Consider the following 102,810-nt stretch of genomic DNA (forward strand, 5'->3'; position numbering starts at 1 on the left):
TATAGATCATTATGATATTTAGGGTTAAAAGTACATCCAACAATCTGAAATATCTTTTGACATAAATCTAATATCTCAAAGTATTTTGCGGTACATTTAATACTCTAAATTATACTTTGATGAATCCAGCACTTTGAATTATTTTTTGCTATGTGTCCAGTAACCTAAATTATTATTTGGGTATCTATTATTTAAATTTCTTAATATTTTACATGAGCAGTATTCGCCGACAGCGAATCTCTGGACTTGGAAACAGGATAAAGATGATTGCAAGTTGCAACTTTCGTTTTTGTGTATCCTACTACTACCGTCCAAGAAGCATTCACATGCAGCAAAAGAAAATGTTATCTCAGTGTGCACATTGACCATTTTTTATAATATAAAACAAATATTAAAAGAGATTTTTCCAAAACAGAAATCATAAAAAGAGATTATTTATAAATAATATAAAAAAATATTTTATTTTAGGTTGAATTGTGCAAAATCCCATGAGGGCCTGAATTCTATATCATATATATACAAAACCTCCGAAATCCTAAACTATAATAGATCTATCTGAAATTTGTATTATTTTTTTATTATTTATTTTCAAATAATTTAGGGTTTGTATAACTCCATTTGAGAGGGTTATAAGCATAGAAAAATAAAATTTAAGGTGGGTACTTACAAATTGTTTACCAACAAAATCCTCATATTAGTAGTGAAATTTAAACTCAACTTTGCAGATTATGTTTGAACTCCTTACTAATTGAAACAATTCTTATTGATAAACTGCTTTTATTTATTATTGTGTACCCAATTTTTTTTATTTTTATATAATAAATTTTTAACTAATTAACTCTCACAGTTCAGTCTTTCCAAAATACTGTTTCTTAAATAAAATTGACTCTCTTTACAGGGTAAGAACCAATTTAATACGTAATTAAGTAATTTGTTTATTTTAGTGGATATATTTTCAAGATAAATACATTGATTATTCTTAATATTACCCAAAATACCTTAAGTATAGATTACCATTAGGGTCCCTATTATAAATTAGTTGCAGGGGAAAAAATGCTAGCCACAAGCTGTTTTTTTAATTTTATCTTTATTTAATTTTTATTGAAAAGAGATAAACGAGGGAAAAAGTGAGAATGATGTATAAATGTAAAGAAGTTGTTTTTCAATACAAACAAATTTGGAAAGTTTTATCAAATTGAAACATATTTACGGACCTAACCAGTATTCTTTGGCATACCAGAAAAAGTTAGAAATGAGGACTCACATTATTGCGTGCAAGATCTTGCTTTCTAGGCCGTAGGCATATATTTAATTTGTTGGTCTTTTGTTTTTTGGTCAAATTTGTTGGTAAAAAAGGTCATCGGAATTTGAAAGTTACGTTGTTTGCCTACTGTTTTCAAAGTCATCATTATGCCTGCTGGTATTCGAAACTAATGTAACTGCCAACAGCTTTAGGCTGTTTAAATATTCCATGTAATTTTACAATTAATATTAAAAAAATCAGCCTTCTTACAATAAGGCTAGGAAAAATATATTGATTAGTTTTGAATTCAGACGATATTCATTAATTTCTTTCCCTAGTGACATGTTTGAGATACCCATATGCATATATAATAATAATAATAATAATATAATAATAATAATAATAATAATAATAATAATAATAATAATAATAATAATAATAATAAGAAGAAGAAGAAGAAGAAGAAGAAGAAGAAGAAGAAGATTAATATAAGTAGACGTGCATAAACTGAAAGCAGTTCTATTAAATCGTAGTAATTGAACAACTTTGGATAAAAAAAAGGGATTGGGAAATATGCCCTTGTAATAATAAGGGAACAAAAGTTTTGATCATGATCAATCCATTGAATTTGTGCAGGAAATCAGCGTTTGGAAATTGGAATTAACTAATTGTCATGAACCAAAAAGCATAATGTTCTGTTTTTTTCAGTAAAATAAAGTTTTTTATTAGTCAGGCTCTTGTAATTCATGAGTTATAACAAAAAAAATCCTTACTTAATATTAATTTTACATGTGCATATGTATAATAAAAATAAATTTGTTTCAGGATATATAGCAGCCCTATATTATATGACATGGGTCAATCCCACTAGATAGGATTCTAAAAGGTTATGTCTACATTGGTTCCCATGTAGCTTTCCAAGCCGTCATCTATGACAATAATTATTCGACTTTGATTATAATTGTATACGTTTAAAACAAAATTTATGATTTTCTTTTTTAATTCTATAATAAAACTCCAATCACAATTTTATGTGTTAAAAAAATAATTTCCACTGAATTGTACAAACTATAATAAAATTTAAATTACGTGCAAAATTTTTATTAAATATTAAAATTTGATTAATACTTTCCATGAGTTTTAAACCTATATTGATAAAGCTAGACTTGTTTTGTTTGTTAATGTGGTGAGCGATAAAAATGGAGTGGGATTGGATTTGTGTAGGACCTATATTGATAGGTTCTACATAAGCATTCCAATTTTTTTATGCGTTACATAAGCATTCCATTTGTTCTCAGATTTTAAATATGTTTTGTTACTGAATATAAGTTTTTGTTCGGAGTTGTTAGTATAATTAAATTATTTTTCCTAAAATACTCCAATCAAAATTGCCTATAAGACGCACTTAGTAATGACAGTAATATTTAAAAAATCAAACACTTAGGTCAAAATACTTATATCTATTATATTAAGTTCTCTAATCACATATGATCATGTTTTTTTTTCATATGAATAATTTATGATTAAATTATATTAAATTCTAATATTTCAAAAAAAAAGGCACATGGCTATATGTGAGTGAAGAACTCAACATAGTAGACATAAGAGACTTGACCTAAGTATTGTTATTTAAAAGAAGGGTAGTCGTATTATTTAATTGAGGGAAATTTTAAAAAGAAAAAAGAGAAATTGTCCACGTTACTCAAATTTTAATTGTTTTCTTACAAGTGTTCAGAAATGAGTTGTATCGAAGTGATCCAAATGAAAACTGTGGGCTTCAATGGGCTCATTTAATTATCATTACGTTTGCTTTGAAGAGGGGCTTCTCATTTTTATTTGGCCCCATTGGATAAATGAAAATTGTGGGCTTCGGTGGCACAAAAACAATGACAGAAAATGGGTTATGGCATTCACGTAATTAAGTTTTATTCCAAACATGATTGCAAAAGAAAAATAATTAATCTTTTTAAAAAAATTGGTTTTCTATTACAAAAAAGACAAACTTTATTGGAAAATAAAACTTGAGCAATCTTAATGTCACTTTAATATAAAAATATATCAAACATAATTTAACTAAGTTTTGAGAGAGATTAATGTAGTTTTTATCAAATTAAATTGTACACTGATAATCAATTCATATACTACCTCCGATCCTAATTATAAGACCCAGTTGACTTATTTGAGGAGATTAAGGAAGTAAGTTAAGTTAGTTATTTGTAATAAATAAGTGTTGTCATTCCTAAAATATCCTTGCTAATTAAGTATATTGGCTAGAACTATTATTATTAGAAGGATTATCTTGGAAAAAAAATGTATAAATATGATAGACAAAATGGATCGGGGTCTTATAATTAGGACCAAACAAAAAGTCAAACGAGGTCTTATAATAAGGATCGGAGGTAGTATAATGTCTAGAATTGATGCACAAATTACAAACAAAAGTTAAAGAATAGAATGAATAATAATGATTTGTTTCTTTACCCCTTCTTCAACTTTATCATATAAGTGAAAGGTGGTAGTTCAATTTCACTTGTAATCTCATGTTGTTAATGGTTGCTCATTTAATTATTCTGCAAAGCAAAAACTTTTATCATATTTTGCCCCCATTTTGGGTTCAAAACGCAAAGTCACCCATAACTGCACATTCCTGTAAAATTCAATTGTCTTGCTGATAGTATGTATATGAACACAACAGCATTTGATGTTAGAGGTGTTCTTAATGCACCCCTAATCAGTTACGATCAAGAGAGGCATAGAGGGCGTTATATTCTCTAATAGGTCACTACTTTGGAGCAAACCAATTACTTCAGACATCGTTGGCCTTAAGTCAGCAAATGCTTGAGTGCAAAGCAAACCAATCTCAATGATTTTCTTCACTTCATCTGCATCATACTCATTAGGGTCTAAGGTATTGTCCACCAACTCTAAGTGCATGCCTTTTTCATATAGTTTCCAAGCCTAACAAACAAGATTAAAAACATTAGCTTGTGGCCAGAAGAGTTAACTTGAGTTGTTCAAAAAGTGACACACATACACACACATGAAATTTCTCAAAAATAATGCTTTTTCAAATAATCATAGAATTTTTCTCACTTTTGGAAGGAGGAATTCATCTTCAGTATCCCCATCATCCTTTAATGCTTTGCTTCTTTGACCACTAATGATTTCAAGGATTACAATACCATAACTATAAATATCAGCCTTCTCTGATAATTGACCATGAATTGCATATTCTGGTGCTGTGTATCCTCTGAAAAAATATATTATATTTAGTATTGACTTGATGTAATTGATTAAAGTAATAGTGCAAATAGAAAATTACAATTTAACGAAGTCTTAAACACTGATGGACAATGTAAAATTGGATCATGTATTTGACAAAGCTAGTTTCTTTCTTGAAGCATGCATATGGCATGTAAGGACAAAATTTGGAAGGCTAGAACTATTTATATGTGTAACGGGAGTGTTCTCACGAATTGCGTGTGTATTTTTGGTTAATGACTTATGTATATATTTCATTATCAATTTGGTAGATAATCCATGTAATGTAATAGAAGTTAAGAAAAATAAAGAATTTTATAGCTTGACTTACAAGGTTCCAGCAAATTTTGTGCTAAGATGAGATCTATCCTCAGGTAAAAGCCTTGCCAACCCAAAATCAGCAATCCTAGGTTGTAGATCATCGTCTAAGAGAATATTATTAGTCTTTATATCTCTATGTATAATACGAACTCGGAATTGCTCATGAAGATAAGTCAAACCGCTTGCTATTCCTAAAATTATGTCACATCGCTGCTTCCAGTTGAGATAACCTTTCTTTTCACCTGTTTCCCAAGGCCACAAACATTGAGACGTTGGGGGAAAAGAAAGAATAAACTAAAAGAACCTCATAATGTTAAAGTTATGATGCATGACTAAGGTCTTGTTTATAGAATCAATATTTTTAAGCTGAGAAAACATGTTGTAATGTTATTGAAAAACATTACCAATGCTTAATTAAAGAACTGTGTGTGTATTCAAGTTGATGCCACATACCAAATAAGAATTTGTCAAGGCTGTTGTTTTTCATGTACTCATAAACAAGAATTCTGATAAGGCCACTGCTACACCATCCTAAAAGTTGAACAAGATTGGGATGATGAGCATCACTTATGAGCATTACTTCACTCTCGAAACCTTCTTCCATTCTCCTGGAATTTCGTAAAGTTAACTTTTTGACTGCAACTTCTTTCCCATCTCTTAGAGTGCCCTATTCATGATGATTTATAATTTCAATCAAGAAATTGTGATAAGAAGTTTTGCTTTTGTCCTTTAAAACATGATACATATATATATATATATGTAAACAAAGTTACCTTATATACTGCACCAAATCCTCCTTCTCCTAGTTTATTTTCTTCACTAAAATTCTCAGTTGCAAACTTCAAGTCCTTATAACTATATCTTACAAGGCCTTTCAACTTAGCTGCTCTCATTATGTCGCCTGTTAAGTAGTGTATTTTATCAAATTTTCTTCATATTGAAGAACCTAATTATATCCCATCATGGGGATGAAAGTATGTAACTTATTTCCTTTTGTTAGGAAAAAAAGGTAGAAACCAGGAAATTTTCAAGTTGTTTACCTCTATAAACTCTCTTGGTGCATTTTCGCCGTACAATGCAGAAAAATAATATAAGGAGGATCAAAACAAGAACTACACCTCCAACGACTCCACCAACAATTATGGCCCTCTTATTGCTTGGACCTACAAGACATAACAAGAGAAATCATTTTCAAATAAGTCATAGTAATGGTTTTTATAATAACATAAAGCTAACCAAATTGTCATGCTGCAATAAAATTTGTCTTAAATTGACAGGAAAATCACTATGAGGTCACAAGGAAGGAATATAATCATTAAAAAGTCTTATAACAGATGAGTAATATGTAATGACAAGTTTTGGTACAGAAATTGACAATAACGTTCGTGCACTAAATTGTTGGTGATTGCATTCCTTTTTGGGTATTTCATAACGATTTTCCCTAAATTGTGCGTAATCCTTGATTCAATAATGAACTATACCTTGTTTCTCCATGGGGGTGATATCAATCGTCTGGTAGTTATCAGGAAAGAAGGAAGTGGTGGAGTATCTCATGAAGCACCCACCAGCAAAAGCCTTACCATCCAAATTGGGAAGACAAATCTGCATATTACTATAACAAGCCTTCAAGCAATCGTCGCACCCTCTCTGTGTGATTGTTTGAGTACATTGAGCAAAGCCATAAATAGTTAATGTACCATTATTATTGGCAGGCAAATGTGCTTTTGTCGCCATGACAAATCCTTGCTTTTTGGGTGTTGTTGTTTGGAGATTCCGTAGCACTTTTTGCCCAAGTGAGGTAAATAATGTGGAGGATTCTGCTACAGTTTGATTTCCACATGATGCGGCATTAAAATCCTCCGTTGTTTGGTCGAAGAAAGTCTTGGTCTCGCACCTGATCAATACACAAAAGGATAGATCGTATCATTTTTCCATGTTCAATATGAGTTTTGCTCTGTGCATATCAATACATAATTAAGCTGTCTCAAAATGCACCTATTAACTTATTATAGTGCAAGATATAAATTTTTAATTATTCCCCAAATATGCAAATCCTAGTTCAAAACCCGAAATGGCCTAATCATTGCCAATTAACGATCTAAATTAAAGACTAGTTTATGATTAAATTTTATAATGATATCACCAACATGCCCCTAATTTGAAATGTGAGAAAACGAGAAATCGAAATGCCCTTAGCTTTGCTTTGTTAAAAGAGCAAAATTAAAAAATTTAATCAAAAAAGTATATGCACTAAATTAAAAATTAAGAAAAAAAAATATAGGTACCTGCAAAATAATTTTGTCATACTTCAGTGATAAATAACTTTAACTTACCAAATGACAATAATAACTAAAACAATGATGACAACTAATTTCTTAAAAATATTTTACTGAATATCAATAACAATAATAGAATAATAGATTAACAAGTAATAACTTAAACTTATGGAATGAATTACAATATCTAAGGAAATGTGACAGCTATATGTTTTTCTCCCTCTTTTTTCCTTACAGACAAAGGACTTATTATTTAGCATAAACTATTTTTTTATATACATAAATTTCAAAAGTTTTGATTGAAATAGAAATACAACTTAAATATAATCAAAATTTACAAATATATGGTTATCTATTTTATTTTTAAATTAATATATCCACACACACACATTTTAATTATGGCATCAAACATTCCATAAAAAATTAGCCAGTGTTTATTTTCCCCTTGGTCTCAACTCTTCAGCAAGGTCCGTGACTGGACCCCTCTACTGACATGTGATATCCCAAGCGAATCCTGCCACTTTAACAATTGTTAGGTGTTTTTTTTTTTTTTTTTTGGTTGGTCTTTATTGCTACAGCTTAATTAATCAATGTCAGCGCTATAATAATGCTAGCAGTTAATTTAATGCATTATCTCTATGACATATACCATTCAGAAAAGAAAAGGGCACCCTCCATAAGCGAAAAGATTAAACAACTAAAATCAAAAGGTGAGACTTCAAACTTGGCGGCTGGAAAAAAAATAAAAAAGAATTGAAGAAGAGAAGAACTTGTGAACTAGTTGTACCTGAGGAAGCAGCCGTCGTAGACGGCGCGGCCACCTTGTGTTCCGGCAGCGCATTTGCGGACTTGTTTGGCGGCGACGTCGAAGCAGACAACACAGTCATGAATGGAGATGTAGTTTCTGCACTGAAAAAGAGCGAAAACGGAGTTTTCTACGCTGGCTTGCTGCGCCGTCGCAAAGTGCTTACTCTTATTCACAATCTGCTTTCTGATATGGAGGAACGTTCTGTTGACGTTTTCACTGAAGACGGAGAAGTTGGTCACAACGAATTGGTTAATAGATGGAGAGCAGCCTGTGCTTAGAAGATTGGTCTGTGGCTCCGAAACGGCGCCGTTAATAAGCGTCCACCATGACCAAAAGATGAAGGTGATTAAAGGAAAAAGGGGTTTATTAGGTTGAGGCATCTCTTGTTAAGATGGATTGGATGGAATCATATGCGCGGAAATGGAGAGAACGACGATGAAGAAGAAAGAAAGAGAGGTCATGTTGGTTACGTAAACGGCGTACTTTGGAGGATATTGACCAAAGGAAGGGGTACTGATTGGAGTTTGAAAAGGAAGGAGGAGGAATGAGAATTCCATTAGAAAAAAAATTAGAAAAAATTAATCTTTTGGTCCCTATAATTTTACTTATCTGTAATTTAAGCCTTATACTTTGATTCCTTATATTTTGGTTTGGCATAACTAAGTTTCCATAGCTTTTACTCGGTTTTATAACTCAGTTCTTGAAATTTGATTAACTGTAACTCCGTCTCTATACTTTTAGCATTTTATAATTTAATCTTTCCTTTTATTAAATAGATAATTTCATTTTTTAAAAACATAAGAACTAAATTTCAAAATGAGTAAAACTATAAAAATCGACTTGTAACAAGCAAGATTTTAGAAACTGAGTTATATAATCGAATCAAAACTATAAGAACTAAGTTGTACCAAGTCAAAATATTAAAATTAAGTTATAAATATATCAAAACTACAAGGATCAGCAGATTAATTTTTCCAAAAAATTATAAGGAAAAAGCAACTGGCAGCATACGACAGCCATGCGGCTTCTCTTGTTGTTTTCTTATTTGCGTTTACTCAATTTTCAAATTGTTGAAGGATGCAATAGCAATTTGTCAAAAGGGATGACGATGCAATATCTGGAAGTTTGTGACCCCCGCGCACACTTTAATGTGGCAGAAGTCTATAAATTAGGGGAAGACTAGGAAATTTCAAAACTAGATAAAGACACCAACATCATACATTAGTACCCAGCAGCCCATAGTTAAACGGAAAGAACAAAAGCCTTCGCAATTTCATCCTCCTTTCACCAAAAATGTGTTGACCAGCTCTTCGGTCTCCCAATGACTTGTACGAATTTTCCAGCTAATAATAATCAAGATAATTAAGAAATTACGCCATCACATCACATGATGCTGTAAAGTCAACAGAGTTTACTCAAATATTTATCCATAACGAGGTTTCTATTTTTAAAACTTATAGTTTCATTATTTTTTAATATTTTGGCCAAAAAATTTAATTTTTAATATAAATCATGAACATTAGCGATGGAAGAAAAGTTACAAATAAGTCCCTCAAAAGTAAAAATAATTTTCCTTCAAAAATTTAATACCAACTAAGTCCTTCAAATTTCATTGACTATATATGGATAAATGTTACAGGACTACTTTTTTTTGGGAAAATGATAAAAAAAAATAAAAATCACCAAATCTCAAATCAAAACAATATTTTATTTGATATTGAAAAGACTGAATTTGTAAATATAAATAAATTTTTATTGACATTTTTTATTTAATATTTAGTAATTTTTAGCTTTTTTTTTCATTTTCATTTTTTTCCCCTTATGTCCGCAATAGATCGAAATATTATTTAGACCAAACCTTTTTTTAGGCCAAATTTAGACCAAACCTTTTAACCAACCAAACTTTGATCATTATCGACTAATAGTCAGATCACACTCGCATCAATATCAATATATTTTTTTGGTTTTATAAGTCACTTTTATTTTTACACAGAATTAACTTTCATTTAAAATTCAACAACTTTTCAATTTTATTCCTATTTAATATACAATATACTCTATGTAAATAAAGTCAAGACAATAATAAATGAAAAGTAAAATTATATATTCATACAAAAAAATTTCTTTTAGTTTTCTATAAATAGAACCAAAAAAACTTATCTTTCTACCTTATAAATAAACCAGAAGAGTATATAACAATTCTTCCACCAAGTCACATCCTAAAACGGATTATTAGTGACTCCTGTAACACCCAACTCTAACAGCCTAAATGACAGTAGTTTTGTTAGCAGCGATTACAACTTTACTCACAAAAGGTGAAATTTTTAAAATTTTTATGTAGCTTTGAATCTAAACTTGTAACTTCATTTTTCTAAAAGTTTTATGTTATAAAATAAGACCCAAGTTCACTCTCAAACTGCCTTTTAGCAATATTTATTTAGAGCTGTACTGATCTTACTTTCAATAACTCTACTTTTCCCTTCCAGCTCAATAAATCATAACTTATAAGATACACATTCTAAAACTTTGGATATATACTTTACATAGGAAATAACTATATCACTCACATCATCACACATATAATATCATTACCTATACATATATACCAAAATTTTAGCTATACTAGAACTACCCTCAAGCACTCCTCCTTATGGAGGTATATACAAGCATAACAGTATAGATTACATGCTTCTCAAATAGGGTGAAAAAAATAGAAACACATAAAATATCACGAAAGGGAATGTACACATATAATGTATTAATTTTTCATATTGATTAACTAAATAACTAAATTCTTCTTCTCTTCAATCTTAGCTATGCTCCCACCAACTTTTCTTTCCCTTTGGATCGACTAGGCCATATGGTTACATAGAAGAGATGGGTGAAATTCAAAGAATGGTAGTGGTAGTAATCATATTTCATATATTATGTATGGCATAAAATTAAGCATGCAAAAGAAGTCACAAAGAACAACAGCTTACAAAATAATTAAACTGAACTGAATAATTAATTGAGGCATATTTGCTATTATTTAACTGAATCTCATATAACTATTGCACATAATTGAATAATTGAACAGCTGCATAACTAATGAACTGAATTGTATAACTGAGCAACTACTACCTAGTTAACTGATTACTGATCATATGCATAATTAGATAACTGAGCATATGCTTAATTGCATAATCTGAATAACTAAGTAACTATACAGCTGCTAACTGATTAATTGTTAAATGCTCATATACTGGACAGCAAAATGCATGCACATGGCCATGATAATAACTGGTAAGGCAATTTACATGTTCTCATGCTTAACTATAGCATTATGACACAAACAGACATGCAACCCAAACAAAACATGCAAAATAAAGTTATCCTTTGTTTTCTCTCTTGTATGGCTACCTTGCTATGACTAACTAATTCTCTCTATAACCACACACTTAGGCACGCTTCCCTATCTTAATGTGGTTAGTCATCATATACAAAAACTCCTATATTTAATCTCTATATTTTCAAGGGTATCTAAAACCTCTCCTTTTCTTATGTTTTGCTTAACTTCTTAATCCATTGGAACCATAGTTGATAAAAAACAAGACAAGAAACAAAAATCATAAATTTAATTATTGTAAACAAACACATCATGCATCAGTTTCCCAAGCATCACAGCAGCAAATACATATGTGTCAAGCATTTAAGACCTCATTTAACATCAAGAACCATCAAAATTGATTATTCAACTCTAAGGAGCATCAAGAACTTTTTTAATATCACTTCTTTTTAACTTTCAATAATATGTTCAAATAACATTCACATATTCATGGCTAAACAATGAGCATATACCTGTATCCACTTAACATATGGGTATTTATAATCTCTATAAAATCCTTTAATCTTATGGTTATACCTTTTACAACAGTATTATTAACTTGAGACTCTTAAATGAGGGTTGAAATTTAAGTAATATCATGTAAACAATAACTCGCAAATTCAAGCTTTAAAAACATTGACTTAATCATCATTTAGGCATCTAGAAGCATACTTTTTATACCTTGAGCCAATGATTTAATATTCAAAAGCATAAACTAACTGGCAAAGTTCACATTAGTTTTCCAGTTACGATTTATTTCTTTAAATAGATGTATAATGATATATCTACCATGTATCATGCACAACCATCTACAAAAATACTCAAATGAATAATTCATATATTATTAAGAAATTGTGTTCTCTATAACCTTATTAGCAGAGAACTTGAAGCCATACAACCTAGAATAAGTTTCAAATTAAATCTTATCATATATATTCAAAATGAACTAAAATATTTTCTTTTCCCTTTCCCAGATGTTTCCCATGGCCTGCTTTCCACTGAGTCTGGAATTTTTTTTTTTTTTTAAATTTCAAAGATATTGCTTTCATAGTCATTTGACCGAAACAAGGGGAATGAATAGGCATGATTTCTTTATTCTACTTCATCAATTTAACCCATTAAAGCCTTGAGATATTTAATGCATTTCTTCCAAGACCCTTGTCAAACTTTTTCATTATTTAATTGTTTCGAGAACAACGTTTAATGATCAAATCATCATGTTAATGTGTCTACACACCATCAAACCATTTGGAACAGTTACTATACATCTAGAGGCATAAAACAGTACAACTACCAACTTCAAAACATTGAGACAGCTATTCATTACAAGGGAGCATTAAACAGAACTTACATATCTAGGCACAAGAACCGTCAAAGAAGTATCACATAATCTCTCCACTTCAACATTTCGATTCATTAAGCTCATTATTATACACATAAAGACTCCGATATATCAAAATTTAAATCATTTAGACACTCCCAATAATGCTCCAAATAATGTTACTTCCAATTTGAAATTATTTTCCAGATTCAAATAATGTTTAAATCATTATCTTAATGCTTCCATTATTTTTTCCCGCTAGGCAATTTTATCTCTCTTACACTATCATTAAGACTTATGAAGATACTCCTCTTCATAAGTTTCACAGTAGCACTCATGTATATGCTACTAAAACAGCGGAAGAAAAGTATAATTAGTTTTAATTCATCAACTAATTCGGTCATTTTGACAGCATCACTTATAAATCTGAATTTCCGTCTTTATGAATATCACCTCAAGTCTTCAACTATCATTTTAATGCCTCCAAGCATAACTTAACCATCTAAAAACTCTTGCTAAACATTGAAGAATAGCAAACAGCAAGTCCTTAATAATTTCCCATCTTTAAAACTTTAATTCATCAATCAACATCCAACTACACAGAGAGGGGTAAACATATGCACATTGATATATCAGATTTATGAATCTTGCTTCTTTCACCTTTTTCTATTAGAACACAAAGCTACACCCACAAAGAACACAAACCCCGGTTTCAGAGGTCATCAATCGGGCACAATAATCAACATGCAGTCATATATTAGGCATCAAAACAGACGCAGGTCACTGATTTTATATCTATTACTAAGCTATCGTTTTCCTTACCACTAAATTCAGAGAACCCGAAACTATACAGATTAGAACCGCAAATTGGAACTCAAAAGAATCCCTTGCTTCAAACCATTTCATCATGCAGCAGTGTATGTGTGTGTATCTATATATATATATAAACTTTTTCGGTTGCTTCTTCCTCTCAACCCTGTACCCAGGTAACAGAGCCAGAGATAGAGGAGACTTAAGGAAACTTACCTTAACCGACTTTCTCTCCAGTCAGCGCAAGTTCCTCCCCTCTTCGTCTGCGTCGATATCCACGTCTCACTCAAAGCATTTGTTTTCTCTCTCGGTTTCTCTCTCGTACTCGATCTATTCGCCCTTTTCCATTCTGGGTATGTCACGTCTTAGCTTCTGTGATGAGGGTCGTGTGAGGGGCAGAAGACTGTGTTCGTGTTGAGCAAAGAGAGGAGTACAGGGGCGGTGGCTGATGACTTCAGGAGAAGAGAGGGACGGGTGTGATGTAGGTATAGTGCAAGGACTGTTTTAGCCCTGACTTATCATTCTTATGTCAACTTTGCCTTTTAGTAAATTTCTCGAGAAAATAAGGCTTTAATTTAGGCACTTAGTTTTTAAATTATGTATAGTCTTGTTTGGAAAATGAGCTCTGCCATAAACTTCTTTATTTTTCAAAATAATTATCTATAATTTTTTTAATTATTCTGGCTTTTGTATATTTTTAGTATATATTCCTTTCTTAGTTCTTTCTAAATTTCTTACTCAAAAATAAGCTTTTACAAAACATCTATTTGTTTTTAGGCTTTAACTAATTATTTAAATATTCTAACTTCAAAATTTGAGAGAGCTCTAGACTTAGATAATTACACACAAGCCATTTTTATTAAAAAAATTATTTATCGGACTTCTATCTGGGCCACTGAAATAAATTATTCATCGTTCTTGCATAAGGACTTATTGGGCTTCGTTTTAACTGTGAGCCATGGATAGCCTGCCACTTCCTGGACTCTAAAGACGGCCTAGCCAATTTTCCATTTTCGTGATAGCCCGCAGAGAGGAAAGAAGCCACCTAGTCAACGGTAGAATGAAGAAGACGACAATCCCACTGGACAGTTCTATCCCAAGCTTGAGGAAAAGATTCACGCAAAGGAAGTGGATATGCAACTGGTATATGCTCCCTTAATTGCACAACTCTTTTATAGGAGACCGACCCAAGATGCTAAAATTAAGATGCTTAGGAAGAGTTTAGGATCTTTAAAGGTACTAAAATGCCAGGCTTTTAACTCATTGTTTAGTCGTTATCCCTAAAAGATTTATTTGCCTCTTGTGTTTAATAATTTCTAATTTTGAAATTCACAATTGAGTCCTGGAATTTAAAATACTACATACTTTAATAATTAAATAACATTCACAGTCTATTAAAAACAAGGCAACTTCATGGTGTATTGTTATCTCCAATACTCATGGTGCCTACAGAAAATCATGCATCTTCATCTGCAAATTTCTTTACATCTACATCAACATGTTATCGCCTTAATTAATCCCTTCTGTTAGAAAGTCTCAAAACTGATGAGAATCTTGAGTTAATTGCAACTGTTCCGCCCAGATTTTTTTTTTAAATGAAGAAAAGCATGAAAAGTCCTTCAAGTATGTGTGTAGTGTATACCAATTACGTGCCAATTAATAAGCACTTAATGGTAGCTAAATAACATATAGTTACGCCAAAGATAAAGTAATTAATTTAGTTAAGAAAAAACTGAAATCTACATAAGTCTAACAAGAGTACCTAAAGCTGATGATCAGTTGAATGACTTAGAAAAATGAAGAGATCAGACGTACAACAAGCCGGTAAGTGGGAATATGGTTGCCATGGGAAATGGAAACAGTAAGAGGGAGATTTTTTTTTGGGCAGAAAAAATAATGCAGAAATATAATATAATATTATGTCGGTTCTTAATATAAAAATTATTGTTATTTTCAATTTTAATCATAAATATATGAATCCAATCTATTTTGTCATCAAATAATCTCTATAATGATTGCATATGTTAAGGGATTATTATCAATTTGTAATTCAAACACACATTAATAATAAAAATATTTTAAAAAAATAATATCTATTAATTATAAATAACTAACTTAACTTTCTTAATCTCTCTAAATTAGTCAATTATATTTTATATTAAAAATCAGAAGTATTAAATTGTATTATTATAATATGTAGATTTATAAATATTTTTCGGGCAGAGCTAAATAAACAAGACGGCACACCTTGCCCGATGATCAACCCATCCAAAAATGCCCACTATTTCCTTGGGCCATTGTTTTTGGCAGAATTGGACTTTTTTTTTAACAGATTTGGGCAGGCATAACGGACAGCCAAGCGAACACCCTACTTTTTGGGTGGGAAGTGGGAACGCGAATCTTTTAACCTATATACAAGAGGTAATAATAAAATCAATAAAAAAATGCATTACCCAGAAAACTGTTTGAGACAGATTTGTGAACAATACGTGCCTTCACGACAAATCTAACACAGACTAGTCTATCACAAATTCCAGTCACAATTATTCTTGCAACGAAATTCACATTTTTTGTTTTTAATTCATGGCAAGTCCTTTACATTTTTTTTTAGTGATGGATTTTTGTTACATACAAAATCTTTTAAAAAATCCATCACAAATTTCCTACTTTTTAACAGTGAGTTGTTTATTTTTGATTAAAAAAACAGTGAGTTTTTTTGTGGCTAAACCCATGTACTCCTCATCCGGTTCTTAATATAAAACTTATTTAACTAATTTAATTAGATTAGAAAAGTTAGATAAGTTAGTTAATTATAAGAAATATAACATGTTTTTTCTAAAGCAACATAATCATCTTCTACTTGATTATGATTGAGAGAGTATCCGTAGAGGTAATTTAGAAAAAATGATAAATATAAAAAATAAGTCTTATATTTAGAACCAAAACCAACTTATAGGTTCTATATTAAGGACCAAAGGAGTATCTTCACATTAGTATCAATCTTGTTTGAAGCACTATCAAACATTAAATGTGAATACCTCTTTTTTTTTTAAAAAAAATTTAAACCTTGGTTCCATTATGTTATAGGGAATTAACTCTTTCTATTAAATTCAACACATGTTAGGAAAAACATTAATGGGCTCTCTTAATCCTCATGACTCGGTTATTATTTTTGCTTTAAAGTTGGGCTCCTGATTTAAATTTGAGCCCGCTTCCTTGTGAAAATTGTGGGCTTCGTGGCTGGTAATGATTTGTCGCCGTTTTAATATTACTACGATAAAAATAAAATACTTATTTTCCATGACACGGTGTAATTCATGAATTTAATTGGCATGTGTTTGCTTACATACTAATATTGTGCCCCATATGCAAATAGCCCTAAAATATATTATGTCAGAGAATCCATGTAAGGTGTGGTTCAAAAAGTATATCTCTTCTTTTCTTTTTTTTCTGGTTGCCTTTTTGTTGTATAAAATGCTCTTTGTCAAGTTTTTCTTTAAAGTTCTTTTTTCCTTCCTTGTAATGACATACGTACAATTGTAGTTTTATTCTCAATATGGTCGTAAAGGAAAAATAATTAATTTCATTTAAAAATTCAATCCAATCCAGCTTTATTTTCTAATTACTGAAGTTGGTTTTTCATAGAATATGAATTTTTAAAGGAAATTAATTATTTTTCCTTTACGACCATATTGAGAATAAAACTACAATTAATCCGACGTGGATTGCGGAGGATGAGGAAAAAGCAATTATGCATATTTCTAGTCCTATCTGTGCACACGTTATAAAACTAGAAGACCAAGCTTAGGTCTTTGCATGTCAAGTGTCCGTAAAAGCTCATTTCTGTGATTATAGAGAGCCACATCAGATCAAGGTTTTCAAAAATATTGTTGTATGTTGCATAACTGGAAAACCTGCATTAATCCACGCTTGATAAGCCATCGTTTCAGAGCAAGCAGCGTGGGACGTTTCAGCAGAGGAAGCAGCAGCAAAGGTAGAGGCGTCTCACCGGGACCCCTAGCTAGTACCAAGTTTCAATAAAGAAAGGCATAGTGGGTCTCGTCATATTCTCTAATAATTAAGTCATTGCCTTGGAGCAAAGCAATTATTTAAGACATTGATGGCCTTAGTTCAGCACGTGCTTGGGTGCAAAGCAGACCAATCTCTATAATTTTCTTCACCTACTTCGGCATTATAATCATTAGGATTCGAGGTATCGTCCACCAACTCTATGTGTATGCCTCTCTCATATGGTTTCCAAGCCTGTCAAGTGAATAGGAAGGGCAAACAAGACAACCAAAACTTTGTGTGGTTAAAACATGTTGGCGGGAGCGTCTAAATTCTCTAAAAATCTAGCAAATCTTCCAACTGCTTTGTAATGCTATGCAAATCCTGTTGATAGTAGCACCTATAGAAAAATGATAAATTTGAGTTGTGTCTTATAGATACTGTCCTTAAAAGCTATTCCACAACTACTGGCAAAGTAAGAAGCGACACTTTCGAAGATTAAACAGATTCTTCTATAAGAACAGGGTGAATAGAATAGTGAAAGATAAAAGAACTCAGTAAGACAGAATACCAGAAGAGGGAAGAGAGTTGCCTGAAAGCTCAGAGCATGGTGGTACATTTTGAACTTCGGTCTCATGCCCATTTTATAGGCTACAGATCACAATACTATTAGGCAATTAACTTGTCAATAAATAGTCATGAATAATTTAAATGGGTGATTCTAATAAGTAATTAACTAGTTTGATGACTATTTAAAAAACCTTTGGTTACAGACATTGAATGACATATTAATTAGATAGATATTTCTTATAAAAGTGTCCAATACCATGTTTGGCTCATGCACAACGGTTGAGGGAAAATTGCCGGATTTGTTTCCAGGGGCCTGTTGGGCATGCGGGCTTACTTCTCCTCTTGGCCCATTTACTAGCCCAAGATCACTTATTACTTGGACCTTCACAATTCCAAACAATGTGGAACTTTTCTTTTGACACACTCACAAATTGTTTATAACAAAACAGTCCTATATTCAAATTTTCTCCAATGAAACTGCCAATTCTAATTGATCATAGAGATTTTCTTACTTTTTTAAGGGGGAATTCACCTTCAAAATCACCATGAATCTTCAATTCCTTAATTCGTTCATTGCTAATAATTTTTAGGATTATAATGGCCTATAAATATCAACGTTTTCTGATAATTGACCATGAATTACATATTCTGGTACAGTATATTCTCTAAAAAACATATAATGTTTATGTTGTAGTTGATGCCTCAAATTAATGCAAGAACAATATTTTGAATATGAATAGATATGTACAAGGTAATATGTTGTATCATATGTGCTGTTAATATGAATTCTTAGAATATCAAAAATGCAACTATTTTGACTTACAATGTTCCAACAAATTTTGTGCTAAGATGAGCGAGATTGTTCCTCAGATAAAAGTCTTGCTAAGCCAAATAATCAGCAATTTTTGGTTGGAGATCATCATCTAAGAGAATGTTGTTAGCCTTTATATCTCTTTATAATACAAACATGAAGTTCTTCATGCAAGTAAGCTAGACCTCTTGTTTTTCCTAAAATTGTATTATACCGTTACTTCCAATTAAGAGAACCTTTATTTTTACCTATTTTACAAATTTACACACAACTAAAGCAAAAAAATAGCACTAATATTAAAAGAAATGTTTTGATAATTCTTGAATGAAATTATGACATGAGAATGAATTATCGCTAGAGTTAGTGATATATTTGTCCGTTGAAAATATATCCACATGTCATAATTTCATAAAAAAATTCGACATAATTAATATGCAAGTCTTTATAGATCCATTTAATTTTTTTTAATCATATCCTTATAGGTTTTTCCTCTTTTTATCAAATCTCTACAGTTTTTTTATCAGGTCATCATAGTTCTACTCGATTTTTAATAAAGTCTTTTATAAATTTAGGCGATTGATGACAACAAAAAAGAAAAGAAAAGGAAAAAAACTATATGGATATTATTAAAAACTAGTGAAACTATAAGAACTAGATAAAATGGAAAGAAAAACAAGAGGAATTAAACACAAGTAAAACTATAAAGATCTGATTAAAAAAGAAAAAATTACAAGGACCTAATTAAAAAATCAAGCAAAATTATAACGACTTGCCAATTAGTTATTCTGAAAAATTTGACACCTAAGGATTAAAGAACCACATATGATCTTTGGTGTCAAGACTGGTGTTTTTCATATATTCATAAATAAGAAATCTCTCATTGTCTTTATTGCAATATCTAAAAAACCGAAAAAGGTTCTGGTGATGAACATTGTTCATAAGCTTAGCTTTACTTTCAAATTCTTCTTCTACCTAACCGTTATACGGGTGTCCATACAGAGGCATTAAAAGTGAAAACAATGGACAACAAGATGCTCCAAAAAAACCCCAGCATGAGCCTCTCCTTGACTTCAGCGGCGGCGTTTCCTCCTTTGAGAGATTCTGGCCGGCGAACGGCGGAAGAAGCAGATTTGCTCCAACGGAGCAAAAAGAAGATTAAAGGGAATGATGCGGAGGTCAGGGAGAATATAGCAGGAAGTTCTTATAGTGAGATGCTGAAGGGAAGATTGGAAGGAAATCGGGAGCAAGATGAGGTGCCGAAGCTTGAATCGCTAAGATCGGAAATCAAGGTATTGAAGCACAAGAGAGGAACGATTAACATACCAGAGTTTGTCCTGATTGAAAGAGCCCTACAGCAGATCAGGAAGCCTTTTCAGCTCAGTCTGATTGTTAAGCTCCTTGGGACAAGAATGAGTAACCGAATAATGGAACAGAGAATCCAGAAAATGTGGGCTAAGAAAGGTTCAGTATCAGTTATTGATCTATCGAACGATTTCTATGTAGTCCAATTTACTGCAATAGATGATTACGAAATTGCAGTTCTGGGAGGACCGTGGATGATTTCCGATTCCTATTTGACTGTGAGGCAGTGGAAGTCGAACTTTGACCCCTTATCGGAGGCGATTGAAGAAGTACTGGTGTGGGTCAGGTTCCCGGATCTACCTCTGGAATACTATGAGGAAGATATCCTTGAGGCAATGGGTAATGAGATAGGACGAACAATGAAGGTTGATCTATCTACGGCGACGCTAGCTAGAGGAGGATATGCAAGGGTAGGAGTCATGGTCAACTTGAAAGAGCCTCTTCTGCCAGCATATATTATTAACAATGTAGAGAGGCCCGTGACCTATGAGGGATTGCATCTCCTATGTTTCAATTGTGGGAGATATGGTCACTTGGAGAAAGAGTGTCCTGGGGGAAAAGGGCAAGATGAAGGAAAGGGGGAAGATATGGAGGCAGAGAAAGAACGGAAGCTATACGGAAGCTGGACCACAGCTCGAAAACCAAGGAGGCAAAGGAGAGGATTCCAAACTGTGCAAAAGGAGCATATTGGTGTGAGTGGTATGGGATCCAGATTTGCCCATTTAGGTGAAGAGGAGGTTATGGGAGGTGAGGAGAACACAAAAAACGCACCAGTAAGGGATCCAATACCAGAAAAGCAATGGTACAAGAAAAAAAGAAGCAACACAGAAACTACAATGATGATAGATCAGGAGCATGACTTGAGTAGCGAGGAGGCAATTCCAGGGGCACTTGTAACACGACATGCTGTGAGGAGGCTAGGAAGAGAAAGACAACAGGGAGAGGAATGGCGACAGGTGAATGGGGAGAGTGCTTTGGCCTTGGTGGAAGCTAGAGGAGTCATTAGGGGTCGCACAGAAGAATTGGACCAAAGCATTGTTTACGAAACCCCAGAGGTGGCAAGAGAATTGGCAACGGAAAGGGGCAAGTTTGAAGGAAGGCCGCCAGATCCATGTGGTGGAAGAGAGGATGAGCCACCAGGAATGATAGAGAAGGAGGGAAATCCTGGCGAAGCTGACTTGGTGGGGCTTATGAGTCTAGATTAATCATTGATAAGTGTCTGATGATGAGTACAATGCAGAAAAGAATTATGGTGTGGAACTGTAGAGGAGCTGGGAGTGAAGGCTTTAGAAGAGGACTGAAACTGGCTTGCGATAATAACAGGCCAGATATTTTGGGTTTGCTGGAAACTAGAATTCACCATGACAGAGCAGAGGGCCTTTTTCGAAGATTAGGCTATGGGAAGTGGTTGATTAGCCCAGGTTTGGGTTTCTCTGGAGGAATATGGATAGGTTGGAGGGAGGATAAGGCTCATTTGGAGCTGTTAGAACTAAATGAACAATTTGTCCATCTGTCAGTTAGTTACGGAGGGGAAGAAGCTTGGAAGTTGACAGTTGCCTATATTACTCCAAGATGCAGGGAGAAACAAGTGTTTTGGGAGCATATGGCGCGCTTGAGTAAAGAAACAGAAGGGGCGTGGATAGTCATAGGAGATCTAAATGATATAAGGATGGATTCAAAGAAACAAGGGGGAGCACCAAGGAATGAGAAAAGATGTACCATCTTTAATGATAATATTGATGCTTGCAACCTATTGGAGGTGGAGACTTGGGGTAGTCGGTTTACTTGGAAGGGGCCGTTGATACCTGGGTTTGCAAGAATCTATGAAAGGCTAGATAGAGCCCTCTGCAACATAGACTGGAGAACTAGATTCCCTGAGGCTGTCTTGAAGAATCTAGTTAGATTGAAATGTTCAGACTATTGCCCCATTCTGTTATGTTTGGATGATAATGAGTGTAGATTGGGGGAACGCCCCTTCAGATTCGAAGCAGCGTGGCTTTTACATGAGGACTTTGGGAAATTTATGGAGGAAAACTGGAGGAAAAAGGAAGGAGTTAGAGGGAGTTTAGAATTACTAAAACCAAGTTTGGTCGAATGGAATAAGGAAGTTTTCAAGCACATAAGCTGGAAGAAAAATAGATTGCTGGCAAGAATTGGGGGAATTCAGCGTAAGATCAGTAAAGAAGGCAGAGCAGTGAGATTCCTTTCGAAGTTGGAGGACCAACTACAAGGGGAACTAGAGGAAGTGTTGAAGCAGGAGGAAATCCTTTGGTTTCAGAAATCCAGAGGAAAGTGGATTAACGATGGTGATCATAATACAAAATACTACCACCTAAAAACTCTGACCCGTAGGAGGAGAAATAAGGTAGCCATGCTCAAAAATGATGAGGGGCAATGGATTGATGACCAAGTTAAACTACAAAACATGGCAAGGGACTATTTTATTGACCTATTTATGGAGGAAAACTTGAGTAGTGGTTGGAAGAGGACAGAGGTGGGCTTTCTAAGAATTGATCAGTCAGATCTGATTGGCATGGGAAGAGAAGTTTCGTTAGAGGAAGTCAAGAATGCCATCTTCTCAATAGGGGCCTTCAAAGCTCCAGGGGAGGACGGATTTCCCGCCATTTTCTTCCAAAGAATGTGGGACACGGTGCAGGAGGAAGTCTTTGAATTTATACAGAAGGCTTGGAGAGGAGGAGTAGAGCTAGAGGAGAGTAGTGGTACACTGCTTGTGATGGTACCAAAAATAGACAGACCTGAAACTCTAAGGCAGATGAGGCCTATAGCGCTCTGTAATGTTATTTATAAGTGTATTCCAAAGATCCTTGTTAACAGACTGAAAGGACTAATGAGGAAGGTAGTAGCCCCTAATCAAGCCAGCTTCGTACCAGGCAGACAGATACAGGATAATATAGTGGTTGCCCAAGAATTAATACACTCGATGAGACAGATGAAAGGAAGGAAGGGCTTCTTTGCAATTAAGATTGACCTTGAGAAGGCTTATGATAGGGTGAGATGGAGTTGCCTAGAAGAGATTCTCATGGAAGTAGGTTTGGATGAAGAACTTAGGAAGCTGTTAATGAAATGTGTAACCACTGTCACGACTCAGGTTCTCTGGAATGGTGTCAAAACGGATAGATTCAAACCCTCAAGGGGCTTGCGCCAGGGGGACCCCCTATCCCCTTATTTGTTTGTGCTAGTTATGGAAAAATTAACACACATAATACAGGAAGCGAGTAGGGCTGGTAAATGGAGATCAATTAAAGTAGGAAGGAGAGGACCTACAGTAACGCATCTAATGTTTGCTGATGATTTATTGTTATTTGGGGAAGCTTTCGAGGATCAAATGTGCAATACTATAAGCTGTTTAGAGGAATTCTGCGCACTAACAGGGCAGAAGGTGAATAAAGGAAAATCAGCAATATTGTTCTCAAGGAATGTAGGGGTCGAATTGAGGAGCAAACTAACCGAGATATCTGGATTCAGGAAGACAGAGGACCTGGGCAGATATTTGGGCATACCATTACATTATGGGAAGGAAAGACGAAGGAATTTTAACTACATCCTAGAAAAGGTAAAGAAGAGGCTAGCTGGCTGGAAAATAAACTGTCTCAGTATGGCAGGGCGGGTTACGTTGGCTAAATCAGTTATAGGTGCTATCCCAATCTACCCTATGATGTGCACATTACTCCCAAAGGGGCTGCTGGACGAGGTGGAAAAACACCAGCGCAGCTTCATTTGGGGACATGATCCTGATAGGCGGAAAATGCACCTAGTAAGCTGGGAGCAGGTGTAAAGGCCAAGGATGAATGGAGGATTGGGAGTCTTAAGTCTAAGGGACATGAATGAAGCATGTCTATTAAAGCTAGCTTGGAAGCTGAGATGCGGGGAAAGAGGAATATGGTGTGATGTCTTGAAGCACAAATACAACAAAGGCAATGAGCTCTCTTCAATCCTTAAGGTTCCAAAGAACGCTTCCTTGTTATGGAAGGATATAGGCCTACTTTGGGACTACACAAACAAATTTTCTTGGAAAGGTATTGTCAACGGAAAATCAACATCCTTCTCGGAAGAGGAATGGGTACGAGAAGGTGTGCTGTTAAAAAACTTTCTAAAGCAAGGGATACCGAATGATGCAAAGAAATGGAAGGTTGCAGATGTCGTGGAGGAAGAAGGGTCATGGAAGTGGGATAAAATTCACAGTATCCTAAAAGAGGAAGCCTACAGACTGATTAGAGCGATCTTGCCTCCATCAAAAGAAGGCCAAGACCGACTATTGTGGAAGGGAGGAAAGGAGGGTGAATATACAGTTAAAGCGGGCTATAACGCAATAAGGGGAGAGAAGAATGGAGCACAGGAAGAGATATGGAAGAGGATCTGGAGGTGGAAGGGCCCTGAACGAATCCGCCATTTTCTATGGCTTGCGGCCCACGATCGGCTACATACGAATGCCCTAAGATGCGAAAGATGGGGAGCAAAGGGAACCTGTGAGGTGTGTGGTAAACTCGAGACAACATTGCATGTCTTGCATGACTGTACCCAGGCCAGACAAGTTTGGAATATGATATGTGGATCCAAACGAACGGATTTTTACCAAGAGATGCTCACTAGTTGGCTCAATTCCAACCTCGCAGAGAAGAAGGGAGAAGGAAGTATACCTTGGGCTATGACCTTTGGAATCACATGCTGGATCCTATGGAAGCAGAGGAATGAGAAAATCTTCCGAGGAAAGTCGTGTGATGTGTGGAATCTAGTCCGAAGATGTCGAAGCTTTGCTCATGAATGTGCAAAGGCGAAGGGAGTAATGAGCATCCACCTGCAAACCAAGGAAGCAGGGTCAAAAATGTGGCAACGGCCAAAAAATGGGTGGGTCAAGTTAAATACCGATGGCTCATGTAGCGGAGACCCTGGGGAAGCAGGGTGTGGAGGAGTGTTACGGGATGACCAAGGGCGATGGATTGGGGGCTTCGCAAGGAAGGTGGGTTTTTGCAGTGTGCTAGAAGCAGAAATGTGGGGGATTAAGGAAGGACTTGACATGGTTTGGCGTATGGGTTTCAGGAAAGTGGAGATAGAAACGGATTCTGAAATCCTGGCCAGAAATTTGAAAGGCAAGGAGAAACAAGGAACCTTTCAGAGCACTCTTATGAGACAAATTACAGATCTGCTAATGAACAGAAAGTGGGAGGTAAAGGTGAGATCGATCCCGAGGGCCGCTAATGGCTGTGCTGATCTGCTAGCGAAGATGAGTCGCGACTTAGAAGAAGACTTAGACATGTGGTTGCAGCCACCGTTGAAAGTACGAAACTTGTTTGAAAGTGAAAGTAAACTGGACAATGTGGTCGAAGCTGGAACTAGAGTAGGAGGAAGTTAGTTTGTTTTGGGCCTTGGGCCACGTTTGTAACAAAAAAAAAAAAATCTTCTTCTACCTTCTTAGATTGGTGTAAAGTAATTAATTTCTTTACAGCAACTACTTTTTATTCTTCAAAATACCCTATTTTGAAGATAAACAATGTCAATCATTGCTAAGACTTTCTCTTATTTTCTAACTCTATATGCAAGTATATATCCCCTTAGAGACATTCCTACATTAAAAATGACCTAGGATAAATATAAAATAATAAAATAGAGAGAAAAATAGGAGGATGAACTGATAATTTTCATTAACTGAATGTGCCTTTAAATAGGTAAATTACGTGCTAAATAATCAATAATAAAAATAATAACCCCACCTCCTAAAAATTAGTCATGACTCACAAAATGGGATAATGGCATCAAATTAATCCTAAATGCATGGGATGTGGACAGCAAAAATCATGCAACAAATAATCAATAATGGGAAAATAGGATAGTGGGAATAATGGGCAATCAGATGAAAAATTCAAAGAAATTAAAATAAATAAATTTCCAACAATCCCTCCCTTAAACTAATGCTTGCAAACATTTGGTTAAAGAGTATCAGGATTTAAGCTAAGCCCTCCCATGAACAAAATCATCCATAGAACACACTCCAAGCATCTTTCTAAGCTTTATGAACAGATCTTGCTTGAGTGGTTTAGTAAAAATGTCAACCACTTGATCTTCACTTTTGCAGAATACCAAATCAATAGTATCATTATTGCAAAGGTCAGGCAGAAAATGATATCTCACGTTGATATGCTCGCTTCTTCCATGCAATGTTGGATTTTTGGAAATTTTAATTGCTGAAACATTGTCGCAATAAAGAGTTGTTGGACCCTTTTTTTGATTCCGAATTGTTTCAAGCAATCTTCTTAGCCATATAGCTTGACAAGAACAAGCCGCTGCAGCAACAAATTCAGCTTTTGTAGTGACAAAGTAACAATTGGTTGTTTCTTTGAAGACCAAGAAATATCTCTATCACTCATCATAAAAACAAAGCCTGATGTACTTTTTCTGTCATCGAGGTCTCCAGCATAATCACTGTCAGAAAAGCCATGAAACTTTTCTTTTGGGTTAGCCTTAATATAAAAAATACCAAAATCAATGGTACCTTTCAAATAATGAAAAATCATTTTTGCAGATAACAGATGATTCTCAGTTGGATTTTCCATATAACGACTTATAAGACTAACACCATGCATGAAGAAAGGAGCATTAACTTTCTTTCCTCCATCATCTTTCACCAACTTTAAGCCACATTCTGCTGGAGTATGAACAGGATTGCAATCCCTCATTCTGAACCTGTCCAACATCTCAAGAACATAGAAATAAAAATCCCACTTGGTGATTGCATAGCTTTAATGCCAAGAAAATAATGCATTATGCCCAAATTTTGTTCTCCTTAAAGCATCAATCATGCCTATATCATTTCTAGTATAAATTAAATCATCAGCATAAAGAGACACAATAAGAATTTTTCCATCTTTTGCAAATTTTGTGAAGAGAGCATGTTCATAAGGGCATTTTTGAAAGCCTTCTTTAGAAAAATAGGCATTTATACAACTATACCAAGCTCGTGATGCTTGTTTTAGGTCATCCAAAGCCTTTTTCAATTATTATACCTTTTCTTCACTCCCTTTCTTCATATATCCAAGTGGCTGATCAACATAGTCAATGCCAAATTCATGCCTATAGCCTTTTACAACAAGGCGTGCTTTGTATTTGTCAACCCCATCATTTTTGTTTAGGTTTGTTTTGTAAATCCATTTGACTCCAATGGATTTCTACCCCTTCGGGAGCTCTATCAATTCCCATGTATTATTTTTCTCTATAGATTTGATCTCCTTATCCATGGCAATTTGCCACTTTTTTTTTTTTTAATCTTTATTAGCTTCTTCAAATGTGAGGGGATCACAATATGCAAACAAAGCAAGGTAAGCTATTGAATCATCATAAGATAAGTCATCTCTACATACATAATCCACCTTCCAAGATGGTCTCTTTTGAGCTCAACTAGCACAAGATTCTTCCACTATTATAGTGGTTAGTGCTTCTGCACTATTTGGAGAATGTTCAAGAGTAGCAATAGTGGTATTTTCTAGGTGTGGCACTTGCTCTTTTTTGTCTTCAATTTCATCATCACAATTAATTACAGAAGGCTGTTGCCTATTCCAATTCCAGGTACTATCTTCATCAAAAATAATATCCCTGCCAATCACAGTCTTGCTGATTAGCGAATTAAATAATTTATAAGCTTTAGATTGTTCACTTACACCCACAAAAACACATTTTTCACTTTTATCATCGAGCTTCTTTCTTTTCTCATCTGGAACATGAGCATAGGCAAGGCAACCAAAAATTCTAAAGTGGTCAATAGCTGGCTCTCTATCACACCCCAAATTTTTATTAAGTGCCTAGGGCAGAAGTATGAGAGATCTCACGCTCGCAAGCCTAAACATATGTAAATAATTGTATAACTAACGTTTTTAAGGTAATTATAAACAGAAGAATCTCATCGAATAAAACCTTCATCTGCTAGCACATAGCTATTATAATCCAAAATATAAAGCTACTCGTAGAAATTTTTTTTTCCTAAGAATCTCCACTATAAATCAAACTTCCCCAACAATTTTATAGCGGCCCGTACATTTTAGAGGTCTGCTCCCTAGCACCAATGTATATAATTACATTCCAAAATAGCCCAAAAGACTAGGACCTAACCCAAGATTACGTGGAGCATCAAACTAATAAAATAAAGACATACATGTACTCTTGTGGTTACATTAGCTAGCAATTGCTCAAAATAAATTTACATGATCTGGATCTTCAATAAGGCTCTTCACGGCTCAGCTGGCAATACAGGGTTTGGAGTGCTATCTGAGGCCAAAAACAATCTACTGGTGAATAACATCCCATTTATCAAATTTAAATGCATTACTAAAAGAAATTAATAAATAAATAAAAACTTTAAATTTGAGTATTAATATGGCAAAGTATTTAAAATTTATACAATGTACGACCATAAATTAAAAATGTCAAATATGTGATTAAACGCAATAATTCAATAAAAACGATTTTCATAATAAAACAACTTGTAATACAGAAAATATAAAACATTATATCACACGTAGGACATCAACAGAACGAAACAACAAGCGCGGCTTGAAGCCACGAATACTAGCTTGGACACACAGTTTGTGAGAGGCAAGTAACCAATCAAGCGTAGCCGAAGCCACGAAACAAGCGTAGCCGAAGCCACAAAACAAGCGCGGGAACTATGCCCACGAAATAATCAAGCGAGCTCAAATTTACCATGGCGCGCCAAGGACTAACAGTACTGCTGCTAGTAACCAGCGTTCTGTATTCAGTCCTTTCAAAATATGTACAAGCATGCATGGGATCATTCGCTGACATATAAATATATGGACATATATATTATTTCTAATAATAAAATCTTTTAAAGAAAATTTTGTAACAGATGATCCCCAGGATACAAATTTTCAAGTAACAATTTCAAAACTTCTATTCAAATTCCAAATATAACTATTAATTAAAAGAATAAAGTAACATGTTAAGACATTTAATAAGTAAAACAAAGTTGACAAGATTTTGAATATGATCACTTTGATAAAATGAAAAAAAATAAAGAAAAACTGAAAGTTTAATTGAGTCAATAGCAATAAAAGCTTACTCGTAATATTTATAATAATGGGATGCTATCCACTCACCTATTGTGCTCCCACCTTTAACTGGTTTTGATTTATAAAACCTTGAGATAAGTTCACTCCTCAATCCCCTAATAACCCAAAATCAAAACGTCAAAGCTCCACTTATATAAATCACAGACTTTCTCATTTATAAATTTATTGGCATCACATTCATACTTAGGATCAACATTTTAAATGCTTATCACCTTAGAATTAATGTTTTTTTTTAATTATTATTATTAATGATCTAACTTATACTCATACTTTTAAATCATTCATCAACAACCTCAACCAGCCTTAACAACCCAACCAAGAACATTAGAAACATCTACGGATTAGCAAGTAAGCTAGGAACATTTCATATAACTTATAACTCTACATAATCAATAGCACAACCCGTACTATCAAATTCAATTTCTCTAAGTACAAAGACAACTAGCTCTTACCTCCTTCAAACACTTCGTGAAGACCAATGATTGTATCCTAATTAATCCAAATAATATTTATTTTATTCTCCTCCGTCAGGATATCATAACAACACCTATCAACAATCTTTTGCTCATGGAGGCATTTTACCGAGCATCTTAAAGGCATTCAAAATTGGTTCGCAGGACTAACATTTAACCAATCTAAGAAAATTCCTCAAACATTTTTTTCCCCATTAACACTCATCATACGAATTAAAATAAACAGCACCACCCAATCACAAGCCTCAAATGATTCCTCCGATCAAGATTGTAAATTACCTTTCAACATATAGGGTCCCTCCTACCTTTTCTAAACAGGCCCAAGAATTCTCCTTTCTGAAATTAACTACATGTAACCGAGAGGGAAGAAGAAATATGGCTCAAAATGCCTTTAATCGTGCACCTTAGCATAACAGAATTATTTTTCCTTAAACAGGCATAACTCTTGACAGCAACAGAAAGAAAATGGAAATGAAGAGATACTGGAGGCGCCAAAAAATTTTACAACTCCTCCTTGTATTTTAGCCACGAAAATAGCTTAAGGAGGAAGAGAAAGAGAGCAACGAGCTGAAATATGAAGGAGGAAGAAACAGATATTAGTGTTGAATGGGGAAAGGAAGAAAAGAGAGAGAAGTAGGAAAGAAAAGAACCTTAAATGAAGGGGAAGACGGCAGTAGCGAACGTCGACGACGATGGAGTTGAATGGAGGTGAAGAGTGGCTGGGGTTTTCAGCTTTAAGTCGCGAAGCTTCTCCTAAATCTACTCCCTTTCTCGCTGAACAAAAAGAATGATGGCATTACTTATCTGATGCCACTTTAGTTTTAGTTTTTTTTTTAATATTTGAGGATCTTTTATAAAATAGGAGAAAAAGATTTTCCCTAAACAATTGGAGGATTCGAACCTGGGACCTTTAATGTTTTAGCACCATTTGCTGCCAGCCATCTCCCACCTCTTTGTTGTACTCAAGCTACAACAATTTATACAATTATTACTTAATTTATAATAAAAGTTTCAGGTTATTACACTCTCGTCTACTCCAAGCCTCTTGTGGAGTCATGTTTTGAACAGAAAAGGTAGGGCATCTATTCAATACATAAATACTCCAATTCACTGCTCCTGGCCAGAAATTCTTTGGAACTTTTCCCTTTGCTAGCAAGCTTCTCACCATGTTGAGGATGGCTCTATTCTTCCTCTTCGATACTCCATTTTGTTGTGATGTATAAATAGCTGTAAGCTCTCTTCGAATACTAATTTGCTCATAAAAATTTGCAAATTCTTTTGAGCAATATTCTCCACCATGATATATACGAAGAGTTTTAATCATCTTTCCTGCTTCCTTTTCAATTTGAGCTTTAAAGCTTTTAAATATATTAAAAGCTTTATTTTTCTCCTACAAAAAATAAACCCAAGTTTTTCTAGTAAAATCATCAATAAATGTGATAAAATATTTTTTTTGCCACCATTGGAAGTTGGTGTTATTGGCCCATAGATGTCAGAATGAAATTAGCTCCAAGACTTCTTTTGCTCTCCATGACTTTCCTCGAGGAAATTGGGAACATGGTTGTTTGCCAACAACATACTCTTCACAAACTTGGGAAGGAGCAAAAATTTGAGGAAGACCAGTGACCATATTTTTTTGATGAAGAGTTTTCGATCCACCAAAGTTCAAGTGGCTGTAACGGTAATGCCAAAGCCATGAAACATCTTTCTCATTAGCCAACAAGCAAGAATGAACACTCATTATCTTTCCAGGGAAAAACCTGTTTGAAGTCATTGGAATAACAGCAATAGCACCTCATGAAGGATCATATATCTCACAAGTCCTGTTCTGAAAAGTAATAGTATAACTTTTTTCTTGCAATTGACCACCACTCAACAAATTACTTTTCATATCAGAAACATAATAAACATCAGAGATGGTTTTATGAAATGTGACCTGTCTTACTTACACCTTAGGGTCAAATTCAAAATTAAAACAAAGGATTGTACTATAGGCACAACCTCGGGTCGTTTCACTTGTTGGAGCCTTAACTATTGATCCTAAGTTAACTAAATGCCATGAAAATGCAAATTGACTAGAGTAAAGTTGGGGCTTTTCATTAATACTATTAATTGAGATAAAATGCAATGTAAATATATTTTTGGATTTTTGAAAAATTACGATGGAATGGATGGGAAACAAGTATTGAAACAATTGATAAAACCTTTTGAAAATGGACCTTTAGCAATCATAGTTCAAAATGATTTTGGGGAGTAAAAATCACCAAGTTTTCTAAAGGAAAAACCTTAAAGAAACCTTCAAGTCTAGGATCTTAATCAATGGCCACCCATCTTATAAGATCCTATTAAGCTCACTTAGTGTGTGTATTAAGATTAATTAATGCACTTGGTTTAATGCAAGCCCAGATTAACTCAACAATCAAACAATACCATGCAAGAAAGAGAGTATCAAAAGAGTTGCATAGAAACATATATGTAACCACATATATTGAAGCTCAAATTCAACATTAACTAATCCAATACACAAGATAATCATCCAGAATTGATTACAACCATAATTAAAATAGTTCAGCCCCAATTTACAAATCCTAAAACCTAGAAATTCATAAATAAACAACTAGAACTATGGATGGAGCTAACTCCCCTTTAAAGCTCTTGGAACTTATGCCAATCAACCATCTTCAAGAGTTGAAGAACCCCTAGCCCTCCATAACTCCAAGCATTGCTCCAACCAGCAGCAACAGTTCAATCTCCATGGAAGAAGAGGTTATTGATGGATTAAAGGGAAAGATGATGGAATGTAATGAAGAATTGGTGGAAGGAGGAGATGAGAGGATGATTCAACCAAAGAAAGGCGAGGAGAGACCGAATGAGGCTTCCCTAGGTTGAAACTCAGCTATACTGGCTACTAGAGGTGGTTTTGGGTCGGGTTGAAGCTTAGGGATCCGAATTAGAATGCTGAAATCGCGACTTCTACAATTCAGACAAATCTGCTACGGCGGATGGTACTTTTTAGCCAAAACGCAAAGCTTCATTTACTCAGGGCCTCTAGTGTAATTTCTTGAATTTTGGGGCCCTTTTTTGCGATTAATTCGGTCTTTTACTACCTTTAATGTTGGGACTAAAGTGTGATTTCTAAATTTGCCCAAATTTCTCTCAAAGTACCTACATGGAAAATCATACATAATGTAGCATCAATTATCCTAGAAATCAATTAATAATAATTAATCTCCAATTATGACAATTTTGCCCCTATTATGCACTAATTTAAGGTAAGGCACTTTAATATAAATTAAGCACAATAAACAGTAAAAGAGCTACTAACTATGATGAAAACCCTTAAAATGATATGAAAGACAATGAAGAATTGGGTTCAATCATTTCAACAAAACCATTTTTAGTTTTTATTTTAATGTTGCCTTTTCCCAACACCTTAATAGTAGAACAATCACCAAAACTTACAGTGGAATTGAATCCTTCATCTAAAGAAGAAAATAAAGATTTTCTTCCACACATGTGGTTGCTGCAACCAGTGTCCACTTACCAAATATCTAAATGAGGTGTCTCGGTAACTTGGTATGCCATCAATAAGGTATCTTCAACCTTCTGTTCTCCAAAATTTGACTTCTTTCCTTTTTCCTTATTAAGCAGCCTAGCATAACACTCAAAACAATAATGGCCAAGTTTATGACATCTAAAGCACTCTACCTTAGATTTATAAAATTGCTGATCTCGTCCTTCACGTTTGCCTTGAAATTCATCCTCCTCCGCTTTGTCATCTTTATGGCCTCGGTCTCCTCTTTCTCTACTATGACCTCTTGCTCTACCTCAACCTTGACCTCTACCTCTACCCCTTCCTCTATAGTTTGAGGAATGAGTAGTGGTGGAAGCTTTTAAAACTTGTGGCTCTAATGTTGAATTGCGGTTTATTTTCTGCTCATGAACTAACAAGGAGCTCTATAATTAATAAGTAAGAGTGCACCTATATCTTTCGAATCTTCAATAGAGCAAATGACATAATTAAATTTGGAAGTTAATAAGCACAATATTTTTTTCAACAATAAAAACATCTTGTATTTTTTTGCCATATAAACGCATTTTGCTACATATCTCCAAAGTCCTGCCACAATAACTAATGATAGATTCACCATCCTTCATCTGTAGAGTTTCAAAATCTCTTCTCAAGACTTGAAGCTAGGCACGCTTCACTTTGGTAGTGTCCTAGTATTTTCTCTTCATGGAATCCCATATATCCTCGAAAGTATCTTTGTAGAGAATAGTTTTCAGGATGGGATGATTAATTGCTTGAAACAAATAGTTCTTTGCCTTTAAATCCTTTAGCTTCAATGCCTCAATTTCTGAGTTGTGCATTCGTTGGTGTTGCTACATCGTTCTCTAAAACTTGCCAATATTCTTTGGATCCTAAGAAGTTCTCCATTAGCAAGCTCAAATAATCATAATGACCATCAAAGTGAGGAATAGATGGCTGCACAAAATAAGAATTTGCAGAAGACATGTTGCTATAGCAAACAAAAAACTAATTAGATGAAAAAATATTACGGTCTCAAAACCAGGCTCTGATACTAGTGATGAATATAAAATAATAAAGTAGAGAGACAAACAGGAGAATGAACTGATAATTTTCATTAACTGAATGGGTGTAACATGTAACACCTCACATAATTATATCAATATACGTGATAAAATATTTTATTTAAAAGTCCATACATATTTCTAACACTTCAAATAAATCATAATTTCAAAACATTTCTAATATAACTTAACAAAATAAATTATTAAATTCTTATAGTCATGGCAAATAAAAATATAACACGGCATATGCTTGAGGAGCACAAAAGCCTTCACAACTCACTCCATTGGTGCCTTCCCTTGATTCCTACTAGATCCTTCGTCTGCAAATTGTTAATATAGGGGGTGAGATCAAACATCTCAGTAACTACTGAAATTCTAACTTATACAAGCAAACCATATATGATGAACCAAAAATCTATTTATATGTGTGCATATATGTATATATAAAAATCATGGATTTGATACATTCAACTTAATTTCATTTTTTATTCAACAATATACCAATATCATTTTTCCAATATATCAAAAATAATGCAATATGTTGTCTCTCTTATATCACCTTCCACCCTTATACTGCTGACTGGAGCCATAGACTAACACATAGTCCGATAGGAACTAATCCATTTTACTAAATTATTCCAAGCTCACCGATACTAGAGATATATCCAGCCAAAGATATAGAGCTCAAGCTTAGACTATGGCTCCCCTCCTTTGCAAATAAAATAAAGAGGTGTCATATGTCCCACAGCTCTATTGAATTCCTGGCCAAAGGAAAACATGGAAGAAGGGGCCTTGACAAGTGCCATCTACTGTGCACTGAGTGATGGCATGCCACGTGGTAATTTATATCCATACAAATCTCATTCTATCCTTAGCTCAACAATGCATATGTCATATGTAAATAATATTACATTATAAATACGTCCTCAAGTATATTGTTAAAAATAAGATAATAATAAAATTTCTGTACTATTTAACAGCAACTCATGCTAACTCCATAGATATCAATATATTTAAATACTGATCATAATTAATAGCAATAAATCTTAACAAAATCAAGTAACATATCAAAACATTTATTTGAAAAGTCATAATGTTATATTTCAGTAATATAAAAATTAGTAAATCCATAATATAATCATATATAATTCACATGTACAAGAAATTTTTTTAGAATTACCTGATACTCTAGCTTACAAATATTCACAAAGATTACTCCAAAATTCTCAAGAGTCTACAAAATTGCACATAAATATTTATTAATATAAGCTCAGAACTACTCCAGAACTACTCCAAAACTATTCTAAAATTCTAAGACTACCCTCTAAACCAAAATTACATAAATATATTAACTCTCCCAAATCTAGCCATTTGTAATAGATATAATACTATTTTGAAAAATATAATTTACATATAAGGCTATTTAAATTTAACAACTTAAGTAAATATATTTTTATTACCCAAAATATAAATATTTTATATTAAAATTCTCAATTATTTATTATAGTCTCCTTTAAAAAAATTTCTCAAACCAAACAACTTCTTTGAATTATAAACAAACTGTAACTTTATCTAATTTCACAAAATTCTCAATTTACAATTTTTCAAGCCTTCAAAAATGATTTTAGAAATATATCTTTAACTTTTTTAATATTTAAACCGATTAAAACCTCAATAATATATTAAATAACTCAAATAAATTATTTAACTTAAATTTAATTTTTCAACTAAAATCTTAATTTAAAATTCTCAAAACAGTCATTGAGTAAATATAAACTAATTAAAATTCTTTAATAAGTATATTTAAATTTCTACAGTCATACATTATCAAATCTCCATATTTACTCTATACCCAAATAGTAAAATTTTCTCTAAACATTATAATGATACTAATGATATAGAGCTATAAATATATAAGAATTATTTATAAAGAAAATTTGATAAAAAAAAAAGTATATTTGTGTACTTAAATGATTTTCAAATCTTTCCTTATCTTTCAGATAGCATGTACTTCCACTCTCTCTTAATTTTCCTTTCTTCCTCTTGGTCTCTCTTTCTCTCCCACTCTCTCTTGCTCTGGCTTAAAAGAAATAACCAGAATGATGATATATATAATACCCCCACATTTAATTTTCCGCTACCCATCTCCCATTTTCCACTTCCATCCGTACCTTCCCCCTTTCTTTTTCTTCCATCATTTACTACTCCTCCCCTAAATTCCTCTTTCATTTAATACACCTCCCAAAATTCTTCTCTTAGTTAATTGCCCCCAACTTTCCACTGATTTCGGTGGAAAGTTGTCTTGTTTTTTTTAATAACTTAACAACAAATCATTATTTTATTTAATTTAATAATTATTTATATATATATTTGTATGTTACATAACATCCTAATTTTTGAGGGCTTAGAGATTTAATGATAATCTAGAATACAAGAAGGATATATTATAATTTACGAGAAAGATGATATGTTATAAAATTAGTTTTATACATTAGTCTAATAAAAAGAAATCATTATTGGAATAAATGCTTTGATATGTCCATGTGAGTGTATATTAATTAGTAATTAGTCATGAATTAAATAATATTATGTGGAGTAAATGATAATTATAAAACTTTCAAATGAAAAAAAAAATTGAGATTTGATAAGGAGTTATTAACATATTATCTATATCTAATCAGATTGGATAAATCTCAAAACAATTAAATTTAAAAATTTAATTATATAAATTTAATAAAATGTAATTTAAATATTTATGTATATTTATTAACCTGAGGAACAAAAACCTACACTTGCACCTAATGTGTTCCCACTCCTCTCCAATCTCATGGTCGCCCCTTCTTCCTCATGCTTTCTTTTGTATCCTCTCATGATTTTCACAAGCCTTACCTTTGTTTCCATCAATCCCATATATCTGTGTGATATTAGCCACAATCCATCCATCTTTTTCTACCAATTTTTCCTTTCCTCTACTTTTTATTTTCTTCCTTCATTTAATATTGTCATGTTGGATTGTTGCCTCCATTAAGATCACACAAGTTAGAGTTTTCCTGTTGCAGGTATAGTGACTTTTGACAATCAATTATTTCATATATTATATATAGGGGATTGTTCTCAAATGAATATATATGTGTGTGTGTATTTCCAAGTTTTCGTATTTTATTTCTTCTTAAGGTTGATAGTTCACAGAAATATGTAGAGACTCTTTGTCCTTTACCCTCAATTATAACTTATTGTAAATAGTAATTATTTAAGGTTGTATTTTACATGAACATCGTTTTATTTTATTCTCTAGAATTAAGGAACATATGACCTTAACATATATTTCCTACTCATGGATATTACACACACATGGTGTAGATTTAAACTAAAAAGATTAATATTCGTCAAATCTTAGTTAGGAGAATTTAATGATATTTAATTTGGGTTCCTTAGAGCAGCTTCTAAGGCTCTAAGGTAGTTTTAGAGTAACCTTAAGGTACTCTTAGGATAGATTTTTAATAGTATGAGTTATGAATTAACATTTTGTATATGTGTGATTCTTGTAGATAGTCATTGAGAGGTCACATTATTGAGATTTGATGCTTGACTGCATGTGAGTTAAAGGAGAACAGGTAACTTGGGTTTTATTTTTATTTTTATATGTGTGCAAGCCTTGTGGGTGTGTTATGATTAAATGTATATCAATTTATATATATATATATAAATATATATATAACTCTATCTACTTAAGTGCAAGTAAATTGTCGAGGCTATGAAAAGATAAAAGGGTATGATTATATTATTTTATGCGTTATTTGGATCCTTTTGTTAAGCATTCTTATGTTAGAATTATATTTTTTAAAATATATGCTAATTTATTTTTTTCAACATGCTTGTATGTACTAGAATTGTTGCTTATGCATGACATGCATTGGTGGTTGAGCTAAGCAGTTTATGATACTTATCAATATGATATATAGTAACCACGTGGTTTGGCTTCACTATGTGCACAATGGTCGGTCTTTTTAGGGTCCCCTTCCTTAATACTTGCTTGGCTAGATTTGTAGAGGGGGAACATGGGACAATGACACCTCCTAGTTTAGTTCTTTAAGGAGGGGAGCCATAGTCTAAACTTGCGCTTTGCACCTTTGGCCGGGTACATCCTAAGTACTGTAGTAGCTTTGGTTGGTCCACTGTGTGGGCCAACCTACAAATAAGCCTATAGTTCCAATCAACAGAATAAAGTTAGATGGAGCCATAAGGGAGGAAGCATCTATTGCATGTAGACATGATATGTATATGCTTATCATGAACTTTAGTGACATTGTTTGTTGTTGATTATTTAAATTATTTCAATAATTGTACATAAGCTAGTTAATGATTATTTGTGTGTGATGGTTTGTACGTCCATGGTTAAACTCTGAGTTACTGAGACATTAGTGCTCGCTCCATTTATTTAACAATTTTCATGTGAATAGTCTCATAGGGATCAAGAGAAGGCACTAAATGAGTGTGCCTTAAAGGCTCTAATGTACTCGTTGAGTACATTATGCTATATTATATTTAATTACCATAACACTAGGGACAAATTCTTGAAAAAAAAATTGGTTTTCATTAATTTCTTATTTGAGGCTACTTTTTATATTAGTACTTGTAATTATAATTTGTATTGAAGTGAGACCCCTATGGCAAAGAGTATTGACATCTTGTATAGTTTGGGACGAAGTCCCTCAGTATTTGTGTGGTTTGATTAATTAAAAAATAAGTTTATTGGTTAATTGAATGATGTGTTACACCTTTAAATAGGTTAATTACATGATATATAAATAATAAAAATAATAACCCCACCTTTTAAAAATTAGCCATGACTCACAAAATGGGACAATGGAATCTAATTAATCCTAAATGCATGGGTGTGGGCAGCAAAAATCATGCAAAAAATAATCAATAACGAGAAAATGGGATAGCAGGAATAATGGGTACTCAGATGAATAATTCAAAAAAATTAAAATAAATTAATTTCCAACAGCCTATAGATCAAAATACTGAAAATCAAAATATATAGTTACCTTATATACAACACCAAATCCTCCCTCTCGAAATTTATTCTCTGCATTGAAATTTTTAGTAGCAGACTTCAACTCCCTATAACTAAAATTTAATTGGGCCTTCCAACTTACTTAGTCCATATATATGTCTTAGTTTATTATGGTTATTCTACATATTTAGGTTATTTTGCATACTTAATTACTCAAAAAATTTTAGAGACTCCCTAAAATGAATACAACTCAGATCGTGTACTATGTTACATTAATTTATTTATTTTTAGAGTAACCCATAGCGATAAATTAAGGGCTTTATTTTAATGACGTTCACTATAGCAGAGAATATAGAAAGCCCTAAAGCTACTTCAAAACAACCTTTAACTTACCCTTATACCTTACCAACCTCAAAAAACTTTTAATATACCTCAAGATCATATTAAATTCGAGCTTGATGACCCCTAAATCCTTGATTAAAAACCAAGAGTGTCACAACCTCTACTCCTAAATAATGAAATAAAAAAAGTAAGAAAAATAATGAAATTAATGTGGATAAATGTGGGGAAAATATTGAATAAGGGAAATAAAAAATATATGCAGGCCTAGATTTTAGACCAAAACACAGTTTTATCATTGATATCATACATGTATCCATCGTATAAAATAAAACGAATATCCCCCGGGGGCGGGCCCAGTCAAGCCAGTAGTGCTTGTTTTATTAACATGATAAAATGACAAAAGCAAACCATTATTTTTTCAATGTATAATTATATATGCACATGATAAAGTATAACTAATCAAATTAATTGGAACTATATTTGCTTACATATAGTATTATGCATTGTCCCTTCCCTTTGCCCCTAAAATATTTTATGTTCTACTTGTGACCTATCATAAGATGTCTTTAAAAATTAAAGAAACATGATTTTATTTGGTGACTTTTAGCATTCTAATCCCCCTTACAATTTTTCATATAAATTTAAAAAATATATCTCTTTATTTTAAATACATTCCAACAATCTTTCTGGTAGTACACAAGTGAGCACAACAATATTTGATGATGGAGAGGACAGAGTAAAGGTAAAAAGGTGTCTTCCATTGACCCTAACTGGTTACAATTAAGATAGGCATAGAGGGTCTCATATGCGATAAGCCATTGTTTTGGAGCAAGTCAATTACTTCAGACATTGTTGGCCTTAAATCAGCAAACGCTTGGGTGCAAAGCAAACCAATCTCTATGACTTTCTTTGCTTTTTGTGCTTCGGAGTCATTAAGGTCCAGGGCTTTATCTACCAACTCTAAGTGCATGCCGCTCTCATATAGTTTCCAAACCTAACAAGTGGGATTTAGACGAGATGGAATAAAACAAGTGGAAAAGACAAAGAAAAATTTCAGCTATTAATTTTTAATTAGAAACATTTATTAGTAGAGTTCTTCACACAAAAGAGGAACTTTTTTCAAAAGGTTAAGCTGAGTTGTTAAAAAAGTCCTACATCTAAATCTTTTCAAAATAACTCTTTTTAGATAATTATGGCACATTTCTCACCTTTGTTAGAAGGAATTCATCTTCAGCGTCACCATGATCCTTAAATGCTTTGCTTTTCTGACCCGAAATGATTTCAAGAAGTACAATACCATAACTGTAAATATCAGTCTTCTCTGATAATTGACCATGAATTGCATATTCTGGTGCTATGTATCCCCTAAAAAATACGTAGTATTTAGGAGCAAATAAATATTATGCAAACAAATCTCAAATAGAGGTGTGCAATGCAAATATTGGATCATTTTGACATACCTATGAATATTCTTTTTGCAAGTGCATGTTATGAGGAGAAAATTGGAAAAGTTAGCATTTGTAGGTGCACTTGAAGTGTTGTTATTTCTTAAGCATAGATTTTATCAAAAATGATAGACAACCTAATGTAATATAATGGAAAGCTAAGGAAATTATAGGAAAAGAATTTATTTTAACTTACAATGTTCCCACAAATTTTGTGCTGAGATGAGATTTGTCCTCAGGTAAAAGTCTTGCCAATCCAAAATCAGCAATTCTAGGTTGTAAATCATCGTCTAACAAAATGTTGTTAGTTTTTATATCTCTGTGTATGATGCAGACTTGAAATTGCTCATGGAGATAAGTCAAGCCCCTTGCTATTCCCAAAATTATAGCATATCGCTGCTCCCAGTTGAGAAAACCTTTCCTTTCACCTGTTTGTCAAGTTTTCAAAATTGAAATACATGACAGAAAAAGAAGAAGAGCGAAACAAAAATGATTCTCGAAATATTACCACAGGGAATTGATGTGCGTGTATGTGTGCATTAAGTGATATATTAAAGCGATGACATAAGAGGAATGACCTGTGTGTTGAGTAAACGATATATTGTCTTAAGAACATGTTCATGAGTCATAATGCTACTAATTAATTAAGAAGCATAGCAAATAAATGCTTAATGAACTACATATAAGTTTTGTCGGTTGATGCAAGATACCAAATAAGAATCTGTCCAAACTATTGTTCTTCATGTATTCATATACAAGGATTCTGTCACGGCCCTTACTACACCATCCCAAAAGTTGAATAAGATTCGGATGATGAGCATCACTGATAAGCATCACTTCACTCAAAAAATCTTCCTCTATCTTCTTGGAGCGTAGTAAATTTAACTTCTTGACTGCAACTACTTTCCCATCCCTTAGAGTGCCCTATTCATGATGATTTAAAATTTCAATCAGGAAATTGTTATATAAGTTTTTCCTCTGTCCCATTGGAAATCTAACTTTAATTTTTACATTACATGAATCTCACTTAAAAACGTCATTCCTTTGGAACATGATCTATAATTATTAAAATACATGAGATCAAAATAAAGTTACATACCTTATATACAGAACCGAATCCTCCTTCTCCTAGTTTAGTTTCTTCACTAAAATTCTGAGTTGCAAACTTCAAATCCTTATAATTGTAAGAAATCAGGCCTTTTAACATAGTTGCAATAGTAATGTCCCCTATTGACAAGAAGATCATTTGTCAAAGTATCTTCATGAGCTGAAAGAACCAATTGGGGATCCATCCCTTCATAGAGATGAAAGTATGTTTACCTCTGTGAATTCTCTTCGAGTATTTTGATCGTCTAATACATATAAATAATATCAGGAGGATCGTAACAAGGGTAAATCCTCCAACAACTCCCCCGATCACTGCCCCCTTCTTGCTTGAACCTACAAGACAAGACTAGATGACTTGTTTTTAAATAAGTCATAATTTTTGCATATTAAATGTTCCTCTAAAAAATTTACAAAGAAAGAACATATCTCAATAACGTTTTATCGGTAAAAAAAGCAAAATGCATCATTATCAATATTGACACTAATATCGTTTTCTATGTAAAGCAGATAGTTTAAAAGGTAAATGTTCACAAGTAGATATCTTCACAGTGAGCATATTGGATAATAATTATAAAAAATTATCAAAGACTGTACTAATTCTTTTCAATATTGGATATATGAAAAAAGTCAAATGGAACCTAATAAAATAGAGGGGAAAGATTGATAGAATAGAAAAATTGCATGAACCCTTAGAGAATTCTCAATGTTTACAACTGATGAACAATGCAATTCTGGGTAAGTTTTATTAACAATATAATCCCTTAATCGATGATGGGGTTTTAATACACAAGCAAATCAAATTGTCATGCTGCAATAATATTTATTATATATATATATTAAAATCTTTGAAAGAGCCATACCTTGTTTGCCCAAGGAAGTAATATCAATGGGTTGGTAATAATGTGGAAAGAAGGAAGAGGGGGAGTATCTCATGAAACACCCATCAGCATAAGCCCTACCATCCGAATTGGTAAGACAGGTCGGCATAATATTGTTATATCCAGTGTTCAAGCAATTGAAGCAGCCATTCTGAGTGATAGTTTCAATACATTGAGCAAAGCCATAAATAGTTGTGCCATTATTATCAGGCAATTCTATCTTCGTGGCTGCAAAAAACCCTTATCTTTTGGGTGTTGTTGTTTGCAGATTCTTTAGCACTTGTTGCACAAGTGAGGTAAATAATGTAGTGGATTCTCCTACAGTTTGATTTCCACATGATACGGCATTGAAATCCTCCGTTGTCTTCCAAAAGAAAGCATTGGTCTCGTACCTCAATTCACAAAATGTATAACGTAACATATCAATTTTCCAGGATTAGTAAGCGTTTGTCTTGTTTACATACAAAACTTATAGGATGATATCTTGTAAATCGATTAGGGGTGTGTTTGAATAAACTTTTAGAGAACAAGTCATCATTTTAACCAAAAGAAAAAACTTTAGATCAAGTTTTTTATATTCACTATGTCACGGCTATGTGTTTTATTTTTGAAATATTATCATTTAATTCAAAAACAGGGCGCATATTGTTATATATAATTGGAGACCTTGACATAAAAAATATGAGAAACTTAATATAAATATTGTCTCTAACAAATGTTGCAGAAGAGACCTAAAATCACAAATCACATAAATTAAGCTGTTTATATACTAGGTAGGTTCAGGCCTGGTTAAGAGACCGACGATTAGTTCTATGAATGAGCACCAAGGGCTAGATAGGTGGCTACACTGATTGAAGACTGCATTATTTTTTCAGCTATTTATGTGGGCTGTGCATTTCAAAGAATGTAAGGAATTTCCTTAATCTTTTAATGGATCAGTTTAACTAGTGTCCCTTCTCATGGGTATCAGCCTTATGTAAATTTAGATATTATGGGAGTCTAGTCATTTCTAAATGACTAGGATCAAAGGTAGGGGTAGATTTATTACAATAAAGTTGTGAATTCTAATAAGATGGTTTATAATTGGGTTTTATCAATTGACGAGTATATATAAAAAAGTTTTGCTTGCTCAAAACAACTTTTAATTTCATTATTATTTTAATGCAATTAAAATTTTGCTAATTATAACAATTTTCCTGTATAAGAAAATTTTCATGTAAACAAAATTTGGAAATTTATTATCATCAACTATATTCATTTATCTTTGTATGCTGTCCGTATAAGTTATAATATAACATTTCATTTCTAATTCAATTTCAACTACAAATTAAATTCTATACTAAGAACGGGAAGTAATAACTAAAATTTATTTTCTTTATTTTCTCTACTATTTAATTAGCATATATCAATGTAAACCGCACAAACCACTACCTCGGTTATCAAAATAAATAAATATCTTATCTATATGACTATAACCCCTCACCCCCCCCCCAAAAATCGTCATCTCCGCATAGGAAGGTCAAACTGGAGCCTAATTTCTATTTAAAATAGAAAGGTCAAACTGGAGCTTAATTTCTATTTAAAATAGAAAGGTCAAACTGGAGTTTAATTTGCGGACGAATTGTACCCGAGGAAGCAGCCATCGAAGACAACGCCGGCACCTTGTGCCGCCGGAGGACACTTACGGACTTGCCGGACTGCGACGTCGAAGCAGGCAACACAGTCAGGAATGGAGATATAGTTTCTGTTAGTACAATTTATATGAACACATATATTTATCCAAATAGTCATATAGAATTTTACAATCATCAGAGTAGCAGCGGAAGACTTATAAATACCTCTCGCCATGCTAGATAGTCTAGAGAAGCAATCCACAATGCTTTTGGCCTTGATCTAGATTAGAATAACTGAAATTATTCAGATGTTATGAGTAGAAAAGATATCAGGATCTCTTCTGACTGGGAGGTGGGCATAGTGATGGAACTGGGAAAGAGCCGCCGCCAGTCAGGGAACCTCAAGAGCGTATTAGGTTTTCACTGATGCTCACTCAGTTAACCGTCAAAACTTAACCCACCATCAAGGTCGAGAATGACTAAAAAGCACTGAGTCTAGAACCCTACCTGGACTGGGCCTAACTGACTAACGGGCCATACTTTGGATATTTTAATTAAAACAAAATAATATAATATAATATAAAATATATAATTAAAATATCTTACATTCTCCCACTTGGCCCGTTCATAATATGTCAGTTGACATGTCAAGGTTGATCAAGGCAATACTATTAGAATCATGGCGATAAGTCCTCTTAATCGAGTATTATCTTCCATGTATTACAAATAGCATCCTTACTTAATGGGTTATAACTTTATGAATAAACCTTAAATGTTTATTCGGTTCCAACTTGAATGTTTGTTAATCTCACATAATTCAGGTACCAAACTTGAGACAACAAACCAAAATTTGAATTTCATCACTTGATAACACCTCATTTAGATCACTACATGTGATCCATCTCTGATAAGATATTGATCCTTTGACATTTTTAATAGCATGCTCTTTATTCAAAGATTTATGCTTTATGTGTTTTATGACCAATTAAATCCATGGTCATATAATAAACACCTTTGATGAATTTGAAATTAATTCAATAATTTAAAATCCTATGATGAAATTCATTAATCAACAATCTTACAACTTGCCTCTATGAATGATTACAAGAGACACTTCATTATGAAAGGAAACAATCAGTGATTGTTTAGCAATCTTGCACTCCTTCATGATGCAACTTGTTCATTAAGCATGGATATGTATCACAATGTTAACAATGTGTTGCTAACTCATCCAGCTAAATTGAACGATCTCAATCATTCAAGGAAATTGACTCATATATGTGAAGCATGATACCTAATGTACATTTAGTAATGTACTTCACCATTGCAGCTTTTCAGTTATCATTCAAGTATTAATTTACTTGTAACTCCTACTAATATTCATTGTAATGACATTGCCCATTTTGTGCACATTTAAACAAGGCAATATCCTACCAGTTGACTTAGAAGAAATACTCATCATCTCCTTTACATGATGATCATATTAGAGACATATAGACAATCTGATCATATCCTCGTATCAAGTATGTTACACATGACAAATGTCATCTATTCATGGATGTTCAAATACTTGTGATTATATATTACTTATGATAATCTCAAGTACCTTGAGAATAATCCATTTATGTATTCTAAAAGAATACAGCACCTTAACCAATAATATCACAACTTTTGAACAATGACCATCCTCTCATTTGTAACACCTTGAGTCATAAATATGAACAATATATGGATCATCTATATGCAAATTATAGATGACCCAACTCCCACTAATCAAGTGATACAAACAAAACCATGATATTCTCAACTTGATCATGCATGTGAGTATATCATGATATATTAGTCATCACTATTTTGAGACTTGCTCATGGACCAAATTCTCCTTGTATAAACTATTTGACCTCTTTTACTAATTCATGTATCTCTCCTTGTATCAAAAATTGGAAAGATTCTAACAATATTCCAAATCAATATAGACATTGGTACCATGAAGATATGGTGGGAACTATTCATTAATATAGGAGGTAATATCTCACTATAATAAGTTCCTTTTCTCTATAGAGAATCTTTGGCGAACAATATTCTTTTGTATTACTTAATGTTGCATACTAGCAACTATACAAATATTCAAACGTTATTGTTTGCCTTGAAATCTCACATATCTATTATGAAGCAATGCCTTTATTTGGAATATATTTCATTTCTTGAAATATGAAATTGAGATCATACTCCATATTTTTATTTATGTTCTAGCTGAATACTTTTATGTACATCATGTAGTTACAGCGAACTACCAAATTTCAATCACTATTGATCTTAACTCAATCTGTTAATGAGATTGAAGTTGCAGAAAAAAAAGTATCACCCATCAATTTTGAGATATCCCTTATATATTTTCAAATACTCCTTGTATAATTGACGGAATTCTTAATGTTGATACTCTTAATTTCAAACATGATCAATTGTGAATCTAAGAACTTCATGATGGTTTTACATTCACCTTAACAAGATGAGTGCCATGCCAAACCAATGTTCTACCATAATTAGAGGTTGTTCTTTATATGTGATCATTTTTTATTAGTTTGATCACTCCCACTAATCATGGCAATAATAATGAATTTGGCATTCCTCCAAATACTACACTAAAATATGATGGACAAAACATTTGGATGCTTGAGACTTTTATGTATTTTCATCAAAATATGCAATATAAGTCCCAAGAAATATTTTCCTTCTACACTCTTTCTTTCATAAGACAATTTTTCTACAAGTATATATAATAAGTTAAGCTTCCAACTCTTTAGATTTTCAAAAGAATTTAAATACAAATTAGGTTGGAATCTCATTTAGTATATACATAATTGTCTTGAGTGTGTACCCGAAGAGGAAAAACAAATTGTAAACCTTACTGCTCAATATGTCTATTAATATTATGTTTCTTCTCTCAACAACATCACCTAGTGATTTCTTATATGAAGAAACTTAATATATAGACTAGGTTACTGTCCATCACTAATGTACTCACCATCTATCTCCCTTGTTGATCTCACTGCATTAATCTATTTGTCAGATTAACCACCCAATTTTGCCTTGTACATTACACAATTATAAGGCAAATAGTGATCAGACATTGTGAGAAGCCACTTATAGGAAAAATATGTAATTCCATTTACTAGAACACAAACTTAAAATAAATAATAGTACATGTAATCTCTTACTAATCATAACTCTTCAAACTTTCTTAAAGTGGTGCGATAGTTTACGTATTTCTTAATGTAAACTATACATAGATTGGAATCAATAAGGTTTAAGAGATCATTAAATCTCATTCTTGATACACCTTTTGACCCTTTCATGAAGATCTTTGAAAATATTATGCACCACACAACTTGAAGAAATCCTTCTCATGGTTAGTACAAACAAAATGAGATTTTAAATGCACCAATGGCAATAATTTATCCATCATTATCTCCAATCAGACCTTTCCTTATTAACATATAATTCTTACATATGCATATCACTTTATGGCCTTAAAGTTGGTGACTAAATAACCCTTATTCAAAATCTCATTCTTATTCAAATTTGAGCCAATCATTTAATATATACATTTTCAATAAATACTTAATCTTGCATGTATTTATGAAAACATATATAGCTCATACTAATGGGATAATAAATTAAGAATCTCTTTCACCAACAGTAATGGAGATTATTTGTGCCAATACACTTTATGGAGAATCACTTTATAGTCTGCATACAATACAATGACTCTTTATGAGAATTTCTCAAATTCATCCTTCAGCCCATTTCTTGACTTTTGTTCCATTCATTATGTACCCATAACCAGCTCTTAATTGAGATCATTGTATTAAGACAATTTAGTCTCATAATACTATCTCATTTTGCATCCTAGTATTAATAGGCACTAGAACTTTCTTGATGTCAAGTTCAATTTAGTTGAAGAAGTCACATTTATCTTCTTCTAGGCTCAATAATTGTCCCTAACTCAAAAGATAACAATAATGCTGCAAAATAAAGAATTAACTTTTAATCATGCTTACAACAACACTTTATGAGGCATTTAACCATCACGTTTAAGCGTACATTTACTAACGTAAATCATACAATCATAAATTTCGTATCACTGAAGTCTACCTGTGGGTAAAGACTTTAGCATAGCACAAATTTATGTTCTCTAATTGGTGAAACTAGAATGCATTTAGATTTCTAATACCTGTAGGCTACTTAGGAATCATAAGGCCGTTTTTATCCCACCCTAATTAAATATGTAATTATAATTATCTACCTGTGGGCAAAGATTAACCATAACTACATATTTAATTACAAGTGATGTCTTTAAATCTTTATGTGATGATTTGTCTATTAAGACAAATACATGTACATGTAAGGATGCTGTGGCTACTCCTCAACTCTACATTTGCATCACAAAGACATCAAATCATTGTGTGTATTGATTGTGCATTTAACCAAAATTGATATTTTAAATCCACATGTGATTAAATATGCATACAACATGTGAATAAGGATGCTGTGGCTACTCCTTGAACAAATATATATGCTAATCACTAATGTCATATATGTACAATTAAATTCTATATACACACAATATCAATGAGCATTCCAACTAAATAATTTAATCAACTAAACCATTTATGTGATCAAATTATAATTACTCATTGATTATAGTTGATATTTTAAAATCTGTATGTGATTATCTATCCATGCGCTATGTAAAAGGATGCTGTGGCTACTCCTTATTAACTTTGCATGCTAATCACAATTATTGACTATGTGCATTTAAATCTCATATATGCACGACATAATGGAGAACTTGGCCAATTAATTTAAGCAACATAAGCAACTAAATAACTAAAATTAAATTCTCCCACTATTTTATGCACCCAAAAATTGTTTAATAAATCAAATTTAGCATATTTCAACTCAAATATAACTCTGCAAAATTCAAATAAATATATAATTGCCCAAAAAAATACTTAAAACAATTAAATAAGGCACAAAAGAATTTCGCAAAATTTCCCAATGTTAAAAGAGCCAAATTGATTTCTCTTATATTTAAACAATTTAAATGGCACATAAAATACACTATGCATAAACCAAATGGCTAAATAAATAATGGCCAATTTAAATAACACTTTATTAGCCCCAAAAAATAAGGTGTTTTCTGAGAATAAGACAAAATTGGTCAATATTGCAAAAAATACACATGGAGCCCAAATCCCAAAATCCAGAAACAAACTAAATATTCGGGCCCAAAAAGAATTACCTTTTTTTTTTTTTAGTACTACTAAAGGATAAGTGTCATCCTATTAGAGGCAATTCTATTCGAACGACTATCAAGCACTAAATGTGAGTATCTCTTTTAATGGAAATTTAAATTTTGATTCATCATATTGTGAGAGACTCAAAAAGAATTCCCAATAACAAATTAGAAAACTCAAACGATCTTTCTCCAGCCTAAATAATCTCGGAAATCAAGCAAACCAACCCAAAGATCAATAATCCAATAAAGGGCCTAAATGGATTTCTTTTAGACATATAAAATTGGCCTCCACAAGTTTCCGAAAACAAACCGAAAGAGTGACAAAATTATGAACCAGAAACAAATTAAAAATAGCAAAGGCCCATGTTCCAATTTTCCTGAAATTAGAACAAATTTTCTACAGCCGAATAATAGTTTTTTTTTTTTTGAAATCAAAATAATTGGCCCAAACAAGCAACGGCCTCGGCCTAACAGAATCCAAGAGGGTTAGAATTGGCATTTTCTTTTTCCTTTTTTTTTTAATTTCAAAGGGCCCAGAAACTCAAGAAGCCGAAAAAGTAGGGAGGCCCAACGCAGAAATTCCAGATATAAAAATGAATTGAATAAAATAAAAAGTCAGCCTAATTTAATAAGGCCAGATCATGCGCAGCCCAATTCCCTAATTAACTGAAACGTAGCGTTTCACTTTGGGCCAAACGACATCGTTCTGCGTACTGAGGAAAGGCTTTGTCTAGAATGCAAAACAGTGCGTTTTGCTCATCTTCCCTAGCTAGCCGGACCCCTACCCGATCAGTGACCCAAAAAGGCTAGCTACAGACCTGCCGCCACCAGGAGCCTCAGATGGTGGTTTCCAGTTCGGAAGTTTATACGGCGTAAAAATAGAAAGTTAACGGCAAGCAACTTATTCACAATGATATCATCAAAACCAAGGCCAAAATACCAAATTCGAAAAACTGAAGATAGCGGTGCACAAATTTTGAACGAAAATCATTTATTTCGTAACCCATGACGTCACAGCAATAATGTGATCGAAGATAACCGCTCATATATATGAAGGTATGAGATGGATATTCTTTATATCGGCTCAACTATCCAATCGTTTTTGTTTTAAAAAAACAAATAATGTATGGATAATTAATGAACAGAGTAAACCTAAGAAAATCATACATATATTCAAATCCGAAAACAAAAGAAAAGGATCAAGATCAAATATGACCTTACTTTGAATTATTTCTCAAATTAATTTTCAAAAGAAAATTAAGATACATCCATAATATATCATAAACAAAAATAGCAAGCAGAGGGAGATCTAGAAACCAGGCTCTGATGCCACATGTTAGTACAATTTATATGAACACATATATTTATCCAAATAGTCATATAGAATTTTACAATCATCAGAGTAGCAGCGGAAGACTTATAAATACCTCTCGCCATGCTAGGTAGTCTAGAGAAGCAATCCACAATGCTTTTGGCCTTGATCTAGATTAGAATAACTGAAATTATTCAGATGTTATGAGTAGAAAAGATATCAGGATCTCTTCTGACTGGGAGGTGGGCATAGTGATGGAACTCGGAAAGAGCCGCCGCCAGTCAGGGAACCTCAAGAGCGTATTAGGTTTTCACTGATGCTCACTCAGTTAACCGTCAAAACTTAACCCACCATCAAGGTCGAGAATGACTAAAAAGCACTGAGTCTAGAACCCTACTTGGACTGGGCCTAACTGACTAACGGGCCATACTTTGGATATTTTAATTAAAACAAAATAATATAATATAATATAAAATATATAATTAAAATATCTTACAGTTTCTACACTGAAAAAGTGTGAAAACGGGGTTTTCTGGGTTGGCTATCCTCGCCGTCGCAAAATACTTGTTCTCAGAGACGATATTCTCTTTGATGTCTCGAAACGTTGCGTTTACGTTTTCATGGAAGATGGATAAGTTGGGCAAGACGACTTGGTTGGCAGATGGTGTGCAGCGGCCGTATATAAGATTGGTCTGTGGATCCGAAACGACGGCGTCAAGTGTCCACCATGACCAGAATATGAAGGAGATTACAGAAAGGAAAATAGGTTGAAGAAGCATGTTATATATATATATATATATATCTGCGTGTGTGTGTGTGTGACTGTGTATGCAGAGGTTGGCTGCAGGTGGAGAGAATAATGAAGATGAAGAAGGAAAGAGAGGTCAAGTTGGATCTAGCGATATATAAACTATATCAGAGATTAGAGATTGGTGTTTGAAGAGGAGAATTATATCAGAGAATTAATGAGGAAGAAGAAACTGATACATTTGAGGGAAATCGAAGACAGCCATATGGCTTAAGATCCGGGGCATCGGATCAGCTGTTTCAACACAATTCGTCATCTTCTTCAAATGATCGATTGAAAGGAAAATCGCAAAAAAAGACTAGAAATTGTAAAATTGTAAACAAGGTATTTTGTAAAAAATTTGTTATCATTTATCATTTGACTGTTATTAAAACCTATACAAATTTTATAACGGATACTGATGCGATTTTGCAATTTTCACGGTCTTTTTCTTCTTTTTTTTGTGATTTTTAATTGATTGGAGGATGCAATAAAAAAAACTCTTTATTGCATGGGATGTCAATGTTGCAATTTTTGAAAGTTTCTTTTTTTGACCCAAAGCTTTGTAAATTGCGTGGGGCAGTGCCCTCCCGTACCAGAAGGACAAAAAATTAAATGGGCTCCGAAGACTAACAATGACAGGGGGAAGTTGAAAAATTCCAACAAGGACACCCATATTGACCAGGTACCAACATTAAGGTTATATTATGATGTTTGTTTGTTTTTCTCTCACCTCTCCATTTGTTGACTATGTGATATTTTCCAATGAATTATGAAAATTTCGAGTAAATAATTTGGTGTGGGGAGCCATTTTGGAGTTTGGGCCCTAATAGGATAGTGGTTAGTGGTTTCTACTTCTTAATGAGCCATATCTTAATTCCTTAGTATTGTTCCTGAGTAGAGGTAGGAATCAAGGTCAGTCCTACAAAATCAAAATTTTAAAAATATCCCAATTTGTTAGGCCCGACCTTCAAACTAATGAACTCAAGGTTGGCCCACGGGCTTTCAGCCAGTTTAAAAAAATATACTATTTTTTATATTTCTCATAACTTTTGTCAAGAAAATAAAAAAACTAATGAAATTGTTAATAAAACACATAAATATGAATAAAATTAAGTCACAAATACAAAATATTATCATATATAAATATTCATCAATATCTAAGAACATATAAAGCATTCATTAATAAGATAACAATATCCAAAAGTTTCATCTGTAGTGCAATTATGCAATAAATAAATACTATCATTAATCTTGTGAAACTTCATCATCATTATAATCAATTACTCTTCTTCATAAGTATACTTTTCTTTCATAACAAAAATATCAAGATTTTCTTCTTTATAGGAATTTTATTTTTAAATTTTGCAATCTAGCTATTATTTTACTTTAGTGTGAGAAACATTATTTTTGAAACTCATGAATTTCTAATTCAAATTATAGAATCACAAGTTATATAAATATAAAAATACTCTATTATCAAATATATATAGTTTAAAAATATCAATGCATATAATATAAATCAAATCATTATTAATGTCCAAATTAATCCATTTTTTAAAAATTTAATCAGACAAATTATTGTCTAAAACTAAATAAATCAATCCATTTTGTGAAATTTAATTTTAAAATGATAATATCTAAAAAATTAATAATATTAGAAAAAATTTAAAAAAATTATAAAAATACCTAAATGGGCCAGCTCTCGGCCCTACAGGGCCAACCCTTTTAAGCCCTTGGCCCTGCAGGGTCTATTTCCCATTTGAGAGAAAAAATTTTAAACCTGACCCTTGTAATTTTAGAGTCTCAACGGGCTCGGCCTGTTTTTCCGGTTCTATCATGAGAATACTCCCACAATTTCATATATAAAATACAACTAACTGAGTTGCATAAATTAAAAAGTTAGCTAAAAATAAAAGATACATAAAAAATATTTTTTTTTTACTAAGCATGTCTTTATTTAGAGAGAGTGAGAGTGAATGAAAGAGAATAAGTGGGAAAAATGTAATGATAGCTAACATATAATCAAGAAGGGCAAAAATAAAAAATATTAAAATTTTAGGTCCCTTTTTTAAGTATATCATATGAATAATTCTAAGTCATTTCCCAAAAAAAAAAAAAAAAGAGTAGGCCAAGGGAGGATTAAAAACAATGGAAAGAAGGACAACAAATGAATGAGGGAGAAGACCACGGTACTATCATTAGCCTCATCATATGCTAAAGCTATCCACCTTGAATGAAGAAGCCAAACTACGAACAATTTTGAGTTTCTACATCACACCGTGACTACAGATCTTACCCTATATATTAACCAAGGTTAGAGATAAACTCGGATAATTATGATGACTTATAGTCATATAGCTTACTATGCCCTCATTTATTTATTATAAGCTTTAAATAACTAATTCACGGATAATAAATCATTAGTTAAAATTAATGAAAAACAATAATAAGTTAGAAATAAACTTTTGTTTTTAAATATGTTCTTATAATATATGAGAAAAAAGATAAAAGAAAACATGTGAAAAAATGTGATAAAAGAAAAATAATTAAGGACAATATTGAAAAACAATGTATTATATGCTAAGATAAACTCAAATTAAAACTTATAAAATGAATCATACTCTTCCTAAATTTGAAACTTATAAATAGAACCGGAAGGAATATATAGCACCCTGGTCTTTAATATAAGTCACTTATAAGTTCTAACTTACTTTTGCATACTAAGTAATGCATTAAATTGATAGAGTTTCCACTTTTACCATCATTTGAATTTTCTCTCTTTATGTTTACAAATCATTCTCATATCTATCGTTTCTTTTTTTCTTTCCAATAAGAATTAAATAAGGGTGAAATTAAAAATAGAAGCATTAAATTTACTATAAGTAACTTACTTTTAGGATCAAAACTTCCTATACAAGTGACTTATATTTAGGACTGTAATGATAGATCAGATTAATTTAATAACTGTTTGGAAAGAATTATTAATTAATTAGGCATAATTGTTATATCAGGAAATTAATGGTATATTAATAATGACCCCTATTATAATTGTAAGTAAACTAAACTCCTCAAAATAGATATACTTTAGACAGGACTAGTCTTAGCTCGGCACTTAGGCTAAACCGAGCACTAAACCTGAACAGGCTTAGTCTAATATGCTGGTCGCCGGAGATGAGTCACCAGGCATTGGGCTTCAAATTCTATTCTAATATCTGTGGTTGCCAAAAATCTAATTCTGTGTAGCAAAGAGGGAAGAATCCAGATTAGAAAAACAACAAGACTCGAATCAAATTTTGAACAAAGAACCCATCATCATCTCATGCCAAATCTGGGAAGAGGACATCGGAGAAAGGAGACCCAAACGGCCCGTGTTCTTAAACTCGGACCGGTTCGGACCCCGGCGACCCAAACAGCTTATGCCGGACTGGTTTTTTGTGTTGGACCCTTTCGCAAGAAGAGAAGAGGAAGAAGAAAGTAGGAAGGAAGAGGAGGTTTTACCAGGCCGAAAAAGGATAAAAAGAAGAAAGAGGAAAACTCTCACCAGCCAATAATCCAGAACTTTAACAGGAAATGAGGATTTTAACTTTTTAAATTTATTATTCCAAATAAGCCCTTAATGGTAAAAAGGGCCGTTAATGTGTGGACTGTGGACCACACGTAGGAGGAGAGTGAAGGGCCCACAAGCAAGCCTGCTATGCTCATCATGAAATATCCATGGGCCAGATCTCATTTAAACTAAATAAAAAAAAAATACAATCAGGTCCCACCTAAGAGAATTAGATGTAAAAACATTCTTTAAAATTATCAAATTATTCTGAAATCCTAAGAGACCTCGTTACAAGAGATTCTATTTGTTAATTATCAAATTGCCTTTATCTCTTTTTTTAAGTATGTATTGATAACTGAAAGTACAGTCGTTAACAACTTAAAGTTTAAAGATTAACACCTATTGTGATAGGTATTGACAATTCACGCATTAAATTTTTGTCAGGTGTTGAGAAAATGTGTTGTTAATAATTTCCGCGATAGTGGTTAATTGTTTACACTTTAAGTTATTAACGACTGCTCTTTCAATTGTTAATGCAAATTTTTTCAAAAAAAAAAAACAAAGCAATTTGGTAATTAAACAAATCAAATATTTTGCAATGAGATCCGGACTTCAGTATAATTTGATCATTTTAAAGGACCTTTTTGTTTTTAATTCTCTTGGATGGGATTTTATCGCAATTTTTTCATAAATAAAGCCTATTCATTTTAAAAATAAATTTCAATTAGGTTTCAACAATCTAAAATCAGTATACACAATTGAAACTAATGATGACCTATCCACATCAAGATGACCATATGGAATGTGTTTCTGTCGCATGTAGGACACACACACACACTATTCTTCCTATTCTAAATATGAAAGCTAGTTAACTAATTTGAGTATATTAAGAAAATAAGTTAAGTTGGTTATTTGTAATAAATAGTTATTGCTTTTCCTAAAATATCCTTGTTAATAAAATGTATTAGCTAAAACTACAATTATTAGAAGGACTACCTTGACAAAAAAAAATGCATAAATATAAAAAACAAAGTGGATTGAGACTTTATATTTATGACTAAAATAAAAATAAAACAAAATCTAATATCAAGGACATATGTACAAGAAAGAAAAGCGGTGGATGAAGTTGTACCTGAGAAAGCAGCCGTCGTAGACGACATAGCCACCGGCGGCAGGGCCGTTTCGGATTTGTACAGTGGCGACGTCGAAGCAGGCAACACAATCATGAACGGAGAGATAGTTTCTGCACTGAAAAAGACTGCTAACGGAGCTTTCTGAGTTGCCTTGCTGCGCCGTGGCGAAGTACTTGTTTTGAGTGACGATCTGGTCTCTGATGTCTCGAAACGTTGCGTTTATGCCGTGATTGATGATGGAGAAGTTGGACAACACTAGTAACTTTGTTGGGGTGCACCCTTGAGCTACAAGATTGGTCTGTGGCTCCGAAACGACGCCGTTAAGTGTCCACCATGACCAGATCGTGAAGGTGATAATCAAAGAAAGGAGATTATCAGGTTGAAGCATCTTTTGGTAAATGCAATTAGAGAGCGAAGATGAAGAAGGAAGAATAATAAAGCAATGATGTACAGAAGAGAATCGAGCTGTTTCTTCTCGCGCGCGTGTCTCTGTGTGTGAGTCGCACGCATGGAGAGCCTGTTCGTAACTTGCTTCCTTCCTGGGTCTTGCAGAAGAAGATGGACTGGTTAGTGGAAGACTTGGAAGACGAATTAGTGTAAGACTTGGTCAATTCAGCAGCCTCTAGTTAAACGCACGTCAAAGTGGTCACAAGGGCCAGCCTACAACAACCAGGACAAAGAATAGTACCTACTATTAAAAGCATCATCTTATTTACATTTGGTTTAAAGTAAGCATTATCTGGAAAATTAATCTTTTTTGTCATTCAACTTTTAACTTCGTACAGTGACTCAGTCCTTGAACTCTTAGTTAAAACTCAATTTATATACATATACTACTTCCGCTCCTTAATATTAGAGTTTGTTGACTAATTTAAGTGGACTTAAAAAAATTAGTTAAATTCGTTCTTTGTAATAAATAAGTGTTGTGTTCTATAAAATATTCTTGCTGATCATACTTATAAGCTAGGTCTATCATATGATGAAACATTTAATATTTGCAACTACTTCAAGGACTATCTTAAAAAAATATATAAATATGAGAGACAAAATAAATTCAGGTTTTATATTTAAAACTAAATTGAAAGTAAACTATTTTTTTATTAATGACCAAAAGTAGTGTGTATATATGAGTGTGTGTATAACTCTCAGTCTCTTGCCCTCATTTTCCTCCTGTTTCTTAAAATCATCCGTAACGTGGGGTTATTATACACATTAAATTATACAGTTTCCCCCTCACTTTAATTTGATTTTGATGTGTGTGATCTTTTACCACACACACACATATAGTGATAAAGGATGGTGATTGATCAGTGGGCGTCGTCGCTGGTCCCAATGGGGCAAATGGTGACCCTTTCACCAAAATGTGTCGACACTCTGTGTTCCAACGACTTGTGCACTTATGAACGAACTTTGGAGTTAACTGGAAAAAATGAAGTCGTCACGTGATACTAGGGTCAGTCGTGATAATGTGGGCCGGGGGTCGATCGACATCCGGCGGCTGAAAGGATACTGTATCTCTTTTTGTTTTTTTGAGCCAATGGGGATATTGGATTTTTCTTTTCAAAGCATAAATAATTCTGTTCGAAGTATTGTAAGGAATAAAATGTGGGTATCTTTTTTAGTGGAGATTTGAATATTAAAAATATTACTTCTTTTTTTTTTTTATCAATGAAGAGCGAAATATTAATATATATATATATAGCAAAAATATTTTACTTATCTATTTTATTAATTCAACTAAATAATTGTTTATCACTTTCTTAAAATGAGCTGATAAAAAGAATTTACGGTACTCAACCTCCTCCTCCTCCTCTTAAGATAATTTTAATTGGTTGATTCTGCTAAACTCAATGTGATAATCTCTGTTCGCAATGCCTAATAATTTTAACTCTAATTTTTCTTCTAATGTCATTGCATAAATATGATAGAAAAAGCATCTCAGTTGATATTCTCTTACATCTATCAGATTTCTATTTCACTCTTAACGTGACCATCAAGACAAAAACATGCATGTAAATTCACTAAAATGGTCTTATCATGTAGAAAACTTTAAGGAAAAATTTTCAAAAAGTGATTGTTGAATTTCAAAATTTTAAATCATTATTAGTTATTATACTTGTAAAAAAAAATTATTACATTCGAAAACTAAATGACAACATGTTTTTATAGTAATTATTGATTTGAAAACATAAAATTCAACAGTCATTTTTTTAGAACTTTCTCAAACTTTAACTTGATTAATTAAAAATTAAATTAAATTGGAATTGTGGTATCACTTTTAAAATTTAACGAACAATATAATGAAAGATTAAAATATGATTCGCTAAAAATTGTACAATGTAATTGACGTTTGTTAGAAGAGGGAATGAAGGGCATTCATTTTCTATTTTCTCCTCTTTTCATGTTATTGTTTTTTCCACTTTTTGATTCAAAACTCGAAGTAACTCATAATTACACATTCCTGAAAAATACTGTTACTATGCTGACGGTATAGAACTCAAGGCGTTGGACGTAGAGGAAGAGAAAGTGGTAGGGGTTTCTCCATGCGCTTTTAGTTGGTTTCGATCAAGATAGGCATAGTTGGTCTTATGTTCTCTAATAAGCCCTTGTTTTGCAACAAAACAACAACTTCAGACATTGTTGGCCTTATTGCAGGAGACGCTTGAGTGCAAAGTAAACCAATTTCTATGATTTTCTTCACTTCTTCTGCATCATACTCGTTAGAGTCTAAGGCACTATCCACCAGCTCTAAGTGCATGCCTCTCTCATATAGTTTCCACGCCTAATAAGTGGGATTCAAATGAAATGCAAAGATATAGGGTTAGAAAAGGCAACGTGAAACTTATGTTACTTGTTGTAAGAAGGTAATGTAAAACCTAGGGCGATGGATGCATTAGAAGTTAAAGTGCTGAATGTAATTGTAAAAACGATAAAATTAGGGTGTCAAATGAAACTTTAAAAAATAACATCAAGGTGTTGAATGTAGTGAAAAAAAAAATTATGGGTAAAATTGCACCATTTAAAAGATCAGGGTGTTGAGAATACCTAAGAAATGGTAAAATTGCACATTTACTCTTATTAAAATTGTGCTTCGTCTAAATTTGTGTGTAAAAATATAGTTTAAAGGACATTTTGCTTCTTAAATTGATATGCAAAGGCATTGAATATTTTAACTTATCAAGTGCAATAATGTCTCCCCTCCATTAAAATTACAAATAGGTACTGCGTGGAAAAAATTACCACCAATGAATCAGGTCCCAAAAATTACAAATCAATCGAAATTTTTTTGGGACTTACTTGGTATTAATTTTTTGAGGGTACGTATTTGTAATTTTACAAAAATTACAAAGAATAATTTGGAAGTAAAAAACTAACTCTAAAAATAATTGCCTATATAAATTGATATACAAATTTTGTTACCTTCTTAAGGAGGAATTCGCCCTCTGCATCACCATCAACTCTTAATTCTTCACTTTTTCTACCACTTATAATTTCCAACACTACAACACCGTAGCTATATATATCAACTTTCTCTGACAATTGGCCATGTATTACATACTCAGGTGCTGTATAACCTCTGACAAATGCATAACATTTTTAAATTGATCAGAATAATGACTCAAACACAAACATGTTAGCAATATCTGAAATATATATATGCAACAGAAAGAATAGCAACAAATCTTCATGCTGTATACACGGAAGAAAAATAATCCATTAAACTATTTATAGGTGTTAGAGGAGTGTTCTATTGACTAATATTTATGTTGTTTCAATAATTCTTTCGGTGACCTCCAATTCTGATTCCTGTATATATAATACAAGGTATGAAATGCAAGCATTACAACTTACAATGTTCCTGCAAAATTTGTGCTGAGGTGAGATTTGTCCTCTGGTAAAAACCTTGCCAATCCAAAATCAGCAATTCTAGGTTGCATATCACCATCTAGGAGGATGTTGTTAGTCTTTACGTCTCTATGTATGATACAAATATGAAATTCCTCATGTAGATAAGTTAATCCCCTTGCTGTTCCTAAAATTATATCATATCGTTGTTTCCAGCTGAGAGAACCTTTCGTTTTAGCTGTTTTACAAGTTTTCATACTATGAATGGCAGAAAGTAATGAAGGGGAGAAAACATAGAAGTGATAATTAAAATGTTTCAATCACAATATGATAGATGTTTACTACTCCAACAAAATTTTGCCAAACATGAGTAATTTTTCGAAAGAATATTTTTATTAAGTTGAACACATTTCATTATGTTAGGAAGTATTATGGAAAATGAATATGAAAAGAAGCACATGAATTATTTATGGAATGAAAATGCATTACCAAATAAGAACTTGTCGAGACTATTGTTTTTCATGTATTCATAAACAAGGAATCTGTCATGGCCTTTACTGCAACATCCCAAAAGACGAACAAGATTTCGATGATGAACATTATTTATAAGCTTCACTTCACTTTCAAAATCTTCATCCATCCTACTCAAGTGTTGAGTGGTTAATTTCTTAACGGCAACTATTTTTCCATTCCTTAGAGTTCCCTGTTGATAATAATTAAGTTGAATCAAGAAAATATTGTTAGCCTTTTACAACATGTAAATCTCATAGGAGACATCCCATGCTTTAAAATATGCTGGCTATTAAAATATTGACAAAATAAAAAGTTACCTTATATACTGTACCAAATCCTCCTTCTCCTAGTTTATTTTCATCACTGAAATTTTTTGTTGCAGACTTCAAATCCTGATAACTATAAGTCATTGGGCCTTCCAACTTACTTGTTTCAGTTATATCTCCTGTGAAGAAAACAATCACGTCAAAATCTCGTTTCTTAAATTTAGAAAAAAACCTGTTAAGGGTTCATCTTTCGCAGAGATGAATATCCATAACTATTTCTTTGAGGGAACGGGTGAAATTCAAAGTATCTGTATCATTATTAGTCATTGCAGACATGATATATATATATATATATATATATATATATATAGTGGATGAGCCCTTAACAAGTTGATTATACCTCTGGGAACTCTCCTGGGTCTTTGTGATCGTCTAGTCCAAGCAAATAATGCAAGAAGGACCAAAACAAGTGCTATAACCCCAACAACTCCGCCAATAATTGTCGCCTTATTGCTTGATGAACCTGCGCGAATGTGAAATAGAGATCTCATTTTCAAATGAGCACTCGCTCTCTATGATTCACTGCCACATCTAAAAAGGAGTTATAACAATTTAGTGTATTAATTAAATGTTCTTATACATCCTTTCATATATATACATCATGAGCAAATCAAATTGTCATGGTTCTGATTAAGATATACATAAAATGAGAATTCAAATTACAACATGAAAATCAAATTCGCAGGTTGCAGTAGTTTTATATATACGACCGCCAAGTTACTTAATAAATCCTTGACATAGAGGAGCTATATAAAATTATATTTTGAATTAACTGTACCTGGTTTAACCAAGGGTGTGATATCAATAGTCTCATTATCAGCAAAGAAGGAAGTGGTGGAGTATCTGATGAAACACCCAGCATCAAAAGCCCTACCCTCTGAATTGGAAAGACAAATCTGCATATTGCTATACGCAGCCTTTAAGCAATCTAGACACCCACTTTGTGTCAAAGTACCAACACATTGGGCAAAAGCATAAATAGTTTCACCATTAGTGGGCACTTGTATTTTTGTGGCTGCAGAGAAACCTGGAATTTTGGGTGTTGCTGTTTGGAGATTCATGAGCAAATTTTGAGCAGTTGCAGTGAAGGGAATGACTTCTCTGGCATTTTGATTGCCACACAATACTTTAGTCAAAGATCCTTTCGTCTCCCCATAGAAATCACCAGCCTCGTACCTCAACACATGAACACCACAAAGTATCCCATATCATTTTCCCATGTTCAGTATGGAGACGTACTATATATCTACATGTCAGCCTTAATCGATTAAATGTGACAATTAATACTCCTCCGGTTCTGACCTGGTTAGAGAGTTAGTTTTGATCCTCAGTGTAGGAGCTTAATTGGTTTTGATTGTAAATATAGAAGTTTAACTCATTTTATCTTGTATATTTATCATTTTTCTCAAACTAATGCAGTCAACTTATAAGCTAATATATAATCTCATATATGTTATATAGGGATATACAAGGGAGATCATATCGCATATGTTACAATTAAATAATGGGTTAAAGCTTAAAATTTGTCCCAAAAGTTTTTACACAGGAACTCTTGGTATGTGAAAGTTTTTTTGGGAGCAGATTTTTCTAAAGATTTAAAATCGTAACAATATTGCAGCCTATCATCAAAAATATTAATGGCAAATATTACAATTTTAATGGTCAACATTAGACTTTTTGATGGTAGGGAACAATATTGCCATGATCCTAAATTTTTTGGGGTAAATTTGCTCCTAAAATAGCTTTCAGATGCCCAATACTTATAAGTGAAAACTTCTAGAATAAATTTGCATCTTTGCCATTAAATAATTTATTTACGTTAAGGATCATATGTGTTTATCGGTTATCAGATTGGTTAGAAATGTAATTTTGGCAATAAACACTGTGAAAATAGACCAGATCTTGTATATGAATAGTTTGTAATGAGGAGATTATTATTCATAAATTCATTGAATAATACACATGCACAACTTCTTACATCGCACACCACACAAACCAATCAATATAGCTACCATGAATATCTTATCTCTCCGATCCACTTTTCAAAAGGAAAAGTCAAACTGGGTGGATTAAATGTACCTGAGGAAGCAGCCATCGTAGACGACATGGCCACCGTAGGAACCGGTGGAGCAGTTGCGGATTTGTGCGGCGGCGACGTCTAAGCACCTGACACAGTCAGCAACGGAGAGATAGTTTCTGCATTGGAAAAGAGTGGAAACAGGGTTTCCTCCATTGCCTTCCCGTGCGGTGGCGAAGTGCTTGTTTGGGTCACTGATTTGCTCTCTGATTTCTTGCAGCGTTAAGTTCAGATTGTCATTGAAGATGGTGTAGTCCGACACGACGAACTGGTTGGGTGGGCTGCACCCTATCATCAGAAGATTGGTCTGCGGGTCCGAAACGACGCCGTAAAAAACCCAGCATGCCCAGAATATGGAGATAAATAAGGTAAGGAGATTAGGGCGCTGAAGCATCGTTTAGTGGAGCTTACTGGCTGGAAATATTGTATTGCTTGGGTTAGTTCTGTGGGGAGAGAGTGAAAATGAAGAAGGAAAGAGAGAGCATGTGGTGTCTGGCTATGCCAACGAACTACGAGGTGTATACTCAAAGGACCGAATTAATGTTGTTTGAAAAGACGAAGTCAAAGCCGCGTTCCCCAATGGTAAGTGTAGTGGTAGAAATTTGGGTCTTTAGTTTGAACTTTATAAGCTTTCCTTTGCTAGTTTGTGTCTGAACTCTGGAAATTTGTGTTTTCTAGGCAAAGGACGTAAGAGAGGAGTTTGTGCCTACTACTACCTCCTATCTCCGAGCTCGAGTTTGACCCTAAATATTCTCAATCCCTTTTATACCCCATAATTATACATATATTAGATTATTCCTATTAATTCTAGATATCAAGGGAGTTTGCAAGAATAAGTGGTTTCAATGAAAAATGATTTAAGAGGGTATTTTTAAAAATCAATATATATTTTTTATAAATAACTAATTTAACTAATTTTCTTGATTTACTTAAATTAATACTACCTCCAGCCTTTAATATAAGAGTTAGTTGACTAATTTAAATAGATTAAAAAAGTTAATTAGTTATTTATAATAAATAGGTGTTGTTTTTCCTAAAACACCCTTACTAATCAAGCATATTAGCTAAAACTACCATTACTACAAGGACCATTTTGAGAAATAATAGATAAATATAAAAAATAAAATGAATTCGAGTATATATTTAAGACCAAAATAAAATTTAAGCTAACTCTTATATTAAGGAGTAGACATAATAAATCTCATATTAATTAAGGACAGGAGACAGTACTTTATAAGATTATAACTTGTTTAGTCTCAGTATAATTTTGCTTTAAATTTGTTTCGGATGTTCTTTTGGGCTTTTAGAACAGCATGTTCTCTCTTTTGACAAGAATAAGATAGTAAAAATCAGGCTAGTCATTAAATTGATCAGGAGGATTAGTGGGTAAAATGGAAGTAAATTTAATGTCAAACCAATCATTTAGAAGAATATAATTAACAAGAGAGTGTTTCATGTTTGAGCCCCACCAAACAAGTCTTTGGACATCTACTCGTATGGTCACTATTACAGGGAATTGGCCCTTGCAGTGCTGATGCATGCAGCGTGAAGATGAATTTTCCTCTCATTATACTCCTCCAGTCCTTAATATAAGACCTATTTAACTAATTTGATTAGATTAAGGAAGTTAGGTAAGTTGGTTAATTATAAGAAAAGTGACACATTTTTTCTAAAACACCATAATCATCTTTCTTAATACCCCACCTCCCTCTTCTATTTGATTATGGTTGAGGGAATATCCATAGGGGTAATTTAGAGAAAATTGATAAATATGAGAAATAGGTCTTATATTTAGGACCAAAACCAACTCAACAATCGGGTCCTATATTAAGGACCGGAGGAGTATGTTGTTATTTGGGTTCATACTGAGTGTTTATACTTTACAGCTTTGACAAAAAAAACTGAACCATTCAAAATTCATTATGATGATATTGAAAGCTTTCAATGTGATATTTTTAAATAATAAATTTTTTCCCCCTAAACTGTACACTTTTTTTGCCAACTGACTTGTACACTATCAAAATAATAAAACATTAAAATCAAAATAATAAAATAAAATAAAATATGAATCAAACAAATTTAATGTCGGGGGGGGGGATTTGAGATGAGCACCAGCCGTTGATGAGCAGAGGATGCAGATTTCTGTTTTGCGGTTGTTTGGTGTTTTATGCTTGGACTGTGAAAACGTTGTCGTTTTCAGGTCAAATAAAAAGAAAGCGCGTTCAATTATGCAGCATTTGCCTGGTCAGAGGGAAGACGGGTTCTTTTGTAGTTTCCGTTTTGATGTGGCACATTACTATCTCCGATCAATCTTGTGGGGCTATTTGGTTACACCCACTCCAATAGGTTTTGGATGGAACAGAGTCAATTGACTGGCTCGGTTTCAATAAGGTGTCGTCCGTACATAGGAAAAATACTTTTTTTTTTTTGGAGAAAATTGCAAAAAAAGATCTATTGGAATTTTTTTTCACCTAAAGGTATCTAAAATTTGTCTGAAGGCTATTTTCTCAAAAATCCCCGTTAAAATATTTATAGCTTAAAAGTATTTAAAATATTTATATATGCGGGTGTGACTCATTTTTTCAGTGGATGTAACTATTTTTTGACTGTATGAAACATGTTTTCAGTTATATATGTGCAAAGGTCTTTCATTCTGTCTATAAAATAGAATGCGTGTGACTTATCTCTCATGTGTGTAGTGTTTTTTTTAAAGTGTGTGCAACTCGTAAAAAATAATTGTGCAAAAAAGGAATGATATTTGAAAGGATGTAGTCAACTTGCACTACTGCAGAATTTAATGATAGAGAATTGGATTTATTTTGAATTTTATGAAGTGCCCTGGTCAGGAGGCAACATAGAGATATTGAGAGTTAAAAAAAAAATTTAAGAAAAAGATGAAATTATTCCTTTTTCTTCCTTAAACTAAGTCTTTTTTAAGGGATTTAATTCAGTTGGATACTTGAATTAGGGAAATTTCTTTTAAGCACCAAGGGACTTTGATAATACAGCTCATGGACTTATGCTAATGTAGGCTTACACATTTTGCACCTATTAGTTGGATTGAAATCCTAGAAGCTTCCCATTACTCCATATTCAACAACCATACTCCACCAATGACAATTAATTCTATGTCATCCATATTGTACTCCACATTCTTGAAAGGTAAAATTATCATGCTGATCATATTACATAATTCAAGGCACTACTAGCATTGGATTAAAAAAAAAAAAAACAGTATAGGTAGAAATATACTCTTTCAATTCTAAATATAAGTCACTTTTAACTCATTTATGCATACAAAAACAAGCATTAAAGTTTCCATAAAATGATATAATTTTCAATATTATTATTAACTGCACTAAATTCCACTATATCATATAATTTTTACCTTCTTTTACTATATCTACCTCATCGTCGCCATTACAGCGCATAAACGAAAAATATATAATGCTCCAACAATCTTATAAAGTGACTAATAAAAGGGAACAAAAAAAAAAGGTTTAAAAAATGCCTCATGTGTGTGTGTGATTAGAGGAAGTATTTCCATATGCCTTTAATTAGTTTCAATCAAAATAGGCAGAGTGGGCTTCCTATTCTCTAACAAATCCTTCTTTTGTTGGAGCAAAACAACTACTTCAGACATCATTGGCCTTCCTTCTGCAGATGCTTGAGTGCAAAGCAAACCAATCCCTATCATTTTCTTCACTTCGTCTTCAATATAGTCAGGAGGGCTTAAGGTTTTGTCCACCAACTCTAGGTGCATATCTCTCTCATATAATTTCCAAGCCTAACAATTGACAATTAAAATTAAGTAAAATAACATGGGGTATAACAGGTAGAGCAAAACAGAGGTTCATGTTTTCTCAAATATTTATTTTTAATTCTCAAAGAAGGAACTAATAACTTTACCAGAAAGAGTTTAACTAAGTTTGTTAAAGAAGTCTTGAATCTAAATTTTCTATAAAAAAATTGCATTTTAGAAAATTTTTAGAATTTTTCTTACCTTTTGAAGGAGGAATTCACCCTCATCATCACCATCGATAGTTAATTCTTTACTTTGTCAACCACTAATGATTTCTAAGACTACAACACCATAACTATAAATATCAGCCTTCTCTGATAATTGGCCATGAATAAAATATTCAAGTGCTGTGTATCCTCTGACAAATGCACAATATTAAATTACAATTATCAGAATATAGTCTAAACCACAAACACGTAAATATTAAGAAGCCATTTATATGAGCAATTGTTTTTCAAATATTAAGAAACCATGAGAGTATGAAATGAAGATATGCAACATAAAAGGAATGCAGCATGTACCACATCAATACAAATGATTTCTTGAACCATTCATGTTATATGAAAAGGAAAAAAATAAAAAAAATATTAAAACTATTTAGAGGAGTGATAGGAGTGTTCCATTGACTTGTACATAGATTTTATCTTCAATAATTTATATACAGTAGTAGAGGTTTAGAAAATTAAACATATTATGTTGACTTACAATGTTCCTGCAAATTTTATACTGAGATGAGATTTATCCTTAGGCAAAAGCCTCGCCAATCCACAATCAGCAATTTTAGGCTGTAGATTATCATCTAAAAGGATGTTGTTAGTCTTTATATCTCTATGTATGATACAAACATGAAACTCCTCATGTAGATAAGCCAACCCTTTTGCCGTTCCTAAAATTATGTTACACCTTTGCTTCCAGTTGAGAGAACCCTTCTCTTTACCTATTTTCCAAATTCACACAAATTAATTTGAAGGGAATGATTAAAGAGGAGGGGCTTACATTAAAGTCATCCTCTGATTCAACTGCAAATAGATCTAGAAGATTACCAAGTCCTTCAATAAGATTATGACGTGAGTAATTTTTCTTAAGGGCGTCAATGATACGTGGTTAACTTTAAAAAAAAAAAATCATATATCCACCTGAAAAAAGTTATGAATAATTATAATAACTTCTACTTGAATACTGAGACATCATTATTGTGTGTTGATAGGAACTTACCAAATAGGTACCTGTCAAGACTATTATTTTTCATGTATTCATAGACAAGAATTCTGTTTTGTCCTTTACTGCAACATCCTAGAAGTCGAACAAGATTTAAATGATGAACATTACGTATCAAATTCACTTCACTCTCAAACTCTTCCTCCATCCTTGTGAATTGGCGAAAATTTAATTTCTTGATTGCAACTACTTTCCCACTTTTCAGAGTACCCTAGTCAAGACAAAATGGTACAAGGACTTTGACCATGAAAGTGTTTTTCTGAATATGTAAATACGTTGAAAATCAAATTAAAGTTACCTTGTCTACAACGCCAAACCCTCCTCTCCAAGTTTATTTTCTTCTCTAAAATTCTTGGTTGCCAACTTCAAATCCTTATAACTGTAAGTAATTGGGCGGTTTAACTTGCTTGCTCCAGTTATCTCTTCTTCTGTTCAGGAGAGCATTGGTCAATATATATTTGTCATTTTTTTAAAAATAAAACCAGTTAGGAATTGTTCTCATAAGAGAGATGGAAGTCTACATTCTTTTATCACCTTGCTCTTCCTTATGACTCCTTGACAAGCACCTGGGCTTTCTGTGTTGAGTAACTCGACCTAAAGTCACCCCCGTTCACATCAAGTAGCGGGCCTCCTTCTGTACTTACACTGCTCAAGAATGGACTATGGTGCAAGAGATATCTACCCAAGAGTTCGTCCTTAATTTCGGGCCAAGGAAAAGGAAGAACTATAAGGGTCTAACAAAAAAGTCAAACACTAGGATCAATAGTGTAGGCATGTTGTGCGGGTTTTAAGAACAATTATCCTCCACATAACAAAATCCCAACCTCCACATATGAACCCCATGCATAATCACAATATATATTAAAAATATCATAGTTCTTTAGGTAAGATAATATAATTTCAAACAAAGTACAACATATTTTCATTTATTTAACAACATAATATTAGTATATTAAATTCAACACCACAAAATATAATTTCTAATAAAACACAACTCGGGCATAATTAAATCAACATACTTCTTACTTCACCAAAATTTTGTCATATAGGAAATATATACTTTATTCATAGACATACTTTCACAAATTAATTTGAGAAAATAAAACATAATAAACACCTTACAATCCAAAGCATATATATAAATAAATTAACTAACCCCGATTATCTCTACTCCAAGTTTAACCCCACAACTTGAGAAATAAGAGTATAAATTACAGACTTCGAAGTACAGGATAATCTACAAATAATGTAGATACAATTTAATATGCATACAAATCCAAAAATTCTTACTTGAAATAACAATTTTCTTCTACCCAAATAACTCATTTAAATTATAGATATTTATAAAAATATTGTTTTTATCTAATATTGTAAAAAATCAATTTATAACTTAAGTTTCTAGCTTCAAAAATTTTCTAATAACATATCCTTAACCTATTTCACACTTTAAACCGATTAAAATCTTAATAATATATTAAATAACTAAAATAGGTTATTTAACTTAAATTTAATTGGTAAAAATATTCTATATATCTTGAGTAATATATTTTTCAACTAAAATTTTAGTTTAAAATTCTCAAAACAATCAATAAATAAATATAAACTAATTAAAATTTTAATAATATATCAAACAACCCAAATAAATTATTTAACTTAATTTTAATCGGTATAAATATGTTATATATCATAAATGACAGATTTTTCAACAAAAAATAAATTTGATTTTAAATACTATAGGTAATAAATGGATAAATCTGAATTGATTAAAATTAACTACTTATTTATTTCTAAATTTTTATGGTTACCTATTGTCAAAACTCAGTACTCACTTCATATCCAAATCACAAAATTTTCTCTAAACATGGTAATGATACTACTAATATAAAACTCTAAATATATAGAAAATATTTATAAAAAAATTTAATAAAAAAAGTATTTTTATGTACCTAAATAATTTTCAAAACTTGTATTATTCTTCAAAATGCTAAAACCTCTTAGCTTCTCTCTCATTCTCTCCCTCTCTTTGTCTTCTCTGGCATAACACTCACTCTTCCACTTATCCTTCAAAATGCCAACCATCCTTACTAAATTTTCTTCTTTCATTTATTAACCCTCCCCATTTTTCCTCCTCCCTCTTTAATTACCCCCTTCCAATTTCTTCTTCGCCTTCAATGCATCCTACTTTTCCACCGACTTTGGTGGAAAAACTGGGGTGTGTTGTTGTTATTTTTTTCCCCAAAATATTAATAAAATATTATTATTTTATAATAATAAATATATTTTTTTTTGAAATAATTTTTTTTCATACCTAGGATGCTGCACAATACACATCTTCAATTGGCATGACATGACTGTGACATGGGACTAGCCTCTCTCAAGACTCTTGCTTGCTGGACTAGCAACTTCTATTAGTAACTAGGATCTTCTCCCCGTGCGTGTGCACGGATGGTTATGCTGCATGTAATTTTTTTGCGAGTTATGTATTATTGTGTTTTTGTAAGTTATATGAGAGGTGAGGATGGTTATCCAGTTGCCTGAAGTGCATAAATGTAAGTTAATCCCAAAGTCATAGAGTTCTAAATGTAACGTAATTGGGGTAGCTGTCATGTTGATAATATGAAGTTGAAAGGCATCTCACGAATTGGATGATGTGGTCACTCCAAATGGACATTTTGGAAGACCTTACAATATACCACACTAAGAATAACATTCGTGGAAGAGCGTCCGATAGGATCTTCTCCCTGTGTAACTATTGTTTATGGAGGCTCTTTGTTAAGTATGATATTTGATTAATTCAAGTGTAATAGGGGAGGTGAAGAGGGAAGGACTGTCATGTGAGCTGCTTAAATGTAAATAATTCTCATTTTATTATAATGCATCACATGATAGTACTATGTAATTTTAACGAAGGAAGTTCTCATACTAATAGTGTGTAGATGCCAGCCAGCCGTGACGGTGAGAACAAGGTCATTCCGAATGCACATTCTAGAAGACTTCCCTATAGACCATATATTTTGAGACTATCCATATTCTTGACCCTTGACAATAAGACATACAATGTTCACATGTGAGCATTGACTTGGGCAAGTACAAACTGATGTTGGTTAATGACTGGCCCTGGCTCTTATTGCTGGTCATCGCAAAAAAGATGATGAACAGAAATTGTCTTTTGGTCATTTTGAATAGGAGGGTAGTTTTTGACGGATTCATTTCAATGCAGTACAAAAAGGCTAAAGTTTAAAGAACTTAACGCGGAGGAAAAATATACATCATAGTTTATGTTTCTTACAAAATACATGTGAAATTTTATACGGATCAAATATATATGTATATAGAATATATAACAAAGACACAAATAACCATCATGGACATACATATAAATGCAAAATACATACAATATGTAAATTATATTTTACATATAATTTGTTTGGCCAAATTGTTTACATATAATTCAAAGTGTATATATATATTATATGAATATCTTGCATAATATTTAAAAAAATATATGTATAATGTATATAAAACAAAAAATGATTAATTAACATGGGGGAAAATCAATTGAAAAAAAAAACCGAAAATGGGGAAATATCTATCTGGAAATTGTAGCAGGTGATGTAATGCTCAATTTAAGAAATTGTGAAATATGATTTACAAACCTGAAAGGAACGACCCAAAAGTATGGTAGAGATTTGGGGATAAAAATTTTCATAAAAGGATCCCAAATTTAAAGCGGTCATCATATACAATGCGAATTTGAAAATATCAAAATCGGTCAATAACGGAGCGTGCATGAAGCTGCATCATATTTGGGGATAGGGTGCAGCTTGAACATTCCGAGCATGGTGAAAATAGGAGTCCTATATGAAATCCTTTACAACGTAGGAACGACGTTAGGTGACAAGACTAGAATGGAGGTGGAAACCCAAATGCATCGTGAAGACAGGGTAGTACCAAAAGAATCGCTTCTTGGGGAGGGGACCAAGAATGATGCCGGAAGATTCATGCATCACGAAGACGGCGGTAGTACCCAGAAGAATCACTTGGTGGGATAAGGACCAGAGAGGATGCTAGAAGAGTCGCTTTGTAGTGGAAGGAGCAGGAACGACCGCTGCACTTGGAAGGGTTAGAGCCATAGACGATGGGGGAGGATTGAGGATCTGCTAGGAGAATAGGTAGGAGCTGGTCAGCAACGGGTATGATAATCCATATAAGCCCATTATAGCGTGAATAATCCTACTGACCCGCCTAACCCGTTTTGCCTCTTGCTGGACTAGCAGGACTTCTATTAGTAATTGGCTTTCTATGTTTAGTCCGTCCGTTAACATTCATAATCACTATAGCATGGAATTATTTACATACTCAACTTTGGCAAACCTTTCTTATAATTGGGTCAAAATGGATATGATCGTATGCTATATGCATTTATAACCTTTTTTTCCTCTAAGAAATTACCACCTTGGCCCTCTCCCTCCAACTAACAACGTAAACTAGAAGTGTTTGTGTCTTGTCTCAATTTCAGTTATTTTGGGACGGGATCATTCCGTCTAGAAAATTGGGATGGGACAAAACAGGATGAAACATGAGACAGGGTGACTCATTCCAATCTTATTACGATATACTCCTATGATCCTATTTATAAGGCGCTTCCAGCATATTTCACACAGACCAAGGAAAACCTTAAACTTCATTAACTCTCATTTAATATTTAATGACTTTCCAACTTTATCCATATTTAATATACATTATACTTCATATAAATAAGTTCAACACAATAATAAATGAGGGTTAAAATTGTACATCCATACAAAAAATTTCTCTGTGCCTTATAAACATGACCAAAAAATATCTTCTCTCTGCCTTATAAATAAGACCAGAGGAGTATTATCTTTTTTATTTTATAAATTTATTTCACTGATCATTATAATGCGGGAGAATTAGAGTGAAAGATATTGAACAAATAATATTTACTAAAAAGAATCTTAAAAAATTTAGTTATTTAGAAAGACCCAATATTAAAATAAACATTTAAAAATACCAAATTACCCCCTCAACAAACCCCATACATTCTCTCTCACCCACGATTAGTGTCAAACGGTTTCCTCCCTCCCTCTCTTTCTCTGTGTATCCCTGTGCACATCTTCTCTATCAATACAAATCACAGATGAAACTCATGGTGTCGTTGAAAAGGGTGGAACTGACTTGCTAGCTTAACGACCAACATAAGATCATCTCTACCTCCCCGAAGCAATCCAAATTTCGATAAGATTTTTGCCTTAATCCTTGAAATAAACTTTGTTTTATTCGTTCTACTTGGTTAATATTTTCAATACCATCGTCTTAACTTTCTCTAATTAAATTAATTCGGACATCATTTTTGCATTAATCCATCTTCCATCTCGCCGATCTCTAATTGCCAACAGCCCCACTACTTTATAGTCTCTTAAGAATTTCCATGTTCGCATATATTTTTACTGATGGATCGGAATCCCACAGGCGATGCATCCTCCTTCTAGTTTAACTTAAAAAAACAATGCTATCCAAAATCAGAAACCTATTCTTCAGCCAAAGTGCAACATCAAGAAGCAAAAATTGAAGCATACAATTAAAAGCTAATGAAATAAAAGAGGAAGAAAGCGAAGACTAATTTGAAAACTACCAGCAGGAGCATTTTAATTCGAAGGAAATAACTAAGGAGTCTGACTATGCTTCTTTGCTGTTATAGAGAATTTCGCTGATCATCAAAATCTCACGGACCGGTTGATTCCCTCTTATACTTGCTCCGCTGCAAACGAACCCGCCAACAAAAGATGATTTCACCTGAAAAGGCGTCGTCGCTGTATATGGGAATGGTAATGAGGGGGAGGAAGACGGAGGAGAGAACGTAGGGTGAGGGGGTAATTTTGTATTTTTAATTTTATATTTTAATATTTGGTCCTACTAAATAATTATAATTTTTAGGATCCGTTCTAATAAAAAAAAATTTTTGTAGGTCCTTCTGACTAAGTCTCCCATATAATCATATATGGTATACTGACAAGTAATAAAGTGATGAGTAAAGTATCATTCCCATGAGGATTTGGTTCAAAAACTCGGTTAAGTATTGATTATTACACTTTTACTTAATTTGAGTGACAAAAATATCAAGGATAAAAAGAAATATTTTTAAATTTAGAAATTAACAAAAAAATGTAATTCTTCAGCTCCAAAGATTCAAAGGGATCTAGGATTATTTATCCTTTTTGTATTTCAAAAGCACTCAACAAAACCCCTTATTATACTTGCTTGTTAATAATAGATTATGCTAGCCAATGACACTATAGGTGCTCTGATCTCTCAAATTTTCAAATAGGTGTTTAGCTCAATTAATTCCTTAATCTCTTAATTAATTAATTAAACCCTAATTTTCATTGCAAACCTTATATGACTATGTGATGTTAATAAGTATATCTCTATCTCATTAACAAAATCATCCGTTCAACTCAAAAATTTTAAGTTAGTCACACAATTAACCTCAAGTTCTATACTCAACCTAACCCTCTCAAGTATTAATCAAGTGAACCCAACAATCTTATTGGTGGCCTATTAATAAGAAGTATAGAGTAAAACCAGTACACTCATATTATCAATCACAAATATATACGAAAAATGAGAACTTAATCCATACAAGAGTTTAAAATAATCTTAGAATAAAAATATTTAGCCACAGATACTCAACCAATCCATGAAATGTACATATGTATCAGTAACATGGTATAAGAGTAGAGAAAGCAAGATAGAGAGGAAAAACTAAAGAAAGAAGTCCAAATCTCTTCAAAGCTCCAACTCTTAGCTCAATCCCCTCTAAGAAGCTAATCTTAGCACAACCAAATATTCTCAATAACCACCCAGAAGTGAATAATAACAGCTAATAATGGGTTTGGGGCTTTAAAACATAGAATTTTTTGACTTGGTCCTGCTGTGCACTTTATTGTTAGCGACTGTGCTACAGCCTACAAACCTTGAGCTGTGTCGAAGTTTGCCTCTATTTCAGTTGGGCTATAGCGAGGTTAAAGTGTGCCGCAGTACATTTTGCCTTTGAAAAAATTCATTCTTCTAGCTCAAATAAAGAGTTCCAGTACATTTTGCCTGTGAAAAAAATTCATTCTTCTAGCTCAAATAAAGAGTTCCACCTATGATTTGGCCTTTGTTTGTTCTTCTTTGATTACAATAAAATAATTATTAAAAAAGCTTGATCTTCAAATCCTTCCAAAACACTTCCAAGTGGCTTGAAACATTAATTCTCAATCCAAAATGACCCTACAAAAGTAACAAACTTTAGAAACTTAAAAATAACAAGGATAAAAGCCAAAATATGCACAAATACATCTAAATGTGCATAAAACTCAAGGAAAAATTGTTGAAATGACATGATCAGAAAAATAACATTAAGATACTTTCTTTTTTATCATTTTGAAGTCTTAGGTACCTAAATTAGAATTTTATATATTTAAGTTTCTTTTTCTTTTTTTATCATTTTCTCTAATTTGTATGATTACTGTTGTTTACAATTCACAAGTTTTTTTTAAAAAAATAAGTTTATGTTGTTAGTTAGTGAATCTTTTGAGTTTATATATTTTCCCTCTTTCATTGAGAAAAACATTTTCCTTGGTCAATTTTTTTCGTCACTTCCAATTTTAAGCTAATTTTTATCTATTTTCTTTGTAAAGTTTTTACCATGAGTTGTTATAATCCAAGTATGCTTAGTTTTGAAATAAAAAAATATAACAAAAATTTAAAAAAAAAAAAAAAGGTAGAGAGGACGTGTCCCTGTCCCGTCCCACTTATCAGGACGGACTGGAATGGAGTTGTCCTAATTTCATTTCCCATGAATACCCCTACGGCAAGCAACGGTGAATGCAAATTTTAAAATAGAAAACCACCAAGCATATGTCATTAATTGGTGCGCACTCTTGATTTAGTGGATGTTGGCGGAGATAGAAGAGCTTTTCTCGGCGTACTTTCTATTATTTGCAATGAATATGGTCTCTCTTTGTGGTTCAAAGTCATTTCATGTGCACTTGTGTGTGTGTGTATAGACACACAGTCCCTCATATCCCCCATTTTTAATCTCAAAATTTAAATTGATTAGGTACTTTTTATAAGATGCTATTTCGGGCTATCTCAACATTAAATAAATTTTTATCAAGTTTTCCCTTTTCTAATTTTTCGTCCTCTTTGCCCATCTTTTTCTTATATAATCATACTACATTAACTTTCATTATTTATCTTATTACTAGTATTTTTCTTTTTTATTTGCCTCCTCATTAAATAATAGTATAACTAAAAAATAGTTTAATTTTTACATATTTATTGCTTTTAACTAATTTAACAATTTTATCAAACCGTGTAATTTGGTTAAAATGATCTTACAAAAAAGATCAAAGAAAGTGTGTGTGTGTACACACACACATAATACTATATTAGCAACAAAGTATTACTCTATTTCTATTTATAAGTCATTTGTAAGAAGAAAGTTTGTTTTTAAATATAAGCCACTTGTAGTGTAATTAATAAACTTTTTCTAATTTTACCCCTGTCAACTTAATAAATGTAGAGAGAAATAAAGTAAATAGATGAGAGAAAATATAAAATATATGTTTGATACCTTTTCTTTCAATGAGAGAAAATGAGGAAAAAAATCATAAAATTAATGCATTTATTAGTTTGCGGGTTTAAAGTACAAGCAATTTATAAATAGAAATTGACTTTTATATAATTAATTTACCCTAAAAAGTTTTTAAAATTGTTCTTCATTTTCATAACTGATAATATACCCTTCACTTCACCATTATACAATTAATATTTGTATTCAATAGGTATTACGGCCACACTTTTTTTCCCCCCTTGATGAGGTATTACCCCCACACATATATAAAAGAAGTGTTACATAATCTATCATTCACTATTATAAAAAGATCAATTTTCGCCTCTTCTAAAAACCTTTTTTTGTCTGTTTATGAAGAGACATTGATAAAAGAGATGTAGATGGTATGTATTTATTCATCTATTAAAAGTAGATGAAAAAAATCTCTATTTTCGTATGTTCTGCCTAGAAAAGATGAAAATAGTGTAGTATTTTCATTTGTTCTATGCAGAATAGACAAAAAAAAAATTTTTTTAAGTGAAGCGTGGATTATTTATATTGTTAGTTTTGATATAACCTATAACTGTAGAAAGTGCATGCAAAACCGAAACAGACAGTAGTCCACAACAATGATAGCAATTCAGTAGAACAAAATTAAATCATTTCACTTTCCGTACAAATAATCTACAATTTTAAGGGTGAAAACAATGACAAGTTTACATAGTACCCTACAATAACATCCTAATTAAACATCCTAACACAAGTTTATATAATGAATCTGAAATAGAAACATGTGAACCAGCTAGCATGAAAAAACTAAATAAATTATTAAGATTAAATATTAGTAAAATAACATTGGATAACGATCAAAATGCATTAATAATAAAATAAAAGATACAAAGTCAAGTAAGAAAGCTTGTAAATAACAAACAAGAATTAAGCAAGATCCTCTTACTCTATCCTAGAAGCTAATTTTTACACAAGAGAAAGGGGGAAAAAAAGCAAGTAAAGCTAAAATATCTTGGTACAAGAAGTAGAGTTAAATTTAGAGAGTGAAATTAAAAAACACAAGAAAAGGAAAACACAATAAAATATATATCGTCAATTTAAGAGATGGTGCAAAAGAAAAGAATATATGTGTGTGTACCTAGAAGAATGATGCATGCAAAGCAAACAGCTTGTAAGCTCCTCTCCAATGGACTTCCTTTGTCTCTATTTGCACCGCAAGTGCACGGGTTGTGATAAGTTATAAAGTGATGAGAAAAGATCACTCTCATGAAGATTTGTGCAAAAATCAAGACCAAACAAAAGACTAAGTGAATTTAATTAAGTTGAGCCAAAAAAATTTTTGACGAGAAAAGTGAATTTTGAAAGCAAATTTTAAAACTACAGAGTACTGAAAGTAATTGATTCTCAAACTTCAAGGGATAAAAGGGCCCAGGATTATTCATTCCCCTATATCATAACCTTTGATTTATCTCCTCAATAATGTTCTTAATGAAAATATGGGTTAGTTTAGGATTCAAAAAGTATTTACAAAAGCTTTCTCAAGTCAAGCACCAGTATTTAATTCCATTAATTGCTCAATCTCTTGTCACAATTAATAAAACCCAGCTTTTAAGCTTCAATCCTAAAGTGACTATGCAAGGTTGGTAAGTATATCTATCTTACCAACAAAATTATCCATTCAGCAAGCAAACTTCAAATTCTTGCATAATTTTACCCAAGCTCTACACTTAACCTAACCTTCTCAAGTATCAATCAAGCGAACAAAACAACCAAATGGTGATCAAGCATTTAGAAGCATTAAGAAATGAGTAAAATAAACACACACACACACACATCATTAATCACAAAATAAGAGAAGTAATCAAGAGTTAATCCACATAAGGGTTCAAAATAATCCCAGAATAAAGTGTTCGACTATTCATAATCAACCATAAGCCACAACTATAAAGAAAACTTACAGCCATAGCAGATTGCAAGAAAGGAAAGGGAAGAATAGCAGGAAAACCAAGAAGAAGGCGCTCCAAATCTCTTCCAAAGCTTAATTGCTTGCTCCAAGCTCTTCAATCTCCCAAAACCCTAGCACACTGGCTCCCTAAAGGTCCAAATCTCCCTTTTTTGATCCTTTCCTTGTGTTTTTATCGCCCCCTTTAGACCTAGAATTTGTGCTATCCTTAAAACGCATAGTACCAATAGTTTCTCACTCGTTGCAGCCAATTCCTTTATGTATCCTCTGTTAGCTACAGCCAAAAGTTTCTGTTGGCTAAGGCCAACAGCTCGCTATTTTGGATTTATTCTTTGCTTAATTTTTTTTCTTCATGCCATCACTCTCTAAGCTTCTTTCTACTCCAAGGGGAATAATATTTGCTCCAATTGGCTCCATTAGCAAGCTTTAACTACCTAAGAAAACAAAACAACTATGAAAGCCAAAGTTGATGAACTAGTGGCAACATATTAACAATTAACCATAAATCCATAACTCTAGCCCAAGTATCAACTATGCACATTTTCCTATCACAAATGCTTCCAAATATTCATTAATTCACCAAAGAGTAAGATAACTAAGGAAAAAGGTGCTGAAATAACATGAATTTTACAAGGTTAACAGTCTCAAATAACAATGAAGCTTTATCACCGTTAGCTACAACTTCTCTCTCAGCTACGACTTTCCTCTCTTCTGCTTCCTTTCCTACTCTCATCTTGTGAAGTTGTGAAGTCTGTGATGTATATGTGCGTGTGTGTTTCTGTGAGAGTTTCACATGGAGGAACAATGAGCATATACATATATGGTCCTCTCTAGTATCGTAATTTTTCACCATACTTGTGTGTGTACACCACAATATTGTCTATCATGAGAGAAACATAACAATTAGCCACAATATAATCCACCCTCACTATACACAAATAAATATTGTACTAGCTCAATTAATGTTCACAGTACCATATTCAAATTAATATATTCATATGTAACTTGGTTTTATATGGCCGAAGCCTTATAGTCCAATGAAATTAATACATTTTTGCTCTATTTTTTTTATAATCCTGGCATTCTTCTGATTATACTAAAAAAAAAAAATTTAAAGGTGCTATCCTCAATATGCTTAAATAGCATTGATAATTTGTAAAATTCAACATGAAGATTAAATAATCTTCCTCTTAAGTTTTAGTCCTTAATATGTTGAGAATACTTAATTAACTATCCTATTCCAACCAAATTCCTCCCATAGACATTTTTGCAAACACCTTATGTGCATTAATACTTTAACAAGTTTACCAAGCTTTTAATTTTTAAATGCTTTGCACAATCAATATTCGATGTTGCCTAAATTCAATTCTTTACCAACAATCAATTTAAACAAAAAACTTTCAACACCCACAACATTTACGGTCAATGCTTTCAACACCCACCAACCTTAATAATCACTTAGCTTTCAACACAATATAACAACTACACATAAAATAACTTGCCCAGCTCAAGTTGCATTGTGCGTCACGTGCAAGCTAAGAATGGGGAGAGATAATCGCGTGCAAGCTAATAATGGAGAAGACTGGTGCACTGAGTTGAGAATGGGGAGACAATCTCATGCGACGCCAGGAAAAGAGAAGAGAAGAGGAGGAAGTTGATACTGAGAATGGAGAATAATGATTTGCGACGCCTAGGAAATAGGAGAGGAGAAAAAGCTTTGTTCTTTGATGTGGCGTTGCTGTGTGTCATGAGAGTGAGCTAGGGCACTGCAGAAAATTTTTTATAAGAATGATGACCTCATACTCATCTATTTCAAAGCAAATAGGCCAGTATGAATGCTCATATTCATCTATTATGATGTAACAGACAAATATGAGTGCTCATAATCATTGTTTTGTCTTCATAGATGAGTATTAAGAATTTTTTTCCTTCTGATTTTCAAAACAGACAAAAATAGATATTTTTGGAGTAGTGATTAATTTTTTAAATTTTAATAAAATTTTATTAGGTTTAAAGCATATATTTTGCCCTTCAAGCATACATGAGCATTTGATACCTAAAACTTTTCTATAGTGCAAAGTTATAAGAACTTTGCAATGTTCCTCTTACCGTTAATTAAATGGCGCGGACGTCTATTTAGCAAAAGACATGATTGCCTTATTGCTAAAAAGAAAAAAAAAAGACATGATTTCTTGACAGAATAAGAGCACGCAGTGTGGGATGTTACGTTTTTGTACCAGACGCAAGCTGAGGTCTTTTATCTTATGCTTTACCTTTTTGATTCAAATTATAAGTCACCCATAACCATACATTCTTGAACAATATAGTCTGTTGATAGTAAAAAAAGAGAAGACCGTGGCTATCGGTATTAAGGAAGCAGTAATGGTAGAGGGGTCACATGGAACCCTAAAATTAAGTTTCAATCATGATAGGCATAGCGGGTTTCATCATATTCTCTAGCAAGTCATTGCCTTGAAGCAAAACAATTACTTCAGACATTGATGGCCTTAATTCAGCAGATGCTTGGGTGCAAAGCAAACCAATCTCTATGATTTTCTTCACTTCTTCTGCATTATAATCATTAGGATCCAAGGTATCATCCACCAACTCTATGTGTATGCCTCTCTCATATAGTTTCCAAGCCTATAAAGTGAATTAAAGGGAAATGGAATAAGAACCAAAACTTTGGGTGGTTAAATTAGTCCTTCATGTTCTCAAATGGAACTGCCATTTGTTTACAAATCATAGAAATGTACTTACTTTTTTAAGGAGATATTCACCTTCAAATTCACCATGGATCTGCAATTTATTGCATTTTTCACCACTGATAATTTCTAGGATGACAACACCGTAGCTATAAATATCAACTTTTTCTGATAATTGACCATAAACTACATATTCTGGTGCGGTATATCCTCTGTAAAAATACATCATGTTTATGTTGTAGATGATGATTAAATTAATGCAAGAACAATATTTTGAATATGAAATAGACATATACAATGTAAATGTTGCATCATGAGTGTCATCAATATGAATTCTTATTATTTTGACTTACAATGTTCCAGCAAATTTTGTATCAAGATCTGGTTTGTCTTCTAGTAAAAGCCTTGCTAAGCCAAAATCAGCAATTCTTGGATGTAAATCGTCGTCTAAAAGAATGTTGTTAGTCTTTATATCTCTATGTATGATGCGCACATGAAGTTCTTCATGTAGATAAGCCAAACCTTTTGCTGTTCCTAATATTATATCATACCGTTGCTTCCAACCAAGAGAACCTCTATTTTCACCTATTTCACAATTTATGCACTTTAAAGGGTTGAGGAAAAAGAATAGTATTTATATTAAAAAACTTTTCAACAAGACATTGAGATGGGAGTTCTTGAATGAGATCATGACATGTGAAATGAATTGTTTTCATAGGAGTTGGTGATATATTTGTAGAAAATATGTCCACATGTCATGATTTTACAAAGAAATCCAATAGCTTAAGATTAAAGAACTATAAGTTTTGTTGGCAAATAAGATATACCAAATAAGAATTTGTCAAGACTGGTATTTTTCATATATTCATAAATAAGAATTCTCTCATTGCCTTCACTACAATATCCAAGAAGTTGAATAAGATTCCGATGATGAATATTGCTAATAAGCTTCACTTCACTTTCAAATTCTTCTTCCACCTTCTTAGACTTGCGTAAGTTTAATTTCTTTACAGCAACTATTTTCCCATTCTGCAAGGTACCCTGCTTACGAATGAAGATTAAGAATGTCAACCCCAAAAGCGTTACCATAAGTTTTGCTTATTTACAACACTAACGAAAGTAGTGCCTTGTATTCATCCTTGCTTTGGAACATGATATAAATAAATATTGAAACTCAAAATCTATAGTTACCTTATATACAGCACCAAATCCTCCTTCTCCAAGCTTATTTTTTGCACTGAAACCTTTAGTGGCAAACTTCAACTCCCTATAGCTAAAATTAATCAGGCCTTTCCACTTACTTACTCCATATATGTCTCCTGTCAAGGAAAACATTTATCAAATTAAGTTGCTTCATAAATCAAGAAAAAGCGGTTAGCGATTCCTTTTTTCATAGAATGAATTAAAGTCCACAACGTTTTCTTTAATTTGAAGAGAAAATGTGGCAAAAGCATCACGTTAATAAATCATTACAATAAGTCTCCCAATAAATATAATCAGCAAGAGATTCATCTTTCATACTTTATATAGCATTTTCTTTTGGAGAAAACTATATATGTCACTGAAAAACAAAGCATATATATGGCGTTAAATCATGGATCTCAAATTGAATAATAAAGTCTTTCAAATTTGCCTTATACCTCTATGAATCCTCTTGGACGACTTCAATCGTCTGTACAAAGCAAATAATGCGAGGAAATCAAAAGAAAAGATCCACCTCCAACCCCTCCCCCGATAATGGCCTCTTTCTTCCTTGAACCTCCCCCTGCAAGTCACAAGAAAGAGAAAATAAACACAGACTCAGACACAGACACAAGTAAATCTCACTGGAAAAGTAATTCCAAGCTTTTATGAGAGAGAGAGAGAGAGAGAGAGAGAGTGTGTGTGTACCTTCTTTCAAAAGGGATTAATATTAATGGTTTGATTATCAGCAAAGAAGGCTGTGGTGGAGTATCTCATGAAACAACCAGCATCATAAGTCTTAGCATTTGAGTTGGGAAGACAGATCTGGAAATTTCTTAAGGCAATGTTGAGGCAATCCTGGCAGCCAACTTGTGTGAGAGTTTCAATACATTGAGCAATGGCATAAATGTTTGAGCCATTACTGTTAGGCACAGGCGTCTTAGTGGCTGCATAAAAACCACTGATTCTTGGGGCTGCTATGTCCAGATTCGTTAGAACTTGTTGCACAGTTGAAGAAAGTCCTGTGGTGTTTCTGATCGTCTGATTCCCACAGATTATGTTGTTCCCAGCATCTGTGTTCTGATCGAAGAATCCACTGCTCTCATACCTTTGTACGATACAAAAACATGAAACACAAGTAATGTAATATCTATTGTATCTATATCTCTGCTGCTACTATCATACTCCCCCGTCCTAAGTATAAGACCCTTTTTATAGTGTGTATAAGGGTCTTATTTTAGGACCGGAGGAGTATAATAATAACTATTTCTTTTGTGTGTTTCTGTATCTATGAACTTAGGTTGTGCCTGTGCGTATGGCTTCTCAAGATTTATTTTCTTCATTAAATTGAACTTGTTATTTGGGAAAAGGACATTAAAAGAACCTGGAATTCACAAAAAGAAAAACTCCAAAATGATGTGATGAATTTCCACATCTAAACAGAATATTGAAATTCAGCTTAAAGAAATAAATACCCCTCACTTTAATTTTTTTTTCTTTTTAAAAAAGTAACAGCCACCTTGCCAACAATCAGCCTCACATCACCGGCGGAAGGAATTTTTTGTAGCAAAGTGGTGAGGTAGGATTTGGAAGCAAAAAATTAAAAGTTACCGCATTGAGTCACTAGTGTATAATTTTTAACAAGTCAATATGAAATAATGTACAAGTTAACTATTAAACTTTGACTCCATGTTATTTATAACACCTCTATTTATTTATTTATTTTAACAAGTTTGAAATTTCAAAAATGAAATTATTAATTGTTAAACAATTATAGTAGTAGTGAATTGTAGAAATTGTTAAAAAAAAGTTGAAAATTACCTGTAATCAAAGCATAATAATTAACTTATTTTATTATGCGAAATGTTAATGGGTCAATGGTCCCCTAACTTTTTGACATCCAAGTTTCTAAAGTAACGGGCTTTCTTTTTTCAGCTGAATTTCAATATATATTTCATTTAGATGCTCCAATTGCTAAATGAAATCGTGAAAATTCAACACACCATTTTGATATTTTGCAAATTTCGGACTTTTTGGTGTCTTTTTCCCTTGTTCTTTTTTTAAGAAGGACACAGTTAAGCTTTTGCTTTTTGTTTTTTGGGTTTACTCAAGTGAGCATCTGTGCAAAATATCGAAACTGATTATTGATAAAAAATAACGTACCAAAGCCTATTTGGGTTTTAATTCTCCCTTTAAGGACAGCTTAGTTACAAGGCCTTTCCTCTATCATAAGATATAAATAAATTCGATAAAACAAAATTTCCAAAAATTTCATGGCATAACTAATTATATATAAATAATAATCTTTGTTTAATCAACAATAATTTATCATTTTATCTTTTGCCTCTTTGGGTATGTGTCTATAAGGAGGAGGGAAGGTTGGAGTTGTACCTGAGGAAGCAACCTTCGTAGATGATACGGGCACCGGCGACGCCGACAGAGCAGTTTCGTATATGAACGGCGGCGAAGTCGAAGCAAGCGAGGCAATCTTTGATGGAGAGGCAGTTTCTGCACTGGAAAAGGCCGTACGCCGGATTGTTACCCTTCACGGCCTGCGCCGTCGCGAAGTGCTTGCTCTGGTTGCTGATTTGAGCTCTCAGGTCTCTCAGAGTTATGTTTAAGTTGTCACTGAAGATGGACAAGTCACTCACGTTGTACTGGGTGCACCCTAGTTTTACGAAGTTGGTCTGTGGGTCCGAAACGACGCCGTCAAGACTCCACCATGACCATGACCAAATCAGCAAACTTAAGTAAAAGCAGACGAACTGGGGCTTTTGTTGCAGGTGCAGCAACATGGTGTTCTTTCTCTATACTTAGCTTGCAGAAGAGAGAGAAAGAGTTAAGAAGGTGCGGAGTTGTGAAGGGTGGGACACTATTTGTGACGTGAGAAGCAGGGACCGTCAAGTTTGAAAAAGACGACAAATTGTGTGTGTGTGTGTGTGTGTGAAGATAGTTGGGTAGCTTAAAAACGAAGGATCTGACGTGTTCTATCTTCTGTTAAAACCATTTACACACACACACACACATCCTTGGTCGAATTTGGATAGGCCATTTTTTAAACTGAGTTTATTAGCCACTTTTGGTAACTAAAATAAATTTTCATCAAATAGTGATTTGCAAATCACATTGTCAGTTCATAATAGAAGTTGTATAAATTAGGACAACTAAATTAGATTAAATCATAATTTATTACTACATTCGCTTCTTATTATAAGAGCTAGTTTGAATTTCAGTTTGATTCTAAATATAAAATCTCAATCTCCTTTATCTTTTATATTTGTCTATTTTTTTCAAAATAATCTTTATAATAGTTGCACATATTAAAGGTTCTATAGTTTTATCTAATATACATAATTAATAAGGGTATTTTAGGAAAGATAATACATATTTATTGCAAATAACTAACTTAACTTTTTCAAATTATTCATATATATATATATGTAAGGCACATGAACTTATAAAATTCCATTATTATATATATCAGGCAATAATTGTGCTTTTTGGGCGTTTTATTTGGGTATTCATTAGCACTTAGCATGTTGCCCAACTGAGGTAAATAACGTATTGGGTTCTCTTGCAATATCCTATCATTTTTCCACGTTCAATATGAGTTTTGCTCTGTGTCCCATGAGATCAAAATACTGAGCTATGATCGATCATAAAATTTAAATAGTTTTAATTAAAAAATAATCTTAAATAGCCTAGTGTTGAAATCATTGCATGCAATGCATACGTGGGAAAATGAATCAATAACAAGTTTGAAAATATCGAGAGAGTAAAAAAAGGAAGCTAAGACTTGCAAATAACAAAAAGAGAAGAAAAACTTAAAATGGGATATTGAAATTGAAGCACAATTACATAAATGCCCCTCATATTTTAAGAAAAAAGGTTCTAAACTCCCTCACTTCCGGTGGCTGACCACCACCTATATAAAAGCTGTACATGGCATGAAAGAGTGGTTTTGGCATTTGCAAAACAAAAGTTATTAGTACCTATTGCAAATCAATAATTATACAAAAATTGCAAATGACTTAAAAGAGTGGCTTTATTATATGCTGAATGGAAGTTGTTAATACTTATTGAAATATAGTTAATACCTATATGAAAGTTGTGAATGACTTGAAAGAGTAACTTTGTTACTTGCTAAATAAAAATTGTTAATACTTATGTAAATATAGTCAATATCTATGCAAAAATTGTGAATGATGAGTAATCAAAGTTAAATAGCTAAGTATTTTTTTTAGCTTTAAATTAATAATAAAGCATTGGTGGCCAAATGATTACTCTTAATTTTGATACAAACTATGAATCATGGTGGAATCAATTCGTACCTCCACCACTTTTTCCAAAAGAAAATTCCACTTTAAGCTGTGGTAGGATCAAATCCTCTGTCCATCACTTTCTTCCAAAAAATTCACTTCCTAAGAAAATTTCTCCCACTGGCACCACCTCACCGGAGCTCGAGCCTCCAATAGTGGCTTGCCATAGGTGGTGTCCTCAGCAAGGGTGTTGAGAACCTTTTTTTTTTTTGTTTAAATATGAGGGGCATTTATGTAACTGTGTTTTAATTTCAAGGTCCCATTTTAAGTTTTCCTTTCCTTTTTGTCATTTGCTTTTTTTTTTTTTTGGGTATTTTGATATTTTCAAACTGCTTTTTAGATCATTTTTCCATGCACATACATATCTTAAATATTATAGTATCTTGGTCCTATTTATAAGACATCGTTTATAGTATACAAACATACCTTTATAAATAGAATCGGAAGTAGTATACATATTCTCGCGTGCAAAAGTGCACTGAATGTATACTTTTGTCTTGTAATAATTATTACCTAAACGGATCACAATAAAAGGCAAATTACCGGTAGGATGGAGCCGTTTTTAACTTTTTTCCACAATTTCTCGTCATCAAATTCGTGAAGGATGCAATATAAATATAACAGCAATATACGGAAATGATATTTTACCCAAAAAAAAAAAGCAATAAAAAATGGAATTTACAGTACGGAAGTTCTGGGACCCACATGTTTTGAAGTGTGTGTGGGCCCATTGCTTTGCTTTGCATCTTGGATCGATTCTGGTCTTATTCAAAGGATGGGCTTGACTCGTTCAAACGTCTATGGGTAAGTTGGTAACACTAATGAGAGAGACAAAAGAATTATGAATTCCCCTTGTAACGTCACAATTCAATAACAAACTCTCTATTCTACGCCTGTCACTTTCTTCACTCTAGACGAAGTCAAATTGATAAATTTGATTAGACTATTTACAATTTTTTTAAAATAAAAAAAAATAGAAAGGCCATGCGAAAACATAGCTAACTATGCATATAACTCATTACGGAAATCATCTGAAAGTAAATTCCTAAAATCAAATACATCTAAGAATATTTGAATGTGATTCTATAGTATCAAACACTAGATGGCTTCACATGACGGAGTAAAAACATCACTAACTTACAATGGAGAACTCTAATTTCAATCGTAGTGCTAATTGAATCCAGAATGGTCTTGAATCTGTGGACCATCATGTTTGAAGGCTCTTTTAAAAAGAAGTTGAAGAGCATATCACATAAGCAAAGAATTAAAGGAAAATTTAATAAAGTATTTGTAAATATTTTGATTAAATGAATGATAAATAAATTATATTATAATATAAATACTTTTTTTATTGAAAAAGTTTATATTATAAAATTTCGAGTGTTGGAAAGCAAAGCTGCTTTAATAGTGATAAATAAGTGAATTCAGCTTCTCCATGAATAAGAAAAATGAATGACAAAAAAGGATGGAAAACAAAATGATTGTGGCAATTTCGTCAAAGGGTATCGTGGTCAATTAATCATTTTTAATTTTGTCCTTCCATATAAAATATGAATATGTTCTTATACTTTTAAAATAAATATGGACTAGTATGTCATTCAATGTAATTCTTCCAAGATTATTTCCTAACGCGGTGAACATAAGGTTTCTAATTAAACTAAATATTATTAAATTATTATGCATGTTATACTCCTCTGGTCCTTAATATATGAGCTAATTGTGGAGTTGATATTAGTATTATATATAATATCTATTCATATATTTTATTAATTTTTTAAAATTAATCCTATTATATTTCCTTAATAATAATTAAGTATGAGATAGAAGGAGGGAATTAAAACCCGGGGGTGTGGTTGAGCGGTGGGGGCTCATCCTCCCTTAACCAAGTGTCGAGGGTTCGATCCTTGCCTTGGGCATGAAAAAGCTTTTAAAAACCCGGGCCAGCTGTCCCATCCATCGAGGTGCCTACAAGCCAGCGAAGGGATTAGTCACCGGTCCACCGGTGGATACCCTGATGTTTCATAAAAAAAAGAAGGAGGGAATTAAGAAACATACTTAGGTTGTTTAAAAAAAGACATATCATATTAATCAATATAACTAATATTTTTAATCTACCCAAATGAGTTAATTATGTCTTAAATTAAGGACCAGTATATACATGAATCTTTCCTTCATTATATTTATAATTAAATACATGGAATTCAGATTCAAATGGCACCACTTGCAAATAAAAAAACACGCAAAATTTGATAAATAAGCCACATTTTTACCAACTTATATGAACGGTGGATCTTGCAAGAATATTTTTTTAATACAATAAAAATCAGACAACTAAGTTCATATTAAAGTTCTGACATGATATTACTACATATAAAGAAAAACAAATAACTTCACTTGCATAATCATTTAAAATAAAATTGGATTTGGGAAAAAGAGGTTGTCATATATAAATTAACCAAACTTTAAGTTACATTAATATGGTTTACTCAACATTGTACACTAAAATTATCGACTGATACATAATTTTTAAGGATTGATATATGATTACAAACAAAAATATTGAAGAATAATGGAATAAAGGACAAGCATTCTTCCTGTTCGATGTTAGTTCTTATTCCGTTCTTGGTTCCAACACTCAAAAGTCCATCACATCGATATGTAATTCCTCCAAAATGCAAACGACTATCTTTCTGACAATATAATTCGAGACCCCGAAACAATATTGGGCGAGGAAAAAGAGAGAAAGTTGAGAGATGTAGTCATAAGCATTAGTACAGTTTGTTCCATGGGCCCTAGTTAGTTAGTTTCAACCAAGAAAGGCATAGTTGGCCTCATATTTTCAAACAAACTTTTCTTTTGCAGCGAGACGACAACTGCGGACATTGTCGGCCTTATTGCAGCTGATGCTTGGGTGCAAAGCAAACCAATCTCAATTATTTTCTCTACTTCTTCTGCAGCATAGTCGTTAGAGTCTAAAGTATTGTCCACCAACTATAAATGCATGCCTCTTTCATATAGTTTCCATGCCTAACAATAATTGGATTAAAAGTTAAGCAAAATATATAACCGGGATGGAAATGCAAAGAAAAACTTGGTTAATTTTTAAGTTTTTGTTTATTTTTAGATTCTCTAATAATAAAGGGGAAAAAAACCGCTTTCACAAGATCTAACCCAAAAGCATTATATCTGTTGATTTACTAAATGAATTCCCATTTCAAAACCTCCTTCAAAAATAGTATTTTTAAATGCTTATATAAATTTTCTTACCTTCTGAAGGAGGAATTCACCCTCGGCTTCACCATTAACATTCAATTCTTCACTTTTTCGACCACTAATAATTTCGAGGACTACAACTCCATAGCTATAGATATCAACCTTTGAAATGTGACCTATCTTGCTTACACCTTAGGGTCAAATTCAAAATTAAAACCAAGGATTGTACTATAGGCACAACCCCGGGTCGTTTCACTTGTTGGAGCCTTAACTATTGATCCTAAGTTAACTAAATGCCATGAAAATGCAAATGACTAAAATTACTAAGGGGGTTTTCATTAAAAATATTAATTGAGATAAAATGCAATGTAAATATATTTTTGGATTTTTGGAAATTACGATGGAATGGATGGGAAACAAGTATTGAAACAGTTGATAAAACCTCTTGAAAATGGACCTTTGGCAATCATAGTTCAAAATGATTTTGGGGAGTAAATATCACCAAGTTTTTTAAAGGAAAAACCTTAAAGAACCCTTCAAGTCTAGGATCTTAATCAATGGCCACCCATCTTATAAGATCCTATTAAGCTCACTTAGTGTGTGTATTAAGATTAATTAATGCACTTGGTTTAATGCAAGCCCAAATTAACTCAACAATCAAACAATACCATGCAAGAAAGAGAGTATCAAAAGTGTTACATAGAAACATATATGTAACCACATATATTGAAGCTCAAATTAAACATTAACTAATCCAATACACAAGATAATCATCCAGAATTGATTACAACCATAATCAAAACAGTTCAGCCCCCATTTACAAATCCTAAGACCTCGAAATTCATAAATAAACAACTAGAACTATGGATGAAGCTAACCCCCTTGAAGCTCTTGGAACTCACGCCAATCAACCATCTTCAAGAGTTTAAGGACCCCTAGCCCTCCATAACTCCAAGCATTGCTCCAACCAGCAGCAACAGTTGAATCTCCATGGAAGAAGAGGTTATGGATGAATTAAAGGAAAATATGATGAATGTAATGAAGAATGGTGGAAGGAGGAGATGAGAGGATGATTCAGCCAAAGAAAGGTGAGGAGAGATCGAATGAGGCTTCCCTAGGTTGAAACTCAGCTTATACTGGCTACTAGAGGTGGTTTTGGGTCGGGTTGAAGCTTAGGGATCCGAATCAGAATGCTAAAATCGCGACTTGTGCAATTCTGACAAATCCGCCATCCGCCACGCGGATGGTACTTTTCAGCCAAAATGCAAAGCTTCATTTACTCAGGGCCTCTGGTGTAATTTCTTGAATTCTAGGGCCTTTTCTGTGATTAATTCGGTCTTTTACTACCTTTAATGTTGGGACTAAAGTGTGATTTCCAAATTTGCCCAAATTTCTCCCAAAGTACCTACAAGGAAAATCATACATAATATAGCATCAATTATCCTAGAAATCAATTAATAATAATTAATCTCCAATTATGACAATTTTGCCCCTATTACGCACTAATTCAAGGTAAGGCACTTTAATATAAATTAAGCACAATAAACACTAAAAGAGCTACTAACTATGATAAAACCCTTAAAATCATATGAAAAGACAATAAAGAATTGGGTTCAATCAACCTTCTTAGATAATTGTCCATTTATTGCATATTCTGGTGCTGATGGATATCCTCTGACAAATATATAGTATTTACAAAATAACTTATCATATTATAATTAAAACACAACACACCCATATAAATTTCAAGAAGACAATATCTGAAATCGATGGGAACAAACATAATGCTATGTCATGTGGAACGTAGATATGAACTCTGATGTAAAACAAGATAGAAAAAAGAAAGAGGAAATTAGGGAGAAAAAGGAAGCAAAGAGGGAAAGCCAAGAGAGAAAATAACTGTATTATGAAATTTCAATCTAAAGTCATAAGTCTCCGTAAAATGAAAACCCTAGAACTATTTACAGTGAAATAACAATAAAAAGAATAATAATAATAACAACTAATCCTAATATAAAAAAAAAAACTAAAATACTGATACATTTAAGTAAATCCTAAAATGGCGATAAATCCAAATAATCCAAATATTATAGAAATATAATTAAACCATAATTATTTCTTATATCATATTTCACTAGACTCTATTGTGTTGTATTGACGTTTTAATTATAGGGGAAAAAAAAGAGAAAAATGCTTAAACTACTTATTGATATGATAGGAGTGCTGTGTTGACCTAAGCATATATTTTATCTACATGCGTCCACTATGATAATGTAAAAAAAACCTAGGCAAATAAAATTATTTCAACTTATAGTGTTCCTCCAAATTTTGTGCTAAAATGAGATTTGTCCTCAGGTGAAAGTCTTGCTAACCCAAAATCAGCAATTTAGGTTGAAGTTCATCATCTAAGAGTATGTTATTTGACTTTATATCTCGACGAATGTGGAATTCTTTGTGTAGATAGGCCAAACCCCTTGCAGTGCCTAAAATTATATCATACCATTGCTTCCAACCAAGAGAACCTTTCATTTTACCTGTCACCACTTACTCATGATAAAGAAAGAATAAAAAATGATCCTCAAAATGTTTCTAGAGGAAATAGCTATAGATTTTTACTAAACACTTCAATAAATTTTTATCTCATATAGGAATAAGCTTGTTAGAAGAGTCAATTAAATGAAAATGAAAATACATCCACATGTTATAAACTTGCTATATTATGAAGACATCAAGCAGCTTGTACTTAAAGAACAAACATAAATTTTGGTAGTTTGATAGGAGTTTAACAAATAAGAATTTGTCAAGGCTGGTATTTTTCATGTATTCATAACCAAGAATTCTCTCATTGCGTTGACCACAATATCCAAGAAGCTGAACAAGATTTCGATGATGAACATTGCTTATAAGCTTCACTTCACTCTCAAATTCTTCCTCCACTTTATTGGAGCGGCGGCGTAAAGTTAATTTTTTGACTGCATTATTTTCCATTCTTCAGAGTTCCCTATTCATGATGATTAAAAATTTTCCTAAAAGTGTTCTATATGATCCCTTTAATCAGTCCTCTCGTATATGTACAAGTTTTATAACACTGCATAAAACTCACATAGTAAAATCCTTACTGGGAACATTCAAAATATTAAAAATCAAAAGATATAGCTACCTTATATACTGCACCAAATCCTCCTTCTCCAAGTTTATTTTCTGCACTAAAATTTTTAGTTGCGTACTTCAAATCCATGTAACTGTAATGAATTGCACCTTTCAACTTGCTTGCACCAGTTATGTCTCCTGGAGGAAAAATATTAGTCAATTCTCTTAAAATTAGATAAACAAATTAAGGATTCATCCTCTGTAGATACATGTGAAAGTCCATAACTTTCTTTCACGGAAAAAGTGAAAACCAGATCATCACCCAAAACATTAAAAATATGTAGTAAATGAATACTTTGAAGACTTTATTTTATTTATTTCTTTTTTTGGCTACCTCCAGCCGGAAGCCTTTTAGGGCTTTTTGGTGGTTTAGTCCAAACAAAAAGTGCAAGGGCAACCGAAACAAGAAATGCTCCTCCAACAACTCCACCAATGATGACCCCCTTATTGCTAGAACCTGCAAGATTAGAAAATCGTCTTATCAAACCAAAATGACATGAGATAAATATAACATAAAATCTTCAAATGAACCATGCCATGTTTATCCATGGGAGTGACATCAACGATCTGGTAATTATCTGGAAAGAACGAAGTTGTGGAGTATCTCATGAAACATCCCTAATCAAAAGCTCGACCATCTGAAGTGGGAAGACAAGTCTGCATATTTCTGTATCCAACATTTAAGCAACTGAGGCATCCGCGTTGTGTAATAGTTTCTGTACACTGAACAAAGGCATATATAGTTGGACCATTATTAGGAACCTGTGTCTTCGTGGCTGCCACAAAGCCAGGGATTGTTGGTGTTTCTCTTTGGAGATTCATTAGCAGTTTTTGCGCAGCTGAGTTAAAGGCAGTGGCTTCTCCGGTAGTTTTGTTCCCCCATAATGCAGCATTGAAAGTATCCGTCGCCCGCTCAAAGAAAGGACTCGCATCATACCTCAAAATACCAAGAATTTTCCCATGCATATCCATCAATTTTCCAAGTTCAATATGGATTTTGCAATATGTATATATGGAGCAAACTTTTGTGAACATCTCTAGACTTCTTTTGACGATATGCTAGAAAAATGTATTGATTAAAAATGTTTTAAAATTTACGACTTAACCAAAGTAAAAAGCACTCTGATTCTCTTTGCAAGTCTTAGAAATTAATAACTTACACTAGTTTTAAATAATTGTGATAAATGATTAAATATTAAAATATAAATATTTCAGTAAAAATATTTTTAATTAGCTGCCGTCACTAACAACTTGCTATAGGGGTCCAATGACTATCCAGTAACCGGTCTATGACAGTCAAGTGATTAGTAACGACCAATCAAAGTTGGGTTTGGGCCTCGCAGGAGTATTTTGACTATTTCACATATATGTAGATAATGGCATTCAAACTCCTCAGATCTTATCTGTAATTTAACAACTCTATTGGGTTACTAAGTCCCATATCCAAGACCTATTTATCATTTTTTTTCCTCTTATGAACTCCATCATGCCACATCATCGTTATAGAGACTAGCAGAAGAAAGTATAGGAATGAACCTCTACCGGAAAATTGATGTGTAAGTATGAAGAAATAGACTACTTTCCCCTTTTGTGATTATTACCTTTTTCTTCAAAAAAGAGGCTTCTTTTTTTTGTTTTTGGTCAAGGAACTCACGCACCAAGGCGAACTCGTACCATCTTACTTTAATTATTTGGTGTCAATTAAGGCAAACTCTGACTCATGAAAAAGATATTGGATGACGTAAATGAAGTCTTTATTGTTTGTGGTGTTGAGATATTACTTGCAAACTTTCACCTTGGGCAAACTGATAATATAACATCACAATAAATATCTGATCTATCTGCTACGGAGAAAAGAACTAGGGGAATTTGGTGGACTAGTTTTGCACTTGAGGAAGCAGCCGTCGTAAAGGGCATGGCCACCAGGGGCTCCGGCGGGGCAGCTCCGGATTTTGACGGCAGCTACATCGAAGCACGCGAGACAGTCTGCGATGGAAAGGTAGTTTCTGCACTGAAAAAGAGTGGACACCGGGCTTCCTCCATCACTTTCCTGAACCGTAACGAAGTGCTTGGTTTGGTCTCTGACCTGTTCTCTTATGTCTCGAAACGTTGCGTTTAGCTTTTCATTGAAGATAGACAAGTCGGAAACGACGAAGCGGTCGAATGGGGTGCAGCCGATGGTAAGAAGATGAGTCTACGGGTCTGAAACGACGCCGTCAATAGCACAACAGGACCAAAATATGAAAGTGAATAAGGTAAGGAGATAAGAATGTTGAATAAGCATGTTTGATTGAGAGGAAGAAGATGAAGAAAGAACGAGAGGTCAATGGGCCCTTGCTTCAATGGGGTATGAGGATAACAACGAAATAAAAGGAGCATCATGTGTTTGAAATAGACCGCAACATTCAAAATTGTATCTCGTGAAACGTCATGGTGATGGTGAGGTTATGGAAAACTGAGTTTTATTTTTATTTATTTATTTATTATTTGGAAAATCGCTATAAGATTCTGAGAAGAAATGTAATCAACAAATTAAATGTCCTACATCGGACAAATATTATGTAATGACAAGTTTTGGTGTTGTTTGTAGGAGCTTGTCCCTAGGTTAAAAGGAGCTGACCGTGGCTGTTGGATCAATATTGTTTTTGAAACAAGACGGTACGTACATGTAATACTTAATATGAAAGCTAGATAACTAATTTTTGAATATTAAAAAAATTAGCTATGTTAGTTATTTATAATAAATAAATATTTTTTTAAGATACTCTTATTAATTATATGCATTGAAACTAGCTACCACTTGATGAAAATTTCTAATAACGTGCAATCATCATAGTGATTATTTGGGGGGCCAAAATATATAAATATTACCTTCGATCATAATTATAAGGCCTCATTTATAGTCTACAAACGAGGTCTTATAATTAGAACCAGAGATAGTATTACAAACAACAAAGATTGATGTCTTATATTTAGAATCAAATTGAATTTCTAACTAATTTTCATATTAAGTATGGAAGTAGTATTTTTTCCCGACCGTAGGTGGTATCTTTTTAAGCTTGGAGGATATAGAAATTGATATAATCAAAATATGATAAGGGAAAATGACACTAAGGTCCCACAAAAGGAACTATACTACAAAACAATCCTTTGAAATCTGATAATGAATCACAAGTCCCATAGGCACTTAACTGCAACAATAAGTATGTCAAAAAGACATCATTGCCTAGCAGTGTAGAAGGAAAGGAGGCTCATATTTTCCACACAATTTGAAGTTGTTACGGATGGGAGAGAAGAGCTGAAAAAAAAGGAAGTAGCCATTGATGATAAAGCTTTCTCATCACCATTAGTAAACTCCAAAGAGCTTCCATTTCAATCTCTCTAGACTTTCAGGTTTTGAAACTTTCTTCCCCTCTTCTCCTTTGCATTTTGCTTGACAGATTGTGTTTGGGTATGAGAATTTAGAAATTTGTTTTTTCCTTTAGATATTGCAAAGCTTTTATTTTGGTCTAATTTGAACAAGATAATCCATAAAAAGGTTGGTGTGGGTTAGTGATTTAAGTTGGGGTTTCATTGTGGGTGGATAGGATGATGATCGGTGCTTTATTTTTGTTACATTATGGGTGGTTTTGCTCTGTTTAGCATGGTTTAGTGTGAAAGGCTGAAAAACATGAAGGTTGGTGTGGGTAGAAACCTTTCTTGCAAAATGAGATATTGTGTTATCAATATAGGCTGTAAAAGTTGCAATAGATGCCGCGATAGTTGTCAATTGTGCTGCTTTACTTGTCAATAACAGCTGGAGGATTGTTGATGCGGGTTTACATTAATGATGACCAGTATGTCTGGGAAGCATCACACTGTCAAACCATGCAAGAACCTAAATACCAATTGACAACATATTGAAATCAGCAATTTTTTATATGGATGTGAAAGGAATATTTTCTAAATGAGTGTGAAGGGATTTTTTTGTAAATGGATACACACCAACAATTAGTTTGGTAATTACATATAACCTTTTTTTTTTGGAATGGGTTGTGAAATATGTGTAATTCCATGTATATAAAGATGTAAATAAAAGTTGGCTATAAATCAATATGTTAGATTTTACTGTCATTTGAGTTGTAATTATGATACCTTGTATTGTCAATAAACTTGTTTTGAATTGTCATTGATTGCAATATGACTTATCAATTAATGTACTAATGTAAGTTATCTAAAATGTAAATTCAGGTTACATGATATTGACATATCATATGATGTTTCAATTACTTTAACATATTACATTGTGGTTATAATGTCGTATATAAGCATTATTAAAAGCCTATTATTACTGATATAAAATTATAAAATGAATTATCAATAACTAAATCATCACTTGTCGATAGTGGCACTATGACTTGTTAACCGTGGCACTGTGACTTGTCAATGGTAGAATCAAGAGCATAGAATTTCATCCAAGCCCCATGACGAATTTATCTAGGCATTGCAGCGCCTATTACAAAATGCCTCTATGTCCTTTCTGCTTCAGAGGCCGCAGTGGACTGCTCTAGGCGCCGTGGCGGATTGAGGATTATCATACTTGTCAACAAATGCACTGTGACTTGTCAAATTTTGAGAAATTGTCATCCAATTAACATACCTTCTGGTTGATATTTATATTTTAGGTTACATATAACTTACTTGAACATTTTAAATAACAACACCTTCAATTTTGAAAATTTCCATATTATTACAAAAAAAAAAGATTAGTTTTGAGGAATTGGTGATATTGTATGACTTTGTATGGTATTATGTAACGTAAAATCACTTTTTTTTTCAAATTTATATCAGCACGTAAATTAACAACTGATAGTGCAATGAGTGACAAGTGATGAAGAGTGTATTGATAATGAAGGGTGCAGATAATGACAACTAATTATGCATCAAAATGTAATATATAGTCAACTTTCATTTACAACCTCATACACATGTAATTACACTGATTTCACAACGCATTAAAAAAAAATACAATTGCATGTATCTAATATCAAACTAATTATTTATATGTATTGTGACATTTACAAAAAATTGTCACTTTTATTTACGAAAAATTATTTTGCCATTATTTGCTTAGGTTCAAAGTGGCTTTTCTTTTTACCATTTTTTCTTTTTGCTTCATGTGGTGCCCACCTTTCTTCATCGTCTCTTCTTTCTCTTTTTATAACCTCTACCAATGAGTCAATGGCATAGAAGGTTATGAACTTTGTGTCAAGAATTTAACAATATCATTTAATGTAAATCTGCACAACACAGGTATCATTGACAAATCAAGGAGCTATATTGATAATTATTGCGGCCTATATTGACAACATATTTTTCCGTTTCGTAGTAAGGGTTTTTAGCCACATCAACCTTTAACTTCCTCATCAATTCCCACCAAACTATCCCAGAAAGAGCAAGTCCACCTTCAATCCCCCACAATACACCCAAAAATAGAATATCCATAATCACCCTACCCCACCCCTATAATAAAATCCCAACTTAAATGACCAAGCACACACCAAACCAAAAAACACAAGTGAATCTTGCCAATAGTTGACATGGGTGGAGTGGACGAGATTTTCAAATGAGAATGGGGAAGAAACAGAATGAAGTTTGGCTTTTTCCCCTTTTACTTTCTGCATATAGAGTGGCGATTCTCAAATTGAAAAACAGGACAACTTTCATTTACTTTGGGTACATCCCATTAGGGGTAGAGAAGTCTTTTTACACTTTACTAAATTGCACTCAAGTCTCTTTGGGACTTCAGATTCATTACCAAGTTTCGTGGATGAAATTCTATGCTCTTGATTCTACCGTTGACAAGTTACAGTGCCACTGTTGACAAGTGTGATGATGTAATTATTGATAATTCATTTTATAATTTTATATCAGTAATAATAGGCTTTCAATAATGATTATATATGACATTATAGCCAAAATGTAATATGTCAAAATAATTGAAAACATCATATAATATGTCAATATTATGTAACTTGAATTCACATTTCAGATAATTTATATTAGCAGATTAATTGACAAGTCATACTGCAATCAATGACAAGTCAAAATAGGTCTATTGACAATACAAGGTGCAATAATTACAACTTAAATGACAGTAGAATCCAGCATACCAGCTTATAGCCAACTTTCATTTACATGTTTATATACATGCAATTACACATATTTCACAACCCATTAAAAAAAAAACATAGGTCTGCATGTAATTTCCAAACTAATTGTTGGTGTGTATCCATTTACAAAAAAAAATCCCTTCACACTCATTTACAAAATATTTCTTAATAGTTGATTTCAATATGTTCTTAGTTGGTATTTGGGTTCTTGCATGGTTTGACGGTGTGATGCTTCCCAGACGTACTGGCTATCATTAATGTAAACCTGCATCAACAATCGTCCAATTGTTATTGACAAGTGAAGCAACACAATTGATAACTATCGCGGCATCCATTGACAATTTTCACAGCTTATATTTACAACACAATATCCCATTTCGCAAAAAAGTTTTCACCCACACCAACCTTCATCTTCTTTAGCCTTTCACACTAAACCATGCTAAAACATAGCAAAATCACTCACAATGTAACAAAAAACAGAGCACCCATCATCATCCTATCCACCCATAATGAAACCCCAATTTAAATCACCAACCCACGCCAAACAAAAACATAACTTTTTTATCGATTATCTTGTTCATATTAGACAAAAAACAAAAGCTTTGCAATATCTAAAGGCAAAAACAAATTTCAAGATTCCCATACCCAAACACAATCTGTCAAGCAAAATGCAGAGGAGAGGAGGGGAAGAAAGTTTCAAAACCTGAAAGTGTGGAGAGATTGAAATGGAAGCTCTTTGGAGTTCACTAATAGTGATGAGGAAGATACTTCATCATTAATGGCTACTTCCTCCTTTCTCTAGCTCTTCTCTCCCATTCGTAGCAACTTCAAATCGTGCGGAAAATATGAGCATCCTTTCCTTCTACACTGCTGGGCAATAATATGTCTTTTGACATTCTTATTATTGCAGTTAATTCCCTATGGGACTTGTGATTCATTATCAGATTTCAAGGAACTGGTTTGTAGTATATTTCCTTGTGTGGGACCTTAGTGTCATTTTTCCATATAATAATTCCTTTAGAAACAATTTTTAATTTTCAAAATATCCAACAGCATCTTCTTGACGTAATAGAAGTATAGCGTGGAGGTTGACTACTGACTATCTGTGGTTTGACTATAAACAACAAAATATTTCATTTAAATCTAAAAAAAATCTTTCATGAAAAGATTAAATCTAATAAACTAACACACGCATTTTTATACATATGAATCTAATAGGGAGACTATGTTTAGCATCTTATGTTGATGAGATTGGTTCCAAAGATTTGTGTGGAGTTTAAAGAAAGGAAGACATCACGTTTGAAAATGTCGAAGATAATGTTGGGTTTAAGTTTAAGCTGGTTAACTTTTTTCACATACCAAAAAAATGAAAGTTAATCATTAAATATGTCCTAAAGGGATAAATTTTCCTATTTCACCCTTAAAAAATGATGAAGTTGCCTTTAGTATTATATTTTATTATCTCACATCTTTCTCCTCTCTCTCCCCTCTATATTTAATAGGGGTCAAACTAAAAAAATCATATTAGTTATCCTGACAATGTCTTGTGTTTTGCACCATACTTTTCTTCAAACTAACGTCATATATTATGGAGCGGAAGGAGTATGATTTGATGATGAAATAGATTTGGATATTTATTTTCAACTTTGTAAAGTGGTTAAGCGGAAGGGAGATATAAAAAACCATGGTAAAAGAATATGAGATTTTCTTATATACACACACACATTTTTACTTTTTTTTCCTTAATACATCGAAAACCGTATATGCTTTTTACATTCTATTACTTTTGGTAGTATTTTAATATAAAATTATTTAAATTATATCAGAACGATGTTATTGGACTAAAAGAACAGAGGGCTATGAATATATGCATTTTGAAAAATAATTACATTTTTGTAGATTATATTTTATTATTATCAATATTACAAGTAATTTGAAAAACAAAACAGTTCTAGGTAAAAAGTGTTCAAAACATTGCATATACCAGATTTATGGGAAAAAAAAGGCATACATGTATATCAGAAAAAATTTTATATATATTTTTTGAGGTTAATATAATTTTTAATTCCTCAAGTTTACCCTCATCTTGGTTTTTGTCTATCAAGTGCCAAGTCATAGGTTTTAATCACTTAAATTTTTTTTATTTAAAATATTGATTTTTATAATTCAATAAAAACTTGAACCATTTTGCTTATTGATGGATAAAAACCTATGATTTGAAACTTGAGAAACTAAAATCAAAATGAAGACAAATTTGAAGGACCTAAAATTATATTAATCCTATTTTTCGCTAGCCAGAAAAATCACAGCAAAGGCAAATCAAAGGCCAATTATATTTGAGTCCAAAAAAAAAAAAGGCCAATTATATTATTAATATATTATCACCCCCTGTCTCAGGGTCTCATCGGAAATTGCTTTTTTTTTTTTTTGGGACCGAATTCATCGGAAATTGTTGAAGGATGCAATAGCAAATTAGCAATACATGTTTATATTCTTGCTAAATTATATTATAACAACTTGATAACTAATTTATACATACTAATAAAAATAGTTAAAAGCATTAAATTTATTAGAGTTAAAGTGTATCTGACACCCGAAGTATTTTCTCGAACACGTCAGTATCCTAAAATATTTATGATGCATCAAGCACTCTGAAGTTTCTATTTTTGGTATTGGATGCATCAAAAAATATTTTTGAATCCTAAACGCATCTAAAAAATACTTTAAGGTACTGGATGCATAAAAATATTTTTAGATACTAGAAGCACTTAACAAAATACTTTAAGGTACTAGATACACAAGAAAAAAACTTCAAGGTGCTAGCATGCTGAAAATTTTTTAAGGACATTGGATGCATTACAAATACTTCAGTACTGAAAAATATTTTGAGGTGCTAGATAT

The 102,810-nt window shown here is 32.8% G+C and overlaps 6 protein-coding genes and 3 long non-coding RNA genes across 15 annotated transcripts; all 9 read right to left on the reverse strand.

Moving 5' to 3' along the window:
* Window positions 1–3,816: 3,816 nt before the first annotated feature.
* On the reverse strand, window positions 3,817–8,524 carry LOC114755917 (cysteine-rich receptor-like protein kinase 3). 5 transcript variants are annotated; one of them, XM_028944813.1, is made up of 8 exons: window positions 7,889–8,520; window positions 6,307–6,719; window positions 5,866–5,988; window positions 5,599–5,726; window positions 5,279–5,492; window positions 4,836–4,929; window positions 4,337–4,493; window positions 3,817–4,201 (listed from the first exon to the last, which is right to left on the reverse strand). In XM_028944813.1, the coding sequence occupies exons 1-8, from the start codon at window positions 8,287–8,289 to the stop codon at window positions 3,971–3,973; spliced, it is 1,761 nt and encodes a 586-aa protein (XP_028800646.1). In that variant the 5' UTR covers window positions 8,290–8,520; the 3' UTR covers window positions 3,817–3,970. The 5 variants fall into 5 exon arrangements, with proteins under 5 accessions (XP_028800646.1, XP_028800645.1, XP_028800647.1 ...); XM_028944812.1 differs by having other exon boundaries at window positions 4,836–5,067; window positions 7,889–8,519; XM_028944814.1 differs by lacking the exon at window positions 4,836–4,929 and having other exon boundaries at window positions 4,337–4,416.
* Window positions 8,525–28,070: 19,546 nt separating this feature from the next.
* On the reverse strand, window positions 28,071–30,114 carry LOC114755924 (uncharacterized). Its single transcript, XR_003741373.1, has 3 exons — window positions 30,009–30,114; window positions 29,284–29,351; window positions 28,071–28,432 (listed from the first exon to the last, which is right to left on the reverse strand). It is a non-coding gene; the product is annotated as an uncharacterized LOC114755924 (long non-coding RNA).
* A 10,336-nt stretch (window positions 30,115–40,450) lies between these two features.
* Window positions 40,451–83,550, reverse strand: LOC114755913 (putative receptor-like protein kinase At4g00960). Its single transcript, XM_028944809.1, has 6 exons — window positions 83,534–83,550; window positions 83,085–83,212; window positions 41,840–42,053; window positions 41,326–41,557; window positions 40,893–41,049; window positions 40,451–40,678 (listed from the first exon to the last, which is right to left on the reverse strand). Exons 3-6 carry the CDS (start codon window positions 41,961–41,963, stop codon window positions 40,451–40,453), a joined length of 741 nt encoding a protein of 246 aa, XP_028800642.1. The 5' UTR covers window positions 41,964–42,053; window positions 83,085–83,212; window positions 83,534–83,550.
* Window positions 42,260–57,237, reverse strand: LOC114755921 (plasmodesmata-located protein 3-like). The gene is made up of 3 exons (XM_028944822.1): window positions 56,811–57,237; window positions 43,097–43,191; window positions 42,260–42,569 (listed from the first exon to the last, which is right to left on the reverse strand). Exons 1-3 carry the CDS (start codon window positions 57,197–57,199, stop codon window positions 42,379–42,381), a joined length of 675 nt encoding a protein of 224 aa, XP_028800655.1. The 5' UTR covers window positions 57,200–57,237; the 3' UTR covers window positions 42,260–42,378.
* On the reverse strand, window positions 59,266–64,508 carry LOC114755920 (cysteine-rich receptor-like protein kinase 2). Of its 2 annotated transcripts, XM_028944820.1 has the most exons (8): window positions 63,576–64,508; window positions 62,275–62,672; window positions 61,837–61,959; window positions 61,488–61,615; window positions 61,147–61,360; window positions 60,664–60,895; window positions 60,232–60,388; window positions 59,266–59,593 (listed from the first exon to the last, which is right to left on the reverse strand). In XM_028944820.1, the coding sequence occupies exons 1-8, from the start codon at window positions 63,965–63,967 to the stop codon at window positions 59,363–59,365; spliced, it is 1,875 nt and encodes a 624-aa protein (XP_028800653.1). In that variant the 5' UTR covers window positions 63,968–64,508; the 3' UTR covers window positions 59,266–59,362. The 2 variants fall into 2 exon arrangements, with proteins under 2 accessions (XP_028800653.1, XP_028800654.1); XM_028944821.1 differs by lacking the exon at window positions 60,232–60,388 and having other exon boundaries at window positions 59,486–59,593.
* On the reverse strand, window positions 67,004–68,688 carry LOC114755922 (uncharacterized). 2 transcript variants are annotated; one of them, XR_003741372.1, is made up of 4 exons: window positions 68,591–68,688; window positions 68,081–68,312; window positions 67,577–67,733; window positions 67,004–67,360 (listed from the first exon to the last, which is right to left on the reverse strand). It is a non-coding gene; the product is annotated as an uncharacterized LOC114755922 (long non-coding RNA). The 2 variants fall into 2 exon arrangements; XR_003741371.1 differs by having other exon boundaries at window positions 67,577–68,312.
* A 239-nt stretch (window positions 83,551–83,789) lies between the features above and the next one.
* LOC114755914 (cysteine-rich receptor-like protein kinase 2) lies at window positions 83,790–85,870 on the reverse strand. The gene is made up of 2 exons (XM_028944810.1): window positions 85,467–85,870; window positions 83,790–84,183 (listed from the first exon to the last, which is right to left on the reverse strand). Exons 1-2 carry the CDS (start codon window positions 85,868–85,870, stop codon window positions 83,790–83,792), a joined length of 798 nt encoding a protein of 265 aa, XP_028800643.1.
* Window positions 85,871–90,278: 4,408 nt separating this feature from the next.
* LOC114755925 (uncharacterized) lies at window positions 90,279–92,257 on the reverse strand. The gene is made up of 3 exons (XR_003741374.1): window positions 92,230–92,257; window positions 90,662–90,769; window positions 90,279–90,421 (listed from the first exon to the last, which is right to left on the reverse strand). It is a non-coding gene; the product is annotated as an uncharacterized LOC114755925 (long non-coding RNA).
* A 1,486-nt stretch (window positions 92,258–93,743) lies between these two features.
* LOC114755915 (wall-associated receptor kinase-like 14) lies at window positions 93,744–94,729 on the reverse strand. The gene is made up of 3 exons (XM_028944811.1): window positions 94,480–94,729; window positions 94,092–94,214; window positions 93,744–93,895 (listed from the first exon to the last, which is right to left on the reverse strand). The coding sequence occupies exons 1-3, from the start codon at window positions 94,727–94,729 to the stop codon at window positions 93,744–93,746; spliced, it is 525 nt and encodes a 174-aa protein (XP_028800644.1).
* Window positions 94,730–102,810: the final 8,081 nt, after the last annotated feature.

Source organism: Neltuma alba, unplaced genomic scaffold, assembly GCF_004799145.2.
Source record: "Neltuma alba isolate B1F8T4 unplaced genomic scaffold, ASM479914v2 tig00010348_pilon, whole genome shotgun sequence".
NCBI classification, from domain to species: domain Eukaryota; kingdom Viridiplantae; phylum Streptophyta; class Magnoliopsida; order Fabales; family Fabaceae; genus Neltuma; species Neltuma alba.

Bases quoted from the DNA above. Each gene is read 5' to 3' on its own strand.
- LOC114755913 (XM_028944809.1), bottom strand. From the start codon at position 41,963: ATGCTTATCAGTGATGCTCATCATCCGAATCTTATTCAACTTTTGGGA. The intron at 41,558-41,839 runs GTATCTTGCATC...CTTGACAAACAG, and splicing joins TTTGGACAGATTCTTATTTG to GTGAAAGGAAAGGTTTTCTC. The intron at 40,679-40,892 runs GTGAGAAATGTG...CCCACTTGTTAG, and splicing joins ATGAATTCCTTCTAACAAAG to GTTTGGAAACTATATGAGAG.
- LOC114755921 (XM_028944822.1), bottom strand. From the start codon at position 57,199: ATGCTTCAACCTGATAATCTCCTTTCTTTGATTATCACCTTCACGATC. The intron at 43,192-56,810 runs GTACAACTTCAT...TTCGGATGGTAG, and splicing joins TACGACGGCTGCTTTCTCAG to GGCTTATGCTGATGGGTGTT. The intron at 42,570-43,096 runs GTATGGCTCTTT...CTTGTCTTGTAG, and splicing joins TACTTCCTTGGGCAAACAAG to GTTCAAGCAAGAAGGGGGCA.
- LOC114755914 (XM_028944810.1), bottom strand. From the start codon at position 85,870: ATGTTGCTGCACCTGCAACAAAAGCCCCAGTTCGTCTGCTTTTACTTA. The intron at 84,184-85,466 runs GTACAACTCCAA...TATCGTACAAAG, and splicing joins TACGAAGGTTGCTTCCTCAG to GTATGAGAGCAGTGGATTCT.
- LOC114755917 (XM_028944812.1), bottom strand. From the start codon at position 8,289: ATGCCTCAACCTAATAAACCCCTTTTTCCTTTAATCACCTTCATCTTT. The intron at 5,727-5,865 runs GTAAACAACTTG...ACTACTTAACAG, and splicing joins CACCAAGAGAGTTTATAGAG to GCGACATAATGAGAGCAGCT. The intron at 5,068-5,278 runs GTATGTGGCATC...CTTGGGAAACAG, and splicing joins CCTTGACAAATTCTTATTTG to GTGAAAAGAAAGGTTATCTC.
- LOC114755920 (XM_028944820.1), bottom strand. From the start codon at position 63,967: ATGCTTCAGCGCCCTAATCTCCTTACCTTATTTATCTCCATATTCTGG. The intron at 62,673-63,575 runs GTACATTTAATC...TCATGTGTTGAG, and splicing joins TACGATGGCTGCTTCCTCAG to GTACGAGGCTGGTGATTTCT. The intron at 61,960-62,274 runs GTACAGTTAATT...ACATTCGCGCAG, and splicing joins CACACCCTTGGTTAAACCAG to GTTCATCAAGCAATAAGGCG.
- LOC114755915 (XM_028944811.1), bottom strand. From the start codon at position 94,729: ATGGATATGCATGGGAAAATTCTTGGTATTTTGAGGTATGATGCGAGT. The intron at 94,215-94,479 runs GTACAGAAACTA...CTAATCTTGCAG, and splicing joins TATATATGCCTTTGTTCAGT to GTTCTAGCAATAAGGGGGTC. The intron at 93,896-94,091 runs GTAGCCAAAAAA...TTTTTCCTCCAG, and splicing joins TAAAAGGCTTCCGGCTGGAG to GAGACATAACTGGTGCAAGC.